Source organism: Lytechinus pictus, chromosome 11 (genome assembly GCF_037042905.1).
Source record: "Lytechinus pictus isolate F3 Inbred chromosome 11, Lp3.0, whole genome shotgun sequence".
Classification (NCBI taxonomy): Eukaryota; Metazoa; Echinodermata; class Echinoidea; order Temnopleuroida; family Toxopneustidae; genus Lytechinus; species Lytechinus pictus.
This window is the reverse complement of record NC_087255.1, coordinates 1,787,929-1,912,500: the sequence shown is the minus strand read 5'-3', so window position 1 is coordinate 1,912,500 and position 124,572 is coordinate 1,787,929. Positions and strand designations below refer to the sequence as shown.

Genomic DNA, 124,572 nt, shown 5'->3' with positions numbered 1-124,572 from the left:
CTAATATCTTTTCATAAGTTATAGGACCTACAGTACAGGTAGCGAAAGTAATAGATCTTACCTCGATGTTGTAAGTCAAGATTCGAATCTTATCTTGGGTGATCTGGGTGGTGAGTTGACCAGGCTCAAAGCGCCACACCATGGGAATCTCCAGTGGATCCATTGGCTCTATTGTGACGTCATCCACGTCAGCACTAGTGACGTCATTGCTCCCTGTTTCGTCTGCGGGGTCAATGAATCCCATTGCTGCTCTAACCTCGGGAATCTGATGTGAACCGAGAAATAATCATTATACACCTAGATAAAATGGCAGCCTTTCTGTATCGTTTAATGAATTATGATATGTCTACCGTATTTTCTTTATTTGAAAAGGAACTATAATTTAATGTACCTCTTATTTATACTTACTGGTAACATATCAAGATGAAATGATTTACTTCTTAAACATCGTTACAGCAAATTAAACAGAGACATCCAACTATTGTGAAAAATGTATTCCCATCCTGCGCGTGAGCTTTGTTTCATTTTTTACACCAAATTACAAATAAGATTCTGCTTACCGTAACATTCCTAGAGCATTGCCACAGCTTTTTACCATTCAAGGTAAGGATGATTCTGGTATCCTTTGGTGGGGTCTGAATGGTTCTCTGTGCACGTACAATCAAATCAGAAAGATCCTGAAAGGCCAAGGGAAAGTAGGGGAGAAAATGGTAAATATAACGACTTCTTGTCAAATTTTGAATTAGTCTGTCGATAGTATGGAAAATCTGACATCTGTGGGATGAAAATTACAATTATTAATCAATTAATTTATCTAGTTATTTATTTATTCAATTATTTATTTATTTATTTATTTATCTGGCTATTTATTTATTTATTTATTTATCATATTTATTTATTCATTCATTTGTATTTACTTATCTATGTGTTTGTTTGTTTTTAAATAGGCTTGTCCCGTTCAAGCTAATTGACCTGCTTTGCAAGGGAGCCCAGTCGAATGTAATAATTTTTGTTTCACATGACAATGACGGAAAAATATAATTTTTCATATTTTTTCATACAATAAGATACAAAAGAAATAGTGAGTCATCCGTTCCCTCGTTTGCATACCGACCAAGAGGTGCATATAACTGTTTTAAATTTTAAAATGTCATAACTTTCTTATATTACATCCGATTTTGATAAAATTTTCAGTATTAATAGTTGTATTTTCCCCTTTTAATCAAATAAAAATTTTGTAGGGGTGGACTAGTCCTTTAAGCATGAAATTGGACGAGAAAATTTCATTATACATTCATTTCCGGATAGGCAATTACCATAATGACTAAATTCGGAAGATGTTTAAATGGCTTTTGATAAAAAGAATAAAACATTATCTGGAGTGAGCGCTTAATCTGATCTGAAATTTCAAATCTTCACAAACAAGCAGTCAATGACTTGTGTGAGATTGGAATGTAATTCACAATAATGAAAATTTTCCTTTCGACGGACCTCAAAATAGTCTAAAAGAGTGGAATTCAGTCTATTCACAGCATGTCTAAAAATGACTGGTCGTTCTTACCATGACTCTATTCCGACCAATGTTATTGGTGAATAAGTGTCCGATTAACATATCGAGTAGAAATGTAATGGTCGCCTTCTTTGAAAAACATAATATTTGTTTTTAAAAAATCAACCTCCAGTTAAGTGGTCCAACTAATACAATGGTTGTGTTCAGTTTTTAACCGATGAATCTCGGTCAGTATCAATTTTGATCCTCAACTTTCCTAATCCTATCTTAATTCGTATAATCCGACTCTGGCCAGCTTAGCTCATCTGAAGGGACTGTACTGTGGAAAAGTACGATTGTAACATCATATCTTTAGAATGAGTGCTCAATGTATTTCACCGCTTCCTGAGATTTTAGCATTGCATGAATAAAAATATCACCGAATATTAACGCAATTCGACGAATTTTGTCTTTTTTTTTGTTTGCTTATGGAACACCATGACGAATTTCAATAAATATCAATTAGTTTGCATGATCAATAAATTGGTTGTTTATTGGCCATTTCAAGTGACGAATAAAATTAGTACTGTTTGACCAACAATGGGGAGAACATAATCACTGTGTCGTTGACCAGGCGCGTAACCAGAGGGCGGTGGGGCGGTCGCCCCCCCCCAAAAAAAAAAAAAGTCCCCAAAAAAGAAAAAAAAAGAAAGGAAAAAAAGAGAGGAGAAAAGGAAAAGCGAAGGGAGGAAAGTAAAGAAAGGTAGCTTTACGGTTTTTCTTTTTATTCTTTATTTTTTCCCAAAAGAGAAACTCCTTTCACTCTTGCTCTAAATTTATATATATGAATTTTGCTTGGTTAAATGACAATATTGCAGTTCTCCTTTGTTTCCCTCACCCTTTCTCTAACCCTGTTTTTCCACCTCAGCTATATGTGGTTTTTGCCGGTTAAAGTTCAAAGGTATAAATTAGGGTATGGAATTAGAGTAAGGTTAGGCCGAAGTATATGAAGTTATCTTTTTTTTCAAATTGATCGCGCTTCGCGCGCTCTTTAAGTGTTGGCTCGCTTCGTGTGCATTTACCGCCCCCTCCAAAATGAAATCCTGGCTACGCAGTTGTCTTTGACCAACATGATTAGTCATTTTTAAGAGTTTATATTCTCGCCAGGCATGAGTATGTTCTACTCGAATATAATTAGAATATAGTTAAATATGACTGCAATTATAGTTGCACCATGTACAGGTATACAGATTCAAATTGGTTTGTAGATCAGCTTGACTGCCTTCCAATCATTGTTGGTTGTATATATTCCATGCAAATCATTTATTGCCGAAAAATATGCTTAATTGGTTTACACTTATTTGGAAATTTTTCTTTTATAAGCTTAGGCAAGTCTCAAACCAATTTTTGACTGATAAAGTATCAATGTCAGGCTTGTGTCGCATCGGGTCGAGCAATCGCGTATACCCGACCATTTGAGAAACGGACCCCTCAATTCCCAAATCGTCGGGTTCAGTTTACCCGACTATTCGAGAAAAGCGCACCCTAAATTCCCGGGTCCAGTCTACTCCATGTTTAGTAAAAAAAAAAAATTATAGCAAAATTCTGACCTTCTGACCTATAAATGCCCAATTCCATATAGTTATTAATGATTTAGTTTAGCTAATTTTTTGTATGAGTGGAGGTAATTGTCTGCGAAAATGTTATACTTCTATTTCGTCTATGATTTATCAAAAACTATCTAACAGTAAGTGACAATTCACCTTTCATCATGGGCGAAGAGCAAAATCTAATTATCATACAAATCAATATTTGCAAAAGACAAGTCATATAACATTTAATTATTTGACATTTGGAGTATAATTTAAATATTTTAGAATAAATTATAGTTAACTTCCCAATGTTAATGCGTTTTGCACTTGTTTAATTTGTTTTCTTACACACATATTCAATATACTTAACGGCCGAGATCATATCGATTTCTTTGGCAGATCATGACAGATGCATATTATCACTTTCAACATCATCAATATTATTATCAGCAGAAGCACCCTTCCTTATCACCACCACCACCATTATCATCATCATGGTCACCACCACCATCATCACCATCATCATCATCATCACCATCACTATCACCATCATTATCACCATTATCGTCATCATCTTATTCATCCTCATCATCATCGTTATCATTATTACAATCATCGTCATCACCATCATCATTATCATCATCACCATCATTATCATCATCATGATCACCATCATCATTATCATTATCATCATCATCATCTTATTCATCATCATCATCATCACTATCACCATCATTATCATCATCATCTTCATCGTCGTTGTCTTCGTCGTCGTCATCATCATCATCATCAATTATTACCATCACCACCACTATCTTCACCGTCATCATCGTCATCACAATCGTCATCTTATTCATCCTCATCATCATCGTTATCATTATTACAATCATCGTCATCACCATCATCATCCTCCTCCTCATCATCATCATCGTCATCATCATTATCATCTTTGACATTGTTCACGATATCGTCACCCCATGTTCCTTCTTCTCTTCATCATCATTATTGTTATCTGGGAGTTGGGGAGAGACTCCTGTTATCATCATCATCATCATCATAACAACCATTATCACCATCATCAGCAGGATCATAATCATCATCATAATTAACATCATCATAATCATCATCATTATCATCATCATCATCATCATAATTATCATCATCATCATCACCATCATCATAATTAACATCATTGTAATCCGCATCATCATTATTATAATCGTCATCGTCATCATCATCGCCACCACCATCATAATAATAATAATAATAATAAACATTTATAAAGCGCTTAATACGCATTGGTTCTAAGTGCTGGATACACAAGACAAAAAAAGTACAAGTAAATGTCAGCGATATACAAAATAAAATATAACATCAACTTAAGACTACCGAATATTAATGGAAAATGCATAAAGGATAAATTAACAAATTACAAGGAATATATCACAAATAACAACGAAAATTTATATGATTTGCTACTGATTAAAAAGTAGGTTTTAAGTTTAGTCTAAAAATGTGAGTGTTTGAAAGTCACGAACGAAAATCATCATCATCATCATTGTTATTATCATCATCATGATCATTATCATCATCATAATCATCGTAATTAATAATGCTATTTATATATCCTTACAGCAAAACTATTTTTATCACGCAATCGTTACTGCTCCTGCTCCCCATCCTAGACACCATATCACTAGCAACGTTGTTTCCATTACTCAAAATATATATTTTTTTTTAATTCGATAATATCAATGTTTCTGCAGAATCTCTGGTTCCACAAGAATTTATGAAATATCTCCATTATCATCACCATCACCACCAACATCATCAATATCAATAATAGTCGTCATTAGTATTCTTGACATTGTTATTATTATTATTACCCTTTTTTCTCCTTCTGCTCCTCCTCTTTCTCTTACTTTACTTTACTTCTCTTTCATTCTTTCTTTCTTTTCCTTTCTAGCTTTCCTGATTTGTTTCATTTTTTCTGCTTTCTTTCTTTCTTCTATTCTATCTTTCTTTCTTTTGTTTATTCATCTATTTTTTTTCTTTCTTTTTTTCTGTCTGTCTTTCAATCTCTCTTTCTTTCTTTTTGTCTTTTTTTTGTCTGTCTGTCTTTCACTCTTTCTTTCTTTATTTATTTTTTTCTTTCTGTCTATATTTCTGTCTCTATTTTTCTTCATCATCTTCTTCTTCTTCTTTTCATCATCAACATCATCACCATCAACACCATCATCATCACCATCATTATTATCATCATCATCACCACCATCATTACCATCATCACCATCATCATTATCATCATCATCATCACCATCTTCATCATGATCATCATCCCCATCATCTTCATTATCATCATCATCGCCATTATCATCAAAATTATCTTCACGATTTCAAAGTAGATATTTAAGAAAAAAGAAGAAACTCACCCGATTTCCGATGTTGGCATCCTTGATAATATCTTGACTGAAGATAGGGGTGTTGTCTTTCTTCAGCCAAGAATCAAATAAACGACGACTCGGTGCAATGTCAGACATTCTATTGCACACAAATACAAAAAGTTATGATATTGTTAGAGCAATATGGAAATAGTAACAACACTTAGATGGTTAAAATTCTATGTGAAATTTATAAACACCCACACATACAAAAAAAAAATAACAAACCATGTGTCACAAAACAATATTAAAACTACTTCTATAAAATCCATCAATAAACGTTTGGCCTAAACTTGAATTTAATTTTCATTCATAAATGTACAAATATGTTTTTTTTAGGGGAAAGGGATATAAATATTGCATGAACTTACCTGAATCGATCGTCGAAAGAAATATTGATAGAAACGATAAACTATGCGGCCGTATAGTTTGAAAGCAATATCAATGTAAAGAATAACAAAACTTTCTAGCTGGAAAGTTCTCCAAGATAAACGCGCCCAATAGTACGTCATAATGATTATGATACACAATACGCATCGACCCTTGAGACTGCAAACTTTTGACCAATCACGATAGAGTATTTGCGGAGAAGTTTGTTGACCCGAAAAAAATCGCTAGATTCCCTGTGGATGTATGCGCACACTCTTCATATAAGACGTTTGCGCATTCCCAGGCAAACTCATGAATATGCAACAGCAACGCAGGTCTTTTGGGCGCGGTGAGAAAATCACTACGTTGAAAAAGATATCTTTAAAAAAAAAGTATTGTCAGAGTCGCACAGAGTCAGGTCAAAATATGTACAAGCTCTGTAAAATGGATTATTAAACGCAAATAGTTTTGTTTTGTTTGTTTTTTTAGATTATTTTAAATAACTAACAATCTCTTTAAGGCACCATTTAACGAGCTTCATGCTGAAGCAACGCCTTCTGCTCCAATGCCATTTAAAACTGGTGAAATATCTCAAGATATTCCCTTATAAGCCAATATTTGTGTTCATTTATTTGTATTTGCCATAATTCTTAAGTGCCGTTGTTGTTATTGAATTACTTGTCAAATTGAATTTGAAATAATTATTAAGACTGAAAAGGTCACACATTCCATCAGCTTAAAAAAACACGACTTGATGTAATTTAATTTAACCACAGACTTCGTTTGGAATCTAACTCGTCAAATTTTGATAAATATTCGGTGAATATTTTCTTCATTGTTGAGTAAAAAAAATACAAAAAGGCCCTCCAAAATATTCAACCATAATGAATAAGACACGCAATAATCCCCTCTTTCCTTCTCCTCTCTCCCCACCTAACCCCTCCCCTCTCTCTCTCATTCTTTCTCCTTCTCCTTCCCTCTCTCTTTATCTGTTCCCTCTCCTGACAATTTCCTATTAATAGCTTCCATCCCCCCCCCTTCACATACACACAAACTTTCATATGTTTATTCCTTTGGTAAGTTGCTCACCAAGATATGGCATACACCATTATCGCTTCCTCTTTCACCTTTACACTGTCATTCTCTTCAATTTTAATATTTGTAGTTCCCATCATTTTTCTTCCTATAATACTTTTTAACTTTCTACTCTCATTCGATTTCATTTCCATTTCATTCTATTTTCTTTTGGGGCCTATTTCGCAAAGACTTGCAATTTTATTACGGTAACTGTCATTATTGTAACTACCACGATGACCTTGATTGTGATTGGCTGCGGAGCCATGTTACCATGGTAGTTACCATAATGACAAAGTTACCATAGTTGTATATAAAATGGGATATGTGAATTCATTCAGCTTCTGCCCCGTCCTTCTATCTCTCTTTCTCCCGATATCTTCCCTCACATTCAAACTACACCTGCACATCCACTGAGCAACCATTAATAACCGTGACTCCAACATTACCATGAATAATTGAGATCATAGAAAACAATATGGAAATAGAAAGCACTTAATATATTTTATTTCAAGGCGGACTGGTGTTGTCAGTGCCAATGATCACTACATTAACCCTCTCTAACTCAACATCATTAGAAAGAACATTAACAAAGAAAAGGCTCATTATTAATAAAAATGCTCTCCACATTTCACAGCTGTAGCTAAATTAATGTTCAACTCTTATTTAGATTCACTTATCTCACTATGCATCTATGATTACTCTGTAACCTTTGTTTGTTATCAGCCTCCCGACTATTTAAACGAGGAATCTTTTTTTAAATAAACCAAAATGAATCTGAATCTCTTGTAAATGGTAACAAATGATTGAAAAAAAGGATACATATGACTATTTTACTCTTGAGTGGTCATTTGAGATTGTTAAATCAAACTGAGGTAGTTATTATCTTAAGAAACATGGATTCAATTTTGTGGTTTTAAACCAAATACACAGAATACAGCTACAGCATCATACAACAAATAATGAATGCATCCGAGTTTGATAATCTTAAATAATCTTGAAGGTGTTTTTTTTTTTTTTTTGGGGGGGGGGGTAAATTATAATTGCAGTGCATAAATAACCCCCATAGAAAAGACAGAACAGAGTCATCAACTGTAAATGCATCTATGTCATTTAAGGCAGAAGATATTACAGCAGAAAATAATCCATTCTAAATTAAAGTCCTTTTGAAGACCATAGAGATGTTAGATCACCAAGAGGCATGCACTATACAAGATGCTGTATTATATTATCATTGAATTTATCCTTGAATGGAAATGAAATGGGATCACAAGAAGAGAATTGATATGTGCTTGTGGTCTTTGTTAATAAATTCTCTGAGTGTTAGGAGCCTCTACATACACAAGCATTATGCACTTAACAATAACAATATTGATATGACCTTGAATTAACATATGAAATGAGAAGACAAAGGTATATTATGATTTTATCAAAGGTTTAATCTAGGCTGAAAATAATATGATTTGAACAGAAAAAGTAAAATCAGACAAACAAAACACTGAAAATTTCATCAAACTCGGACAAGGAATTACAAAGTTATGACATTTTTAAGCTTGCATTATTTCGGTGAAACAGTTACTCGTATATGCATGTCTCCCTGAATATGCAATGAGCAAGCTGATGATGTCACATATCTGCTTGTTCTTTTGATACTTTATTAAATAATTTATTGTTATAAACTTAAAATTTGTATTCAAATTTTGCCATCAAGAATGAAAAAAATATTGGATTGAAAACTGAATTAATGCATACTATATCCATTGCTACAACTTATTTTATTACAAGGGTAAAACATCATACACACATGTACAAAATTATAAAATTATGATTTCATGTAATAATGGAATAAAAATGTAGGGATATGACATCAAAACCACCTAAATGAATAATCATGACGCCATGCTTAAAATGTTTCACACAAAATATTGCTCAATCAGATTTGGATGAAATTTTTACGGTTTTGCTTGGGAAAGTTTACTCTATTCATGTAGCTATAATTATTTTCAGCTCAGAGTAACACTTTAAACAATATTCTAAAAAAAAATTGTAAAGCAACTTTGATTATTGAATTTGAAAACTTTGAAATTTTCAATAAACCAGCATTTAAATAATAGCTGTTTTTTTATAGCACTTTTTCCAATAGATGCAAAGCACAACTATACCCCAGCTTAAGCTGGAGCTGCTGCTTGTTTCTGGTGAACAATGCATTCAAATAATAAAACCTTCCAGGTATCCAATCACCGGAGTTGAGTGCAGCACAATGTCTATTAATTTTTTTGTTAAAGGGGAATCCAGCCTCGGCCATAAAATGTTGTGTTGGGAAGGAGAAAAATAGATTAAACAGAATGGTGAAAGTTTGAAAGAAATCGGACAAGCTATAAGCAAGTTATAGCTGCTTTAAAATTGAGATCACTAATACTATGTAGATTTCAAATTGGCAACTGGGTAAGTAAATTATGACAAGGGGCAAGGACAACTTTCCCATAGGCCATGTACTTTATTATCAGGGATTTGTGGTTTTCTCCTAAGTACCCATTCCCCTGGGGCAGTAATCTAAATATAACCCAGGTAGTATATTGTTTTATGTCCTCATGAAAGAAAAATATAATTTGAAATAAAACTTTTGGGAAAAATGACATTTTAGCCATAATATGTATTGGAGTACATGGAAGAGTAGTCCTTGCCTTACATCACTATGACATCCCATATGCGGCCAATTTGAAGTCTCCATGGGTATAGTGATTACCAATATTTACAACTTTTAAAAATTCATAACTTTCTTGTTGTTTGTCCAATATTGTTCAAACTTTCACCTATCAACTTGTCTGATTTTTCTTTTCCTTATAAGAACAAGTTTTTATTTGGGTTGGATTCCCCTTTAAAGGAAAACATACCATGGCTAGGATCGGATCCCACAACCTTCTAATTGAAAGATGTGGATCAGAACTACTAGACCAGAACGTGCTCACATTCATAAATACATTGAATTATAATGGTAAAAATCTTTATTTAGCACTCCATAATTTGGAACAACCTCCGGAAGTATTTTATGATTATTTCATTTGGCATTTCAAATACATAGAGAATACAGGGTTACAAACGAGACAGTGGGAAAGAAAATAAAACCTGGATGAGAGTTGAGAGGCTGTCTGGGTTTGGAAAAGGTTGATTTAATAACTACAACCTGCAGGTTTTCCTTTATAAATATAAAAAATTGAATTATCTAATTGCTAAGGAATAATTTTTCATTTCCAAAATAATCTAAAGTGGAAACCTGTTATCATGATTTTAGCAGAGCAGCATATGCAAAGCCATTGTTACATAAGCACTTATAGATTAAATATACACTAGTATTTGTATAGTTCATTCTTTACAAGGAATTTATGGTGACTTTGTAGATTGACCTCTTTCCACACTACAGGTAAAATTACATAGCCTAACAGTTACCGAAGGTGAGGCAAATTTGTAGACCATGGGGGTGTTTCACATAGATTTAACTATCATGGCTTAGAGTTGCACTTATATGCCTATTAACACGCTCTTTAAAAGGCATGACCGCATTTGACAGATCATGCTATGAGGACGCGCACTACTGCAGATTGATCAATAAAGATTGGGCGTTGCAAATCTTTTACGCATCAGCATTTAAGTGCGACTTAAGTCATACTTAAATCTTTGTGAAACACTCCCCTGATTATGCAAACCATGTGATATATTACTCTTCTAGGTCACATTTTTCTTTATAGTCAAACATATTCTTGTGGTCCAAATAGATTGACTTCAGACAAAGTTACAAGTAGATGCAAATTTGACCATCCAATCTTTGTGCACAGCAATTCATCTATGCTTATTGACCCAGTCAAGCCAAGTTGGTGCACAATAGTCAAATATAACAATGCTGATTGGATCATTAAAACTGACCTAATTTTCATTGCATTTTGCCATTTTACATGAATAAACATGCTCGCTCTGATCTAGCTAGCTTTCTGATCTAGATGATGCGATATACATTGGTGGGACAGCTTAGTCACGATTTTTATAAATTAACTATTGAATTCTTTGATTCCCACCTATTTTGTAGAGGTCCAACCAGTTCCAATAGGTGAAGGATATATCCCAAGTCACTACCAATTTGCTAATGTTGATCTACACAGCTGGCCATGGGCCGTTTTATGAATTATTAAGTTACACATAACTTAATACACGAATGGTGACCCATTCTTGTATTAAATTATGTATCCATATAAAGCTGACATGGCACATAAGAACATGTTTCAGTCTTGTCTTTATGAAACACCACCCAGTTCTGAACAATCAATGTCCACACAGATCTCTCCTGTCTTTCTGTTGAAAGAGCTTGACTTGATGTGACTTTAAATAAGGCATGCATCATGCTAAGGCTGATAACTTGCCCTGTGGTGATCTCCGTTTTCAGGCAGGCAACACAGATTACTCTAATCAACAGACTATGACACTGCAAGTTTGAATATATCAAGGGAAAAGTCACTGCCCGGAGTTCCCAGCCACCATGCCGCTGGAGAAAACTTTCTCCTCTAGACTTTGTAGACAGCCCAAGGCCAAGCCAAAATCAAGGCTAGAAAATTAGGCCCCCGAGGCTTGTCTGGACTCCATCCCTGGAATATACACTAATGTTCATTGCCAGAACTGGCTGATTCTGTCCTGTCTAGAAGTGAGTTTGCACAAAGATGATAGAGCTGGGCATTGACTCTTCTTAACCTTGTTACCTCATCTTCATCAGATCTTGGTTGCTTCTGGAATTTGAATATCTGTCAGGTGGGAAATATTGAACGAGGGTATGAATGAGCAGAGTTGTGAAAAGGAAAAGCATCTCATGTTTATAACTCCAAGATTCATTCCATTCTGACTTCTTTACACATCATCATTAGCTCATTTTATCAATGATTTTCTGTTACTTGTAATTTTGTTCCCCCTTCACTTGTGTGCCTTGAGATGGATATGGCGCCTAATAAATTGCATATATATATATATATATATATTATTATTATAAAACGCTCCCCTGGCCAGCTTTCTTCACCCATAATGCAACATTCTGAGAACTGTAGTCTTGTAATATAGGCCCACTTGGAAGATAACACACTAGTTGACTACTCAATACCTTCATACTGCAGTAATTATATCACCAAGTAGCAAAACAAGTATCTTTCCTCTCAAAATATTTAAGTTTATTTATACATATAAAAATATTGCCTATTTTTTATTCTCTATAATCAATAGTTATCTGGAAGGGTATATTTTAAGACTAGCTATTTAAAACACACAGTCAATGAGAAACCATACACTGTGTTGGTCAGTATGCACTCCCTTTGAAATGTTAGTCCGTACCAAAAGAGTTACTGGTGAAATAAAAACAAGCAGAAAAATAATTTACCTGAGCATTTGCATCCTGGATGTTCCTTGGTAAACCAACCTGTTCCTCATACCTCTCATCAGTATCCTAATGATGAAGATACAATAGAATTAAATAAAATCCAAGGTTATATGTACCAACAAACTATTAATTTCAACACAAACAGAGTTTTTCTAATTTGCCACTCTCCAAACCTGGTGTAGTAAATGGGCACTCTGTACAAAGAAATTCCTTGAATGCTCGAGCACTCTGTCAGAGTAGCCATGTTAAAGCATGGATAATAGTATACAGTGCTTAGAAACAATGTATTAATTGTCATATAAATGTTGAATATTATTATTATGAACAATAAAATAAGAATTATACAGATACGTGATGACATAAGACAACCATTTTCCCCTGTAAAACCGGCACCATCTTTCTCCATTCTATCATACATACTATATGGAATTATTCATGTTTTATTTGAAATGTACATAATGAAAGCAAAGATTTTTTCCTTTCATGTATTGCCACTCACAATAGTTTGGCTTATTAAACTGAATAATCTACATAATGGATCAATCCAAGAATTCATAAATCAGCATTATCGAGTTACCAAGTAAAAAGGGGCTGATAAGACTGAAAATATTATAAAACATGTCTGTTAATGATTCTAATTGAGATACAAAAAACAGCGTAAGGAATCTAAAAAAAAAACATGTCATTGTCAAGTCCTGAGGGAGCATAGCTTTAAACAAGAGCACAACAATTATCTTCTTTTATGGTCTTCAGATACACCATGCATTGAAAAGAAAAAAAGAAAAATTCAATTATTATACCTCAACAGGCCTAGAAATCTTGACTGCACAACCACCTTCAAAACTACCTTGAACCGTTGCGTCACTAGCCCCAGACCAAGAGAAGTTCCTCTGAAATGAAGGGAGAGGGGGCAACGCCTTGGGAGGGGGTGCATTGGTTGGAGCGACGACGGGCCGCAAGACAAATCGTACAGCCCCTACCGATGCTATGTTGTGAAGAGAGAAAGAAGACAGAGAGTGCTTAGAAAATGATGAGTTAAGTGCTAAATAAAATTATTCAGAATTACAGAGAGTATAATTGTTAAATATTACAAATTACATTGAAAAACTTTTATTGGCTTTGTGGTATCCATCCCTAATCCATATGGAGAGTACAAACTGATTCACAAGTCCGAGGTTCAAGCTCTGAACCAAATCTTTGAGACAGTGACCTTAAGGGTCAACGCCAAACATACATAACATACCCAGACCTGCCAACCTCTGGGAATGAAAAACTGTATTCTGTGATAAAAAAAACTGTATTTTTCAAAAAAAAAGTGTATTTCATAATAAAATGCTTGGCGCACTCGCTCATCGCGGCGCTCAAGCTGCATGCAAGCTAAAATGCGCACTGCTCTTGCAGATGAAAAAAAAAACATTAAAACATGTGTATATCTTCACCCTGGTTTGAACAAAATGATTGAAAAAAAAAACAAGTTACCTGAAATTACATTGATCTAATAACCATATATGTGCACGTTTTTATGAAACAGAGACATATAGAGATTATTTTTCTCAATAAATTACGATTTAGTTTAAAAAAAATATATTTTGGTTGCAAAAACGTACTAAATACGGCTAAAACGTACTGGTTGGTAGGTCTGCATACCCGATTGACACATATCTGTTATATCCATTGCATTTTACAGATACACACAGTCACACACCAAGCTGTTCTCTAATGAGAATAGACATGGAAGATTCCTTTAGCTCATAGTAACTTTAATGCCATCAACAAATACAACAAATTGAAATGATACAGAAAAGGAACAGGAATGGCCACAGAAGTGAACCTTGAGGTACTCCATAAAATCTTAATAGATATACCAATGCTATCATACCTTTGTGTTGTATAACTCTTATGCACTGTCCGCTTCCTATATCCCATATCCTTGCAGTGTTATCAGTACTTCCTGAAGCTAACATGCTTCCATCCAGACTGACAGACAGACATGTGACGGATGAACTACAAACAGAAAATAAAAAATCATTATCATTCATGTTTTAAATAAAATTTTCATATATCTACAATAAACTTACTAATAGTTCTTGCTTTTGAGCTCCCAAAACTAGCCTTATCTGAATTAAGACATTGCTGATTTTCAGATGGCTCTCTTGCTTATTTGAATTTTGTTCTTTTAGATAATTAATATCCTTGTTCACTCAAATTTCATCAGATGAAAACATGTTTGCTCAAAATATTGCCTAGTGGAACTGAATGGTTTCTGTCTGTAAAATGCTTGTAATCAGAGTTGAAATAATATCTTGCAATTTAATATGGTTTCAATTTTCATTTCACTATCAATTTATCAAAGTACATATAGAAAAAGTATAATAAATATCAATTTAAAGTTAGAAAACCATCAAAATCTTCCAAACATGGTATATGAACTTGGAAAAAGATTTCAAATAAAACAAATACTTTTATCCATTATGATGAAAAAACGCCCATTGGTGGGTAATCAACCACTGAAATAGCATTGGCCAATCAAAATCATGGATGCATGTGCACACCACATGATATAACCAATACCAACCAATCACAGTGGTTGTCTGAAACAAGGAAGTTACACACTAACCTATGACCTTGAAAAACATTGACAGCTGATTGATCAGATTTACTGATGTGCCTTTCCTGGGAGGATCCCTGAAATATAAATTGGACACAAACAACAAAACAATAAGCAAATTTGCATGGAATAACTGCAATGGGATACATGGAAATAGGAACAGATATGGGAATACATTTCAATGAATTGGATAAATAACAAATACTATCTGCATGTATTCAACTGGGGTAATATTCAGCAACAACATGTACAGGTACTTCGGTAAATTACCAACTCGTCTACTGCCAACTCGTCCACTCATCACGTTCTACCTTCATTTTGTCCAATGACCATATGGTCCAATCATCATTTCGTCGAATCACCAGTTCGTCCAATGACCATATGGTCCAATCATCATTTCGTCTAACAACCATTTTGTCCAATGACCATATGATCCAGTCATCATTTTGTCTAATCACCAGTTCGTCTATGACCATTTTGTCCCATAACCAGTTGGTCTAACAATTGTATTTTCATTCCTTTTGCCCAATTAACACTTAGTCCAATTAGACTAAATGGTATATGGACTAAATGGCTATTGGAGTAACTGGTTATTAGATGAAATGGTGAGTGGACGGAATGGCAATTAGACCATGTGGACAGTGAACGAACTGATGGTAGACCAAATGATGGTACACGAGTTGGTAATTGGACGAATCGGCAATAGACCAATTAAAAATGAACCGCTAATTTCACCAGCAAAAATAAGAGGAAGAAAAATCCAGCAAATTTCATCAATATATTGTAACTTAAGCTGGCAGCATTGGCCGCCTATATTGTATAACGACTACTTTATGCAATCGAGTGGGAAGCTGAAAGTGTATCATTCGTACTGTTGCACATGTACCACCAAAAATGTACTGTTGCATGGCTAAGGAGGTGACATCACAATACAATTCAATTCATTGCACTTAGTAGGTAAATGCAGGTCCAATACGACGCATAGGGCCTACTGGCTAAATGTGCAGACAGACATAAAGCGCACCCGAGGGATTTTGCTTTTGCTTTCAATAATTTGTTCCTTATTTCCATACATTAACAGAGGAAAAAAATTTATTACTAATTGTATTTTCGCTAACCTGGCTCTGTACAAAACAAATGGCAAATAGTTCTATATATGCAATGGTACATTTCGAATACAATTAAAGAAAAACAACTCTGTATTCAAAGCATCTTTCTATCACCTCAGGCGACATCGTGTACCGGCAACACAACATTTGCTCCGGCAACAATTGCTCCTGGCTTTATTTCGTCTAAGATACAAGGTTAGGGTTGCAATAGGGTTTTATATTAGGTCTAGGATAGAGTATAGTGATAAATACAGGATTGAAGTCGGTCATTCCATTAATGTGTGGAATCTGCCGTAAACCAATCATCAGAGCAAATGTCATGGAACCCTTGTACCTTCACACTCATGCTTATTCGCTTTTTGTATACTGGTTGACTGACTCAATTCAGGCCTCTTTATCATCATAACCCTCATCAGGGGTGTGAGTGGTCACAAATAAAAAGATCTGAAAAAAAGCTGAAGAGTGTTGAAAAAGTCTGAAATAGAAAGAGCTCCCATACTTTTTGTACAGAGGAAGGCCAAAAATAAGCTGAAATTAAGCTGAAAAAAAAAAGAAAATCTGAAATCAGATAAAAATCTGAACTCTCACACCCCTGCCTCATCATCATTATCATCTTCATGATCATTATTAAATCATATAGATTTTACCTCATCAAAGAGATAGACTAGGTATATGGCACCATCAGAGCAACCAGCAAACATACAGGACTCCGCAGCATCAGCCGTCACACATTCTACCGGTACATCAAATAGAAGATTGCACAGCTGCTGACCAGAGCATAACTCCCATACCTAGAATGAAATATAGAATGACTAATGTATATACAGTATTGGATTCAAATTATCAGGGGAGGGGGGATACTATCAACTATAACCTTTTGCCAACTGTAACCATACTGTTACCCTTTAAAAAGTTGACGGGAATCACAGAATACAGTATTTGACGGGATGATTTCTCTACTTTTTGTTGGTTGTCTAGTTTGGTTTGTCGCTTCCAAACTCAGAAAATGTGTTACACAAGTCTAAGTCTATCTGATTTTCTCCATGTCATCCAAGTAGGATGATGATCCAGTGTTATTATCACATTAAAAAAAATCATAAAGAAGTTTTCTCCTCAGCCAAAACCGAAAGCAAAGCCAAGGTCCAAAACAGGGGGTCTAGACTTTGGAGATGAAAGTGGGGTGTAAAATGCCAAAACAAAACTAAGTATTTAATGATGTGACTGACAATGATTAATGTGCACCCCAGAATTTGAACTCCATGCAGAGTGTCTCAAGTACATTTTCAAAATTTAATATTTTTACACTTGGTAAAAAACACTTATTTTATTATTCTTTTATGATGCTTTTATTACATAAAAACAGAAAATTACAAAAGAGGACCACAAAAGACTTGTTTCTTTTCATGTTGTGCAAAAGATGAATAATTGTTTCACACCAAAAATTTATTATATTCATTAAACTTTGAGTGATCATGGCCACACATTTGAATGTAGATTGAAACCATCTGAGTAATCAGTATACAAATACTGAATGTTTATGAGAGCAATGGACAGAAAACTTCACCGAATGAAGTATTCTGTCCATTGCACAAATCTGACAAATGGAAAGAACATTCAATATTTGATTTATATGGCACCAATAGATCCTTTTTCATTTGAAATTTATGTTTTTTGATGCAAAATATGCTCATGCAGTGCGAGCTCAGTCTGTTGATTTGTCCCATAAATACAAAACGTGCTTCAAAAAACTGTTTCAACTTGTGGTGCTTGCGGTCTTGGTGCGCATGTGCAATGGACAAAATCGTATGGATCCAAACTTGCACGGTTGATGACGTCATTGTAAAATAGGCTGAATGGTCGATATCAAACAACCCATCAAATGACAAGGATCTATGTAGGTTTCATATAATGATTTCCGCTGATAGCACTGCATTTTATTTTCTACTCACTTTACAAGAATGATCCTGTGATGCTGATATGATATGAGCCATCGGACCTCCAGCTCCGACAAATAGGTCTGTTACTGGAAGGGTGTGGCCAGATACCACATGAAGAGGGCTACAGGATTTACCCAGGGTGCACTGGTGCACCACTCTGTGTATCAAAAGATAAATATTTCAGTCAAAAGCCTGCAATGGCTATTACATTTACTCAAATTGGATCTTTGGTATTTATGGGGTCAGTATCCTATTTACGTCACCTAAGCCAAGGATGTTAGTGTACCAGCATGGTGCAAACTGCAACTTAACTAATCTATAAGATAATCCATAAATTTCCATCGTTTGTCCCCTATACTGCTTTGAGGCACCTAAATGAAACTTGTTTATAAATGATGAGCTACCTAACTATTGATTTTAAAGCTACTGAAATTATGTTGTTTGGTTGGCTGATAATAATCATGTCATTGAAAATATAGATTTGTAACTGAGAACAAGTTTCAGGGGAACATTTCCTAAAAGGACTTTTTAGACGCTTTATCCGATAAGTCCTGTTTTATCCGATAGATACCATAGTAACAGTGCCTCTAAGCCAATCAAAATCAAGAAAAGTTGTCAGATCTGAAAACTTGTCAGACAAATATGTTGATGAAATGCTTTCCTGGAATCATGGCCAAGAAAATCTCCACAGAAAATCTTCAAGTATAACCTTTGTTCCCTGATGTTATGCAATATAGTTTTCTGTGAATCAAAGCACATGGAACTGAAGTCAAATATTGACGAATAGGAGCTAATTGATAAAATACGCTGTTGTTAATGGCCCCTGACATATATGCACAAGGTATACACAGTGACCGGTGTGTGGGCTCAGTTGGCAGAGACTCCGTCTCACAACCGAGAGGTCGGGGGTTCAAATCCCGGCCGCGTCAGACTAAAATACGTTAAAAGATGGGAGTTGCTGCTACCCTGTTTGGCTTTCAATGATTCAAGGGATAGAGCTACGTCGATCTGGTGCTGCACAGCGGCTGCCGGGCCCACGATTAATTGGGCAAGCTGAATTTTGGAAGTATTTCAATTTCAGATTTCACTTAGAATAGAATAGAATATGGATTTTCATTTTTTTTCATGATACATATTTGTTACTTTCATCAAATAATATTTTACTATGAAATATATCATTTCAAGAAATATTTCTTCATAAAAAGTTACACATGAGGACTGGAAATACTTCCAGGCATTTGAGAAATTGAAAATACCCATATTACTTCCAAAATCATCATTCTTACAGTGTACAAATTTCTACATTCAGCCTGAGCCTCATCACATAACATAAAGCATAGCGATTGATCATGAGCAATAATCAATGTAGAAATTATCCCTATGATCAATTGTTATCAAGCTTTATGTTTAAAGGCCCTGTACTTACTCTGACATTTCCCATATTAAGATCATATTGTCCTTGCTAGCAGTAACAAGATGGCTGCCATCATCCGTGAAGCACACCTTTGTAACCGTCTGGTAGTGGGTCGTCAGAACCGCAACAAGCATTCCATCTGTAAGCTTTAATAAAAATTTGATTTTATGATTCACTTCCATTTTCATTTCATTCCGTGTTATAGATATATACAAAATAAACATTTTTCCAAGTCAATATGCAATGTGATAATAACAATTAATGCCTTGGGATCAATACCATGTATTGTAATGTGAACTTATAAAAACTCCTTGGAGCGTCAGCTTTCATTGGTAATTTGTCACTATGTGAATATTAATCACGCTTGATCAAATCATGATTAATCAGGATTTATGACTAAGTGAGCTCACTTCATGTAATGCCACTAAAAATACCTTGAACCAGAGGTAAAATCATTAACTCACTTTCCCTGGCCTAACACTGTTGCACTAAGGCTAATGAGGCTTGGTCAAAGATTTCTCGTTGGTACACCAAGTTTGGTACACCAAGTTTGCTTTCCCCAAAGATATCTCTGTTAGTGTTATTTCCAATGCTTTTTACAAAGTCTGGGATCAGCAAGTAAATATCCATTCCTAATGAAAGCCGATGCCCCACTAACTTTAAAGGAACATTTTAAATGACTTCAAGTAGTCTTCTGGACTACAGCCTCTCACGTCCTAAAGCTCATATCTCTGTCCATAAAGCAATTGAAATTTGTGAGAGAGGTATTCCAAAAAATCTACCACATGCTAGGCATCTGGCTTTTTACAACCTCGTCAACAAAATGTGATATTACATTATTCAAACTATTACTATTAAACAAGTTCAATACAATACACTGCCAAACTTTGGCAAAAGGAAGCAAGTGACACATCAGTCAAATTTGAGTTATTGTTTCTGAAACACCCTTTGTATATTGCACGTTCAGGCAAAATCTGGGAAAGAAATGATCGTTCCATGGAAAGATATTGAAGAAAATATGCTGTTAAATTGCATTGAGGCCTATGTAAATGATGAACACACACTACTCATTTGTACAACAAACGATACTTTTGTAACTTGCTTCCTTTTGCCGGCAGTACGGCAGCACACCCAATCAAAGCTAAGGTTTATTTTCACTGACCTGCCATATGTGGACTTTCTCTGCGATACCTGCTGCTATGTAATGGTGATCAGCCGATGTCGCTAGAGCTGAAACAATTCCTGGGCACATCTGACGTTGTGGCTGCCCATCCTGTGAATAAAGAAAATTATACGCAAACAAGATTTTGAAATAATTCAATTTTTCAAAGCAAAATCAACTTTCTTAAATAAAAAGCATCACTTGGAGATAAGATATACATGTAAATGCCCACTTTGTCTGTTTTACTGATCCCAAACCTTCATTTAACAAAAATAAACTGTAATAAAGAAGATTATAGGAGAGTCACAACCTATGCACGTTAAAACCAATGCACTATTCGTCAACGACAGGAGGGCCCTGCATCGTATACATCCAGATCCAGAACAGCGCTTCATACCCACCCATGGGTGCATTACTGCCGCCGTGTACAGGAAACTTGAAGGCACGGCGCATACAAACTCCCGCAAATTTCAGAAGAGGATTTATAGAATCAAGTCCTCCTACCAAACGATGTGAAGTCATTTCCCCGTAATATGATGAATATCCCTCAAATAGCGTCATTTAAGCGTTGATTTTTCTTCTCGTTGACAAAATACGAAGCGAGCTTGCGATTTCCCAAATTTTTTGTCTAATGAGCTTAAGAGGGCGCGCGATTCTTCTTCTTCAAGCTACACTGCCTCCTTCAATCCTGAAGATTCTTGCAGTATTGTAGTACCGGGGACCGGCAGGTGAAATACACCGGGTGAACACCCTACTCTTTGACGAATAGTGTATTGGTTTTAACGTGCATAGGTTGTGACTCTCCTATACACGGGACCAACATTTGCGTCCTTTCCGATGGACGGAGTGTTTTCCAACTGCATGCACACCCGCACTGAACACAGCGGTGAGGCACCTTAACACACAACGCTAGCATCAGTTTTTTTTGTTAGACGTCTTCCGGCATGCTGCGGGACTCGAACCCACGCATGTTGAGATCTACGATCTTATCCGGAACAGGCGCTCTAACCAACTGAGCTACACTGCCTCCCAGTTTTATCTTCATATGAAAGACACTACAAGGGAAAGACTAGTCACAAAAACTACTTTACACGTAAATCGATGCAAAGTGTTACGCGAAGTTGGCAAAGTGTCCAATCTTTTTACTGTAGACTTTGGTGGAATGTTAACTGACAAACGAACGGTAGCACTTGCGGGGCTTCGTTCAAGGTACGTAGAATTTTCTATATTTTTTTTAAATTTGTCATCGCTTTGAATATTTTCCAAAAAGTATTATGGTCAGCAAAATTAATATAAACAGTACTTTTTTAAATTATTGCATTTAATGGTGTCTCTATTTTATCAAACAATCATTGGAATTGCGCATACATGTACAATGAATCAAGAATCTAGTTTTAAAAATACAGACAAGCTGAATTAAGGTTGTGAATTGTATTAGCGCCAGCAACGACCTTCCTTTTATTTCCGTCAAAGAGACATGTGAAGCCACTTTCCAGGCCGAGGTAAGCAATTTTGCTCTATTTTATTATGTGCGTTTTATATTAAAAAATATTTTAAAAATTGAAAATGGAACGCTTCTCACCAGAAAAAGCCCTGGTGAGTAGCAGAATGAGTTTCGGCTCACATTATTTGCGTTACGAAGCGATGTTAGCCGACAACAAAAAAATCCACTGCGTAGACACGTTCGTAGTGCGAGGTTAGTATAGTATACTAACCTCGCAATACGTGTGAGTGCTTCATACCGTAGCTCACCATAGCTTTTGCAAAAAGCTCCAGCAGTCTTCAATATTCTGTTTGGCCAAAGGAAAAGGAATTACCTAATCGTACCTTGATGGCGGTATGATCAGATAATTTGTGTTTCTGATTTCGAAACGGAAAGAGGAAACGAGAAGGCACGCTCAATTTTCTGTTTCATGAAGGTCAAGGTGAAACAGAAAACGAGAGTTTCGATTCAGTTTCTGTTTCGTGAACACAAAACAGAAACGAGAGTTTTGATTCAATTTTCTTTTTCCTGAACTCGAAACAGAAAAAGGAAACAAAAATTTCAATTCAATTTTGTATTGTTTTAAAGGAAAAAATAAAAAATGTAAAAACAGTAAAAACAAAAATGTTTTTCTGCTTATTCCCATTTATTTACATTTTTACAAGTCTAACAGAATGAAAATATTGAAAAATGAAAATTTTTCTGTTTTAATTTAAATCTCGAAAATAGAATAAATTTTCACTCAATATTTCATTTTTGCTTTTTTCTGTTTCGAAATCAGAAAAACGAATTATCTAACAGTACCTTGAGTTTAACTTGGTTTTGGTCTAGCATTACATACATGCAGATGCATGCACATGAACTATGCTGCATGAATGACGTACCACTACCACCGCGACCTACAAACCCTTTCCCGGACTTCGTGGGGGTACTGAGACCCGGAAGTACCGCTGGACATGCTGGAGCTTACCTTTCGTGATCCTCGAAAGTCCCATACACTAAGAATAGGTCTGTCTTTTGATGCAATGATGAGTCTTTCTTTAGTTGAACAAAGGCTTCTATGGCAACTGTATCCAGACTTGAAAGTGGCAAGAGAAGAACCAGTTAAAGGATCTACTAGAGACGCTGTCCAGAGCTGGCCAGAAGTATCTGTACTCAAGAGCGCTTCCATTTTGCCCACGTGTAAATGTGTAGATCTAGAGCACGTGTTTGACCTTTCGGTTTGTTTTTATGACCTTCTAATTAGGCTATATCGCAGACTCACATTTATAACATTTAATAATTTGCCGGGTTAATTTGACCCCCGGGGGGGCCACTTACATTGACGAGTGGATACCATGCGCGACCAAAAAAACACGTAAAAAGGATGTCTTTTTCAAGATAGGGCACGTTACGTACGTAACGTGATAAGGGTGTCAAAAACACAAAAATATTGAAAAAAGGGTATCTATTTCGCTCGGAAAAATATACGTGTTTAGGGTCGAATATGCGGGGATGATCAAACAAAATCAAAGTGTTTTATAAAGGATGTCCTTTTTGCCCCAACACTACGTGTTTAGAGTCCGATTTGCGCGAGGTGTGGAAGATGGGGCCGTACTAAACCAAAATAATGGTGTCTAAACTAAAGGTAAAACCGACGACGACCGACGGACGCGTGACATAACAATAAAATATCTCTGTACTTGTTTAGGGGTTCATTTCAGGGAATACTTGATAAGAGTATCGTTTTGTTTCCAATACTTGGGGGTGCATTTTCAGAATATGGAAAATACATCGCTGTACTTGTTTAGGGGCTCAGTTCTGGGAATACTTGCCAATAGTATTTGTTTCCAATACTTGTTAAGGGTAGGGTTTCACACGCCAATACTTGTTAAGGGGTGCATTTTCAGAATATGAAAAATACGTGTTTAGGGTGCTTTTCAAGACCCCGTGGTCGCGCATGGTATCCACTCGTCAATGGAAGTGGCCCCCCCGGGATTTGACCTTTAATTTTGATTGATCGAGATGCAAATGACCGGGGCAACTGATTCATAAATGTTGAATCAAGTATCCTAAATCAAAGATATACACAATCAACTGGAATAAAAATATACCCACGTAAAAAGAGTGTGTGAAGATATCCAGACAACATTTGGGGGTGGGGCGTTCGTTAGGTTTAAGAATGCTCAGCATCTAGGGACTATCAAAAAGCACCCTCAACAATAAGTACATCATTCTATCTCGAAAGATTACCCTTGCATTTCCTTTTTTTTTATATTTATCTCATCCTCTGATTTTTGAAATTCTGATACAGGCCTTATTCACTATACGTACACCAAAACAAATTATAGCCCGGATAGATAGGCCTATTATACATTCATAGTTAATGTTTATTTTGATATTTTGTATAGATGACAGCGCCCCCATCCTTTGGGACTGAAATCATGACATAATTGCTTTCAAATGATCAATTTTGTAAAATTACAAGGGAAATGGTTTCCTAAAGTGCAAGGGGCACTATCCCAAAATGAGAGTGCAGCGCATGGATTCTGTTTTTCTTTAAACTCCCCTTCCCTTGTTATTTTACTAATTAAAAAAAAAAATCAATTTTCTATCTTTTATTATCTTTGAAATTTGGTCATTGATTTTATTTATGCAAATACTTTGCAATATGATGTTGTCGGGGCATTGGGGTTCGGACATCAACTTCGCGGAATTCTATATATTGTATTTTGGATTTTAAAAAAAAAATCTAACGAACCTACCAGGCACTTCAAAAAACTATGCGATAAAAAAGTGGATTTATAGTAACAAAGTTTATGTTTCAAGATCTTGGTAGCCCAAACTCATTATGCTAGCTGCAGCCTCTGTTGTATGATCTTGAATGGTAATTTTATACAGGGCAAATTTTCAGCAAAACTTTATTTTTATTCATTTCAATTTCTATCAAGATCTTTATTTTAGGTCATTTTTCATGTACATACAGCCTTTAAAAATGAAGTCCATCCCATAAGTTGATTTGAATCAATATAGAGAAAAATTCCACAAGCATAGTGAAAAATTCATCACTAAAAACGGAAGTAAAATTAGAAAGCTGTGACATAAATGAGAGTCGATGATGTCCCTCGCTCTTTTTTTTTCTTATTGTTTGAATTACATTGTTTCATTACAGATTTGACAATATAATGACACTAACTGACTTGACTAAAATGTTAAAACAATGGTAATTCCAGATATTCAGGGAGGAATAAACATTTTTATTTTACAAGACAATGAGGAGAAAATAAGAATATTTCACACATGGCCGTACGCCCCCCAGAAATTTTGAAAACTAACTTTTTTTTACTGAAAATTTTCACAAAATACACCAAAAGTATGAAATCTTTCGATTCCACTTTAAAAAGGCAAAAGCGCTCCAATGACAAGCTCGGTTGCTTCTCTCCCTCGCTTTCGATTTTTTTATCCAAAAAAAAATTACGCGTGCTGCCCCCCCCCCCCCCCACCCCCTAGCGAAAAATTTCTGCGGACGGCTCTGATTTCACATTTCATATTATGATAAAATACGAAAAACATATAGTAGGGCTGACGTTATCAGTTCCCTCAGTACATTATCGTCCACCAGGATGTGCAGATATATTATATAACCTATATAGTTGAATCTTAAAACTATCATAATAATAATATGAACATTTGTAATGCTCCGGTATCCATCAGGAGAAGATTCTCATGGCGCCAAAAAAAATATTATTTTACACCCTATTTTGATGAAATTTTCACTAGTGGTATGCCTGTTTTATTTTTTTTTTGTTCAAATCAGCCCAATTATGTTGGGGTGCTGAACTAGTCCTCAATTTTGTCGAACTTTTGCTAGTAGTGCCCAATTTACTGTTCACCTCAATAGTCAGGGTATCATTGGGTGACAATGGTTTTTTTTTTTCGTTAATTGCTTAATATAGTAGAAGGTATAAAAGTCGGGGTTGAAAATTGATAATGGATTTACACATGATATTGATAGGGGAAAGTGGGATGTATGGAAAGCGCCACCACTCGAATGAGTCAGAAAATATTGTAAGTTGTTCTAAAAATATATTTTTTTATAATAACTGGCTGGCCTATCTTCGTGGTAGTATTTCCAAACGAACATTATTTATTCAATTCAATTCAAAATGGTTTATCAAAAATATTTTCTTTGTGGCAAAAGCCAAATTGCAAAAGTTTACATTTCAATCAAATCATCAATAACAAGGTAAATTAGATATCTTAGTACTATGAATACATTTTAATATAAACAAATAAGTAACAACGTATGTCATGAATAAATTTAAATCGATACTCATTGATCAAAATAGGAAAATATGCAAAATACATGTAAATATGTAGTTTGTAACCTCATAAAGCTTACACAAATATGGTTATTGAATGAATGTAATTTCAGGTATATAAGCCCTACATGTAAATATACCCAATGCGCTACCAGGATCATTTATGATTTATATTGTTTTTAAAGAATTATTCTGGCCTGCTTGCCTTAAATATTTGAAAGGCCACATTGCTGCATCTCAGCCTTCTTTTATCCCTTATCAAACACGGGAATCCCGGGCATTTTTATTTTTTAAATGTGACGTTCACCCGGCGAAAATTAAGACGATTCGAATCGAAGCGGTTTGGCGAAAAAGATTAACTTAGTTTTCAATCACAATTTCATTTTTTATGGGGGGAGGTGGTGGGGGGGGGGGGGGGCTAAAGGGAAATGGCCCATCGATCTGCACTAACAGCCATATCATTTCACAGCTCAATTATTTTTTTTATTTTTCAATTTTTTTATTCTTTATTTTTAAACCTGGCATTGAATCCTGAATTTAATGGAATAGATCGAGTTGCATTTCCATTAAAATCAAAACAGTAAAAAAAAATTCAGATAATTAGTATAAAACCAATCCTGAAGTAGACCAACAGTGATTTAAGTCAAGGAATTTAAGAATTCCTTTTTTTTTAATGCGATTCCTGAAATAAAGTTAAAATCAATAATGTTTGTGCTATACATATTAATGAGGCAAATAATATGAATATTGGAACTTGTTGAATTCAAATAAAATATTGGGTATGTACTTCAATTATCGGATTTCCCCATATTTCGGGTTCTTAACTGCAGAGGCAGTAGAGTGATGAGCTGAAAAAAATAAAATAAAAAAGAAATAGGAGGGGGTCAGAGTCAGACATGGTGCCTTGAGCAAAAGTTTTAAACTGAAAGAAAAGTGCGAGTAAGAAAAAAAAACTGTTCAACACATTTTTGGGATAGATTTTCGACGTATAGTATTCAGGAAATTATATATTTCACTCTTTCCTTGTCTATTCTTGCATATTTTTTTTTTTTGGGGGGGGCATTTGGCTCCCAAGCTCCCCCTATCTGTGCGACAGTGTCCCGATCGATAAACGTTGACAATCAAATGTCAGAAATTGTTAAATTGTTCCCAAGAAAAGATGGTTATTCCTGTCTAATGAACATTATATATTTCATCGCTTTTCCCCTTCCATTTCTGTCTTTCTCTTTCTCTCTTTTTGTATTTTATTATATCTTGGCCGCGAAACTGTTGCAGGGTCCATGCAGCAGTGTCCCCAAGCACCCCATATGCTATATCAGTGGCAGTGTTTCCATTTATCCCGAAATTCGGACAATTTTGACTTTTTCCAAGAAAGATTCTGGAAATGAAAAAATTTCGGGGGATTCCGGGATATCTAAAAATTAAACAATTAACGCACCAATTTTTTTTTCAAATTTTCAAATTCCATTCAATAAAAATACAAGATACAATATCAGAGAAATACGTAGTAACAAAACAATTAAACATACATAAATATAAAATGAAATTTGGGAATCTGCAAAAGACCGAAAGGTCTTGACGAGGCAGACCCCGAGTGCCATTATGGCAATACATATATTGGCATAGGTTAAAATGATGACATGAACAGGATGAAAAAATATAAATAAGAATGTCCTAACCCCCCCCCCCCCCGGCCCTCTCCCATCGGGAACCGGAAGCCAGTGTAACAATACATAAATTATCAAAATACACTTTAAGAAGATTTATGAGCCATAAGATGATAGTTTACGTTTAAAAGAATAAAGCGAAGAACATTTTTTAATTTCACAAGGCAGCGAGTGCCAAACATCAGTTCCTCTATGTCTAATGGATGTATAAGCAAGTATGTTTTGGGATTACTAAGATGAAAATTGTTAGAACCTCTGGTATTGTGTTCATGAACCTGGGTATTGCGTATAAACATTGAAATAAAATTGCTTGGAACCAAGTGATTAGTATAATTGAACATAAAATTTGCAGTTTGTAAGATATTGATATCAGATATTTTTAATATGTTCAGTTTTTTTTTTAATTGGATCAGTATGGGCTAAGTAAGGAGAACCTGTGCAAATTCTTATGGCTCTTTTCTGCAGTAGCAATAAGGAATTAACATTTCTTTTGGTTCCGCAACCCCACGCAATATTAGCATAAGATAAATAAGATAATATAAAAGAATTGTACAATAGTATAATAGACTTTGGCATTAACGTATCTTTAAGTTTAAACATTATACCAATAATTCTACAAATATGAGTTCTTAGATGCTGAAAATGCAAATTCCAGTTTAAATGTTGATCGAGAACAACGCCAAGAAATTTAACATTAGTTTTCCTTTCAATTAGGGTATTGTCTATTAAGATTTGGCACTGGTCTTCCATAATCTTTTTGATTGGGTTGTGAAATATAATATAATTGGTTTTACTGAGGTTGAGAGATAACTTATTACATTGTAGCCAGTTGTTTAGTTTACGTAATTCTACATTGATAGTGACGATCATTTTATTAAAATCATGATGAGAATATAACAGTGTCGTATCATCTGCAAATAACACATAGCTAAGCATTTTGGAAGAATTTACAATGTCGTTCATATATATTATAAAAAGAAGTGGCCCAAGAATGGATCCTTGTGGAACGCCACACTGGAGTTCTAAAATTTGTGATTTATTTAAGTCGACCTCAGTGTATTGAATTCTGTTCTTTAAATAATCTTTAAACCATGCAAGAGGCGTACCCCTTATACCATGCATAACGTTCAAGTTTATGTATTAATATTGAATGATCGAGCGTGTCGAACGCGTTTGAAAGGTCCAAAAATAATCCAGTTATATATTGTTTTTTTTTTTGCAAGGGATTTGGTTATTCTATCATATAAGTCCAAAACTGCTAATTGAGTTGAATGTTGGCTCCTAAAACCATTTGGGCGGTGCAAAGTAATTTGTTTTTTGTCTAAAAAATTATATACCTGGATATGGATTAGTCTTTCTAAGATTTTAGATAAAGAGGGTAAGATAGATATAGGTCGGTAATTTTCACATTGGATACGATTTCCCTTTTTGAATATTGGTACGACCCGTGCTAATTTGAAAGAATTCGGATAGCATCCAAGAGATAATGATAAGTTGAAAATATGACATAGTGGTTCAGCTATAAAAAAGATTATTTGTTTTAAGATAAGTGAGTTAATATCGTCATGACCACAAGTTTTGGTATTTTTAAGGGATCTTACTATGGATATAACTTCGTGTGGTCTTACGGGTTTGAAAAATATCGAGTTTTCAGCTCGTTTAGGTAAAAAATCTTTAAAAGAGTGCTCATTGGTTATAAAAGTTTTTGATAACGTTGGCCCTATGTTTACTAAATATGTTTATAATTTTCTGTGGGTCACGTGTCTTTTCTTTTTCAGAGTACATTTCTTTTGTGAATTCTGTTCTTTTGCCCCTACCTAAGATATTGTTTAAGATGGACCAGGTAGCAGACATATTTCCCGACACACTTTTAAGTTTATTTGTATAATACATTTTGCGTGATGCTCTAATAACGGCTGTTATAGTTTGTTACGATAAGCCTTAAATATGTTATGTTGGACGGTATTGGTAGGATTGCGTATATATACAACTTATATAATCGGTTCTTTTTTCGGATAGAATTCATTATCGCATTAGTAATCCAGGGATTATGAATATTATTTTCCTTTTCTTTTTGAGCAAACAATGTATATTTTTATATAATATTCCTTAAATTTTTTAAGAAAAAGGTCATATGCTATGTTCACGTCATGTGTTTCTTGAAATACATCTGACCAGGTTTCTTTTATAAGGTCGATTTTAAGGGAGTTTATATTTTCGATTAATTTTCTATTAAAATATTTATTAGATTCACATCGTTTCACTTGTGTTTTTCTTGATATTGTAAAAATAGGAAGGTGATCTGAAATATCAGAATATAAAATACCACTTTGGAAATCTTCTCTTACAACATTTGTGAAAATGTTATCTAAAAGCGTTGCGGATGTCGGGGATACTCTGGTATAGGCTTATCTATTAATGGATAGAGGGCGTAACTATTCAGAAACGACATGAATGTATTATAAGTCTGGTCGTTTTTTGTAAGTAAGTTTACATTAAAGTCGCCCATTAGATAAATATGTTTACCACCTTTCGAAAAATTACTGATACATGATTCTAATTGAAGAGTGAATGATTCAATATTCGTACCGGGTGGACGATATGCTACACCTACAATTACATTTTTACATTTGACATTGGTAATTTCTACAAAAAGCATCTCAAAGTCTGGTGATTCGGACAGAGGGGTCGTTAATTGAAAGGAAATATCTTCTTTTACATATAGTACTACGCCTCCTCCGCGTCCATGTAATCTGTCCGACCGTAATATCTGATAACCTTCTCAATTGAATAAAGTAGGAGAATTAGGGTTTAACCATGATTCACTTACTCCAATGATGGATAGCGAATTGTGCAGGGATTTAAGTAGATTAGATACATTGTCAAAGTTGCGACTTAAACTCCGGGCATTTAAATGTAGTAAGCTGAAATAAGACTTGTTGTTATTATGACAGGAATTAAACTCATCGGGTAAATAATAGTGGCATTCATTAGATTTGAGTTCTTCTTCAGATAAAGACATGTTTAAAGACTCAACCATCTAAGGATTTACATTGTTCGTTTATGCAGTAAGACACTGGCATTGATATCTAAAGACATGTTCTTAAAGTGGAAATGGCAATTGTTACAATATGACTTTGAGAGACTAAATACACGGGGAAAACATATACAGAAGCCCATTAAAGATCTAATATAGAATATGTAAACACTAAGCAAAGATCTAAACAATATAATGGTTTATAATAATGAAATAGAATATAAAAGTATAAAACAATTACAATATATTATTTAGCGTATAAACAATTCGGATAATCTGGAGAAAAATTCGTCGATTTTAGGTTTGCCTTCAGCAAATATATAGACACATGATAATATAATAATGTAAGTATGCATAAAGCAATGATATGTTGATAGACATTGGATATAGACAGTAATTTAACCCATATTCATAAAGTAGCTCAATTGTGTGCTTCCGCGCTCCGCGCTCGTATATTTCGTAATTTTGTTCCCAACAAAAAAAGGCTATATTATAAATTCCGTGATTTTGGCTACTTGGACCAATTGTTTTGGATCTGTGGAAACTCTGATCAGTGGGGATCAGTGGAATGTGTCAACACTCTTTTATATAATTGTATCATTTTCCGGGCAGTTTTCGGGAGCATTTCGTGATGATGGACACACCTTTTAGTTTTACATAGTAACAGTATATAGTTTATTATGTAGGCATGCGCCTCGTACCCGTTTTTTTTTTTTTTTAGGATACCATACAATCAAAGTCGTACGACAACGACCGAGGGTTGTAAATTTTCCGAGAAGAAAATTGGATATCACCATCAAAATGACTTCTTTCGACGTTGCTGAACTGATATCGGCATTTTCATCGATTTCTTTACTTTGTCGAGATATGTGCAGGCGTTTTCCGAAAGATCAGATGGTCATCCTAAAGTCCCAAGCAGTGGCTGAAAAATATGTGGCCGACTTGCAGTAAGTAGCGTAGAGCAGAAAACGGGATCATCATTCCCGACCGCCGCAGATCACCGCAGCGCGCCTCGCCTAAGCTGTACACCCGCGGCTCCTCGCCTGCGGTGCTGCTTCGAAGCTAATTAAAGTTTACACTTGAATGACTGGATACGAAGAGAGAGAGAGAAAAAAAATGAAGGAAATCGGGGCCGGGGAGAAATTGAGAATGAAGGAGGCGATTGAGTGGTGGTCAATGATCATGATAGATAATGATAGTGACAGTAAGTTAAGTAAGCCTATTAAAATTTAAACTTTAAGTTTAATTAAATTTAAAGAGAATTCTGGAATGAGATATGAAAAGTAAGGAAGAGAAAATTAGTTCAGACAGTCAGAAGGACAGAGTCGAGTCAGAGACAGTGATACTGATTCTGGCACTGGTCTGGAGCTGAAGTCAATATGGAGGGAGAGACAAAAAAAAAAGAAAATGGAGAGAAGAAAAAGGAGGAAGATTAAAAGGATAACAAGAGCGACTGATTTTCCAGCAATCGCAGCATAGCATATCCCACTTTTTCCAGGTTTACCATTAATATTACTCTAGCTGTACAAGCTAAAATAAACGTTGCCACAGTCAGAGAGGGGAAAAACTCTTAAATAAGTAGATATCTATACATGTATGTTTGTTTGTAGGCTGTTTAATAATTAAATTTTCTTATTGTTGATGCCTAAAACCAAAATATTATTTATCATGGATGTTGGACATCACAAAAAGTTGAAGATTTCATTGGGGACTTGAAAATCAATGTTGAAGAACTTTGAGTGCTTATTTTATGATACAAATTTTCTTAATAAAATAATGTAATTTTGACTTGATACTTGATGAACTATATTATATATGTTGTCGTTTTTTCCCTCACTCATTCTTGATCCTCAGGAATCCAGACACTCAAGGAATTGTGAAAAAAGCTCTCAAAGAATTTACTCAGGTGAGTGAAATCCATAATTTATTATATTTTTTTAAAGTCCAACCCCCTGTAGATGTAACTTCAATGTGTAAAGATGGCAATGTGTGAGGACTTTGAGGAGATTGAAACAAGGTGGAACAAGCCGGGGGGGGGGGGGGGGGTCACTCACCACATGGACTGCTACCCATCCGTGTCCAACCACCTCAGAAATGCACCCTAAACGACGTAACTACATTAACTAAGTTTGCGACCCTAAATGGCGTTACCCATGAGAAAAGCCACCCTAAGTGGCGATAACAGGGATAAGCCCCTAATTTGATGCCCTAGTCCTACATGTAAGTGGCGTAAACATATATCGAAATTGATTAATCTGATACCATACTGAATACTGATGTTAAATTGATGTTACAACAGGTATGAATTTTCAGCATTTAAAAAAAAGTTTTTGCAAGTAAGACCAGCATAATTTACTCTCAATGACACTTCTCTTAGCCACTTTGAATAGCCATCTTTTGTCTAAATTAATGAATGCAAGTGAAAAATGTTGCTTGCCTTGACTGACTGATGCATCACTTACCATTCGTTTTACCAATTTCATCAAAACTTGAAAAAGTGGAATCCATAGAGCAGTTTATGTGTTGAAAAATGCATACATTAATTAAACCTGTATCTTCTTTTTTTTTTTAATTGATAATAAAAAAACAAATCAATATAGGAATCCCCGGTATGAATCAAACAAAATGGTATAGAAAAATAGGCCTAAACCCTAGGCCTAGTGTAGAGCCGGGTGAGAGACTAGAGACTATACTGTACGGGGTATTCTCTCATAAGTGATGCGCTGGCCGGCGTGTGTGAGGATTATTTTGTATCCCTTAAAATCACGCCCTTCATGGTGTTTATGGTTTAGGTCTGCTCCCAAATTTGCAATCCTAAGTGGCGTAGATCTATTCATATTTGCACCCCTCAATGGCATCATCTTCATAGCCAAATTAGCAACCCTAAATGGCGTGAAGAGAGAAAAGGCTACCCTAAAAGGTGATTTACCAGCGAATGGTGCTAAAATGCAACCTGTTTTGCCAAAGACGTCGACGATGCCCAAGTGCCTGAAACAGGACCCTTTTCAACGCTTTTTCTGGACACAGGTGTGTAGAAGTCCATGTGGAGAGTGACCCCCCCCCCCCCCCCCCCCCGGGGGAACAAGTTGTCTCTGTGCAACGTATCCAAGAATAAAGATGAACGAAAGTAACTTGGACAAACAATAAGAATTATATGAGAAGGGTCATGGTCATGAGAAGTTTGAATGACTGGATGACTATGAACATAATGAATGACTCTTGTTCTTGTATGTATATATATTAAACCAAGATGTACTGTAAACAACTCATGTTTGATGGACAAAAATGCCATATAAGAATCTTTTTCTGCTCATTCTTTTTGCTCAAACTCTTCATCTGTGGTGTTGTGAAATCTGTATTACCTGTCTTCCAAAAGGAACACTATACCAGAGGCAAATGGTTGCCCATCAAAAAGGATGGTGCTGTTTCATATTTTTGTAAATTTGTTGAGTTATTCCTTAATATTTTCAAAACCAACGGTGCTATAAGTTTGGAATTATTTTAAAGCTGAATTAATTGGCTAACAATCTAGAAAGTTTCATTGCTCTGGGATAAATAGAACTCGAGTTACACATCTTTAAAGACAGAGCACCAGGGGTGGTGTCAGAAGCGGTGCCACCTGTACAAAGTCAATGGGGATTCTCAATATTCTGTGGTATTTTTGGTAAAATGGTAATATTTTGGTGAAAACTTGACTTCTAACTACAAATTTGGTATCGGATTAAAGCTATTACTGTTAATTGGTTGAAAAAAATCAGTTTGGCAATGTCATTGTCACAAGGTCAAAAACATTGAAAAAGAAATGAAAAAATTATAGAAATTTTTCACTTATAACAATTCTTCCATATTAATACATATTTTCTTCACAGTTATTCTTAATTTCAATGTAGCTTTTGCGTAAAAACATGAGATCTCTACTATTCTGTAGGATGAAAGTTATACTTTGTTTTGTTACAGATCTTAAAGGTCAAATGATACGTGTACACGTAGTTAAGAGATCCAGACCAACAATATGTGGAGAAGCTTTGAAGTATTATTTGGTCTAAAGCTATTATAGTTCTTTTTGAATTGTTTAATATCTTATAAAATCAGATGAATGCAGCAGATATATACATGTATACCCGCCATGTAATTGTAATACAGGCAAAAATAGCACACAATGTACATCTCTTGACTATAAACCCAATGAAATTGTACATTGTTAGAAAGGACTCTGACACTGTACTGTACAGAAATATGATTACTAACAGAAATATGATTACTAAGAGCTTATTTTCGCATACATAATTTTTTGCGAAGTGGGGGGAGGTGTTGAATTTGCGATTGGAAGATCAAACTCTTCCACAGCATTTCAGAGAAGCAAAAATAGTGCAACCGTGTGCAAAAACTATGCTCCTCAAAGCTCCAAGTAATGTCCATGTATTTAAAAGAATAGTTAATTGATAAAGAGTGTGAAAAAAATGGGGTTAAATTTCACTTTTTTTGCACCTTTAGATCTGAAAATTCATCATTTCACAGTTTGATAGATCTGTAAAAGCAATCTTTTGATTCTATAAGTATTGTTAACAAGTGTTAGATTCTGGTCATGTGACTCATGAATATTAAATTGTATACAAATAGCTGCCAATGTACCCATGTACATAGAGTCAATCAGATAACAAAATCAAATTATTTCATGGAAAGTACATTGTGAAATCACAGTGTGTGAATAAATCAATATTGATATGCTAGACAATAATTTAAGCTCTGATTTTGTTTGAAATATAAAAAAGTGAAATTCTAGCTATATGTAACTTTTTGATTTACATTATGTACTTGCTGTATTTTTTCAACCTCATTTTCTGTACATATATAGGTGCATATCTCCTGGTGGGTGTTTCATAAAGCTGTTCATATTAAAGTTAAGAGCGACTTTAAGAACGACTGGTGATCCTTTCTTGTGGTAAATGGTATATTGAATTGGGGATGGTTTAGCGCGTAAGAAGGGTTCACCAGTCATTCTTAAAGTCGCTCTTACTTTAATACAAACATCTTTATGAAACGGCCCCCGGTTTTCACCACACAGCATGTTTCAATAGCAAAGCTTTGCTGTTGGGGACATTGGCACTAATTACTAAAATGTGTCAATATTTTCAAAAACAGAAGTACAAAAGTAGGCGACCTCAGGACACATGACCACATACATATGACACATGTCCTAAAGCAGGGTGCTACATAAGCACTTGCCCGATTGCCCGGGGCAAGTAAAAGTTAGAGTCGGGCAAGTGTTTTGAAGTAAAGACCAAAACTACTTGCCCGAATTGGGCAAGCAAAATTCTCACAGTAGAATGACCGAAATTAGGGTCGATATGATCTAATTTTGGTCATGGCAGGCAAGATAAAATCACTTTGGAAAAAGAAATGCAATAACAAAGAAGATCATTTCATGTCAATAGAGAGAAAAAAGGTCAATGGTTTACAAATTGCAAAACTTTTTTTGAATAATAATAATAATATTGATATCTTATTGAGCGCACACACTGCCCAGAGACGCTCATGGCGCTAGTGCAGCAACAGTTCCTTTGGATACAAATATTTTATACATGTTTTGAAGAGGTTAAACTTTTTTTTCAATGATTTTTTCTGGCAAGTATATTCCAACTATTTAAAAATTTACTTGCCTGACCGTGCAAGTGCTTTTAAAAAGTTATGTAGCACCCTGCCTAAAGTGATGGTAAAGTTATTCATGAATGTGTGGCACTTTACATTTTGGTCACATTGCCAGTAGGCCAAAACCATAGTCTCATATTATTTTAATGCTCAGAACTTTATTACAATTCATTTTTTCCCTCCAACTTCCATTGATCTGTTTCTGATATAAGGGAACATATTTAAAGTCAAACTACCTTCGACATATTTGAAATTATTTCAGCCCACCAAAGGGAATGATAAACACTTGAACACTTATTATCCCATGATGGCAGTAATTGGAAAAGACTAAAATATGTCTTGAATTATGAATGATTATATGGTTTGAATGAGAAACTAAACTTTAAAATTTCAATATTTTCCCCTCAGTCAGTGCCTTTAACTTTATGTATCAACGCATACAGTAAAGGTTATAAAATGGTACTTTAAATCTCACTAAGAAATATAAATTTCATATCAGTTATGATTAAGCCAATATGATCGAGCAGAAGGTAGTTAGGTACAACAGAACCAGAGAAAGAAAGAAGTGGTGATATTTTTATGTTCTTATCAATTTATTCCCATAAAAACTTGTCATTGTTTATTTTGTCAACATGTAGAATGTTTATTATTTTCAGAACAGTGTTGTTCAGTGATGAGTGTTCCACAAAACATCAATGTAAGATGTACATGTACGTGTACTTTTAGGAGTGCTCTTTATCACTGGTTTTAATATTTCTCAGAAAAATATCAAAGTCAGATTTCCCTTCTGATACATGTACATCCAGCACTTTACTTACAGTACACCATGGTCCTAAGATGATTTTAAAATGTCTATATGGAATTTGAAGTACATAGGTGGTTTCAGACCGCCTCGAAGTTCGTCAGTTCCAGGTATTCCCTGATCGGGAAATTTACCCGATCAGAAAATACCAGGTATTTTGGTAATGTGAAAGCAAACTACGCGTAATTTCCCCGAAAGAAAATACCCGCTAAATAGTAGGTACTTGGCAAAATTACGAGAACTTTCGCGGGGATTTTTCCAAGGTGGCAGGTATTTTGGCAATGTGAAAGCAATTTACGGGAACTTTTAGCCCAGCGTGTCGTTGGGCGCGGGCGCCATGGGAAGCTGCTGGGCTAGTGGTTTTGAATCTCGCGCCTTGCCTGCTTATTAGACCATACTGTGCATGCTCCTAACTTCAGGAATTTATCCCGAAGGGTATGTTTCGGGGCGGTGTGAATGCAGGAATAATTAATGGGTATTTTTTAGCCTAAAAATGTTCTCGTAATTTAACGGGGATTCTTGTGATCGAGGCGGTTTGAAACCACCTCATGATACAAATGTATTGTGCATGTGTGTAGATTAGTTCCAGAATTCATTTAATAGTAATAACTAATACTGATTTCTTTTATACCTGTGAAATGAAACATGGATATCAGTCCATTATTGCTGAATGATTGTTGATACGATTCCATTTAAAGGGGAAGTTCACCCTGAAGAAAACTTTGTTGCAAAAATAGCAGAAAAAATAGTATAAAATATTGGTGAAGGTTTGAGGAAAATCCTTTAAAGAGTAAGAAAGTAATTAGAGTTCAAAGTTTTGGATTTGTGACGTCATAAACGAGCAGCTGCCCCATGTGTTATGTAATATGAAATGCATGAATTTCAAATTTTGTATGGTTCCTATTGACTTAATTTTGTTTTTTATTCATGATCGAGTGTGAAATTATTTGTCTATTGATATACAAAAGGTACAGTGAAAACCATCTTCATTTTTCTGAGAAAATGACATTTCATTGATTTTTTACCATTCGCTATGTAGGAATGCTGCTCGCATATGACGTCACAATTCAAATAATTGAAATTCTAATAACTTTTTAATTATTTGATGAATTTTTCTCAAACCTTCGGCAATATTTTTAATTATTTTTTCTGCTATTTTTACAATAAACTTTTTGTCAGGGTGAACTTCCCCTTTAAAGTCTGAATAATATTGATTAGTTGTTCTAACCTATTAAACCAGTAATGAAAAATATTGATTCAAATGGCTTGTGAATATAATACTGTAATACATGTACATGTATGTATGTGACAAAAAGATGATAAGCCTATTACAATAGGAGGAGGAGGGGGGGGGGTGGGGTAGTGAAAACAAAATGATTCTTTGTTTTAAAGCTCTATTAAATTGGTTTCCCCTTGTTTCATCAAGTACAAATCAAAATTTAATATTACATGCAATCATATTCTTTCAATGACAGCAAATCATGAATATCTTTTGTGTAGCTGAAACTTAATTGCTTAACCCTAAGGGTCACATCTACCCCAGAAATGTTGATTTGAATTTAATACTGGTAATAGAAGAAACAAGCATAATGTAATGCTGAATATTTCATCTATAAAATTGGATGGAAAATAGAGAGCTGTGACATTTTAATGTTAAAATAGAGAGCTGTGATATTTTAATGTTTTGCTTATTTTTCAAACTAACAGTGTCAATGGTATCCCTCACTCACTATTTCAAACATTCATTGAGATTCAGAATTTTCAGGGGCTACTTTTCACAACTCTCTGCCTAAATCTGCAACATTGGATATATTATACTTTAAATAACATTGTGCTTTATTCATTATGATGAATGAGGATTTTCAGTGCTCCCTGTTAGTTCCCTTGGCTCTTCTGAGTATTTCGGGGCTAAATCACACGCAGCCACATGTAATTTTAATGAATCCTGAATTCCTGATGATGATTATCACATTGTATCTAGGGTAATTATCGTGACCAGGGCCCCGTCTTACAAAGAGTTACGATTGATCCGATCAATCTCAAGTATATATGGAAATCCATCAATGTCATAATTTTTCTTCAGGAAATTTGCTCAATGTCTTTTGAAAACAAAGAGAAGCATACTAAACTGTCAAGAAAACAGTGAATGTATTGAATATACATCATTTCTAGAAAATATTTTGAACAAACATGTAATTTTAGATGTTGACGTTGCTGGCTTTCCATAGTTGCGACTGATCAGATCAATCGCAACTCTTTGTTAGACGGGTCCCAGTACAGTATTTCAATTCATCATTATACTGCATGCATATCTGAATGCTCAGAAACAAAGATAAAAAAATAAAAGAAAGTGATGAATTTGACCTACTAATATGTACATGTGCATTGAATTCACCACTTCATCACCAGGATGATTCAGTTTTCATGTTGGAGGAAATATGCAAGAAGACAGAAGGCATGTTTTTGTTTTATTACTCTTGCACTGCGTTGAGATCGGGATGATGATAGTGTATTCAAGTATGGAGTGGGTATTTGGTGTGAGATGCATGCATGGCATGTATAATGAACTTGGGAGGATTGGGAAGGCATCCCATAGAGCTAGCTCTGGTCTGCTCCTTGACTTCTTGACATATTGGGAGAGAGATTGTGGTATTTGTCATGCTGAGTCACTCATACTCAGGCAACAAGATGAAGTGCATGTGTTTTAAGGATTTCTGAAAGATTATAATGCACTATGTGGAGGCAGTTCATATTTGTGTTTTGTACATGTATCCCTTCATAGTTTATACAATATTATAGTTACATTATACAAGTTTGGGACTTTTCAATATTTCATAAATAGGTCTAGAGCCTATTTATGAAAAACATGAATATTTTCAGGAACAAGTTAGTGCAAATCCTGATCCTTCTCCCCATCCTCATCTAGTCTGCAGGCACAGACCCTGATTGAAACTTTGATCAACAAGCGAATCTCCACGCAAAGACTACATGTAGCACACTATACAAAACTTGCCTGAGCAAGACAGCCTTCAGTACACAAGGCATGAGTAGGCTGCACATTCAGACCCTTCACTTGAGTGAAGGGTTTGCACAGCTCATCTGCCTTTATATACCTGGTTTACTCCTATTCCAGCCCATCTGAGGAGCATTTCATGAAAGGACTTACATTGTATCGGATGTTTTAATCCGACAAGTCCTGTTTTATCCAACAGATACTACCACAGTCACAGTGCTTCTCAGTCAATAAAAATTTAGGAAAGTTGTCTTATCTACAGTACATGTACAAGGGTTGATGATTGTGTTCGCCAGCTCTTCCGCTTATTCTGGATTTCGGATCTCCTTTCCTCTCCCTTCTCATCTGGTCAGGTCATCTTTTTCTTTTGCATTCATCAATGATATTTCCTTTTTCCTTCCTGCATCTCTTCTGCTACTATACTGACTCCTTCTATCCCCTCCTCTACACCATCTCTTCCTTTGCTTTGATCATATTCCACTACATGTATTCTCTTCCATCTCTTCCTGAACTCGCATTTCTCATTTCTCCATCTATTTATTTGGTCCTCTTTCTCCTCAGTCTGTTCATCCACTAGTATTATTCTCTGCTCCTCTTTTTTCCTCCTGTATTCTCTCTTTCCCTCCTCCATCTCGTCCTCTGCTAATCTTATTCCTCTTCCCCCTTCATCTCTTCTGCTCCTTCTATTCCTTTCCCATTTCTTCCCCTCCCATTCTTCTCCCCTCCATCTTTTCTTCTGCTCCTCCTCTTCCTACTCCATCTCTTCATCTGCTCCTTATTTTCCTCCCTCTCCTCTTACCCTGCTCCCCTATTCCTGTCCTCCCCTCAATCTCTTCAACTCCTATTCCACTATTCCTCCTCTATTTCCTCCCTTCTCTTAATCTTTTCCCCTGCTCCTATTTCTCTTCGCCACCTTCATCTTTCCCTACTCCTTTAACTCACCCCTCTATCTTTTCATAATTTCCTCTGCTCTGTTTAACATCATTCAACTCTTCCTCTGTCCCTAATATTCATCTTCATTGATATTTCTCTTTTCTCCTCACATCCCTCCTCTCTCTTCTCCATCTCTTATACTCTTCCCCTCCACCGTTATCTGCCACTTCCCTCAGCTGGCCCTCTTTCAACCCTTGTCTTCCTCTTCTCTCCACCCCTCCATTCATCACATCTTTCTTGCCATCTCCTCATGAATACATAGTCCTGTATCTTTGATAAATATTGTTGTTTTATATTCATCACCACATTTCATACACTTTAGATCCTCCTTGACGTGAGTTTCTTGGAAGAAAATCAGCTAGTAGAAGATGAATTTCCAATTTCAGATGGAAGGGCTAGAATGACTAAATTAATGGGTAAGTAGATTTTGTCTCCCATTCCCTCAATGAAAATCTGTAAGAAGATATTTCAACTATCCATACATGTGTGAAATGATATATTTCTATAATCAAACTTGTACATCACAGCAAAAAAAAGATATTCTTTTATAAATCAATGTTTCTATCATAAACTTTTCACAGTTTATGTCATCATTCAATTTGTAAAATGAGTAATTATTAATAGTAACATTTTTAAGATCGGTTTGAAAATTAATTTGGCATGCAATATCTGGAATTCAAAGAAAAAAGGGTAATATTTTTTTTTTTTTTTATAGAAAAGGCAATTTTCTGTCCTTTGATTTAAGAATCCATATGTATAAAGAGTTATTTCTATTCAAAATAATGTCAATAAAGACCAAATTTATTCACTTGTTGCCTGGCATAGCATACATGCAATTCACCAAAGCCTCGATGCATGGATTATTGTTTAACAGATGAGTGATACAAAAGTGCTTTGTTAAAATTCCGAAGTAATTTTCCTTGATTACGGTCATAATGCCAGACAGAATTTGAACTTTACTTGATGGTAATGTGACTTTAAAATAATATTCCAAAATATTTATGGTGCTCTTGCTCTTTATTCATTCAGGCTTGATATATTATAGGCCTATTTATTTATATATTTAGCCTATGCAGGAGAATTATAATAAAACATAAGTAATGGAAGGTTTTGTGTTTGTGGGAAACACTTTACTTGTCTTGTACATATATTAGTGCTGTCAAATAGCCTGTCAAGCAGTTAGTCTTTTTCATGAATATAAATGTATTTGTTCGACTTTACGATGTGAGACTGAGTGATTGTGTAATTTCCAGGGAAACACAAGGGTGGATTAAAATGGTTTTGTGGTTGACATTTCTGGCTGGCTCAATGCATATTAAACTGGATGAAATACATATAGGATCCATGCACATGCAATATGTATGCAGTTTGTATGCAGGTGAGTGCACATTATGCCTTTCCCTTTCCATTTATTTTAATTGATTTTTTTCAATGAAAATTGCCTTGATGCTCAATGAAGAAAATCAAGGTTGACTACATGACTGTATTTTCTGTTTGTTTGAAAGTCACTGTTCTCATTATGTGTACGGATATGTATTATTGTTGTGCAAGAACTTTGTTTTGTTAATGTTACACCCTATGACCATAAATTATTACTAGAAATGTAGGGCCAGCTAATAATTTCTTGTTTGATATTTCTTCTTCAACTCAAAGATTTTCAATCATTTTCAGTACATGATTTATAACTGACTACCTAATATCTTTAAGTTTACCAGATGAATCATAACATTGATGGATTAATCTTGGCTTTAGCTCGAGCTGCCTTCCAGCACTCATTGCATTCCCCGGGGGGGGGGGCACTTACATTGACGAGTGGATACCATGCGCGACCAAAAAAACACGTAAAAAGGATGTCTTTTTCAAGATAGGGCACGTTACGTACGTAACGTGATAAGGGTGTCAAAAACACAAAAATAATGAAAAAAGGGTATCTATTTCGCTAGGAAAGTTACGTGTTTAGGGTCAAATTTGCGGGGATGATAAAACAAAATTAAAATGTTTTATATGGGATATCCTTTTTGCCCCAACACTACGTGTTTAGAGTCCGATTTGCATGAGGTGTTGAAGCTTGGGGTCGTACTAAACCAAAATTGATGTGTAAAGGTAAACCAACGACCGACCGAAGGACCTGTGACAACAAAATATTCCTGTACTTGTCTAGGGGTTCATTTCAGGTTGAGACACCACCCCAGGCCAATAGTGAATGAGTCAGACATTGTGGTGGTGTCATGCATTGATGACCCATTGCATAATCCCTAACCCACCACATTGTTTTCAACTTTGAAACAAAAAGTACTTTTTTAGAGGGAAAAATACCCCCCAAAAATGTGAAAATATCGCATTAAGTTGAACCATGGTAATTCTTTATGCTAATGTATAAAAAAAACCTTACAAAGCCATTGATATGCAGGCAGAAAGGAGCAAATGTACATGACAGTTCTTTTACTTTTAGTATTTTATAGAGAATTAGCAAGTGAAAGACTTGAAAAAAAATTACAAGTTCTTCCCCCATACATTTTGTACATAGATTTGTGGCCCAACTTACCCTACAGATGGGGCAAGTTGAGCCATTTGACATTGTTTTTTTCAAAGGTGACAATGAATTTCAGTGTGGGGGTAGAAATTTATATGTAGGTGAAAAATATTTCCCAAGAATTAAATTTTAAGGCAAGGTACAAGATTTTTCGTCATGTCAATTCTAACATGCAAAAAGCAAAAAGTGTCACAACTTTTTTATACCCCTCTTTCCCCTACTGTAAAAGTTTGAAGCCCTGGGGGGGGGGGGGATGGTGCCATTCATTTCACTGCGCTGTGAAATTCAAATGTTTCTCATAGACATATAGATCTCCAAAACTCACTCTCATTCATTACAATTTATGTACGGTACCTACATGTAAAGATGATAACAGTATGGAGATGTATCCAATAAAAACATATTTAAAAGCCTGATTAGTTTCACTTTAACTTAAGAAAACTTATTCATAAGTTGTCATCCATGTAAATGTATCCGAAACTCAGCATTGAACACTTTCCACAAAAGGAAATTTACTTTTCATTGGAAAAATAAAATGCTTACAAAATAGGTTCCATTTAAATAGAAATTAATATCTTGCTACATGTATTTTAAAATAAGAAAAATTTAATGAATAGAATTGAAGAGAATATTGTTGTTAGATGTGTGCACTTTCAATTTAAAAGATTGAGAAAATACAGTGTTATGAAGATTTTTTAAGAAGAAAAATTTGCATTGTCGTCTGTGTATGGGTTTGTGGGGGTGTTTTACTATTTAAACGAGTCCATCAGATATTAAAACTTTTTGAAAGATCTATTTAAAAGATGGTATTTTAAAGCCTGAGAATATCTGGAAATTGTAAACTTTATAAATTTATTTTAATTTTTTTAGTCAGGGAGGTACTGTACAGTATGCATGATAGTATTGATTTACATGTACTTTGATCCAAATTAAAAAAGGCAAAAATGATTGAAGTAACATAAATTTTGAACTTTTATGGCAAGTAATATGATTTAAAAAAACTTAGGAGTTCTTGAAAATTTGAAAGAATTTCTAATACAATACCCAATAGATTTTAAAAGTTATTTTTTAAACACTAATTCAACAATATGTGGAGACTTGCCCCCCCCCCTGAAAAATAAATAATCCACTGCTCAGAGTACAGACTTTCAAAGCAAAGTGGAATTTTACATAATGTATTAAATGTATCACATCGTTGTGCTTTTTCCTCAAATCATAATGGATTTTTGCATAAATTACACTAAAAATTAAACCCTTTTCCTTGGTTCACTGGTTATTTTCATGCAAATACATGTACAGTGTACATGTTTTTTATTCTCTAAAATGTTTCCCTCCCCCTCCCTCCCAGAAAAAATAATAATAATGAAAAGATTGAAAATAAAAGATAAAAATAAGCAACATAAAAAAGTCTAATAAAAATAGATATAATTGAAAGAATGAATGAAATAAATAGGGGGATTTCTTTTTAATGACAAGGGGAGGGTTTTGATTATGTTTTCTTTATTTGCTGTATTATTGAAAGTGTAATTCCCAGACAAGCATACATGTATGTATTAAAGTTCACTATTTATGGGGCCTGGGTCAGTGTTGATTGTGGTGCCCCTTTAATACCGACTGCCCCCCCCCCCACCTCAATCCACCAGCACCATAGCATACTACATTTTTTCACCACCTTCCAGTCTAGGCGCCACACGATTATCATTAATATTCATGATATTTTGTCCACCATGAGTGTTTCAATTTTGTATGACTTTCACCATGCATCTCGGGGAGCTTGTTAAAAATGACACTTTGTATACTATTACAGTATGTAGGCCTGGGGAATTGCAGTGTCCCAGTGTTATGAGTTTATATAGGACAATGTGTTGAATGATACACTGTGCATTTTAAAGGTCAAGTCCACCCCAGAAAAATGTTGATTTGAATCGATAGAGAAAAATCCAACAAGCATAATGGTTAAAATGTCAAAATGTCATAACTTTCTTATTTTACATCCAATTTTGATGACATTTTCAGCGTTTTGCTTGTTGGATTTTTCTCTTCTTATTCAAATCAACTTTATGTCGGGGTGGACTTGCCCTTTAATTGGCAAGTACAGGGGCGGTATTCTGAGGTCATTTTATCTTTAAAATATTTTATTTTATCTCTTAAAATGAAATTGGTATTCTGAGATGACATTTTATCTTTCAGATAAAATTTAAAATTTCATGTTGCGTATAAATTTTATCTTGCGTATTTATGATGATACGCAACAGAGCAGTGGCTGCGTAGACATACCCATCGCGTATCTGGCCATTGCAACGCAGGTGATGTGCTTGCGCCCAAGTTACTTTGAAGAAAAAATGAAATAAATTTAAAAGAGGGTAGGGGCTATTTTATCTCCGCGACGTTCATTTCGTCAATATTTCTAAGTGAATCAACCCCAAATGTTGGCATGAAAATTAAGAAAAATAATATCTTCATTGAGAACAACACCTTAAAGTTATTCCTGTACAATCAGGAAGCATTTCATAAGACTTTTCTTGACTAATATTGTCTTTGAAATGATGCTTGAAAAGATGCGATATAGACTTCGAAAAAAAGATGAGAGTATTGCCATTTTTGTTAAAAAGAAATCTCTGTAAAGACGCACAAGCGTATAGTGCAAGCGTATTGAAGTCAATAAATTGAAGCAATCTCACTCCTTTGCCACACCTCCTAGCGGAATGGATTTCCATTGGTTGAGTGATATGAGAGAGCTATAAAAGCGCGTTTCTAATTGGATATTGATTAAAAATAGGTGTGTCTTACAGAGATAAAATGAAGATAAAATTGTTCTCAGAATACCAATTCGGAGAGATTTTAAGGGTATTTTATCTCACTGATTTTAACGGAGATAAAATATTTTATTTTATCTGAGATAAAATGGATCTCAGAATACCACCCCTGGGCATTTTGCTGCTACAGATGAAATTATCTGAGAAAGTATTTGTGTACGTATGTCATGTACATGTGCAGGCTTGGTTTGGGTACCGGTACTGTATTTTCAGAGTATTCTGTTTCAGATTTCTATTTCGAACAATAAATTATGAATCTTCATTTATTTTCATTTTTAATTTGTTTTTAGGTTAACTGTAAACTGGAGAGCTTCAAGTTCATGTACAGAACTTTATGAAACAAATCATAATTTCATACACTATACTGATGTGCCTGGCTTATCGCACAATCTGTTGAGAGTGATTTTCTTCTCTTTTTTTTTTTTGGGGGGGGGGCGTCATGGTTGCCTATTAAGGTACAGTGAGCATGAAGTGAAATTCATTTTTTGTGTACGGGACCCTTAAAGTTTAACTCCAGCCTGAAAATGATATGTTCTGAACAGATAAAGTGAAATCACTCAGACAAACAAACCTGAAAATTTAATCAAAATCAGACAACTAGACAAGGAATAAAAAAGTTAGCATTACTCAGTATTCTATGCATGTTTTCATGAATATGTGATGAGCAAGCTGATGATGACATATCCCCCACTTATTCTTTTGTGTTCTCTTCATATGAAATTATAATACCAGTACCGGTATTCGAATTCTGTCCTTCAAAAAATGGGGGAAAAATGGATTGATAATAAGTACATGTAGTATATCAAAATCATTGCTGTGATTTATTTTGTTACAAGGGAGACAGACATGTACATGTATAAAAATATGAAATGATAAATATGATCATGTACATATAGTTGCCTAAGTAAAAGGAAAGTTGGGTCATGACATCATCAGCCCACCTATTGCATATTCATGACAGCGTGCCTATATTGTTTTCACAAAATAAAAAAAAATGACATGTTTCTGCTGCATTTTCCTCCCTTTCCAATGTGCAGAACTGTATGCCAGACCTGTAGATCTTGTGAAGAAGGTGTTTGGTGATTTTTCACTTCCAATGGACATACTAGGTAAGGATTATGTGGAGTGTCTACACTGGAGGAAAGGCGCCCTGATGTACATGTACTGTAACACACTCTATGAACAGACGGAAAGGGTCAGAGATGAACTCACACAATTCATGCAGGTTAGTCATGTTTGAAGAAGGATACTGTACTCCAGGGCCCCGTCTTACAAAGAGTTATGATTGATCCAATCAATTGTAACTCTATGGAAATCCATCAGTGTCATCATTTTTTTCTACAGGAAATTTCCAAAATATCCTTTGTAAACAAAGGAAAACACACCAAATTGTCAAGATATCAATGACTTTATGAATATACATTCATATCTAGAACAATTTTTGAACAAACATGCATGTCATATGTTGACTTTGCTGGCTTTCCATAGTTGCGATTGATCAGATCAATCGTAACTCTTTGTAAGACGGGACCCAGGGCCCCGCCTTACAAAGAGTTGAGATTGATCTAATCAATCGTAACTCTATGGAAATCCATCAGTGTCATAATTTTTTCTACAGGAAATGTGCACAATGTCCTTTGTAAACAAGGAGAAGCACAGTGAATTTTCAAGACAACGATGAATGCATGAATAGACATCATAGCTCGAAAATATTTTGAACAAACATGCATAATATATGTTGACATTGCTGGCCGTCCATAGTTGCGATCGATCAGATCAATCGCAACTCTGTGTAAGACGGGGACCCTGGTTCAAAATAATATGGTTTGAACAGATACAGAAAAATCAGACAAACAAAACTCTGAAAATCTGATCAAAATCGTAAAAGGAATATGTTGGTGAAACAGTTCTATGCATGTCTTCACAAATATACAATGAGTAAATTGATGTCGTCATATCCCCACTTATTCTTTTGTATTTTAAGTTTTTATCATATGAAATTATGCTTAATCAAATTGTGTCCTCCAAGAATTTAAAATATTGAATTGACATCTTATTTAATGCATTAGATATTCATTGCACCAACTCATTTTATTCCAAGGGAAACATATAAAGACATAAAGTAAGAAATAATTATCTTCCTGTAATAACATAAGAAAAATGGGGGAAAGCATAGCATAGCCGGGAAAACATAGCAATTTTTTCCCGGCTTTTTGCTGCGAACCCTCCTTTACATAAGCCCCGATAATCAGCCCACCTAATGAATATTCATAACAATGGGCATATAAAATCACAAAATATTGCTAAACTTTAAAATTCAATTACTTTGTTGTTTGTTATCAGATTTTGATGAAATTTTCAGCATAAATGATTTTCAGCCCAGAGTATTCCCTTACATTCATCCAAATTTTGATTAGAATCAGTGGGGTTTTTTTTGCAAAGCTTTTATACTAGAAAATGATGAGACTTTGCAAAGGCACTGTGATGTTTTATCAGTCTTTTATTGGTAGGTCTCAAACTTCTGTTGACTCCTCCTTTTAATAATGGAAGATACAAAAATAAAAATCCTCAAAAGTTTAGTAATTCTATTAAAAGCCTTCATGACACATAAGATTCTGTAACATAATCTATAGTCGTTTTTTTTTTTTTGCGAGTACAAAAATACGAGTTTGATTGGAAGTGAATTCAGTTCAGTCATCATCACTGTCATCATACATTCATACCATTATCATCATCATAATCATCACCATTTCCAAGTAGTAAGTACACGTAGTAGTAGTTATATATGTAATTGTAATATTTAGTATTATTCAAATCATTAAATATATGTATCTATATACATCATCTTTCATATATGTATGTGTTAATATTATGTAGGCCCTATAGCACACCCTTTACCAAGTCTTGATCTAATAAATTAACCCACTCAACGTTCCTTGACAAGGGAATGGATTAGGAGGGCACTATCAGGTGACTTGAGAATGACTTAGTGGGACTACACCAAAAAGCCCTGTCTGTCATGATAATCAAATGCATCCTGAACACGTGTCATTGTCATTCTTCTATCATCTGATTGCGGTTCCAGGTATAACCTCTCTACATCTTGTCAATAGATCAGTGGTGATGGAGATATGCACATGTACCATGGTGTATGACTATTTTATTTTATTATTTTAGATTGATGATGTGAGGAGATGGAGATGAAATTCAGAGAGAGAGAGGGGGGGGGGGCTATGATGGAATTATTGAAAATAGATTGGAAGGAGAAACAGTGAAAGGTAGAGAGGAGAGAGGGGGAGGGGGTGGAAGATGATGGAAGTATTCTTATATGCTTTTCACACTGTACTTTTTTTCCATAACTCCGGGAAATTGGTGGGGCTAAGGGAGGCCTTAGCCCCACCAATTTCCCGGGGTTAAGCTTAGCCCACTTCGTTTTCACACTACGTTTTTAATAGCAAAGTGGGCTAGCACGGTAAATAGTACGGTACTATCTGGCCCTGCAAAAAAGCAGGGTTAGCCGGCTTATTGTGGTGCTAAGAGATGCAGTGTGAAACGAAACTGGGCTAAGGAAAAGTGGGGCTAAGCAATAGCCAATCACAGAAGTCGAAATTGCATGTTAATCATGCTCTGTATGGTAAAATCATCAATATTCATGAGCTGTGGGATAGTCCGGGGTTAAGGCGTTAACCCCGGCTAAGCAGATAGTATGGGGTTAAGAAAGACTGTGAATCCAAAAAAAGATAGTATGGGGTTAAGGATAGTCCGGGGTTAAGGATAGTATGGGGTTAAGGAAATGCAATGTGAAAAGCATATTAATGGATTGGAAGGGGAAAGAGTGACAGATAGAAAGGAAAGAAAGAGAAGGAGAGAGAGGAGGAGAGAGTGGGGTAGAGCGGAAGATGATGGAAGTATTGTTGATTGGAAGGGGAAAAAGAGTGACGAAAGGAAAGAAAGAAAGAAAGAGAAGGAGGGAGAGGAGGAGAGAGTGGGGAAGAGCGGAAGATGATGGAAGTATTGTTAATGGATTGGAAGGGAGAAAAGAGTGACAGAAAGGAAAGAAAGAGAGGGGAGGTGATGGAAATAGTTTTATATTGAAATAGAAGGGGAAAGACGGACAGGTAAGAGAGGGGTAGATGATGACATATTGTTAATTGATTGGAAAGGGGAAAGTGTGACAGGTAAAGAGGAAAGAGAAGGAGAGAAAGAGAGAGAGAAAATGGGAAAAGCAGGCCCTGGTGGAAATATTGTAAATGATTAGGGAAGGGGAAAAAGAGTGAGAGGTAGAGAGGAAAGAGAGAGAGAGAGAGAGAGAGAAGGATGTGATGAAGAGTGGTAGGGACAGAGAATAGAGAGGGTTCCATGGGGTAGAGAATGGTGGGAGACAGAGAGAGCAAGAATAAGGTGAGTCCATACAGTGATGATGGAGATGTACTAGTCATATTAAAGGAAGAGATGGAATTTTTAAACGAGAGATTTGGTTGAGAAGACTGACATGCATCTGCAGGAAATGATGGGGATGCTACAGTATTCAGGGCTCCACACTAACCTTTTGTTTTTACTGGTCCAATCTGTTCATGTTGGACCAGTAGACGCCCAGTTTTCCATTTTTTACTGGTCCCAAGACTTGAGTTTATTTTGCTTTATTTTATTGCTTTTATTGCCCCCCCCCCAAAAAAAAAGCAACCTACAAAGAGTACACACACAACATAATTCATGAGAGCCATTTCTCAATTTTGGAGAGCCATTTTTATAATTCATGAAAGAGGAGAAAATAACATTTGTATGAGTTTCATATATTTTTTACTGGTCATGTCGGACCAGTACATGTAAATTTGCCTATTTCTGAAAAGTGTTGGCCCACCAGCAATTTTTGTTGGTCTGGGACCGTCGGACCAGTGCCTGTATGTCGCTCTGTATATGTACATGTACACGTAGAAAGGGGAGAGTGAAGATTGAGATTTCAAAAGAAGAATGGAATAATGATAATATATACAAATAATGAATGTTTATGAGTGCAATGGACAGAATACTTCATTCGGTGAAAGATGAAATGATCAATTCAACGAGCCGTAGCCGAGTTGAATGGATCATTATTTCATCTTTCACCGAATGAAGTATTCTGTCCATTGCACGAATGAAAAAACGTTCATTATTTGTTTTATATGACACCTAAAAAATTATTTTTTTTTTTCATATGAAATTCATGAATTTCGATGCAAAACATGCTCATGCAGTGCGAGTTCGATCTGTTGATTGTTACGTCATTGCAATATGCGCACTGCTGGTGCATGAGCTGCAGTCTCGGTGTGCGAGTGCAATGAACAAAATCGTATGGATCCAAAATTGCACGATGAATGGATCCAAAATTGCATGGTTGATGGCGTCAAACTTGGCTGAATGAACGATATCAAACAACCAATCAAATCACAAGGATCTATATAGGTTACATATAATAAATAATAATCCACCTTTGGTATGCTTCTATGCAGAGATAGAACATTCACCGTTGCATCCAACAAACGCTCACAATGAGACAATCCCAAACAATTGAGTCATTAAAGTCTCTTAAAACTTTTTTGTTCTAGGCAACTGCCTTCATTTAATATGTCATTCTGATTTTTTGTTTGTATAAATAAGTTAACTGAAATTGTGAGCGCTTTGGGCCATGTGGGAAAAGTGCGTTTTAAATATTGAGTATTATTATTATAATTATTGCTTCACAGATATCCCCAGTCATCAGATTTTTTCCTGGGGGGCATTCCAGGGCCCCGTCTTACAAAGAGTTACGATTGATCCGATCAATCGCAACTATGGAAATCCTTGATTAACGTCAACATCTATTATGCATGTTCGTTCAAATTATTTTCTAGCTATGATGTATCTTCATGCATTCATTGTTTTCTTGAAAAGATCACTGCGCTTCTCTTTTTGCATACGAAGGTCATTGTGCAAATTTTTCGGAGAAAAAATTATGACACTGATGGATTTCCATAGAGTTACAATTGATCGGATCATTCGTAACTCTTCGTAAGACGGGGCCCAGCTATATTTTAAAACTCAATTGCCAGGCATACCTCATTGGCTTTCGCATCTGACCTGGTACCCCTTTACCACTTTTAATCAGCATTGCATTCACTTTAATATGATGAATCCCATTATAGCTGATACATCTTAATTTCTTTATATTTTCGCAGTGTTTAGAGGAAGGAGTTAGGCATCTTGAATCGATGTTGGCTGTTCGACTTCCAACCAACAAGGTACAGATTGAATGTCAGGTCTTGACTGAAGATACTCTATCGCTTATCAAACAAGGTATCAAGCATTTATATTCTATTAAACCTACCGTATTCAGATTAAATGACCATATCTTGTGGTTTTGCCCAATGGTTCTTGATTGGGGACCCTAAAATTCCTCCCAAAAATAAATAGTCAAAAATGGAAAATAATCTACACGAACTGAACCTATTTATGATGCATTTACACAATCATGTATCTTTTATTTCATGGTGAAAGCATTCTGAATGAAAATATATGTAATCGTTAGAATTCCTAAAAGTGCAATTTGGTTGAGACCTATAGATGGCTCACTTTACTAGACATGCCGTTTACAAATTCCAATTTGTAAACACATACTGAATAATGCATAGAATCGAAAAGGGAAAATTGTGGCAAGGAAGGAAAATGATTAATGTTGCTAATTTGAAGAATAAATGCTGATCAAATAAATCTACAAACAATTCATTATCCTGAATCAGTTAAGTCTTTACTTTACTCTCATTGGAAACCATTGGTACATGTAGATGAGTATTCATGTATACATAAGCAAAAGAATGGGAAGTCAATAAATCTGAGTAGTAATTATTCTCTTTACTTGAAGAGTTGACAGATTGAAGAATAAAACGTGGTAATATCTGAATGAAATTTGCCCAATATATGTACAGTATGTGTGAGACTTTGTAAGTTATGTAAATACTAAAGATTTTTTTTAATGTATGATACGGAAAGTGTACATGTATATTGAGATGTTGGTGTTGTTGATACTTGCAGGGCTATTCTCCGATACCCATGTCCTGGCTTTGATGTATGCTGGTGAGATGTGTTATTGGCACCACACGCTACTCCAGCAGAAGAAACAGAAGGAAGCAGCCACCCTGTCAGTCATGACCGGCGGACTCAACCACACGTCACAAGAGGACATCAGCTCCATTACAAAGTCAGCCTCCAGTTTGGATATAGCCGGGGACGACGTGTGGCAGGCCAGACATCCTGGCAATCGACACTCCATCCACGTCTGCGAGGGCATGCTACTCTTCGACAGCAAGGCGGTCGGGAAACGCATGCTGCAGAGGTACGTGGAGGTGGTGAAAGGGCCGTTGCGGTTCGTCGGATGGGACTGCGCGAGGGCGGAAGAGCTGTTGCGGCTTTTAGACGCTCAAGGCTGAACAGGGTTAAGAAGAGATTATATCATAGCTAGCAAAGTAGTTTACCTGGACACCAATGGTTGTCTTGATTAATCATTGGTCATTCCTTTGAGAACGTCCTCCAAATAGTTACCTTCAATATGCACCTATTAATATTGGGGAGAACTATTTCATAGCTTGATGTATTGACCCTTGCCCGTATACTGTAGTGTGTTGTTAACACTATCTTGGTCAATCGTGTTATCAGATACCGGTGGAGATAGATCACATAATGTCTGAATGTTTCATTATCTTTAGTGGGGCACATTGATCATTACCGGTTAGATCTCATGTCTACGCTTTGGAAAAAAACAGTCTCCAGGGACGACACCTATCATACTTTTCCAACATACTTTTGGCAGTAGAGAACACCCCTTTTGACTTTCAGGTTTTTTATGAAAACAATTCAAAGTTTCATCCCCGAGTCTGCATAATATCTGAAGAACATGTTACTGATCACCACCAGTTATAATTGCATACAAGCTCAGATCATGTAGTATGTAGTGCATATATTTGCATTGTGATGCATGTCAATGTGTTTCATATCGCAAGTGGTAATAACGATTGAATGGCACGTTGTTGCAATGCTGTTATCGGTTAATGTATGAATGACATTACTGATCATCGGTCACTGGTGATTGTTTAGTGCTATCAATCACAAGCATTGATAACATATCAAATGGTTTATTTCCAATTGTTCTAATGCCAATTCGTCCAATTACTGTCTCGTCTACTTCCATTTTGTCTACTATCCACTTGGTCTAATTGCCATTTTGTCCACTCATCATTTCGTCTAATAACCAGTCGGTCTAATAGCCATTTAGTTCATATACCATTTGGTCTAATTGGATAAGTGTTAATTGGGCGAAATTAATTAAAAGAAAATGGGTATTGGACCAACGGGTTACGAGATGAAATGGTCGTAGACGAACTGGTGATTAGACGTAGTGATAATTGGACCAAATGGTTATTGGCACAAATGGCTTAATGAAGGTACATGTAGACCATGTGATGAGTGGACGAGTTGGCAATAGACGAATCGGCAGTTTACAGTATCAAACTTCATATCTCAGTGTACATTTACTATGGATTAGATGAATCAGTGAAAGTTGCTACACAGCCAGAAATTCAGATTATTTTTTGACTCTCCGATCCTCAATGATTCTTTAATATAAATTATTTTATATGCCCATTCTATTTCATCTTTAGCTTATCTAGCCCAATGAGTACTGTGCAATTGTTGTCTATATATCTGACCATGTGTTCCAGTCAATAGAATCTTCTTATTATTGTATGCGAAGCACTAGATGGTTAATTCCCCATTCTATCTGGTATAGCTCTATCCACCCTTCCACTCTGAAATCAGTTTGTATATTGCAACTTGAATACGTTGTTTCACAATTATTTATATTTATACATGATTCCAAATCCAGTTATACATCCATTGTTGTCTTTGGCGAAAAAAAAACCCTCTTTAAATATTTCTATAATTATTAATATATAAATCATTTATTTGTGAAATTTGTTTGATATATTGTACTTGCGCAGGTTGGCTATTGCCTGTTGTACCGCAACCTCCTAAAGCTCTATATTGTATGAATGCATGTGTGTCACTCCATTTACATGTTCATCAGGAAAAAAAGATTGTTCAGGGGCTGATGTATTTTCCTTCTTCAAGGCAGTGTAACAAACAAATAACTCGCTGAGTGTGCTGTGTCAAATTGGCACCTAAATAGATTCAAGATTCATTTTATTTTGCCATAATCATTCAGAGTATTTAAAAAAAAATATATAAGATGTATAATATTCATAAACATAATGCCATTATATAATCAAAAAATCAATATGAAACATGGTAAAGACCAAAAGAAAAGGTAGATTACTTGCATACTAATTTATTGATCACTCTGACAGTAGGCAGTTTATGCTCATAGCATTCAGGAATTCATTCCTACTTTTGCAACATGTGTATTTTTAGTGGCGAATTGAAATATAGAGATAATTATATTATCAAATCTAAAATGCATCATCTATTTTTCTTATTGTGACCAATGTATAGATGTACCAGTGAAGTGTACGGTACAACTTCAATTTTCATAATGGATAAAAAAATGTGAAAGCAGTTATTCCCCTCCATTATGTGTAACGTTACATGTACTGTATGTGTGTGTTTGTGAATCTAATCACTTTTCATTCAATCAGATATGCAAAAAAAAATAATGTCAGTGGTCCTTTGGAGCATAGTAGAGTGGAGGCCAAATTTAATTTGGAATTCATTCTAAAACGATTGATAGAAATATTTGTAAAGGTAAATACATGCATTTTACTCCCTTATATCATAAAATACAAAATACATGTATGTTTGTATCATATTATAATCAACTCAACAATGAAAAAAAAAAAGTTTTGTACCAGTGATAGTGCCAAAGGAGAATCGCCTTTTGTGTACAATACATATATACAGTGTTTGCCCAAATTGATGTTGTCTGTACATGTAACATAATGAGTATCAATAAGCACCGTTTCATATGTGACTTCAATGTTTATTGTGAAGGGGTCATATTCCATTTGCCAAAGCAACCCCATTTTTAAAAAGCACAGTTTCCAGTAAAGAATCCTTTGGAGCGTTTCATGAAACAAGTAGGTGGTTTTTACAGACTGTTATAAAATTCTGTGAATCCTTGCATATAATAGGCAGACATGTTACTATAGTCACTGACAACACTTCATGAAACTCTCCTTTGGTTCTGAAAATTGTTGTCATCATCAAGTGCATGTAGCTTTTCATTTGCTGAAAAGTTTTATGAAATTGTACTCTGCTTTTGTTTTGGAGGAGGGCTCATATAGGCCTGCAATCTGAAGACCAGGGGCCCGTTTTATAAAGGACTTACAACAGTTGTAACTTTGTCATTATGGCAACTATCATGGTAACAGGGCTCAGCAGCCAATCAAAATCAAGGTTACCATGGTAGTTGCCATAATGGAAAGGTTACAACAGTTGTAACTCATTATGAAACGGGTCCCAGTTCAACTTTATAGACCGTGGTCTATAAGTGTGTTGAAATCTTGGGAAGCTCAAAATCTCACCAAAAAAAATCACAATATTTGCCTATTGCTCATGTTTACCATTTTCTTTCTCATGCTTTTATGGCAAAGAGAACTTTTAGTCATTATTACTATGAAGGTAGTTGTGAAATGATTGAGCACCAAAGTGAACCTCTTAACAGGTACTCTTACAATTGGCCACCTCATTAATTATTGAAACTTAGAGGTAAACAATTATGGGCCAATGGGTAGTGATTCTGGTGGGTGTTTCATAAAGCTGATCGTAATTTAAGAGACTTTAAGAAAGACTGGTAAGCCTTTCTAAGCCTTTCTTACACGCTAATTCACCATTCACCAATTTAATGGTGAATATCATTCACCACAAGAAAGGATAACCCAGTTGTTGTTAAAGTCGCTCTTAACTTACGAACAGCTTTATGAAACGGCCCCAAGATATCCTTGATTACATGTAAACTCATCCACAATTTTACATGTAAGTCTATTGCCATTGTAATACCTGTATGTATATTATCTCAGTCCTTCAATGGATATTGTGAAAAATTACAATGAAATGGCCAACGATTAACTTGAAACAGAAATCTTGTGTCAATGTTGAAAAAAATTATTTACATACTGTGTAAACTGAGATAAAAACTATTTTGAATTTATAGCCAAAATTTGTATTATAAACATTGATATATGTGACCTTTTGTGATTATCCCCTGTGGCATGTTGAATGTATTGTAAAATGAACTGTAAATGTGAAGAATGAAAACACTATTAATGTAATTGTAAGTAAACAATGTTGTGGTCTGGATAAAATGTACATGGATTGTATGCTCAGTTTATAATGTTTACACACTGCCCTGGCTGGTGGATTTATGCTGCGTCACGTACACACTGCACAAGCTCGTGGGGCAAAAACAAGGATCAGTGGATAAAATTTACATCATGAAATGCGTGCTAATTGCTGGGGCGGACTTGACTTTGTGTTCACACGGAGAAAAATTACCGTGTCTGCTCCGGCTCGTGGGTCTGATCTCACTATTTTGGCGGAGCAAAATTGCTGTGTCTGCCCTGCAAGCCACCCGGCAAGGTAATCGCATTTTACACGCACAAAATGAGGCGAGTCTGCCCTTGCTCGCCAGCCAGACCCGCCAGCCGGGCAGCGTTTAAACAGAGCTAAATGAATACATGCATGACCTTTGCTTGATGCATTTATTATAAAGGAAACATTTGTAGTTCTGCCAAATTCAATCATGAAAATGAAACTACATTTGTGTACACTGTATTCATTCTTAATTATTAACATATTTTCATAGCCTGATTACCCATGACAATGGGTAACTTTTTTACTTTTTTTATTTCAACTTTTTAAAATAAGTTTTCTTATTGATTCATGTTTCTTGAATGCATGTAATGAAAGCCTGAACATTCATTATCCCTATGCAATTTGTTTTACTCTTAATCTAATTTGATTAACAGTACTTGTTTTGTGTATAAATTGTTATTTTTGTGCAATAATTTACTTGTTGAGGTTCCGTCTGAACCTCTTGACAATTATATGGTTTTATGATTCTATACTTTAAAAGTACTTCTGTCTTAAGAGTTGTGTGTACAGCCAGTGTATGCAAAATGGCTAATCATCCTGCCAGCTTTTCCATTCCCTTCTCATTTTGTATATATACGTGTAGATAATGCAGAAAACATTAGGAGTATGATTCAAACGCTATTCTTATTCGTTCTTGAAGGGGGGGAATTTTACAATCTTACGATAAAGTTTACAAAATTGAATTTTGTCATTCAGGCAAGACTGCCAGGGGCATTCCACTTGTCTAGGTTTCTTCTCTTCATCTCTCCTTCTCCTTTCCAATTTCCCTTTCTTTATTATTGAAAGCAAGCATGCAAGTGTTCCTCTACTTTGTTCTAAGCTATCAATGCCATTCAGTAAAATCCACACACTTCGTACACATTTTATTACAAGATAGCTTTTATTCTTCAAAAAAGAATTATTTACAGGCTTCAAAAGTTATGCAAACTGCACATATTCTTACACTCTCTTCATGATAAAAGTACAACTCAGCTTCTATCTTTGTTAATAATTCAATACCAATTCGAATTGATACAAAATAATAATGTCATTTACATAAGGTAGCCACTTCAATTTTAAAACTCGAGTGGCTAAATACTTTTATCCCAGCTTTAGCGGGGCAAGAGACTGGGAAGAGGCTACATGAATCGATGATAGTTTTTACATTTAAATGTGTAATCTGACCTGAAGAAAATCACAAAAACACACGCCTTCAAAGGGTATGAGTGATTTAATTGTTGGTAATAAGAATTAGTGCTGACAGTACATTCCTGTTATTGAATAGTATCAGACGTGTTATATCTTTACATAAATGTAAGAATATACAACCCCAATACTAAAATTCATGATGAATAATTATGTAGTAGATCAACTCTGCTCTCCTGATAAGCTCAAAAGAGTGCACAGTGTGAACAAAAAGATGCTTGTTGGCTACAAATGTTCGAGTCTAAACACCATTGTTGATTGTGTTCAATGATGGTATTGAGACAAAATAAACACCATGAATGACATTTTCCAAAGTTACTACCCGCCCTTTCACACGGTAAAAAAATATCGTCATTTGAATGATTCCAGTGAAAAAAAAGGCTAATGACAATTCTTTAGCACGTGTGAAACCAAACTAGAATCACAAATGTTAATCACGAATTCAAATTCTACTCTGGAGGTGAATTCCATTTAAGTTTCACTCAAATTACGGTACAAATTTTACGTGTGAAAGGCTTGACCTCCAAAACGTGTTTTAAGGGGCGGAGCTTAGTGTCCTCTCAAGCACTTCCGTAGATAATACAATTGTCATGCACTTATCGTATTGACGCAGTGCTTCGATAACAAGTCACCAAGGACACATACTGCCTTCGCTCGGGAATTCAAATTCAAATCAGTTTTCGAGTGAGCGTGTGAATGGTCCGATGATTCTAATGACAAATTGAAATCATCAATACAATGATTTTGGAGCATTCCAATCTTGATGGTACATAGAAGGCAGGGAAAATTTTAAGAGGGGTCTAAGGGTGATTTGCCCCTAGAAGAGCATTGGAAAATCTCCATTCATTGCAATGTTGCTTATTCAATGTTGCAGATTTAGGAAGTAGGTTGCAAAAAGTAGCCCCCAAAATAAATAATTTTCAAAGATTTTTTATGATACCAGCTCTCTCTTCAGATAATACATTCACATCTTGCAGACCTGTGTACATACATGTATGTTTATGTATAGTAAGAAAGTGCCACTTGCCATTGATATTTGTTCACATTTATCTAAATTCATATTACATTGTAAGACATACTATGTATGGTATCTATGTATTGTATTATTTAAAGAAGCAATAAATATGTCACTTATCCATAATCTCATCCATATTTCTCCAGTGTAGTTCTTCTGATTTTAAGTTTGTAGTTGGATAATTCATCATCAACCAAGCAACCTGTTAACTTGCATTGTTGAAGTACATTGTCAGTGTTGTTATATATTTAATACATTCGGGATGTTGACACGACATTTGCTCCTGCGACAATTGCTCTGGGCTTAATTTCGTCAAAAGATAGAGGGTTAGGGTTGCAATAGGGTTTTATGTTGGGGTTAGGTTTAGGATAGGGTATAGTGTTAAACCCAGGGTTGAAGTTGGTCATTCGATTCGTGTGTGGAATTTAGAGCGGAGCAATTGTCGCCAGAGCAAATGTCATGGAACAATTTCGGATAGTTCAACCTGGGAGAGGTTTGCATTTCTTTAATAGGGAAAACATGCACACACTTGCCATGGCCTATTTACTTCAATTGTCACACAAGTCTGAAGTGAGCATACATTATACATTATTTCAATTTTAATAACACAAATTTCGAAGGAATGTCTATAGAGTCAGATTCGTGATGAATTTTGAGCATGTCCTACTGGTTGCAGGTACTGGCAACGTACATTTCTTGTTATCAAATTGAGATATACAATATGAAGTAACATGTGTTGATCAATCTATTTTCTATATTGGAATCTGTAAAACTGATTAATATAAAATTTTGTTGTGCTGAAAATTTGAGTGTCATCCAGGAACTAAAAGACCACCCTTGAACATGTATTATTGAAGTTGAAATTCTGGAGAGGAATGGCAAGCGATATTCGTGAAAATGACCCATCCCAAATAAATTCTCATGAAGACAAACGGTTCACAGTTTGACATGGAGATAGGTGGAGTTGGCAGGTATGGGTGTTCTTTAAGAGGTGATGCATCCTGTTGCTATGGAAACTGGCCCTCTGTTGTCCCACCTTGGATGCAAGTGTGTGTGTCTGCAGAAGAAACAAGAAAAGAATATCATTTTCCAACTGGAATTAAATATTGATAAACATCACAGATCGCACAGAAGTTTGAATTCTTGGTGCGGCAAAGATAAGCAACCTGCATGAGTGCGATTTAGTAGATTCTGTAGACCCTTTCTATACAAAGTAGAGTATGACAATATTACAGTAGTTATCCAAATCACTGTACATTTTATTATTTTGTAATCTTTTCTCACCATAAAACTTCAACCCATTTTATTGGATTTATCCCCTGTATAAATACATAGCAGAATAATAGAATTCTCGAATTTAATCAAAATAAAAAATATGCCTGGGACCTGGGGCAGTATTCTGAGGTCATTTTATCTTTAAAATATTTTATTTTATCTCTTAAAATAAAATTGGTATTCTGAGATGACTTTTTATTTCTCAGATAAAATTTACAATTTTATCTTGCGTATAAATTTTAACTTGCGCATGTATAGATGATACGCAACAGAACAGTGCCTGCGTAGACATGCCCATTGCGTATCTGGGTATTGCAACACGGATGATGTGCTTGCGCCAAAGTTACTTTGCAGAAAAAAATAAAATAAACTTAAAAGAGGGTAGGGGCTATTTTATCTCCGCGACATTGATTTCACCAATATTTCTAGGTGAATTAACCCCAAATCTTGACATGAAAATGAAGAAAAATTATATATTTATTTAGAATAACACCTTAACGTTGTTCCTGTACAATCAGAAAGTATTTCATGAGACTTGTCTTGACTAATATTGCCTTTGAAATGATGCTTGAAAAGATGCGATATAGACTTCGAAAAAAGATGAGAGTATTGTCCTTTTTGTTAAAAAGAAATCTCTGAAAAGACGCGCAAGCGTATAGTGCAAGCGTATTTGAAGTCAATAAATTGACGCAATCTCACCCCTTTGCCACACCTCCTGGCGGAATGGATTTCAATTGGTTGAGTGACACGAGAGAGCTATAAAAGCGCGTTTCTAATTGGGTATTGATTAAAAAGTAGGTGTGTCTTACAGAGATAAAATGAAGATAAAATTGTTCTCAGAATACCAATTCGGAGAGATTTTAAGGGTATTTTATCTCACTGATTTTAACGGAGATAAAATATTTTATTTTATCTGAGATAAAATGGATCTCAGAATACCACCCCTGAGCATTATATAAATATATCCATGTTTATGAATACGAAGAAAAGATTTGCTAGTCTGGTTTTACTTAAAGGTCAAGTCCACCCCAGAAAATTGTTGATTTGAATCGATAGAGAAAAATCAAACAAACATAACGCTGCAAATTTCATCGAAATCGGATGTAAAATAAGAAAGTTATGACATTTTAAAAGTTTCGCTTATTTTCACAAAACAGTTCAATGCACAAATGAGAGAGTCGATGATGTCCATCACTCACTATTTCTTTTGTTTTTTATTGTTTGAATAATACAATATCTCAAATTTTACAGATGTGACAATAAGGACCGACTTAACTTAACCATAAACTGTTGAAATAATGGTAATTGCACATGTTCAGGGAGAAAATAAACTTTGTTTCACTTGACAAGGAGGAGAAAATTATAATATTTCATATTTCATATAATAAAATACAAAAGAAATAGTGAGTGGGTGACGTCATCAGTCTGCCAATTTGCACACCGACCAGGATGTGCATATAACTGTTTTGTGAAATTAAGCAAAACTTTAAAATGTCATAACTTTCTTATTTTACACCCGATTTTGATGAAACTTTCAGCGTTTTGCTTGTTGAATTTTTCTCCTTTTTTTCAAATCAACTTTTTGTTGGGGTGGACTTGTCCTTTAAGTGTCATTTATCCTGATAAAACTCACCTTATGCTCAGCAGCCTCCATTTATTTCCTCCTGTTGTAGGTATAGCTCTTACTCTTCCTAAAACTCTCAAATGGATCGTTGATATCCATGCCGATTCCTTTGAATTTGTCCAAATCTTGACGAACGTCTCCGCTGGCAATTGGGGTGACGATACCCTGCTCCTTGGCTCCTAGACCTTGACCACTCCATCCTAAAGAAAAAAAAATTGGTATCAGAGTAAATTTAGTGTCCAGTACAGGTAACTTTGCCTAAGCCAAATCATTTGAGATCATAGATATCTGTTTAACTTTAGAGAAATTTGACTTGGGAGAGGTACATAACTCATGTTTTGGAATCGCACCTTGGTCAGACTCTTGCCTTGCAATCAGAGGGTCGTGTGTTCGAATCCCACCACGGTCTCGCATCCTTTGGCAAGGCGTCAATCCCCAATTTGCCACTCTCCACCCTGGTGTTAAATTGGTACCCGGTAGGATGCAAAAGCCTATGACATATGCCTAACAATCGAGTCTTAGAACTCTTGTTGGAATGCTCCCCCAGGGAGTGGAGAAAGTGCATACATTGTGTATGGGCATGCCGGGATCCGTTGACCGGGGTAATAATAATTGCAATAAAAAGCACTTAGAAAACAGAATGTAAATGTAACTATATAAATGTAACTACTATTATTATTATTATCATGTTTTGCATTATAATCTGGTCCAAAAAGTTTGGTTCAACTTGGGGGAATATTTGACTAATGAGGATTAGACTTGGACTAATTAAATTCCAGACTGGCAAATTGTCACCTTGTGCTAAGAAGAGAAGAAGGCGACACTTATTTATTTTTACTAACATCACCATCAAGGTCACACTTATAACCACCCTCACATCATTATCAACACCGAAACCGCATCCATCACTATCAGCATCAACTTGACCATCCTCACCATGTCTTTGTCATCAGTCTTCATCATTGCCATTATCATTACTTCCACTGCCACTACCATCAGCACCATCAACACAACCTCCACCACGACCCCCTCCACCTCCACCACTATCATCGTCACTATCACAACCACCACTCTTTTAATCCTCATTACTCACCCATTTTCTTCATGAGTTGATGTCCTTTGTTATCCTCTCCAAGCTTCACATCAACATTCATTTGATAGAAAGGTTGGCTAAAAATCAAACAAAGAAAAAAGATTTAGCAAGTTTAGAACCTGCTCTGACACAAACTGTGATGTTTACTTTAATTAACCTATGCTACCACAAAACTGAGGTTCAATGACAATAATAATAGAATGCCATTCTTTTTTTAAAGAGCATGCCTCATGGTGAGCAAATATCTCTATGCACTTCCAATGTACTTTGGATGATATTCAGTAGAGAACCAATGAGATAAAGACCAACTTACATTCCATAGTCTGGCGTTGGGCTTCGCTTGGGAGACCGGCCTCTGCCTGGGGAACGACCTCTGACAGGTGATCGACTTCTGCCTGGGGATCGGCCTCTGATGGGGGATCGGTCTCTACCGGGGGATCGGTCTCTCTTGATATCTCTCCTATAAGGAGGTGATCTTGATCTTGAACGAGACCTTGACCTTGATCCTCTCCTGTAGAATCTTGAGGGAGGAGAGCGTGACCTTGAGTGTGTCCTTGAGCGCCTTATTCTCCTTGGTGGGGAATGTGACGGTGACCTTGACTTTGAGCGAGATCTTGATCTGTAGGAACAGTATCACACAGAACAAAAAATAACAGGCGAATCTGCCAAAGATAAAATATCTCTTGAGGCCACACAACTCAGGTGATATAGGCAAAAAAATCAACCGAAAATATGAAAATAATCCATGTTCGAGTCACATTTAAAGTTAAGTGTGCTAGTGCCCAAATCATATGTAACTCCTAGGTCATACATAAAATTATGAATGATCCATGTCAAGCATAAGCCAAATAAGTCATGATTGGAGTATTTCAGGAATACTAGAAATTCTATATAGAAATTTATCTTTCGTACTATCCCTTATTTTGAAGATGGTGAACATGAGACCAACTAAATCATGCTTGGAGTATTTCAGGAATACTAGATTTTTTTTACAGAAACTGATCTTGTGTACTATCCCATATTTTGAAGGTGGTGAACATGAATGTATAAAGTAAAGAGGTTTGTGGTTGCATACAGTATGTAGGTGTAGTACATGTAGTCCTGACAAGGACTGATGCTTAATATTTTGGTGAAAGCGCTAAATGAAGATAGTATTTCGAGCAGTATTCTCTGCTCCTCGTCAGAAGTGGAGATATGAACTGAAGTGAGCTGTTATACATACCACCTCAGTTCTTTTCAGAGCTTTCACCAGAAGATTACACAATGGTTTTTTAAGGATGCTTCACTTACACAGTGCATTGGTAAACCCCTTCACCTATCGTAGTCTTAACACCATGCAGACCTTCAAAGAACACATGAATCTACTTGTCAAATTTATTAAAGTGAAATTCCAAGCTGTACCTCCCTTTTTTCTTGTTTTGGGGGAGGGCAAGTTGCCTTGCTAGATAATCATCTTCAAAAATCATCATCGTCGTCGTCATTGTTAATATAATCATCCTCATACAATGTAATTATAAACATCATCATCACTATCATCAACATAATTAATACCATCATCACCATCATCATAATTGTCACTATCATAATTAACACCATCATCATCATCATCATCATCATCATCATCATCATCATCATCATCATCATCATCGCCATCACCACCACTAATACATGTACCTCTCTCAATCTCAGGAAAGTATCAATGATGATGTTTATAATTATTAACATAATTATAAACATCATAATCATCATCACTATCATCAACATAATTAACACCATCATCACCATCATCATCTTCATCTTCGTCATCATCATCATCATCATCGCCATCACCACCACTAATACATGTACCTCTCTCAATCTCAGGAAAGTATCAATGATGATGTTTATAATTATTAACATAATTATAAACATCATCATCATCATCACTATCATCAACATAATTAACACCATCATCACCATCATCATCTTCATCTTCGTCATCATCATCATCATCATCGCTATCACCACAACTAATACATGTACCTCTCTCAATCTCAGTAAAGTAACAATGATGATGTTTATACTTATAAACATCATCATCACCATCATCATCATCATCAATATCATCAACATAATTAACTTCATCATCACCACATCATAATTATCACTATCATAATTAACACCATCAACATCATCATCATCATCGCCATCACCACCACTAATACATGTACCTCTCTCAATCTCAGTAAAGTACCAATGATGATGTTTATACTTATAAATATCATCATCATCATCACCATTATCATCATCATCATCATCATCATCATCATCAACATAATTAACTTCATCATCACCACATCATAATTATCACTATCATAATTAACACCATCATCATCATCATCATCATCATCACCATCATCATCATCATCATCATCGCCATCACCACCACTAATACATGTACCTCTCTCAATCTCAGTAAAGTACCAATGATGATGTTTATACTTATAAACATCATCATCATCATCACCATCATCACCATCATCATCATCATCATCATCATCATCATCAACATAATTAACTTCATCATCACCACATCATAATTATTTCTATCATAATTAACACCATCAACATCATCATCATCACCATCATCATCATCATCATCGCCATCACCACCACTAATACATGTACGACTCTTAATCTCAGTTAAGTACCAACCTGTATCTTCTTCTACTGTCTTGTTTTGGGGGAGGTGTTAGCTGCTTTGCTGCTGGAGTAGGAGGTGACGGTGACCGGTCCATCTTGGCAGGCATCCTGAGAGGGGAAAGGGGTTTGCGCTGCTTGGGTTTATCCTTCTCTCTCTCCTTCTTCAGTTTGGAATACTTTTGCTTGGCTTTGAAGAACTCAAACAGACCATTCTGCTCCCATCCTTCGCTGCAAGAGGGAAAAAGGCATACCATTTGCCAAGGAAATATTGAAAATCGTCTTTAACTCTAGTTTTATTCATCTTTATTGCAATGCATTATTATGCTACAAAGTAAGGCGGAACCTGACATGAAACAACTATGAAAGAGAAGAAAAATAGTGGATACTGGCATATGTATGTGGAGCATTTTTTGGGCATCTCTAGAGGGGGAGGATTCAATGTCATTCACAATCCACCCCCCCCCCCCTTCACAAGGGATGCTAAGGAGGGGGTAACATAAGCATACACTCATTGAGCTTACCTATTTCTTGGAGCATCTCTTGAGGGCGGGGCATAGAATGCCTCTACAGCAGCCAGTAATCTCTCACTAGGAGCCTGGGGAGGGGGTAAGCTAATCTGTTACCACTCCCCCCCCCCCACACACACACACTCACTGAGCTTACCTGTTTCTTGGAGCATCTCTTGAGGGTGGGGCATAGAATGCCTCTACAGCAGCCAGTAATCTCTCACTAGGAGCCTGGGGAGGGGGTAGTCTAATGTCCTCAGAATCTAGAGGATTGTAGTCTGTATCTTCAAGCTGTGGAACCAATGAGGACACATCTTGAAATAATAAACATTATCATTTTCTTTCTCTGCTAGAGTGCTCTTCATTACCAAAGACAAGTTTTATTCATCAATAACTTGATTAAAATCCACGATTTGATTGGTATGCAGTTACGAAATTATGCAACAGTAAGTGCATGTCAGATCAAAAATGTGATTTCATTGAAATTCATAAATGAGAGATTATTTTTACTTTTACTGACAAGAGTCAAATACCGGTAATACGTATGCCAGAAATGATGCCAAAGACAAATTTTATCGAAAAACAATAACAATAAAAAGAACCCCCAAAAAATCAACATTAGAAATCAATCTTGGTACCACAGCTATTTTTCATTGACTATTGTACAACGCCTACTTAGCTTGTTGTACGCGAGCAAATGGGAGGCTGAATGTCAAACATTCGTACCGTTGCACAAAAGACGTACCATCCAAAATGTACCGTCCAAAATGTACCGTTGCACGGCTTGAGGAGGTGACGTCACAATACTATTTAATTCATTGCGCTCAGTAAAAATGAACAATACGCGTATAAGCCTGCTGGCTAAATGCGCAAGGCTGCCCAAGGTCATGTGCGCTTGTGGGATTTTGCTTTCTGCTTTCGCTATTTTTGCTCCCTTTTCATAGATTACTATAGGGATAAACTCTTTGTTTTTTCATATTTTCGGTAAATTCCGAGGCGTTGTACAACACAAATAGCGAATATTCTTATTCGTGCAATGGTGCAAGATTTCGCGTTCGGTGAAAGAAAGAAACACTCTATTCAACTCGGCTAACGCCTCGTTGAATAGAGCATCTTTCTTTCACCTCATGCGAAATCCCGCACCATCGCACTCATGCCTATTCGCTATTTGTATATTGTTAAGGGTTCTATAAAGAATATTTTCATAAAAATCCAAGCTTTCTAGGAGCTTTATTTAGTGAATTAGAGCAAAAAGTATGACTTCATTAACAAATTACCATAATTAACTAAATATAAAATATATGAATTAAGTACAATTTACCTATGCAACCGCGTAGAATGTCATTCTTTACCTTCATGCTAAGTATTGTAATCCCTAAATACGCAGGCAAGATCTTATGGGGGGGGGGGCATAAAGGCCCCATCCCCCAGATTTTAGCCCAGGTAAGTTAAGGTTAACTCAATATTCACAAAACTATCACTCGTTGGTATATCTAATCCTGAAAAAATCTTGTACACCTGCCTATACACACATGCTATCTACACAATGGCATATTGCCTTAATTTACTAATCATGCATTCTTCTTAAAATAGATTAAAAAATTATATTTCATTGCTACTCAAACAATAAAAGTAAATGGCATTTCTATGGATAAATAATTGAATTACACAAATAGCATGGACAAAAAGCATTTCACTTACCGATACCAACGGTGCCATGAGTCCAGCTGGGAGGTCATAGTAGGGTACCCTTGGCATTAGGGAGGGGTCATTAGGGTCCTGGGCTGGTGGGGGTTGAGCTATAGGGGGCATGGGCATCGGAGGGAACTCCATACCAGGCATAAAGCCAGGAGGGGGCTTGGAGAAGTCGATGTTTGGAGGGAGGGCGAAGTTTGGGGGCAAAGCTAGGTGAGAAAGAGAAAGAGAGAGTATGCATTATTACTTTCAAGTGAAAATAGTGCACCTGTACTGCAACAGCTTTAGGTTTTCATGTTTTTGGATTTGAATTTAGAAGCCAGAGCTAAAACACATGAAAACAAAACATACCAAATATACTGACAAAGCAATGTGTGTGGAATGCTCATGGGAAAGGCAAAAACATATAATTTTTTTACAAACATTTCTTTGTTGTATAAAATCACCAAAGCATTGAAATCCGAAAGCTGCCAATTCCTTAACACATTGAAAACCCTTGAACTAAATTGTAATAAAGGGAAAGTACACATTGATTGTCCAAGTTAGTAAAAGACACTGTATCTGATTATTCTTGAATGCGCTTTGTACCTTTGTAGTGTTACGGCCCAGAGTTATGTGTTTCATGACTTAGTTATTAAGCAGCTGTTGTTCGCCCCATCTTATTGAAGTGTAAAGTCTGTTTGTTATTCCCAAGGGGTTTTAGTTCATGTAATATTATTAATGTTAGTAATATGGGAATGACCACTGAGTCAATGCTCCCTTCCTGCTTAACAGGTTACTCCAGCATTTGTTTGCATTTCCCATGGACTGTTCAGTTGTCTCCTCTCTTTCATGTATTCTGCTCTTTTGTACACTCCATGTGATTATCCTTTGTTTACTACTTAATTCTTGTTAAGCTTTCTGTTCTCAAGGGATTGAAATTGGGTGTATTGTTCCTTATATAAACTGTTACAATTGTAGTCCATGTGAGATCAGATCTGCTGGTAGGTTCAATACTAGATTATGGTGATTTGGACATATTGAGTCAGTCTTGATTTTGAAGTGAACAGGAGAACATCTTAACTTGTACCACGCTACCCTCGTAAAATAAAGCAGATGAAATCGTGAACTATATTGTGCAGAGTCTTTTGTGCGTCAAAACAAGTTAACCCAAAGAAAAACGTAACATTTGGTGGCAGCGGTGGGATTCGAACCCACGCCATCGAAATGACTGGTGCCTAAAACCAGCGCCTTAGACCGCTCGGCCACGCTACCCTTTTCTGTATCATTTTGACTGCATAATTGAAGCCAGAAGGGGACTGATGATTGCTGGTTTGTGGGTGGACTGTGACTTAGGAGGAGTTCCAAATATTGCGAGAAGAGTTACACTCAACTCGTCTATTGTGGTTCCCCCACATAGCGAAATACTGACTGTTGGACTTGTCGAGGAAATCGCTGGGAGCAGTTGCAGTGACGTTATTATTGAACCATTGCCCGCTGGACTTAGCAATAAGGATACTGTGTTGGTTGCCGCCACACTTTGTACCGTGGAGCAAGTCAAATCGGGTGCTCCAATACGATTGATGAATACTACTTCTGAGGAAATATCAATGGAGAGGGGGAAGACTATTGCTTACGCAAGTGATATCATCGATCTCCATGAAATTGATAATCAGGAGAACTCTCAGAGTGTGATCATCAATCGTGTAAGCGGCACAAGTGTCACGGGGACTAGCAGACCACAGTCAACCCCAACAATGGAAATAGAAATTGAAAAACAACAACTACATGAGAATTTGTATGAACTTTATGAGAGAAGTTCAGAAGGACTAAATGACACAGAAAAGGGAAAATTGAGTGCATTGCTTCAGAGGCATGCAGATATATTCGCAAAGTCCAAAAGTGACCTAGGGAGGTGTGGTGTTCTTCAGCATGAAATCAATACCGGAGAAGCCAGGCCTATTCGCCAACCTGCTCGTAGACCACCTCGTGCTTTCGAAGGAGAAGAAGAAAAGATAATTCAGGAGCAGCTGGAATCAGGTATCATTCAACCCTCAACCTCCCCATGGGCATCTCCCCTCGTCTACGTGAAGAAGAAAGATGGCACCACACGTCCCTGTGTGGATTATCGTAAACTCAATTCTGTGACTGAATTTGACTGCTTCCCACTCCCCAAAATTGATGAATGTTTGGACAGCCTAAGCGGCAGTAAAGTTTTCTCCACTCTCGATCTCCAATCAGGATATTGGCAGATTGAAGTTAAGGAAGACGACAGGCCCAAAACTGCTTTCCGAACAAAATCTGGTCTGTATGAATATATTGTAATGCCGTTTGGACTATCTAATGCACCAAGCACCTTTGAGAGATGCATGGAACTAGTGATGAAAGGTCTGCAATGGAAAACTCTGCTAGTCTACCTGAATGATCTTATAATCTTCAGTAAGACTTTTGATGAGCACCTGTCCCATCTCGATGAAGTATTGCACCGCTTGAGCAGAGCCGGGCTCAAGTTGAAACCCAGCAAGTGTGCATTATTTCAAGAGGAGGTTCTCTACCTGGGCCATATTGTGACAACAGATGGAGTAAAACCAAACCCTGAGAAAGTTAGTGCTGTGACCGAGTGGAAAACTCCAACCACTGTAGGAGATGTGCGTTCCTTCTTAGGACTTTGCTCTTACTATCGAAAGTTCATTAAGGGTTTTTCAACAATCGCGCGTCCATTAACCCGACTGCTTGAGAAGGGCGTACAATTTGAGTGGAGCGATGACTGTGGGAAAGCTTTTGATGAACTGAAAAAGGCCCTGACTGGTGACAATCTGATGGCGTATCCCAGCAACTCTGGCAGATTCATCTTGGATACCGACGCGTCTGCATTTGGAATTGGTGCAACGCTGTCACAAATCCAATTTAATCATGTGAGTGGGAGGATGGAAGAACGTCCCATTGCTTACGCCAGCAAAACTCTGACAAAAACCCAGCGGCGATATTGTGTGACGCGGAGAGAACTCCTAGCCGTCGTCACATTTGTCCATCATTTTCGTCATTATCTGCTGGGACACAAGTTTACCATCCGCACCGACCATTCGTCACTTAGGTGGATCATGTCTTTCCGAGAGCCGACGGATCAGATGGCCCGTTGGCTCGAGATCCTTGCCCAATTCAATTTTGTCATGGAGCATCGATCAGGAAAGAGTCACGCCAATGCCGATGCACTGTCACGAATCCAATGCAGCCCGGAATCATGCAGCTGTTATGACTTCGAACCTATTTTGGACGCTTTGCCGTGTGGCGGCTGTACAGCTTGCAAGAGGAAGCACCTGGCATGGTCCAGCTTCATTGACTATGAAGATGTTGTGCCACTTATAAATATGCGACGAGTACAAGCAACAAAATCGACCTCAACTGACACTGAAGTCCAATTTCAAGAACCCGATAAAGAGAGTAAGATGTATTGTTCAGAACTAAGACTGATGATCTGGTATGTTTTAATGATTATACATCTTGCTCTCTCTTTCTTTTCTAAGAATATGCGATCCTTCTATCATTCAGTCAAATGTGTTTGTGTAAAAATGTGTAGCAGTACTAGTTGTCAATATGTTAGGCAAGTAACCACAAGAGGAAGGGCAAGAAATACTGCAAGCTCGAATGAATCGAACAAACCAAGTAATGGAAGACCAATTCTAGATAATTTAGGGGTGACTGCATCAAGCCTGTCAACAATTCAAAGGCAAGATAAAGATATTGGTGTTGTTTGGGTTTGGATGAAAGAATCAAATGTGAGACCTAATCGTGAAAAGATACAGGACAAGAGTCCAATAATCAGAAATCTGTGGTTATTGTGGGACCAGCTTGTATTAATTGATGATGTATTATACAAGCGGTATGATGAAGGTCCATCCAAATCACACTTGACACTCGTCACACCTAAATCATCGATAAAGTTGATTTTGGAAAACAACCACGATAATGTGATGTCAGGCCATTTGGGCATGAAGAAATCTTTGAGTCGAATCAGACATCACTATTACTGGTATAAGATGAAAGAAACAGTTAGGAATTACATTCTAGCTTGCAGTGTTTGTGGTGCGAGGAAAAGACCTCACAGGACCCCTCGTGCCCCACTCAAAAACTACCAACAAGGTGCTCCTTTAGACAGAGTTTGTATTGACATCTTAGGACCTTTTCCTGAATCTGAGAGTGGTAACAAATATGTACTGGTAGTGGGTGATACTTTCACTAAATGGATAGAAGCATATCCCATCCCTGATCAGTGTTCAAATACAGTTGCCGATAAGGTAGTTCATGAGTTTATTTCGAGATTTGGAACACCATTTGAAATACACACTGACCAGGGAAGGACATTCGAATCCGCTCTATTTCGTGACATGTGTCATGCACTTAAAATACATAAAACTAGAACGTCAGGTTACCACCCTCAATCGAATGGATTCATAGAGAGATTTAATCAAACTTTAGTCAATATGATTTCGTCATATGTAAGCAAAAATCAAAAAGACTGGGATGGCAACATTAAATTGTTAACAGCTGCTTACCGCAGTACGACTCATGAAACAACAGGGTTCTCTCCCAATTATTTAATGTTGGGAAGAGAAGTGAAAACCCCCCTCGAAGTAGTCCTAGGGTTGCGGCCTGACTCTGTGCCTAATAAGGTTGAAGAGTATGTACTCAAGATGCAAAATGAGTTAGATAGGGCATATGATTTGGCCAGAGATCAAATAGGGAAAACGGCCGAACGACAGAAACAGGATCATGATGTCCGATTGAGCGAAAATGCATTTAATGTTGGTAACCTGGTCTATTGTCTTGATAAGACAAGAAAGAAAGGTTTGAGCCCTAAATTGAATCCAGAAAAGTGGCAAGGGCCATTTGTAGTAGTGAGAAAAATAAATGATTTGTTGTTTGAAATCAAACAAAATAAGTCACAGTCAAAAGTAGTCCACCATGATAGGCTCAAACCGTATGTAAGTAATGACTTGCCTGACTGGGTTTACAAATTGCAAGAACAAGTTTTATCAGGCAAGAACAGGACAACAAAGTCACGTACTGTCCAAACAATGTTTTAGTTGGTATTTATGAGTATATGTTTTGTGTTGAGAAGGGCTTGATCTTTTCTTCATTTTCTTTTTCTCTTCATTTTATTCTTATCCCTTGTTTTCTTCACTGGCTAACTTTCATCGAATATATGAATTATGTTTCCTTCCTGAATCCCCCCCCCCCCCACTGCACAACCACCTCTTCCACTGATAATCGTTAAAGATTGTTTCTTATTTTGACTGAAGTGAGAATATACACCAAAATCCTAATTTGGGTTCATATTGCTTATAGTTTAGTAACTGTTACTTATATTATATAGAGAACAAAGAAGTGTCTCGGGGAATCAAGTGATCTCAATCTAACGTTGTGTTAATTACGACACCAAGTAATTTGATGTGTATTGACGAGGTGATGGTTGTTTGTAATTTGGGATACAATAATGATGGAAGTCGCCAATTTGATGATGCCCTGCACCTACACAAAGGTGCCTGAGCTGGTGTTTCCAGGCCGTTTGATTCAAATTGTGCTGATTTATGTATATAACTAGCAACAAAAAGTGTTGACTATTAGGATTGGGTATATCCCTGCATGTTGGTTTCTACTGTTATCTATAATATATTTCCAGTTTATGAGTTGGTTAATCTTATGACTGACCCTAACCCCCCCCCCCCCCTTTCTCTCTCCCGTGAAAAAAAAACACTTTCCTTCCCACATCTTATTTTCATTATTTTTTTTTTTTCACCTTTTCTATCTCTATCCTTCTTACCTCCAGCCTTAATGAATTTATGCATATGTACATGTATATAGTTTTTTTTCTTGCTTTCTTGTTCAAAATATATTTGTTCAGGAATAATGATTTATGTTGTTACTCTGAAGATGATGTAAAAGAAATTGTTCTGAGAATATTGTACACTCATTGACTAATTTGGGTAAATGTTGGTTCATATCTGATTCTGTCAGTTTCCTTCTCAAATTTATGTATCCGCAGTCTATCTCTGCCTTTTTTCTATATTGTAGTCTTTCCTATTAGATCTAGAACTTACTCATGAAATACATATCAATTATATTCACCTTTCTTTGATTTCAGCTTCAAGATAAAATGTTCTATTAGTTAAACAGTTGTTTTTATCAATGATTATAAAAAGTTTTATTTATTCATTTTTTGTTTTTCATTATCTTCTGTTCTGGGTAGAAGTATATTGGTATGCATATTACGTAAACCGTACAAGCACTGATTTCATAATTTACATTATTAATTGCCTTAAGTGTTGTTGTAATCATATTGGGTGTTTGGTTTTGATAGTTATGTAAATGCTTTTGTTGATGTTGTAGTTTTAATTCGGTATAGGTGATTTAATCCTCAGCTATAGACCTACGATACATTCAATGCCTTTTGTTAGGTATTGAAATAGATTCAGCCACCTCTTTTCCACAGTCTTGAGTATTGATATACTCCTTATAACATAAATACTTGTGATATTTGATTTGGTATTTCATTAGTTTATCACTTAAATACTCAATATCCAATGCGATGTATCGACCATCAATCATCAAAAATAAGTTCCTAATTATTTTGTATTGGGTTTTGTCATTACTCGCATGTTCCTAAGTACATTGTATCTTTGTACATTCACATTTCCCCTTATCTTTTCTTTTTTTTTCTTTCTCACGCTTTCAAACTGCTGTAAAAACTATATTATAAGATGTGTGTATTGTTGTTACTGTTATTGTTTCAAACCTATACTACATAACATGTATATATAGCAATTGTTTTTGGTTTTATTTATTTTTATTTTTATTTTTTATTTTTTTTTTTGGAATGCCACTATGTTTGTATTGAGGGCAATACATTTTTATTGAAGGGGGAGCAGTGTTACGGCCCAGAGTTATGTGTTTCATGACTTAGTTATTAAGCAGCTGTTGTTCGCCCCATCTTATTGAAGTGTAAAGTCTGTTTGTTATTCCCAAGGGGTTTTAGTTCATGTAATATTATTAATGTTAGTAATATGGGAATGACCACTGAGTCAATGCTCCCTTCCTGCTTAACAGGTTACTCCAGCATTTGTTTGCATTTCCCATGGACTGTTCAGTTGTCTCCTCTCTTTCATGTATTCTGCTCTTTTGTACACTCCATGTGATTATCCTTTGTTTACTACTTAATTCTTGTTAAGCTTTCTGTTCTCAAGGGATTGAAATTGGGTGTATTGTTCCTTATATAAACTGTTACAATTGTAGTCCATGTGAGATCAGATCTGCTGGTAGGTTCAATACTAGATTATGGTGATTTGGACATATTGAGTCAGTCTTGATTTTGAAGTGAACAGGAGAACATCTTAACTTGTACCACGCTACCCTCGTAAAATAAAGCAGATGAAATCGTGAACTATATTGTGCAGAGTCTTTTGTGCGTCAAAACAAGTTAACCCAAAGAAAAACGTAACAGTACCATTCTATAAAAAAGGGCACTATGGTAATGTTATTACTATTATCATTAATGGGGCAACAAGAGATATACACAGGGCAGAGAGTGATTTAGTCTCTAAGATGTCAAAGAAAAGTTCTATCAAGTTCAATTCAAAGATCAGTTGGGATGAAGCGATGTAGAAAAATACCCTTAGTAGAGCAAATACTAATATTTTGATCAGGTTTGGACATTTCTTTTGTTGTTGTAACAAGTGTGCATGAAACGTCTGTTACAAGGACCAATCAGCCAACCAACCAGCTGAGTGTCAATTTATCCCAAAAAGGTGAGAAAATAGAAACAGACTTAGCATTAGCAGAGAATTCCTTTTTCCTCAATTTGCCCATGTGAATTGGGCATTGTGGCTGTAATCCAAATTATATGAGGGAGGCTACTATTTGATGACAAGATTTGAGGTTCTAACCCTGGTCATCTTTTTCAGATGGTAACATTAAAGGATGGTCCCAGACGTACATTATCCCATCTGATTAAATACAAGTCTGCAAAAATCAATCAAATCAGTGGCTTGCAACACAAAGCTTAGCAATCATCGTACAACATATTTTTTACGATTGATTACAATGTACAATTGATCATGAAAATCAAGTGTACAATTAATTGTTAGTCTTTGTGTTATGGGACCAAGATCAACTTACCACCTGGAGGGAATGGAGGAGGGAAGGGTGGTCTGATGATTGGTGGAGGAACCGACGGGTTGAACACGGGAGGGAATCCACCTGGAAACATCGACGGGTCCATAGGGGGTAAACCAGCTAGGAAGAATATAAGAGATAGGTGAAATATGCTTCCATATCAAATATATATACAATGTAAAACTGGTATTAATGCTTAGAGGTACTTCTTCCCAGTCAGGACCCTCGCAAAATCAAAACTGGTGAATACGGGATAGCACTGTGGGTCCACAATTTCTGCATGATGACAATCCTCTCATATTTTATTTGATTTCACATGTGACTAAATACGAACAGCTGTTCACACTTAAAATACTCTTTGCTGAAAAAACATCACAAATACTCTACTATACAATTCATTTTCCTGATAAATTTCATTTCGATCTCATGGACCAAAAACAAGAAAATGACATTAATGGTTAATAAATGTATATAGTACATGTATCATCACTGGCTGAAGGGCTTACCAGGTATTTGTGGTGGCATTTGTGGTGGTGGAGGTTGATTTCCAATTTGTGGTGGCATTCCTGAAATAGATTTCAACATCAAGTAGATGTTTACAAAGCTTGTTTTGATACTTGAAAATGGTATTTACATGTACACATACAAGTTGTTATCTACATGTAGGTAACATTCACAAAGGTTTACAAGTGGGTAATTCCATAAAGTATGCAGGACCAATGCCCAATATTGGGGACCTTCCTGAAATTCAATTTCAATTTCAATTTTCATTTCCAATTTAAAACATAAGTTTACATTAAAAATATCTATATAACACAATAACAGTAGCATGAGTATAGAACATGAACATCAAAATACATCTAGAGCATAAGAAAGAAAGAGAATAATTTTGACTAAACTGTATTAACATTGGAAAAAAATGAGCAAGAATAAAGCCAGGGTCGGAGGCTTGTATGTTTTATGCCAACCTCAATGGTGATTAAATATAATTATTTTGCTCTGATCATAAATTCATATATTAAACATAAATCTACACATAAACACACATAGATATGTAGATATGTAAAACAAAATTATTAGTCTCTGTTTTCCAGTTCATATCAAGTTATCTTGGCTCGAGAAGTTCATAAAATGAAGGTAAAAATTGAAAACTTGGGGTCGGTCGAAGAAAAGGATTGCTAATATTATGGAATTGAGAAGTCTGAGAAAATTTACTATCATACATGGTAGTTATTGTAAGTTCATACTAGGGGACCGTTTCATGAAACGAGCTGTCGGATATTTTCTCTGACAAAGTAGGTTTTATCCGACAGTTACCATAGGAACTGTGCTTCTCAGCCAATCAATGTCAAGGAAAGTTGTCAGACAAAAATGTTGATGAAACGCCGTCAGATCTTACAATTTTTTGTCAGTTCATGGCTCTGCTCCACAGTACAACACTACACTCATTCAAACCTACACACCATCTAGGCTTTTACGCTCCAGTGAAAATGTAAAACAAAGTGGGGGGAAAGGGCATTCATCCATGCGGGGCCCTCACTATGGAATTCCCTTCCACGAGAGATCCGGGATAGCAAGTGTGTCAAAACATTTAAGATTAAGCTAAAAAACTAACCTCTATAAATAAAGTGGAATTATCAATGATTTTCTGTTCCTTGTAATTTTGTTTGCCCCCCCCCCCAACTTCACTTGTGCGCATTGAGCATCTCTTACGAGATGGATATGGCATATATTATTGATTTGCTACACAGTTCCTATGGTAACTGTGGGATTCAACATTGACTGATAAAATTAATCCAATAAGTCCATTCATGAAATGCTCACATTAAGAATCACAGTAGAGTTTGAGTATGGATAACGACACACACAAGCACACACACACACAACCCTTTAAACTTTCTTCTCACCTGGAGGTAACGACGGTAAGCCTTGTTGTCCCACGGGATCTGAAACAGGCACCATTCCTTGGGGCAAGTTGACATTCTGGGCTAGTTGCCCCTGTGGTTGTGGTACCGTCGGTGGTGCTGCTCCTACAGGCTGCTGGGCTTCTGATGTTGATGGTGGGAAACCTGAGACTGTTGGGATGGCACCCTGAGGCACAACCTGTAACATTAACATTTACATAGCGCTTAATACAATGCTTATAAGAGCTGCATACCATTACCTCGACCCTGATCGGACGCTCAACATTCAAAGAATTTCTTCTTACCGGGTACCCATTTATTCCACCCGAAAGTGGCAAATGCAGATGAACACCTTGCCAAGTGTTGCAACCCCCAACCTTGCACCTCATTAAGATGTAACATTGAAACATTTTTATGACTTTCAGTGTCAAACAACCCATTCACAAGGTGCTATATTCATGATTTCAGGCATACTTATGTGTGAAGAAATGGAGATATAAAGAAGTTTAAATTTTGCTGTTAGACTCATGAAAATAAGGGAGGCGTCATGGTGAAGTAGTTCCGACTCCATTTTAATGAAAGGGGTCTTGGGTTCAAACTCTACTCTAGGCATAAATTTCCTTCAGCAAGGAATTTATCAAAGGTAAAGTAAATTGGAAGGAATTTATACCTTGAAAAGCTAAGCACGAAACAGCTGCTCTGTTAAAGCCAGAGTACAAGTAATTATGCTGCATCGGCTGTAGAGTGCTTTAATAGAGACTTCAGATAAAGAGGTGGCACTATAAAAGCTCATTATTAGAGAAAATACAGCCTCTGACAAGATTCGGGATATTACAATCAACAATTATGACTTAGGCTAAACATCAACTTACGAAGCAAGCTTTGCCTACGAACAAACAACAACAAAATATACACAAGAGCTTGAAAGATCTTATCATCATATACTATGGCTTTTTTTCTTTACCTGTGGTTGCATTGATTGCGTCACCTGTTGCGTCACTTGTGGCGGAACTTGTTGCGTCACTTGTTGTGGCACTTGTGGTGGGACCTGCTGGGACATTGAGAATGATGTTGGCACCTGGGGAAGGGAAGTTGCCACTGATGCTGCTACAAGTTGCTGCTGGGCTTGTTGCTGTTGCTGTTGTTGTCGCTGCTGTTGATATTGTGCCTGCTGTTGCCGCATATGTACCACGTAATCATTATGTTGCTTCTGAAGACTTGTTAACTGGGTCTGGGTGGATATTTGGAGTTGTTGGATGGCCTCCCCATTTTCAGTGATCTTTTTCGCCTGTCATGGAGAAAGAGAAATCATCCACCGTTAGGAACCTTTTTTTCAATTAATCGTCAACCCTATTGAAATCATGAAATTTGATTGGATGAAAGAAAATGTGTCACAGAATTTCGGCATCTATTTCATTCCAGAGCATCATGCACAGGACCTAGTTCGTTATAACAGCTGCCAAGTTGTATTTTGCATTTTCAGTATTCTTATCCCCCAAAATCAGTATTTTTACCGTGTGAGATAAATATGCAGACCTGCCAACCTCTGGGAATGAAAAACTGTATTCTGTGATTTAAAAAAATGTATTTTTCCCCCAAAAAAGTGTATTTCATAATAAAATGCTTGGCGCACTCGCTCATCGCTGTGCTCAAGCTGCATGCACGCTAAAATGCGCACTGCTCTTGCAGATGAAAAAAAACAACATTAAAACATGTGTATATCTTCACCCTGGTTTTAACAAAATGATTGAAAAAAAAAACAAGTTACCTGAAATTACATTGATCTAATAACCATATTTGTGTACGTTTTATGAAATAGAGACATATAGAGATTATTTTTCTCAATAAATTACGAATTAGTAAAAAAAAAAAAAAAACTGCCGTATTTTGGTTGCAAAAACGTACTAAATACGGCTAAAACGTACTGGTTGGCAGGTCTGTTATAACAATTTTTTGTGTATTTCATACTTCTCTTAGCCGTACATTATGTTATGTGTAATTCCAAAAAATTGTTAAATCCCTTTGATAAACAAGCCCTGTTGGTAAAGCCTAAATTTTATTATGGAATGTGCTGTGCATCTCAATTCAGAGAAAGTCCAAATTTGAGAGAATGCAACGTTTTAAAAAGTCACTTGCAAATGAGCCAGGCAACTCACATTACGGACAAACCTTACCATCAATTATAACTTTGCATTAGTGTTCTCACTGATGCCATTTCTCCATAAAATTACTAATACGTATTTGCAAGTGATGGGCCTATAAGATCAATGCTCATGTTTTGACCTTATAGGTACAAGAGTAATCAGTACTGATTTTTGTTTAACTGCATGAGATGAAATACATATTTTAAAAATAATCCTGACTTACCTGATATTGAGACAGTGATTCTGATGGATTCTTCAGTTTCTCCATGACACTTCTGTCAAAATAATTGTTTGTTTCCCAAAGCTTCAATACCTGAAATTTAAACAAATGTCAATAACAATGGAAATGATATTCTCTTGATAATTCCGGGGGGGGGGGGGGGTATTTCACAAAGATTTAAAGTCACACTTAAATGTGAGGTTGTGCATGGTATAAAAGTTATGACCACATTGATCAAATAACACTCATGGAATGTGCAATATTGCATATCAATCAATGAGTTTGTGGGGGAGGGGGCCATTATGCCCCCCCCCCCTGTTGCATTTTTGTAGGTACTTCCTAACGCCTCGATATTTCAGAACGAAATTTCAAGACTTTTTTCGCTTATCCTTCCCGCACACTTTGATACCAAATTTATGTTGATCAGACCTACTGTGTGGGTGTCAGATTACGTTTACCAAACACATGTCACTGAAATTTTGCTATTTCTCTATATGACTGTGTGTATAACCCTAAGGACACAAAGTCAGGGGCTTTTCCAATTTATGTAAATACTTTTCTGGTATCATCATTGTTTCAAATAGTGTAAGTAATTACCACACACACACCCACACATACGCATCTGAAAACACTTGACGAAAACCAAGAAATACACAAGAAAATTTATTATTTCTTGCATAAATTAATCAATTGAAAAAATAATAAAAGGACTTTCGTAAATTTAGCTATACAACTATGTAGATTACATAATTCTTGACCCCTGTACAACATTTTGAGGCAAACGGGCGACCCAGGGCCGAGATCTCGGGGGGGGGGGGGGGGGGGGGGGGAGCATAACGGCCCCTACCCGGTAATAACAAGCTAATACCCTGGGAGTATGGGGATTAAATATCAATGTGTGTGTTGATACTTAGGCATGACTTTAATTCACTCTTTGTGAAAATCCTCGACCTACACGCAATCATATGGAATAGGATATAAGTTGAGTATTACCTTTAGGTCAACAACGGCATTCAAATAAGGGCATCTTTGTAGAATAAACTGTACAAATACTGTGTCAAACTTAATTATCTTTTATCTTTGTTGTCAAATATGATTTCTTAGCATATGGAAAGTAAAATCATGAATAAAAAAATCTTCACATTAATCTGACGATTTTTCGACTAGAATATTTGGCCACACTTGACAAGTATATATTGAAAGAAAACATCAGCATACCTTTTCAAGCTTTCCTTTTTGATCCTCATCTGCTACTGCATGTGTTGAGCAAAAGATTGGAACGACCGTGTCTTCTAACGCATGCTGAAGATCCTGAGCATTGCGTCTTGTACTGTTAAAATCAAGATGATCAAAAAGTGAGATAGACAAGTTTTATTTCTGGTTTGACTGGAAACCAATGAGCTTCGATGGGTTGGAGTCACATCGAAACAATAGACCTCCTTACGAAGTGATTCAAACGTATGGAATGCCTGGGAACCTAGTGACGAAGCATTAATTCAACCTGTCAGTACAGACAATACTACTTGGAATCCATTCATTACCTCATGCTATATCAGGAAAGCTTTTGAGTTGTCAAGAACAATTTTTATTCATAATGGATGCACAAGATTTAATTTTGCAAACAGGTCTAGTCCTTTTGAGCTGTGTTACATGCCACCAGGATAAAATATGTCAAAAATGTGTACCATGGGGGGAGGGGGGGTTAGATGGTAGACAAAAGATTTTGTGTGCTTCCATAATAGGGGAAAGCTGTAAGGTTACCAAGAAATCAGCTGTTCAAATAGCATTCATAAAATCTTAAATTCCACACAACTAAAATTGATGGAGTGAAGCTATGTCCATTTCAAGTGACAACAGTATCAGTGGAGTGAGTGGACACATTCCTAGTGAATATTTCATCTTAGCTTATCAGATACTGAGCTAGATATTTGTCAGGCACATACTTACATAAATCTAAAAGCTTTGTATTTTCTCAGCATGTCAATGTCATGTGTTGCATAAGTCATCACATGAAATTTTAGTTGTTCACAAGTATTTTCATACATGTCAAAGGGCTATTACTACTATACTTCCTAATGATCACATTTCTACACTAGTACATTACCAGTGATATAGGACATCGTTTATGAGGTATATGAGATGGAGCTTGGCTGTGAATGGTGCTGCCTTGGCTAGAATCTGATGGAGGAGATACTTAGCAATCAGCTTACAATGCTTGGGGGAACGGGCAGTTGAAAAGATCCATTGCTTGCCATTCTAAAAGGAGCAAGAAATAAAAAGTCACATATCAGCATGACAGGTAGGATAGTATCTTAGATATTATCTTTAATCAAATCTTAGTGACCATACGTATTGCAATAATATCATAACGTTTCAGACCAATAAATTCAAGCCAGAGGCGGCGGAACGTCAGGCCCATACAATGAAAGTGGAGGGGCACCTATTGTTTGGCAGACAAAAGGTGCCCCTCCACCTTTTTTGTCCGAGCCTGATGTTCCGCGGCCTCTGATTCAAGCAAAGAAACTTAAGAAATCCTCCTTACTGATCTTATTGCCATGGTTCTTAGTTGATTAAAGATTCTACATTTAATGATATATACAATTTTGAATATATTAAAGGGCCTATGTAAGGAAATTTAGTTCTTTAACAGAAGATATACCACTGTGGTGACACTGGATTTTTTTTACACATTTCTCAATTTCACTGATCTACTGGGGTCCCCCAAAAAAATCATTAGGGGAAATCAGCTTTAAAAAATGTTATTGTTCAGACCAATTAGAAGAGCACTGCAGATGAAAAGTCCAACCTGTTTCAACTATTTTCAAACTTGGTTACTGAAATATGACACAGACATAAGAAAAGTAAAATACATATTAGATTAAAGTATCAATCTAGGACTTGAGATCTATGAGAACTTACTGATATAGCATCTTTGGTACAAGCATCTATTATAGTTTGAAGCCTGTTGTCTAGCTCAGAGAGATTAACATCAAGGTCAGAAGCCAATTCAATCACTGCTTTCTCTCTGCTACTGGCAAGAACAGAATCTATCTGGTCCTATAGAGGTGAGGAAAAAACATTAAAAAATATAAAGCAGATAGGTGTGATTACATTTTAAACTTTTGCCCCAATTTACCAAACATAATTGTTTGCAAATAGAATGAGGCACTTTTCTTCAATCAAGTCAAACACATCTCAGGGATAGACAAGATTACTAACATATTCTATGCATACTTTTTTCCAGCAAACACTGTTCTCGACAACATTCACAGAAGGTTGCCAGAAACTTGTCAGAAAAACTAAAGCAAGAAATCGTTGTTATTGAAGTTCATTCACTACTGGTTAAAGGAATACACTGTTATTAGGTTCACAAGAACAAATGTGAATTGGAGTCACTGGGCAAATGGGCCTACTTCCTGAATTTTAGCTCAAACAAAATCTGTTACACAGAGCTGCCCACATTCAAGAAAATTTTGAATTACTTTAACTTTTGAGATATAATTAGTACTTGTTGCGCAGTAATATGAATAAAAGAGATGTGTTCAATACTTCCTCCTTTCGCATGGATTGGCCAATACACAATGCATGCCTACTCGTGCTAAAATTCTGAATTTTTAGGAGAATTTAATCAAGCGGTCTTGAATTGTAATGATTATAGATTCTTAACAGTCAGCAGATCTACTTCGAATATAAATTTAAAAACATTCTTACAGTTTGTTGCTGCAGGAGAACCTGTTTCTGCTTTCCAAGGTTGTCCTCACTCTGGCTGATCTGCTCTTCAATCTGAGAGATCTGTTCATCAAGCTGCTGCTGCTGCTGGATCTGAGGTTGCCATGGCGCCGACTGAATTGAATGCTGGGTAATCACATCCTGGATGATGGCCTGCTGATGGGCTAACTTCTCCTTCTGTTGCTGGATTGCTGGTGTGGATAAGGGAGGAGTAAGGTGTATGGTTGAAATGGGAGGAGTGCAGGAGAAAGGCAGAGGGGGAGGGGGGAGAAAGGCAGAGGGGGAGGGGGGAGAAAGACAGAGGGGGGGGGGAAAGAGAGAGTAAGAGAGTGTAACAATGAGAAACAGCAAGGGGGTGAGAATAGAGGGGCAGAGAGAAAGATTACACATGAGAAGGGAAACATTTGAGGAAGGGGATAAGCGAAAAAAGGTTAAGGGAAGAAAGGGAGGGAAGATGGTGGATGAGAAGGGAACGATGGCAAGATGGAGAGAGAGAGAGGGGTGGGGCAAAAATGATAGAAAATGGAGACAGCAACAAGAGATGATCAACAGGAAATGATAAGAAAGGAACATGTGTAACAAGAAATACATACATAGAATGCACAAGTACTATAGGCAAACAACATGCTACAAAATGTGAAAAACATGTTGTATGCAAGAAAAAAAAACACTACATTGTTTCTTGGCAGTCCCCTTCGCAACCTTCTTAAGAACACAAGTACATTTTCTACCTTTATATAGTCTAACGTTTACAAATATATTTTCAAACTTTTAAGGTATGTTACATGGATGAATTATAATCAAACAATCAGGCAAACATGACTGGTCTATGCAATTCATATTCCATTGACCATTTGGGTAAACAAAAATCTATTTCAAACTTAGTAGAATGCATGTTCTTTTTATTTACAGTGTACTTACATCGTTGTTCAGATGTAACTTTGTATTGATAATAATTGTAATATTCTCCTCCAAACAGGAAACGGAACTTTGGATTATCTTTCTGTTTCTCCTTCGTCATCATCTCAAAGTCGCTGCCATTTCGAGCAACAAAGTTGGCCAACTTATCGATAATATTCTGCAGATCAGTGTCTGAAATATATGAAAATAAACATATCATAACCTTGTGCATTGGACGAATGTGTGAAACATGAACATGCCCCTTAGCATCCAAGGGTCTGTATCACTTGAGACAATATGAGAAAATACCAAGAGTGTCGAGGAAGCTTCTTCTGAGACAGGCAGGTAACATGCAGAGGACAAATTGCTATAAGTTTCATGAAGGCATTTTCTTCACTCTTTTTTTATTTTTCCCCAAAGTTCCAAAAACAATGCTACTGCAAGGGGCACATTAAAGGGGGTAGGGGCAATGGCAGATAAGGGGGGGCAATGTCCCAAAACCACTTTTTTGGGGCAGCATCGTTCGGGGAAAGATTAAAAAAGCAATACAGGAAAATGAGGAAAAATAAAACAGGCCACCTGATTTCTCACAGACCCTATCGTCTATCAACAATAGTTGTTATTTAGTAGAATGCTTTGGTTTGAATCGAAGGACAACAACCATGCAGTCCACTAATAGAATAGATAAGATCATCTGTCATGTTCACAATTGTAACAATACAATTAGTAACAACATTAGTTAGCATCTTCTAATATCAGTTTTTACCAATAAAAAAATTAGATTACTGTTATCTGTTGTTTTTTTTTATTAGTAGTATTATACTAATTATTTATAATCATGTATTATATGTTTTTGGTATTTGTGAAATAATTTTTATCTATAAATTGTTTGTCAAAACGGCATCGCATATCGGATGTACGTCATAACGAAGCGGCACGGTTCAAGGGTCAGGCTGTATTGTATTTGCTTTGTTTGTTGACAAACAGATCGAGGGATCTACAGGAGATAGGTCTAGTATTAGTAAGAAACGTCTCATTTTTACCATTTATAGTGAAATAATTTGTATCCCTTTATACGCATTAGGCGCATGAAGGTTCATAGATAAATAAAATTCACCCCTACAAACCGATTTCACCCTCTATGGATTTCCTACGGAAATCCATCAGGGTGTGCATGTGTGTAGGTCTTTCTGCAGCGTCTAGGGAAAGAGTGTCAAGGCTCCATGTCTGTAGAAGTATATGTCAAAATCACCCACGGCTACATCTCAGCCTCCGACTACAGAATAATTGAAGGCACGGCGCATTCAACAAATAACGTTAATTTACGAAAAATTAATACGAGAACCTACAGAATGAAGTCCTCCTACGAAACTTAAGAAACGATGTGAAGTCAATTCCTCATAATTTGATGAATATCCATCAAAATGCGTCATTTAAGCGTTGATTTTTCTTCTCGTTGACAAAATACGAGAGCTACCTTTCTAGCTCTCAAATTTTTCGTGTAATGAGCGAAAGAGGGCGCGCGATTTATCTTCATATCAAAGACACTACAATTAAAAGACTAGACACAGAAATTATCTTACACGTAAATCGATGCAAAGCGTTACGCGAAGTCGGCAAAGTGTTCAATCTTTTACTGTAAAGACTTTGGTGGAACGTTAATTGACAAACGAACGGTAGCACTTGCGGGGCTTTGTTCAAGGTTAATAGAATTTTCTATATTTTTTGTTTAATTTGTCATCGTTTTGAATATTTTCCAATAAGTATTATTGTCAGCAAAAATAATAAAAAAGTATGTTTTTTAAGTTATTGCATTCATTGGGGTCTCTATTTTATCAAAAAATTATTGGAATTGCGCATACAATGAATCATGAATCTAGTTTTTAAAATACCACCAAGCTGAATTAAGGTTGCGAACTGTATTAGCGCCACCAACAACCTTCCTTTTATTTCCGTGGAAGAGACGTGCGAAGCCACTTTCCAGGCGGAGGTAAGCGATTTTGCTATTTTTTGTGTCCTTTTTAAATTAAAAAAATATGTTAAAAATTGATAATGGAACGCTTTCTACCAGAAAAAGCCCTGAGGCGGTATTCTAAAAACGTTCTTATCTTAATTTTGTTCTTATCTACGTCACGTTCTCAAATTGGTATTCTGAAAACGTTCTTATTTCTTTCTTATCTTTTGTTCTTATCTTGCTTTCCATCCTATGCTGAGTGCGTAAATTTGTTACACGCGCATAATACAAAAGCGCGCTAAAAATATAAGAACAAAATAAAGATAAGTGGTATTCTGAAAACGTTCTTATCTTTTATCTTTCTTATCTTTTACGATATTTATGATAATATTTAAGATAGCTAGAGGGTTATCACATCTCACGATGTTCGCGTTCTTTCTTGCTAAAAAAAGATGGCCACTGGTAATAACATGTATTCTTTCCATCCTTATCCACCCTTTATTTTGTTTTTCACCTTTTTTCTATCCTTTTGTCTTTCTTTATCTATTTTCAATTTTTCTTCCTTTCCATCTGTCTATCTTCCTTTCTTTCATTCTTCATTTATATCTTTTGCTTTATTCTTTTGAATTTTTTAATCTCTTCCTTATTCTTATTTTACTTTGTTTCATTTATTCTTCATCTTTCTTCCTTTTTTATTTTCCTTCTTCGTTCTTTTTCTTTCTTTCTTTTAATTAACCTTTCTTTCGATTTCTTTCTTTAGTCTTTATTTTTGCTTTAATTTCTCTTTCATTGTTTCATTTTCCTTTTTTTCCTCTCTTCCTTCTCCTTTTACATTTTTTATTCCTTCTTTTTCTCTTTCTTTTTTTTCTTTCACTCGTTTTTTCTGTTTTTTCAGTTTTTTCTTCTTTCATTTTATCCTTTTATTTTTTTTTTGGTCCTTTTTCGTTTTTTCCTTGAAGTTTCTTTCTTTCCTTTTCTTCATTTAAGTTCTTTTTGCTTGCTTTCTTTTGTTTACTCTTTCATTATTTTCTGCTTTGTTCCTTTCGTTTTTTTTTCTGCTTCATTCTGACCCTTTTCTGTCTCCTTTCTTACCTACTTACTTTCTTTCTTCCTGTTTTATTCTTTATTCGTACCTGCTTTATTTACTTTTTTTTTTACTTCCTTTCTTTCTTCCTTCCTTCCTTCCTTCCTTCCTCCCTCCCTCCCTTTCTTTCTTTCTTTCCTTATTGTGCACGTGTCTCGAAATAATAATCAGTCATTGCGTATAAAATGCCTATTTCGCGCAATGCGCCAGAAACAGTGTTCGCGCGGTGCCCATGATATTCTCTTGACATAAGGAACGCTTCTATTGGTTAAACTGACAATATAAAGCGCATTTTGATTGGTAATATCCTAAAAAATGGGCGTGTTGAAGATAAGAAGGAGGCAGTCCTTACAGAGATAAGAACGCGTTAAGAAGATTTTCAGAATACCGATTTGCAATGATTTTAGCGTCTTCTTATCTCAATGAGATAAGATAAAAGATAAGAACAAAGATAAGAACATTTTCAGAATACCACCCCTGGTGAGTAGCGGAATGGGTTTCGGCTAACATCATTCACGTTATGAAGCGATGTTAACGACAACTCTAAACAGTAGAGGCACACAGCCAATATTGGAGACTGTCTCCAATGTGGGAGATTATCTCCAATATCAGAGACTTTTGTAAAGAATTTGGGTATCCAATTTCAGAGACACTCAGTCTCCAGTTTTGGAGACCAATTTCCTTTGTTTACATTTGCTGCAAAAGGATTACCTTGGCGGCAAATAAAAATGTGATAAGGAGATTCCTCATGAAAAATTATCCCTTTTCACCGTCTACTTTAAAAATTCACCGTCTACTTTTGTTTTGATAAGGATTTTTGTTGTCAATCACACACAAAACAAATGGGCTTCTGACCTCAGTGAGACAAAATTTTGGGTTGAAAAAATCATGCTTTTGTTGGTGTTGTTTCTTTTGTCCTTTTGCAAAGCAAGTCTCCAATGTGGGAGATTGTCTCCCCTATTGGAGAGAGTCTCCCATATTGGTCGTGCGCCTCTACTGCTAAAATCCACTACAATTACAAAAACACGTTGGTTGTGTGAGGTTCGTATAGCATATACTAACCTCGCAATAGTGTGAGTGTGTCAAAATATGAAAAAATGTCAGACAAGGATGATGGAGTCCTCAAGAGTCAAGGCTAGAATACATCATGTACCGTATGGGTACTAGTATTCAACCCGGCATAATTCAAAGATTTTGACATATTCCCCAAAATATTTAGAAATAGGGAATTTATCTTAATTTCATACCTTTGTTATTTCCAGGGTAATCTGTTGTCGATATTTTCTTTGTCAATCTGTCGACTGTATGCGCGGAGGATCGAATTATGCGGCGATGGCCTTTTGCACTGAATGGTACTAGTATTCAACCTAGTGAGGATTGATAGCAAATCTCAAAAGGGTTTAGATTGCTAAATTAGATCTAGATCTATGTAAGTCTCTGGCTTTGATTAATTCCCTGTTTGGTCTCATCTCAAATGGTCTAGTCCTTAGTCGGATGGGACAAGGGCAGATTGAGAGACAGGGCCATCTTTCATCGCTAGGTTGAATACTAGTGCCGACGGGTTGAATACTAGTACCAAAATCCGTCGCCGTATAATTCGATCGCCCGCGCACACAGTCAACTGGTTGAAGAAAAAAATAACGGAAAAAGAATAACCAGCATTTGCTCTTGGAAATAAGACGGGTCTGAAATTCAGGTAAATTCTGTATTTCTATATATTTGAGGAAACTCTCCAAACGGGTTGAATACTAGTGCCCTTACGGTACCTGGCTTTGTTGAGACTGAGACTGAGAGAACGTCAGTAAATGATTTTTACCCTCTACTCTAGAACTGAGAAGCCTCCTGGCTACGCCGATCTGCCGACAAACTCCGCAAGCATTAATCGCACCCACGCCCAGGCCACGGGCCTGACGCTGGCCCGAGTTTCCCCGTCTTACTCTTCTGACTTAGCTCCGAGTCCGAGCTATCTCGTGCAGCGACTTAAGACTAAGTGCTATGCCATGGCGCCAGCGCCAGTGCCGATGCGATGGACGTGGACGGTCGACGGACGCGTCTTTTTTAGTTTGTTTGGCCAAACTTCAACTCACATGACTCAAAATGTAATCGGACAGCCAGAGATAAACAGTGAATTCTTCTACAAAAACATTACTTTTAAGGTTCAATATTACCTGCCGGAGGTTGTGGAGCCACTTCCATTTCCTGTCCTTTTAAATGGGATTTTGTCGTGTTTTTTATTCTCTCTGGAACTTGGGCTGTGGAGTATATACCGCCGCGCTCCTAGCTCGATCCGCAATTCAAAGATCTAGCCGACGGTTTTATGCTAGCTAGTCGTGTTGCCGTTTTGATACGGCAACACGACCTTAGCTGGAGGAAGAACACAAGAGAGATACGGTACTACCGGTATAGAGATTTGAATAACCCGGGGAGCGTTTCATCAACATTTCTTTCCGACAAGTTGTCAGATCTGACATCTCTCCTTCATTTTGATTGGCTGAGAAGCACTGTAACTATGGTAACTGTCAGATGAAATGGTCGGATAAAACGTCTGACATGTCCTTTCATATGCTCCCCAGTTTTATCTGATAGTTACCATAGTAACAGTGCCTCTCTGCCAATCAGAATCAAGGAAAGTTGTCAGATCTGACAACTTGGAGGACAAAAATGTTGATGAAACACTCCCCTGGGATTAAGGCGAAAGGGTTAAGGATTGATCAAATTAAATCACAAAAGGAAGTTTCAAAGATCAGACTTCAGTAATGATCCCATGATATTTTGGTCGCCATTGATCAATAGGGGACCATGGTTAATTCACTATACCTTGAATCCACAGATTTCCCCTCCTCTCTGCATTGCAAGGGGGAAATGGCAACTGAAATAAATATCTTTTTTCTCTATTTCACACTCCTTTTCGGTCATTTCTTTTCTCTCCCCCCCCCCCCCGGCCCCTCTCTCTTACATGGGCGGGAATCACAGGGGGACAGGGGGACGTGTCCCCCTACCAAAAATATAGTAGGGGGACACAATATCCAATGTCCCCCTACTATTTTTGGTCTTTTATGATGGAAAGAAATACATCATTCAAAATCGAAATAAAACATGTATTTTGGACGAGATGACCTTATAACTTTTTTAGTGATAACCTTTTTTTTTTGCTAGTCAAATTTATTTTCTTTTAAATGATCTTACATTTGAGGTGATAACCTTTTTCTTTATTTTTTTTAGTGTCAAATTTTCCAGCCCCTGGTCCCCCTACCTTTGGGGAGAGATTTCTGCCCCTTATATTTCTTTATCTCTCTTTTTTTATTTCCTTTCCCTTCTTTTCCTTCTCTCTTTATTTTTCTTTCCTCTTTTTTTTTCTATATGCTTTCACGACGGGGGATCCAGCTTTTGACAATGTCCATTATGAGATCCGAAGGAAAAGAAGAAAAAAAGGATTTAAAAGAGAATAATGAGGAAAAAGAAAAGATGGGCTTACTATATCATGACTGTATGAATTTTGAATCGTTTATCACGTAGGTCGAAAGATTATTAACTGTGAATCAACAAATGAAATGGATTTTTCACATGTATAGGGCCTACTTAACTCAAGTCTTAACATGTTGGAGACTTGGAGTGAAATTAATTTTTCTTGTAAATATACATCATCGCGGGACAGTTAAACCTGGGCGTTGTGGCGTGCGCCTGTAATCCAAGCTGTGGGGGAAGTTACAAATTTATGCAGAGGTTCGAGGTTCGAGCCCTGCATGGTCACGTATTTCGGATGGTGACGTTAAAGGTAGGTCCCAGACGTAAACAATCTAATATTTTTTATACACGTCTGACAAAACTCATACACACACACACACAGTTAAAACTGTTTATCGCCATTTTATGGGAAACATGGTTAGAATCAGAAGACGTGATACTATATATGCCCTAATTTGTAGCAATTATATATGCAATAAAGTCGAGGCATCCATGAAAACAACCGGTTAAAATGGAGATAAAAATGGGGCCCGGATGCATATTTCATAAGGAACGGTCTATTTGATGGATTTTTTTTTTTTTTTTATCTTTGATGGATTCCCTAAAACCCTCACCCGGTATCATTTCAATTATTTTCTGTTATGTTTACAATAAACTTTATGTCAGGGTGAATTTCCCCTGTAATGAATTACGTACAATAATTGGGATCCAAAGTGTGCTTCAAATTTGAATATTGTGGAAGAGCGATTTGACATGAGAAGGCAGTGTATGTATGTCCAGGAAAAAATAACAAATTCCCACTCAAGTGTTATCAATTCGGTGCAGGAGATCTAAAGTGTTATTTAAAAATGTTACCCTCTTTCCATTAGTCCAACATTATAATTCTAATTTTCTTCTCATAACCTTTCTTATTTAATTTACTGTACGTGGAGGGGTTTTTTGATTTTTTTGCGCGGGGTTTAAGACTGGCTTTTTTTACCTCAGCCATTTTTACCTCTGCCATTTTACCTCTGCCATTTTTACTTCTGCTATTTTTGCCTTTTTCGTTTTTCCCTCTGCCATTTTTACACCGAGCCTAATATTGCATTCATTACTTCTGGCATGATGATTGTCCATGTATATAGAACTCTTTCAAAAAGATTAGGTAGAACTTCTCAATTGCAAAATCAGGGGAGCGTTTCATCAACAATTTCGTTCGACAAGTTGTCAGATCTGAAACTTTTTCTTGATTTTGATTGGCTGAGAAGCAGTGTTACTATATGGTAACTGTCGGATAAGAGCGTTTCATGCAAGGATTTAATTCGGACATTCATCCGACAAGTCCCATTTTATCCGACAGTTACCATAGTAACAGTGTCTCTCAGCCAATCAGAATTGAAGAAAGATGTCAGATCGGACACTTGTCGGACAGAAAATTATGTTGATGTATAACGCCCCCCCTGCATGGACTTGACAGATAAAACGCCTGACAAGTCCTTTCCATAGAAAGGACTCTATGGTCCTTTCATGCATGGATTCAGCGCTCCCCTGAAATCCATCCTCGGCTAGCTCCGGGTCGGCATAAGTCAGTCGGTTAATTTGATTTATCTCTGATTATCAGCAAACATTTTTTCTCAGACCCTGAGAAAATGTACTTTAATAAATAATAAGATTGTTCATATGAATGAAGTATGCTAATTAATCTATGCATAAAATAGAGAATTTTCTCCAACTAACTATAAGACAGCCCCAAACAGTAAATTTTCTATTCACAGATTCTTTGTAGGATCCTGATCAAAATGTAATTTAAAACAAAATTCGGTATCGCATTTTTTTGTATTTTCTTAATTGTTTTTTAAATTGTTTATGTAGGCCTTTAAAAAAAATGTTTTGATTTTTTTTATTGCTTTCGATGGAAGTTTTTGTCGACTTGATTCTGATCATAAACAAAATAAAATTAATTGATTTCATTCAGTAAAAAGTATAAATAATGATACATTTATAAATATTGACTAAAACACAATTTGCATTGAATATGAATTCGCGTTTTTATAGTAATTACTGGTCTGGCATCCATGCACTTAGATTTTGTTGCGTATAATTTTGTACCCTTTTTGGGTTGAAACTAAAAAGAAAAGTATATTCCTGTAATAGCCAAAAAGTGAAAAAAACATCTTAAGAATTCAAGTTGAGGAAACATGCAGGGATAACACCTCATACATCTCGAAAATATGAAGCTTTTGATTTCGAATAAATAGCAGTTACATTTTCTCAATTTTTCCTTTTCTTTTTATCCCCTCCAATTAGGCCCTATTGCAAAAGGGGAGAGGATGTTATTTTTTCTCTAGGGGGAGTGGCACTGCGGCTTTGGGAGCGGAGAGGAGGCGGCTTTTGTAGCTGTTTATGTTATGGTAACTCCAATAGAACTCTAGAATAGGACAGCTTCAGTTGTTTGCTGATATACTTGTAATGCAAGGCTGGTACGAAATACCCTATTGTGGGGATCGAGGGTACGTGGGGTGGATGGGCAGCGTTATCGTCACTGCATCCAACGCAAGAGGGTGCGATATAATTAGCCAGATACGCCATGGCCCTGTGAAGCGGGGGTGCTGGTGCTGACGGCTAGCACCCCAAAAAATTTTCTTGTTGGTGCTGCGTGTGTTATTTTCCATATAGGCAGCAAAAGTCAAAGATTTGTAAACCTGATTGAAATCCTCCAAAACAGCCTGTTATCATATAGTTATATCGTCAAGATTCTCACAAGATAGGCCTATACCCTCTTGTGTCGGGTGCACAAGGTCACCACTTCCGTGTTTTAAAATTAGTAAGGTAATTAAATAGGGGCATCATACCCACTGAACTAGAATACGTATTTCTAGTTCAGTTATCATACCCCCCCCCCCCCCCGCATACCACACTCCCCACTCCGAGGCAGGGGGAGTGCATGACAAGCACATTTTTTTTACACACTTTTTTTTTAAACAAAATTTCATATTGGTTTCCTCCCCGGTCTGCTAACAGCATTATAATTACTCTTCCACTTAATATATTACACCCTCTTTTCTCTTCTTTTCACAAATAAGAACATGATCATTCCTATAGTCCATCTCTCAAATTGGTAGGCTCTTCTTTCCGTTTTGTTGTCTATCTTCACTTCACCTCGTTCCACTTTGATTTTTGTAAGTCAAATTTTTTTTTTTAATAATGAAAATTATTTAATTTTATAAAATACATTTAAATATTAATAATTGTAAAATTAGCTTAAAATCCTTTAAATAATTATTTCGTGCGTGTATATATATTTTTATTATATCTCTTTATTAATGTCTTGACAAAGACTTGGAATTTATTCAAGATGGCTGCGTCCATGAGACAAATGCTGTCGCGACTCTCTACCGCAAAAGAGGGATTGAAGGTTCCAGGACGTCTTAAAACGGGTCTCCCCAAAAAGATAGGTAAGATAAAAGATCATGGCATTATCCTGGTTAGACAGCTGGCAGCCGTCTGTTTCGAGGAGTTTTTTAACATTTTTTTCCCCTGATATTACTCACAGCTCAGTCCAGTGAGTCCACAGACGGCTCGCTATCGTCGACGTCGGGAGGTGGCTCCGGCCCGCGAAGGCGTGCCGGAGCCTAGTCTTGACTTGAGGACGCAATGATGATGACTTTTAAAATAATGAAATATACTTCTTCATCAATATACTTCTTCATCATTGACGTCAAGACGTCAATGATGAAGAAGTATATTTCATTATTTTAAAGTCATCATCATTGCGTCCTCAAGACTAGCCGGAGCCCAGGGCCAGGGGCCTGTTGCACGACGAGATGAGCGATACGTAGGAACGTCCTTGAGTCTTGACTCCTAGGACCATTCTTCCGAGAGAGGAAGATTGGCGACAAATCAGCGCTTTCCGTTTCACGAAGGCAATTTTGTCTTCCAAGCCCGCGACATCGTTTGATATCGATAGTATCGGAAAATTATAATTTAGTCTTCATCGCCACCTGGCTGAAGCTGAACCTTTTATTTCGGAATGACGACTTTTCATCAAATCATATATTTCAATAAATGGAGATCAAGTAATGTTTTATTTATTACTGATTGTAGAATTGATGTATGGAGCTTACTTTATGAGGTAAAAAGAGAAAAAAACTTTAAAGATTCACAAACTTAACTGGATAAAATTAAAAAAAATCACATATTTCCCTTATTTAGAACTCGGTGTCCTTTTAGTTTTAGAGACACCTTTCATTGATATTTCAACGAAAGAGATCCTTGTCCGACATAAAAATTGAATTAATTAAGTAATTTCGACATTGTATTAGGTTGATATTCTGATTTTTTTTATGGAATACTTATTCATAATGATAATTTTGCAAATTATGTGTTAAATGTTATTTGTTGAGGTGAAAATTGGGTTTGAATGGAGTAAACAAAATCGACGTGTCTGATTGTATGAGACTAAAAAGGAAAATATGAGAGGCTGTGTGTGAAAAATCTAATTTATTTATTTTATTTGTCAGATACCGGTATAACGCAAGAAATACAAATGTGAGTGTTAAGAGTATAAACATACCTTTGCATAATACCGAAGACAAGCAAAATATGAAAATTGCCGCTGCAAACATGTCCAAGTGGGTAAAGTAGTGCTTTTCAATAGAAAAATGTGTAAAATCAATCTGCAATGGAAAAAATACAGTTCAATGCTAACAATGACTAAGATCATTAATGTTGGTCATATTTAAATGATAACTTTATGGAAGTTTATATAAGAATATAAGCTTTAAGAATATAATATATGTATATTTTTAACATTTTAAAGTTGAGGAGTCAAGACTATATTTTGCTTTAACATGATATAGGGGCTGATAACGGACTTTCCATAATCTGATCTTTTATAGGTACAATGAACTTATCTTAATATGTAATGACTGATGGGTTCGTAAGCTATAGGCCTTATTTATATCTTAATTTCAATTAGCTACATGTATTTTGTTATTGCAGATTTTTTTTCCGTTCATCAACTCAAGTTAGCAACCCAACAATTAATATTCATTGATTGAAATTAATCTCAGCAAAAAAATATAATGAAAACGAAATGAAATATAAATAAATGATTTGCACGTTTATTTATATCATGTTTTTTTTTTGCTGAATGTTATAAACATGTTTTTTTACCATACCGTATTTTTAAAATTTGTTTTCATTTTTATTATCTAATGAGAAAGCATGAGGCGTCAGAGAGATTGCCGCCCATTTCAATATTTCAAGTTTAATTGAAAAAAACAAACTGGAAAATGGGTGGGGAAAAGACGGAGGGAGAATAAAAGGAAACATGCTAAAAAAATTATTTGGGCCTATAGTACCCGGAGAAGTTAAAATGACTTCCGCTTTTGGTCGTCTTGCTGTGCAAGAGTCGACAACCTGAAATTGATGACAACTAGCCCCGATATATAACAAATAACTTGGCGCCATCCCAGATAAAATGCATCAGACTGCAATCGAATGGAATGACCCCCAAAAATGTTTAAAGGGGATATGTCAGTGTGGCTTGCCGTAAACGCATTTTCTCTCAATGCCGACGGCGGGGGTGGTGTGCAAAGAAGAACATGCCTACGTAGGACATGTCTGGAGGTGTCTTTCCAAGGACCATTCTTCGTATCGCCCAAATCGGCTTTGTGAACCAGTTGAGCGATATCTCGTTCTTACGTAGAACAGTTCTACGAAAGACCCTTTCATGCAACAGGCCCCAGGACTCGTTCGTGTAATACGAGACGGACATATATTCTCCAAAATGGGGTAGAATGGGGTCGCAATAGCACTCAAAATAAAAGGGGAAAATATAAATTATGCACTTACCTCGATTATATGGAAGGTCTATCGTGAGACACATAATCCTGACATCGAGTGATCGAGGCACAATTAAACTGGACCCTCAAAAAAAAGGAAGAGTTCTGTCTTGTTCGTTCTCCTTCTGTCAAAATTGAAACCAAAATGGCCGATCGATACCAAAAACGAACGCGACAGAGGTCTAACTTTTCCTTTTTTTTTGAGGGTCCAGTTTGTGCCTCGTCGCGCGCCCTCGATGTCAGGATTCTGTGTCTCACGATAGACCTTCATCCATATAATCGAGGTTAGTGCATAATTTATATTTTCCCCTTTTATTTTGAGTGCTATTGCGACCCCATTCTGCCCCATTTTGGAGAGCATATGTCCGCCTCGTATTACACGGACGAGTCCTGGGCTCCGGCCCGCAAAGCGGGTCTGAGCTCCCTGGGTTAGCTATCGTGCAGCCACCATTAGGGGGTTAACAATTGATGCAAAATCCCCCGACAGGACTCATCGAATTTTTTCTTTATTTCATACATATATATTCCCGGTAAAAAGAACTGGTTAATAAAAAGGTGAAAATTTTAAGGTTTCTTACCAGACCGATCTCGTGTAGATCCCTCAATCCATTTGACTTGTCAACAAAGCAAATACATGTACAATAGGTCTGACCCTTGAACCACTTCGTTATGATGAACATTCGATTAGCGATGTTACAAAATGCTGTTTTGAAGAACAATTTATAGATACAAATTATTATCTAACAAATACTAAAATCTAATAAAAAAAAGAAAGAAAGGAAAGACCACCAAATTAAGAAGTTGTGGCCAAAAATGTGATTTTGGGGGGTTTTGGCGGCCATTTTGGATTGCCCAGCACACTTTTTTCTCGGACCCAATACAAAAAATATTGTCATTTCATGTTGAGATAAGGTAAAAGGAACATAAAAAACTGTTGCCACATTAAAACCAAATATCACCCATTTATAGCCCACTCCTAATATCAGGTTTCCTTAATATTGGAACTTGGGAGTGGGAAGATGGTCATGAAAAATGAATAGATCTACTAGATGGTGACTTGGGGAGAATCGAGGTCACTGGTCACTGAAACTATTCTAACTGAATCGTTAAATGTTTACGTTTTCGAGAATTAACTATTTCTTTCCTGTACTACAAAAAGTCGAACTATAGTCGGTCAAGAATGTGCAACAATTACTGTATATAGTTAAAAATGATAAAATTGTCAAGATTTCGGAAATATCGGCTAAGTTTGCCCAATGTCATCAGATGTAAGTTAAACAGAAAATATAGGACATGTTTATATTTTGTAATTATTCCCCTCCACGAACATGAAGCCGACCCTGCATGCCCGCCCCTGATTTTTTTAAATCAAAGTAATGGCAATATTTTATAGAACTGCAATAGGCCTTTACCAGGCTCTCGAGATTATGAATTATAATCATGATTGGTGGCGGCGTCAACATTGAAATCTTAACCAAGGTTAACTTAAGTTTTTGAAATGTCATCATAACATAGTAAGTATATGGACCTAGGTATGAAACTTGGACATAAAGGTAATCAAGTATTACTGAACATTCTGCCTGAGTTTCAGGTCACATGACCAATGTCAAAGTTCTTAGGGTCAATGAACTTAGACCATGTTGGGGTAATCAATATCAAAATCTTAGCCAAGGTTAAGTTTTTGAAATGTTGTCATAACTTCGAAAGTATATGGAGCTAGTTCATAAAACTTAGACCTAAGGGTAATAGTGTATCGCTGAAGATCTTGCCTGAGTTTCAGGTCACATGATTAAGGTCAAAGGTCACTTAGGGTCAACAAACTTTGGCCATATTGGGGTTATTTTGGGAATCGTCACCATAACTTTAAAAGTTTATGGATCTAATTGAAACTTGGACATAAGAGCAACCATGTATCCCTGAATATCTTGTGTGAGTTTCAGATCACATGATGAAGGTCAAAGGTCACTTAGGGTCAACGAACTTAGCCATGTTGGAGTATTTGAGGAATTGTCATAACTTTGAAATTTTATGGATCTCGTTCATGAAACTTGGACATAAGCGCAATTTAAGTATCCTTGACCATCCTGTGCTAGTTTCAGGTCACATGACCAAGGTCAAAGGTCATTTAAAGGTCAATAAACTCTGGCCATGTTGGGAGTACATGTGTTGAATTGGCATCATAACTTGTAAAGTTTATGGATCTAACTCATGAAACATCGAAGACATAAGGGTGATCAAGTATGAATGATTGTTTGCACATGTCTTAGGTCACATGATCATGGTCAAAGGTAATTTTGGGTCAATGTACATAATATTTTATTATCATATCAGTGTTTTCTTCTGTGAATAATTATTCATGAGCTGTTTCAAAGGAAGCACTGCTGCTATATCGAATTGCGTAATGCAGGTGAGACTGCCAGAGGCGTTCCACTTGTTAAAAAAAATCATAGTGATTTAAATCGCGATTTAAATCACAATTTAATCAGCCAGCCCTGATTAATTAGGCTCAATTTCTCAAATTCAGAGTGAGAAGCTGTAACAATCTAGGAGCAGTTGAGAGTTTTGTGAGGGAAACCCACTTACTATCCTTATTAGTGGAAATTGAAATACAGAAATAGATTACACAACATAATGAAAAAAAATCTTTAATAAATTTGTGGGAAATCATTTGTAATGAAACCCTAATTAATACTGCTGATTGCTGAATTTATATAAAGGGATATCACCAAACTTGAAACTTCATCTATTCTATATTTTCTGTTCTCTTCAAATTTAATGAGCGATTGCTTATTTCATTTGCTCTCTTATTTGACATAAAGACTCTGCAGACAAATAAAATAAAATTGATGGAATTTTTGAATGATTTGTTTGTTTACAATTTGTTTGTTCTATCAGGTGATTATCTGAGCAACATGTACCGTGATTACCGAGCTGCTACTGTGGATGTCTTCACCGACATGAAGGAACGTCCTTTCAAGGCAACGTTTTACATTGCCAGTTTGAGTGCCATCGGGTACATGTGGAGTCAGGCACCGGACGAGGAGAACTTTGAGATAGAACTAGTCAATGCCAGCAACGACCTTCTCCTGCTGAGCAATCTGACCAGGAACCAAGGCTCGGATGGTCATGTCCAAAAACTTACAGCTCTGCAGAACGCGGGCGTACTGAGATTCATGAACCTTGGTGTGTGCTCTTTAATCTGGGAAGATAACTTTGACAAGCGGGTGGCGATGTATGACGCAAAATGTGACTATCTTGCCGTGTCATGGAGGGAACTACCTGACAGGATAAGAGACGTGGGTTTCCTTGGACGTTGGCATTACTTATCAAAGGCCATGACGGACTATGATATAAATGAATTTGAATTTCAAAACGCATCATCTGGATAGCCAAGGAACCAATAATCAAACAAACTGCACAGCAAAAATATCATGAAATACTGTATATATAATTCATGAAGAAATAATAATTGTAATAAAGATTGATTTATTATGCGCATGATAGACCTACATGTAGGAGAAGTCTCTCTATGCGATTTACAGTGTAAGATATAAATATTATTAACCAAAGTAATTTTAAGAATAGGCCTGTACAGGTTTTTGAATATCCATGAATACATATACCTTTACTTGTTTGTTAAAATTATCTAATATTACCAGGGAACAATTTTGCTTTACAAATTTGAACAGCATTTTTGGTCATAAGAGAAAAGCTCTCAACTAAGTAATGTAGCCTACAGTCCTTTGTAAAAATATGCTATACAAAAGACTTAATGCATAGCAGTCTTTCAAAAATGTGGAGCAAATTGCGAAATCGGGAAAATTATTCCCTGATTACTATGAACTTCAATCAAGTAGAGTGATGGATCCAGCAGGTAATACCATTTCACAGGCCATATTGTTTGTGCACAATGGTGGGACCATCTAAAGTAGTTTGTCTAATCTCTTGAGATTCACCCCTGGGGCCCGTTTCATAAAACTTATTATAATAACAAAATTGTTAAAAGCTTCTGAAATCATTCAATCTGATTGGCTGATTGTAAATTTGTTATAGAAACTGTCAATTTGTTATTTTAACAAGTATTTATGAAACGGAACCCTGAAGTAATCAATGTTGAGAAATAATTAGTTTCCTACATGTATATCTGATAAGCCATTCTGTATTAGCAAACTTTTAATCCCAGCTGTTTATTATTTCTTCAACTAATAAATTATAAGATTCATCTTCTATATAAAGGTGATTTTGAAATAGGGAGAGTTACATTTCCAAATTTACCAGATTCTATTTTAAATTGAATATTATAGATTATTTTTTCTTTTCTTTGAATAATACATTAATCCAAGAGCCTTTATTAGCTTTTGTTCATTATTATTGGTTTACATGAACAAATCTGCTTTTAATCAACCAGATGACAAATTTTTTGTAACGATTTACTTTGAAAATCATTGGGAAATGGTGAGAAAACTTTTTCTTAATCATGAAATTCCACCTGTTTTGGTGAGTTTACACTTACGAGCGAGGCTTCAGGCTTCAACAGACCTTTGTTATTATTGTGAAAAAAGAATGTTTTCTTATGCCATCACACCAATCAGACCCTTTTCCCAAATGATCTATCTGTCCCACTGTTTTGTAACTTTAGTGGAACATATTTAACAAAATAAAATAAACTCCTCAAAAAAAGTTTGGAAATCTGATTTTGATCGATAAAATTCCTCCTCGGTTTTAGTGAATATCAATGTGTAATTAATATCAATGAATAGATCATTTAATTTTCTTTAAAATGATACCCTCCATGATATGATTATGGTTCACATGGAAGTGCAGTGCCTTGAAATGTGGGGCAAGGTCAAAATTGAAAAGTTGCAAAATGACAAAATTTTGAAAGTCACTGTTCTTTTTTTTCCGTGGTAATAAGTGAGTTTCTCAGCGTTTTCTTTTGACCTTGATCGATAAGTTCTCCTTTGTTTTAGTAAATATCAATGTGTAATTAATATCAATGAATAGATCATTTAATTCTCTTAAAAATGATACCCTATGGGATATGATTATGGTTCACATGGAGGTGAAGTCGTTTGAAATGTGGGGCAAGGTAAAAATTCAAAATTTGCAAAATGACACAATATTGAAAGTCACTGTTCTTTTTTCCGTGGTGATGAGTGAGTTTCTCAGCGGTTTCTTTTGTTTTCATGCACCTTAACATCAACATTAACATGGAATCAAACACACCTCTACACAAGCAAACAAACATGCATGGGTATTTCAAATGGTATTTCAAACCCTGACTCACACCATGTTATCTTTAACCATCACTACATAAACCACAACAAATGAACAAAACATAAAAATGAAGAAGCAGGGGCTTGATTTGAATGGAGTTTCATCTCTATTGATACCTGTAGACAAAAGAATCATGTTCTGTATTGACCCTTCATGACTATTTCTGCTCGTTTTGCAGCTTTTCAATTCAGACCTCATCCAACACTTTAGAATCCTGCTCTTTTCGTGATGGCATGATCATAACAAGCATGGTATCATTTTAAAGAGAATTAAATGATATCAAATATGCATTGTGTAAAATTGGGAGATGGGAGAAATTAATGGCCAAACTCAGATGTCCAAACTTTTTTTGCTCGTTTTGCAGCTTTTAAATTCAGACCTCATCCAACACTTTTGAATCCTGCTCTTTTCGTGATGGCATGATCATAACAAGCATGGTAACATTTTAAAGAGAATTAAATGATATCAAATATGCATTGTGTAAAATTGGGAGATGGGAGAAATTAATGGCCAAACTCAGATGTCCAAACTTTTTTTGCTCGTTTTGCAGCTTTTAAATTCAGACCTCATCCAACACTTTTGAATCCTGCTCTTTTCGTGATGGCATGATCATAACAAGCATGGTATCATTTTAAAGAGAATTAAATGATCTTTTGAATGATGTAAAATATGCATTGTGTAAAATTGGGAGTTGGGAGAAATTAATGGCCAAACTCAGATTTCCAAACTTTTTTTGAGGGGTTTAGAAAAATTGATATTTTAGTACACATGGAAAACACATTCATCTTGAAAGAGAGAGGAAAGCTAGTGACAAAATAACAACATTCTTTGAATAATTTGTTAAGACGTGAAATTGAAAAGTCAAGTTGTATTCAAATCTGATATTTTCATTGTGATATAAATTGAAAAGACATGTTTTGATAATAACAAAAAGGTTTTTTTTTGGAGGGGGGTGTTGCTGTCATGTTCCTGCAGTTCTTTACATCTACATAAGATGAAAATGTAATACACTATAAATGTGTGATTATATGTTTATATATGTTAAGAAATAAATGGAATCTTCCCTTTTCCAATAGATATTTCATTTTATATGATTTCCTAGTTGTATGAAAGAGTTCACACAACCCCCTCCCCCCAAATAAAATCTGAATTCTTTTGTATTTTATTATATGAAATGTAGAATATTTAATGTTTTAAACATTTGACATTAAGGAATCATCTTCATGAATCACAAAATACAAATGAAATACCGGTAATGAGTGTGTGATGTCATCAGATCCGTCCTCTGCATATATACTGACAAGGATGTGCAGTTAACTGCTTTGTGAAATTGAGCAAAAGTTTAAAATGCTACAACTCTGTTCTGTGACTTCGGATTGATTTTGGATGAATTTTCTGTGTTATGCTAGATTTGTCTCTTTCAATTTAAATGAGCTTTTTGCTGGGGTGGACGGGCCCTTTACATACATAACCGAGATGTATCGAATAGGAATATTTTTTTCAGGGTATGCAGGTGCAGATCGAATGTCAGACTTTTACGGGGTGAATTTCCATCGCTCATTTTACGGGGTGCGCAATGAAGGCATTCTATGGGAAGCACCATTATATTTCTTATCTTTTACCTTTGATCCACACCAGGTATTTTGTAGGTACCTTTTTCTGAAAAATCAAATTTCATCAAAAAAATTTCCAGAAAAATGAAGGGTGAAAACCAAATGGGAGTTGTAGGTGGTTTCATTAATTCGATTAAGTCCAAAGTCATAAGCAGTTTCACACAATGCACAATATTTTTTTCTTCATTTTTTGTGAAGTAAAAGCCTGTATAGGGGCTGCAAAATGGTCTTAATTACTTTTAAATTGTGTAAAAAAAATCATTCTAGGTCACCCCCCCTCTATTTTCAAAAACAGTTAATGACCGTAAGCCCTGTTTTGAAGTTATTGATTCATTTCAGAGAGAGAGGGGGGAGAACATGGTTACTGAAATGTAGGGTTTCTTATCCTAGTTATCCATAGACTAGATCGAGGTTTTCTTTCCATGGCTTATTTGTGGTAATTAAAGGAGAATGAAACTCTTGGAGCAAGTTAGCTTTTGTGAAAGCAGAAAAATCAAAGAATAAGATCAACAAAAGTTTGAGTAAAATAGGACTAGCAATAGAAGAGTTATGAGCATTTGAATGTCGAGATCACTAATGCTATGGAGATCCTCCAATTGGTAATGCGACCAAGATCTATGATGTCACAGATGAACAACTCTCCCCTTTGGGACACTGAAAATATACCCCAAAACATTTCTTTTTGCTCATTCTAATCATATGACAAACGATTCATCAATGATATAATGTTGTGAAACCTCTGTACTTGTCCTCTCATAAAGAGAACACCTCACCTTGTGATAGACTCTATAAAAGTGAGAATATAAGTGATATAAGTACTAAAGTAATGAGGGAGTTGTACGTGTGTGACATCACAGATCTTAAATTGGTCGCATTGCCAATGGTAGGAACTACATGGCATTAGTGATCTCAATATTAAAATACTCATAACTTTCTTATTATTCATTCAATCTTCCTCAAACTTTCAACAATATGTTTCTTTGATTTTTCTCTTTGATATGGATTCAGCTGGTCTCAAGGGTTTCATTCTCCTTTAATAGGGCTAGCAAGGGGATGAGGGGGCCGGGCGCGGCGCGGCCAGACCGTACCGTAATATACCGTACCGGACGTCACGGATCGAGGCCCACAGGTACCGTACCGCAAGCTATCGGCGACTCGGATCGACACGAACCACCATCTGGATGAGGCTGAGGTAAGACTAAGAGTTAGTAGAAGGGGGCTCGTTCCACTTCCAAGTTCCAGACCACTCCAGGCGAACACCTAATCTTCAGCATTCGACTAAGCCGCTTGGTATTATAATTTGACCGATTTTTCTCCATTTATTTTATTTGCGAAGTGTGGTGACATGTTGATAGCCCTGGCTAGTGATTTTGCTCACGTGCTATTTAAAGGCATGAAACATGGAATTGTGAATGTTACATATTCTTTTGCGTGCGCTAAATATTGCACAGTGCAGACAGTGGAAGGCGGCATTGTAATGACTATACTTTTCTCCTGAACCTAAGACTGTCTTTATTTCAGTTACTAGTACTTGTAACTTCAAGTCCCAGGGGGGGGGGGGGGGCTCTTACTTCATGTACATTGACAAGTGGATACTATTACTATGCATGACCAAAAAACACATAGTCATAAAAACTAGGATATCATTTTCAAGTCCCAAGATTAATATTATTATTAATAATAATTAGGCCTATTATTAATAATAATAGGCCTATTATTAATAATAATAGGCCTATTATTAATAATAATAGGCCTATTATTAATAATAATAGGCCTAGTAGTCCGGTCTGTTAGCGTCAAAAACACCCTACTTGTGGACACGGTGGACAAAAGCATGATTTTTTCTCCAGACCTTTGTTTATGTATGAGAATTAAAAATGGGGTATGCTCCAAAAAATCTGGCTGCAGGAACAGTGAAAAAAATGGGTGAAAATGTCAGAATTTATGAGTTTAGATTGGTCTGATATATAGACTAGCGCTAGTGCAAAACTCAATAGCAGTGCATTATTTTGCATTGGTTTAGTTCTTGAATTCAGACCCTTTTTGAACAAATATTCTGTTTGTCCTCACATCTCAATGCACTAAATATCTGAATGCAGATGCTAAACAAGCCGAAGGGTGGTGGTGGAGGGGGTTGAATGTTGGTGTGTATGTACATATTTTGGTCTTGGGGTAAAGATGTGCAATACACATTTTTTGCATGTGTTGGAAATTGTGTGTTGCCATGGTAACAGTGTATTATGGCAAAAATAAGGTACAAATCTTGCAGTTAGAACTACTTCCTCTGTTTTCATCAGATTCTCATGAAATTTGGCACACACATTGGTCTTGAGGTGAAGATGTCTAAGACACATTTTTGTGTGTCTTTCGGAAATTTTGTTGCCATGGTAACAACAAAACATTTGGTGAAAATTGGGAAAAACCTTACATTTCAAACTGCTTCATCAGTTTTCAATCAATTCACATGAAATTTGGCACACACATTGGTATTAAAGTAAAGATGTCCAAGGCATTTTTTGTGTGTGTTTCAGAAATTGTGTTGCCATGGTAACAACATATTATATGACAAAATTTAGGTAAAAACCTTGCAATTTGAACTACTTCATCAGTTTCAAACCAATTCTCATGCATGAAATATGGCTCACACATTGGCCTTGAGATAAAGATGTGCAAGAACCTTTTTTTTTTTTTGCATTTGTCAGAGAGTGCATTGCCTTGATAACCACATGTAGCCAGAAATGCAGGGAAAACTCACCAATTGTGGATCAATCTACTTCTCTGTTTTCAGCCTGTGCTCAGAAAAGTTTACACAAATATTAATTTTGGGTAAAGATTCATATTCAGTGTTAAAGGGGAATCCAGCCTTGGTCATAAAATGTTGTGTGGAAAAGGAGAAAAATAAGAATGTTGAAAGTTTGAAAGCAATCGGATAAGCAAAATAAAGTTATGGCTGCTTTCAAATTAAGATCCCTAAGGCTACTAGTATGTAGATTTCAAATTGACAATGGGTAAGTAAATTATGACAAGGGGGCGAGGCTGCAAGGACAACTTTCCCATTGGCCTTGTACTTTGATTTTTGGTTTTCTCCTAAATTCCATTGGGGCTGTAATATAAACCTGTTAGTATAATGTTTTATGTCCTCATGAAAGAAAGATACAATTTGAAGTAAAACTTTTGAAAAAGACATTTTAGTCCATTAATTATTTCTGTACATGGAAGAGTGGTCCTTCCCTTACATCATTATGACATCACATATGCGGCCAATTTGAAGTCTTCATGGGTATATAGTGATTACCAATGTTTACAACTTTTATATATTCACAACTTTCTTATGGTTTGTCCGATATTGTTCAAACTTTGACCTATTGTCTGATTTTTCCTTTTCCTCTAAAAACAAATGTTTATTTGGGTTGGATTCCCCTTTAACATCATAAGATAGCGCAGGGTATTCATGGTATTAATCACCTTCAATAATATTTATAGGTTTTTTTTTGGGGGGGGGGGCGGAGGAGGTCCTTAAAAACTGACAACATAAAAATATAGAAGGTTAAAGGCCATGGCCATTAGGATTTTAAACACTCTTAAAGAAAGCACCCCTTCCATTTTTTTTTTTTTTTTTGGGGGGGGGGGGGGCTTTAGAAAATTGCCACATAAAGAATAAAAGGAAATAATTACAACTAGGAACTGACCCCCCCCCCCCCCCAAAAAAAAAAGGGGGGGGGAGAAAAATCCTTTACACTTCAGCGTATTAATTTAAAGCCTAAAACATTCTGGTTTTGATAAAAGATCATTTCCGGTGCCCAATTAATCAACGTTTTATTTATCTCCTACTCAGTATTTGTTCATTTCAGTTCTTACTCTTACTTTCTTACATCACTTTTTGCACTTCTTGCACTTTAGAGCTTTACCATACCTTATTATTTTGTTTCCTCTCCCCCCCCCCTCTTTTCTCCCTCTCTAAGTACATTTTTCTTTGCTATTTTAATTCATTATTATCTAGCAACAATTATTCCATTTTGAATGCTTACACCTACACTGAAATATAATACCATGACATTTATTCTTTTCTTCATAATCTTTTAAACTCTATTTTGGCTACACTCTGTCCTAAATAATACTATTAGCTATATTTAATGTCTAGTTTAAAGAATTGAAGAAATGGCTGTCATGATATTATATTTTGGTAAAGGTGCATCAAATTCATAGTTGCAGCATTCAGAATGGAATAACTGTTGCTTAAAAAAAAAATGGATTTAGTTGTTTTCCGAAAATCCTCTGTGAAAATTTTAGTTATATCACTGAGTTTTCCCATTCCTGCAGTTACCACCATCTGTAAGGGATATGACTAGAATATATGTAGAGAAATAAAAGTAATCATTTGCTCAATGAACAGTGAATACGTTCGTCCTTACTCCAATGGAAAATTATTTGCATTTTTTGTGACAGTCAGATCTTGCATCCAACAATTTTGCTACTGAAACATAATATTCATTTTTTGACAATTGGAGATGTAGGATGTATAAAGCAGGGGCTGTCACAGAAATATACTGAAAAAATTAAATGAAAGAAAATAGAAGGCAAAAATTTATTGTGCACATATGCATATTTTTGATATGGTATGTTATTGAGTCATGGATTTGCAAGTGAATTTCTAAAACAAGTGCAGAGATTTTTGTATATATATATTTCTATAATTAGTTGCATGATTAAATGTACACTTTATAAAATGTCAGAGAAAATATACTTGGAGAGATAGAGGGTAAAAAAAGGAGAGAGGAAACATTAGATGGTATGGTGAAGCTCAAAATCAAGAGTGATGTGATATAGTTAAAAAGAAAGAGTGGGAATGGAATATGAATAAAAGACTGAGTAGGAGAATATAAATAAACAATGATTAATTGGCTACTGTAAACAATTTTTTTACCAAAGCAGAATGCATTAAACATCAAATGAATGGTCTGAACTCGGAAGTGCAAATGACTCTTCTTACCTTTTAATGGGGGGGGGGGGGCATTTTTCAGCCCCCTATTTTTTCAGGGGGGGGGGGGGTTAAGTTCCTAGTCATAATCCTTTAACTTTAACTTTTATGAGGTCATTTTCTAAAGACCCCCCCCCCCCCTCTCCCCCCCAAAAAAAAAGGGAGTAATGTCTCGCTTTAAAATACAAAGACCCCTGAGGGGCAAAGGCGTAGACTGGTTGAGCATGGGGAGATAGAAGTGGTATGGGGAGGGGTGCACATCTTGGGGAGGTGGAACTAAGGTTTGGAAAATTAGCCGTTGAAAGTAGAAGGGGTACACATTTTGTTTTGCTTGCTAGTGTTGGAACTCCTTTGCCACAGCGGAAGGTTTCACATTAACCCAGTGTACCCCCAGCCTATGCCCTTGAGGGGATGCTTATTTCAAGAGTGTTAATGGACACCGCCTTTAACCTTTATTTTGATGTCAGATTTTAAGGACCAATCCCGCTCCTCCCTCAAAACCTAGAAATATTACTGAAGGTGACTCATATATTTTAATGCAGTTTAGAATTTAATATGAATCTTTACCCAAAGATGAATATTTCTTCCAACTTTTATGAGCACTGACTAAAAAAAGGGGAAGTCGTTTGATCCACAATGAGTTTTCCTGCATTTCTGGCTATCATATGTGGTTACCATGGCAATATACTCTCTGACAAATGCACACAAAAAATGGTTCCTGCACATCTTTACCTCAAGGCAAATGTATGAGCCAAATTTCATGAGAAATGGTTCAAAACTGATGAAGTTGTTCAAATTGCAAGGTTTTTACCTAAATTTTGCCATATAATATGTTGTTACCATGGCAACACAATTTCTGAAACACATACAAAAAGTGCCTTGTACATCTTTACTCTAATACCAATGTGTGTGTCAAATTTCATGAGAATTGATTTAAAACTGATGAAGCAGTTTGAATTGTAATTTTTCCCCCAATTTTCACCAAATAATATGTTGTTACCATGGCAACAAGATTTTTGAAAGATACACAAAATGTGTCTTAGACATCTTCACCTCAAGACCAATGTGTGTGCCAAATATCATGAGAATCGGATGACAACAGAGGAAGTTGTTCTAACTGCAAGATTTGTACCTTATTTTTGCCATAATACACTGTTACCATGGCAACACAATTTCCAACACATGCAAAAAATGTGTCTTGCACATCTTTACCCCAAGACCAAAATATGTACATACACACCAACATTCAACCCTTCGGCTTGTTTAGCATCTGCATTCAGATATTTAGTGCATCGAGATGTGAGGACAAACAGAATATTTGTTCAAAAAGGGTCTGAATTCAAGAACTAAACCAATGCAAAATAATGCACTGCTATTGAGTTTTGCACTAGCGCTAGTCTATATATCAGACCAATCTAAACTCATAAATTCTGACATTTTCACCCATTTTTTTCACTGTTCCTGCAGCCAGATTTTTTGGAGCATACCCCATTTTTAATTCTCATACATAAACAAAGGTCTGGAGAAAAAATCATGCTTTTGTCCACCGTGTCCACATAATTCCGCTAACAGACCAGACTATAGGCCCTACATTTTTTTTTCTCCACCCAGCTTCTAGATTTAGCCTACTACATATTTATTTTTTTTAGTTACAATCTTACATGTATATGCCTATGGACATGGTAGGGGGTCCTAAAGCTGCGCGGGTCCTAAAGTAAAGCTACGCACCACTCATCGCGCATGCAGTTTTTAATGGCAAATGCGCACTTTGTGTGTGGAATTGTGACTGCAGAGTGACAAATGATTCCTATTCAATTTAGTTTACAGTGTGCAGAGGCTGCAGTAAATCCCTAAATGCAGAAAACACCCACAACTGTTTGGAATTTTTGAATTATATTCACTTTGATTTCACATTATCCTATAATAATATGAACATATTTTAGAAATTGAGGCACAGGAAATACTTGCCCCGGGAACCTCGACACGACGTCTTTAGACAGTGTCGAGGTCCTGAACGCTCCCACTCGTTCTCACCGGAGTGCACTGATGCACTAGATTAATCGCTAAATTACAAAAACATGGATGATAAAACGAAACCAAAAATACGACAGTTAGGACTGACCTTACCTAAACAAACTGAGTTCAAGATACGTTCTCCTTAAAATTACGAAAATTCGATGGAATCGTACAATAGAGGATCAATTTTCGGATTTCGGACGAATCGCCATGTTGAATTAAATGAAAAACATGTATGCGCATGCGCAACATGAATATTTATAAGATGTCGTCACTGTTAAGGTTAATGAATATGCATTACAAGAAGAGATAAGAAAACTTCGGTCGAATCACGAACTTGCTTTTCAAATAAATCGCGATTTAGGTATTTCAGTAATGGATATCAATCTTGCTTGCATTTAACATAGAAAAAAAAAACATTATTTAAAGAAGAATTCATTTCATTAAAATTATATTTATCTCAATCTGTAAACATGACTGCGTTTACAAAATACATTTTTTTTTAAATTAGAGATGTAATAAGTTAGAATCAAGGTCAATATTGAGTCGACATTGACGTCAGAAACGTAGTTCGCGTTGCAAGTATGGAGGAACTTGAAGAAGAATTTGCAATAGGTGCCTCAAAAACAGGCCCTGGAAGAGGCCCAGAGAGGAAATGACAGTCTCGTGATTCTCCCAACGGGTTACGGAAAAAGCACGTGCTTTGCCCTCCATCACAAACTAATGGAGAAAGTAATAAATCACAAAGAACCAGTTTAAACTGGACCAGTCTGACCAGTAGAATTTCAACTGGTAACTCGATCTGGAAATTGCAACATTGGTTACTTGTCTTACTGGTTCAGTGCTGCGCGTATATTTGTCCATATGAAATTAGACTGGATCAACTAAGCTAGACCAGTCAATTTAAAAAGTTACAAGTTGAAATTCCACTTGTCAAACTGATCTTGAATTACTAACTCGAAATTAAAGTGGTCTTAATATAATATTAGTCTACTGGAGTTTGTTACTGGTCACAATATTATTACTTGTGTCCTAATCTAGTAGTACTCAACTGGATTCCATACTGATCTTTCTTGGTCAAAATGCAACACGTCTTTTTTTATTATTTTTTAAAGAGATTGGGTGGTCCTTTTCAGGACCAACACTTGCCCAAGTAAAGAAAAATACGTCATGGCGTACGGTACCGTGAAGCTAATTCTAAATGAGATGGAATAGATGGTTCATAAATTAATCTTTCTGCTCTAATTTGAAATATAGGGCCTATTCTAAGTCTGTACACATACTTCTTCAGAATCTTTTGCATTGTCACTCTAAAGTATGATTTATTGCTTTTAAAAAATGCAAATAACTAAACCACGTAAACAGCACCATCCAATTTTGTTAGTACTGGTCCAGTTGAAAATCAAGTGGCCCAATTTATAAATCTACTGGAGTCTACTAGATAAAATAAAATTATAGAGTACCAAAGTGATGACGTCACGAAATTTTTCTTCTTCGAATTCGAGTGATTTATAGGCCTAGTTTGGTAGGGCATGATGAAATACCTCCACATCCAAACATGGTGGGAATCGGTCCGTAGGCATATAGGCTGATAGGGGCTTTAAGACATAATGAATCCCGTTACATTAGGCCATAAAATTAGGTATACATAATTAGCCCCATTGAAGTCAATAAATCATTGGACTGGTTCCTAGATTACAAAGGGGCAAATCATGTATTCATATTTCATGAGGTCATATCTAAGGTAAATTTCCAATTCGTCTACTGCCAACTCGTTCACTTCCCTCATGGTCTACCTTAATTTAGTCTAATTAACATTCCATCTAAATTTCGCTCCAACCGTTTATTCCAATCATCACTTCGTCTTATCACCTGTTCGTTTATGACAATTTCCTCTCATAACCTTTTGGTCTAATATCCATTTTAGTTCCAATAATTTTAACCGATTAACACTTAGTCCAATTAGACCAAGTGGTTAGGACGAAATGGCTAGTAGACCAGTCCAAGTGAAAATAAACGACAAGGCACCATGGACCAATTCCCACCAAATTAGTGTTTCAGAGGGATTTCATCGTGCTCTACCAAAATACACATGGTATGAAAAATGCTCGTAAACATACAAACAATGGGAATTGATGTCACACTCAGTGGCGTACCGTGGGTCACGGCATGGGGGGGGGGGGTCACCAGCAATTTTTGTTTAGTCAATTAGTGTGCGCGCAGGTATACTGACCTAATAAAGACATTTTAAGGACAACGCTACTGAGCGGAAAATTTGTTATATTCAGACCTAAAAGAGGGAGATTTTAAAGACTATATTTTAGGAATCTATGATGAGTATAAATCTCATAATAGTCATCTAATGCGAGTGCCAAGTGCTTGCTGATTTTGTTATAATTACATCTGAACACATGAAACACTTTTTGTAGTCATTGTAATCATGATTATCATATGCATCTCACTAATAAAATATTATGAGCACGAAGCGCGAGCTGAAAATTTAGATAATTCAGACCTGAAATGGGGCATTCTCAGGCTTGTTTGTAGGAATTCATTAAGACCATACGTATTTCACTGACCAAATGTGGCGAGCGAAAAGCGCGAGCTGAAAATTTTTTATATTCAGATCAGAAAAGGGGAAATTTTAAGGACTGATTTTAGGACTTCATGGAGAGTAGACAGATCTCAACAATCCAATAATGAAAATCACGGATAGGAACTGTTTTATATTAAGACCATAACATGGGGAAATCACTTAAAGTGGTCATGAAAAAGAAGCATGTGTCACTAAATAAAACAATAATAACCCGAAGTGCGAGGAAATATGTTTGGTGTATATTGACTTGATAACGGGGGGGGGGGGGGGATACAGGATTATATATCTCGTTAAATAATAATAGAGTTTTTTTTTTTTTTTTTTTGTGACGTCATATATGCGAGCATTTCCCTTTCTTTTTAAAGCAGGTATTTCTGCATTTATTCAAAATTGCAAATTTATAACAATTATTTAAAGAGAAATTCCAGTATTTGCAGTAAACACTGATTTCATGAGAAGGTCTGTAAAACAAAGCTTAATTGTCAGTATATCATCGAGGATCTAGATCTGGTACGGTTACATAAACTGAACTTTGTAAAATCTTGAAATCTACGCTGAAAAATGTTCACACTGAAGATCACCAACACAGATAGGCACACGTGGGACAGTGTATTATTATTGCTAAAATAAAGACCCGACGGAAGTGACCGAATCCGCGCTTATTTTGCTTATTTCTCAGCAATTACACAATTTCTTCCAGAATCCTTTGGCACATATTTTTTATTCATATAAACAGACACTTTGGTGGTCATTATATCAGATTCTGTAAAAAGTCATTTTTAGATCGTTACCAAAACTGGAATTTATCTTTAAAATCAAATATACATAATGATCAAATTACAACGGTGACAATGTAGTTGGCGGTGGAAGCCAACAATTTTAGGGGGCACCACATTTTTTTGAAAAGCAAAAAAAAATGACAAGCAAAAAAAATTGAAGCAAAAAAAAAAAGGTTATCAACAAAAAATTTAGGGGGTTCGTAACCCCACCTAAAATTTAGGGGGGATACTCCCCCCGCCCCCACTTCCGCCGCCTATGGTTATAAGAAGATATAGACATAATTCATGTAAACAATAACAAATGAATTCAAATGCAGAGACCAGCTACCGTAAGCTGAATGCTTGAAAAAATAGCAGCCATATGTATGGCTAAAATCAATTCAATAATGGTTTGTTAAAAACATGCCTCGCAGCCAAAGGCTGAATAATTATTTTGTACAACAATTTACAACAATTTACAACAATTTACAACAATTTACAACAATAGAATAATACTCAAATACAAACATGAAATGATATCAAATTACTAGTACTTCTTAATATAATACAAGGAAATAAATTATTTGCAAAGAATAGGCTTCATCATTTCAAGCGTCAATACAAACCACATAAAATAGGCTATCAAATTATCCTTTTACTCACAAGGTGTATCAATTGTTTTCAATTATGCATATTAAAAAAAATGTGCGACTCCACGTGCATAATCTCTCTCGAAAAAAAAAAAGATGATAAAGAAACTAATTTAAATATAGAGACAATAGGTAGAAAAGTAAAGAAAAAAAGAATAAAAAAGAAAACGAAAGGGAAAAGAAAAGAAAAGACAAGAAACGAAGAAAAAAGAGCAAAAGTCAAAAAGAAAAGAATGAAACAGTAAAGAAAGGAAAAGAAAATCAACTACGAAACGAAAAGTAGATGAACAAAATATGAAAATAATAAAAACAAAACGGAAAAGGGGATAAAAAATAAAGAAAGTGAAAAGAAATCACGAGGGAGAACTAAGAAATAATATTAGAACACGAGAAAAGAATGAAGAAAAAAATTACATGAAAAGAAGCTAATCGAATAAAAACAAAAGGCCGTTAAAATAGTGATTTATTCACTGGCTGCCACGCAGCCAAACCATCGAAAAAGAAATTACGCCACTAAGTTAGACTTATGAATATTCATATTACCCTTTCTCGCATGCCTCATACGATAGCCTTTTGTCAAAGACTTCTAGTATATTTCTATAGGATTCTCAGTGAATAAACAGGGTGAAATTAATAGGAAGAGCGTATTATAAACGTATTATAATCGATTATTATTTTATTTTTTGTTTTTATAAGGATTAGGCTATTATTTTTCTTTTGTTTTTGTTTTCTGCTAGCACGAAGATAAAAATCAATTTATCTCGTTGCCTCGTCAAAAGGCTATATCGATCCTCCATTGCTTCCTGTACAAACGACTTTTAATGCACACCGGCAAAATTTTCCGACGTTTTTGCTTCGTTTTGGGGAATTATTTCGAAGTTTTGAGGGCCGCCCATATTGCGCCTTAAGTTGTAAGTATGTATTGATTCCTTTGTAACAGTTTTGTGCAATTTTATGTATTTTTGATTGATTCCCGATGCTCATCTGGTTTGATCTGGTGAGCCGGGGTGAATCACAACGCAGCCCGAACACAGTACGTGTTCGGGCTGCCGCAGTAAAGGAAATACTATTTTTCTGCATGATAAATCGAGTGCGTAGCTTTAGGACCCCTTCTAGTTCTACATCGTGCAGCGAAATTAAGAGGTGTTCGGAAAACACGGCGGGATTTTCGTATTTGTGAGTATTGTGATATTTTCTTCTTGATTTATGATCTTTAGAATGTTTGCCACAAATCAGTGAAAGATCATTTGTTTGAATATTAAAATTGGCACAGTTTTTATCGTTTGTAAACAAAGTGCGTAGCTTTAGGTCCCCCCATCATACTAGTATAGTTTCTTCAGATACATCCCCCCTCTCTCATACATCCTCAGCTTCTATATTTACTCTACCCTTTTAGGCCATATTCTCCTTTTTCATTTTCATGTCTTAATTATTTCTATTAGTATTAATGGGGTTTTTTCCCCTCGCCCCTAGGCCTAGCGGATTTACAATACTAGTTACACCATATATATATATATTTTTTTTTTGCTTTATAATATATACTTAAATGTCTTTTGCACAATATCAGTTGTTCCCCATTCTTTCCCCTTTATTCCCCACTCTTATGCACCAGGGGCGGTATTCTGAAAACGTTCTTATCTTAATTTTGTTCTTATCTACGTCACGTTCTCAAATTGGTATTCTGAAAACGTTCTTATCTTTTTCTTATCTTTTGTTCTTATCTTTTTCTTATCTTGCTTTCCATCCTATGCTGAGCACGTAAATTTGTTACACGCGCATAATACAAAAGCGCGCTAAAAAGATAAGAACAAAATAAAGATAAGTGGTATTCTGAAAACGTTCTTATCTTTTACGATATTTATGATAATATTTAAGATAGCTAGAGGGTTATCACATCTCACGATGTTCGCGTTCTTTCTTGCTAAAAAAAGGTGGCCACTGGTAATAACATGTGTTCTTTCCATCCTTTCTTTTATCCACCCTTTATTTTGTTTTTCACCTTTTTTTCTATCCTTTTGTCTTTCTTTATCTATTTTCAATTTTTCTTCCTTTATATCTGTCTATCTTTCATTCTTCATTTATATCTTTTGCTTTATTCTTTTGAATTTTTTAATCTCTTCCTTATTCTTATTTTACTTTGTTTAATTTATTCTTCATCTTTCTTCCTTTTTTATTTTCCTTTTTCGTTCTATTTCTTTCTTTCTTTGAATTAGCCTTTCTTTCGATTTCTTTCTTTAGTCTTTATTTTTGCTTTAATTTCTCTTTCAATTCATTTTCCTTTTTTCTCTTTTCCTTCACCTTTTACATTTTTTTGTTCCTTCTTTTTCTCTTTCTTTTTTTTCTTTCACTCGTTTTTTCTGTTTTTTCAGTTTTTTATTCCTTCATTTTATCCTTTTAATCTTTTTTTGGTCCTTTTTCGTTTTTTCCTTTAAGTTTCTTTCTTTCCTTTTCTTCATTTAAGTTCTTTTTGCTTGCTTTCTTTCGTTTACTCTTTCATTATTTTCTGCTTTCAATTGTTCCTTTCATTTTTTTTAAAATTTCTGCTTCGTTCTGACCCTTTTCTGTCTCCTTTCTTTCCTACTTTCTTTCTTCCTGTTTTATTCTTTATTCGTACCTGCTTTATTTACTTTTTTTCTTTACTTCCTTTCTTTCTTCCTTCCTTCCTTCCTTCCTTCCTCCCTCCCTCGCTCCCTTTCTTTCTTTCTTTCTTTCGTTATTGTGCACGTGTCTCGAAATAATAATCAGTCATTGCGTATAAAATGCCTATTTCGCGCAATGCGCCAGAAACAGTGTTCGCGCAGTGCCCATGATATTCTCTTGACATAAGGAACGCTTCTATTGGTTAAACTGACAATATAAAGCGCATTTTGATTGGTAATATCCTAAAAATGGGCGTGTTGAAGATAAGAAGGAGGCAGTCCTTACAGAGATAAGAACGCGTTAAGAAGATTTTCAGAATACCGATTTGCAATGATTTTAGCGTCTTCTTATATCTCAATGAGATAAGATAAAAGATAAGAACAAAGATAAGAACATTTTCAGAATACCACCCCAGTTTATTTTGCCTTTCTTTGTAACCTGTTTGACCCACCTCTCACTAATTCTCTTGTTATTCATCTATTCCTCATACCCCCTATCACTGTTTTGTTCCAGATCCTGTTTGATGTTGCCTGCCCAATTATCTTAATCCATCATAGCTTATTAAGGTCTTTTACTGGCCTTACACTAACTTCCCTTCGTGTCTGCCTACTCCTTTGCTTTCATCCCCTTCTCTAACCTGATTGGTCATCACAACTCTCTAATTAATGCCCTTTTTGTCTCCTTGTTTCTAGTGTTGCTGTTGCATTTCTATGGTCTATATTATGGTTGTTCCACTTTATATGTTTGTCATTTTGCCTCCGACGAAGATTCTGCTAGGATCAAAAGCTTAGGCCCCTTTTGACTCTAATTTACTCCAAATGTTGGCTCTCTTATTAGAAAAGCAGTTTTCAGCATCTTTTTTTCTGCCATTTAAAAAAAGTTGTTAGAATTAGTTTAAATAATAATATAATAATAAATAATATAGGAGTTGTATAGCGCACGTATCCACCTTGCTAGGTGCTCAAGGCGCTCCTATATTATCCCGCCTAAGCTAGTCTACCGATTCTGGTACGCACAGCTTTTTTGAGGAATTACTTCCTGCCGACGCGCCCACATATTTATATTTTGATTTGTGATGTCATTTCCAAGCAGCTTTCCCATATGTCATGTGGTTATTTAAAAAAAATCAATGAAATGTCATTTTCTAAAAAAACTTGGAAGTGGCTTTTATTGTACCTTCAGTATCAAAAGATTGATACTGGATATTCCTCAAACCTTCACTGTATATTTTTTCTAGTATTTTTTAAACTAACTTTTTGTCAGTGTATACAGTTTCCCCTTTTACAAATAAACATTCTGTGGATTTCATTGCAGATTTCAAAATGCCTCGGTCCAAAGATAAAGAGGATGCGTTAATGAATAAGGCTCTAAGAACCACCAAGACACCTTGCAATTCAGCAGCAAATTCTCTTGATGTGAATGCCGTCTTGGATCTGGGTGATGTGTGTGTGAGTATGGATGAATCATTATCAAATATAAATTAATTTAAGTTAAAAATACTAAGGCCTACATGCATTTGGGACAAGGATACTGGACAGCTGCTCAAACACGACATTACAATTCATCAAAACTCTAATACTTTGTAACTCTGAAAATTCATAACTTTTGTTATATTTTGATGGATTTGTGTCAAAATTGAACTCTAATATTGAAATGAACTTTATATCAGAGCAAAATGGTTTCATCTTCAAAGTACCCCTATTCCGTTTAATTTTGAAACAAAATATATTTTGCATTTTGTAGCTACCATTTATGGAGTTCGACTCCATAAGCTGGTATATCAGTGGCTGTAATCTGATCAGATTTGGGGATCAGAGATGGGTCTTGAAGACCATGTTTCATTCTCACAATAATATAATATAAAGATCCAATAGATAAATAAAAATTATACTTGATCCATGTATTATGAGAGTGTTGATCTGATTGTACAAGTACTGCATGTTAGTTTAGAAGTTAAGTGTGCAGTACTAACTTTCTGGCAATAACAGAAACATAGATTTTGATCAAGTGCATACTAGTGCAGCTCAAGAGCCTATCTAGTTTTGTATGAAAAACTTAAAAGCGCATAAAGAGCAGAGCTGAATAAACATGAATGAAATTATAAACTTATTTTCTCCACTATAATAGTAAAATTATTTGATAGTTATTATTGATGACTACTTTTTGTTGTCAGGTTGATTCTGATGTGTTAACACCCCAGAAGGTTGCTGATCACCTATCAAGTGCAATTGATAGTGAGATGGGGGAATGTCCAGTAAGATCCATGCCTGATAGTGTTATGCTACAGATACTCGGATATCTATCTGTAAAGGATCTCTGCAGAGCTGCCTGGTAAGACATCTTATCGGCTATTCCACGGTTACTCACGTTACATTTGGAGACACCTTGACTCATACTTGAGAGCTGTAACTCCATTATTATTGATAGGAACTAAACATCTCTTTATCACAACAGAGTACGCAGTCTGACTATCCTTTGTATAAAAACAAAACTTGGGAAATTTCATTATGCTCCTGGCAAATCTTTGAAATGTGTCGGTTACTCATGTTACATGAATTGGACATGCATAAAATGAAAAGTGGACATAAGTGAAAAGTGTCCTCATGCAAGGCTTTATGAAAGTTGATTATATCCATTTCAAAGAAGTATATTAGGGAGACAAATTTGTATATAATTAAAAAATAAAGAACACGTGGTTTTTACTAGGGGTGCAGATAAAGTGGTTACTCATGTTACGGTTCAGATAGGCTATATGTACAAAGACACATTGAGCTCGTGTCCACCAACCTATGGAATTGCCCTTATCATGATTGTTAAACTGACATCGTTTTCAAAAAGTATTCTAAGGGGGGTGTTGCAAGAAAATATTTGCAATCAATCACAAATATTCTGTTGCAATTTTACAATCGATTAATCACTTTTAACTATATCAAATCAGATTACACTCCTTGTTTTGAGCAGATTAGCAATCAATTGCAAATTTACAATTAATTGCACGGCATATGCTTGATTTTGGGAACAAAAATAGACTTGCAACTGATTGCAAGTTTCTTGCAACGCCCCATAAGACACACAGATTGACTAAACCTATGAACCAAATATCTGTTTAAAAAAGTGTTAGAACAAGAATATATTTATGTTCATAAATATTCACACTTGAACATGGTAAGCACCTTAGAATCCAAAACAGCAACAACAGAAATCTTATAAAATGTTTGTATTAAACAGTCATACTTCTCTGGTATCACAAATTAGTTTTTTTTTAAAAGTCACATAAAAAAGTTAAACTTTGATCATGTTTACCTCAACATTTGTTTGTGTTTACTGAAACCCTCTTGGATGGTTTGTGAAAACTAAAGATATATCAGTGAAATGCCTGTACAGAAAACAAGAAAGAATAAAATGAAAAGGGGTAGTCTGACAATGTCATCTACTCACCATTTCTTTCGTAATTTTAAAAATAATTTGAATTCACTTGTTAATGTAATTTGAAATAAAGTTCGATTCTTCCCTGAGCCTGTGGAAGTGCCATTACTGTACATGTGCATTCGATGAAGAGCTTCCTCATTTACAAATTCATATAACAAATTTACAGAGAAATAATGTGTGTGTGCGACATCATCGACCATATGTATCAAATTCGTATACCATAAGTGTGAGTTACATGCTTATTGATATTTTCTGAAAGTAAGTTACTCAAATTCACTTTTCCATTTAATTGTTTTCTTTGTATTCAAATTTTGTTGAGGTAGACTTGACCTTTTCATGAGAACTTTTGTTTGTTGTATTCATGCAGTGTTTGTAGAGGGTGGAACCATCTGGTAAGACAAAAACCACTGTGGAGAGTAGTGGATCTTTCACCTTACAAGATCAGTCTGGTCAACATTCGTAAGCTAGTCTTTGCTTACTTCAGTGATTCCCTACGTAGCCTCAGTCTCGGTGGCTTCCTCTCATCAGTCAAGAATACAGAGTGTATCTCAGACTCTTTGCTTCAAGAACTTGGAAACCGCTGCCCAAAGTTGCAAGAACTCTGCATCAGAGGGGCTGATTTATTGAAGGCAAGCTCAACCAACCTGCCACCAAAGTTGCAGACTCTGAAGTTGATATCATGCAACTATCCCACGTTTTGGCTTACTGCGGCATTTAAACAGTCTAAACTTGATTCGCTACAGCATCTGGACATGACTTGCTCTAATGGTTTTGGTAATCGAGACTTAGAATCCATTACACCTGCTCCTATGACATCTGTTCTTGTTCTGAAGTTAAGGAACTGCTATCGCATCACACCACGAGGGACAAGTCGCATCACAGACAACTTTCCCAACCTGAAGGAGTTAGACCTAAGCAAGTTGCCTCAGAACAATGAGACCCTCCAGAAGATTGGTCGTAACCTGACACAGTTAAGAATCCTTAGACTTCATCAGTGCACCAATAGTGAGAATGTCCTCTTTGATTTACACCATCTATCACCACTGAAGCAGCTGGAAGAACTTGATGTAAGCACCATGCCTGATAACAGCCCTTTCTCAGAATCACCTACCTATGATGGTAATGTCCTTGCTGGCTTAGCCAATTCTCTACCTAAATTGAAGGTTCTGTTGGTGTCCAAGAATAAACATTTTACAGAAGGCCATGTACAGAGAGTTAACAATGGTTGTGTAATGCATCAAGAAGAAGGTGATGCTAGGGCTATGTGGATGATTGGTTTCTATCCACATGACAGGTTGATCACAGCAGCACAACAACAAACCCATTGACGCCCATTCTATCATTTGCAATGAAATCTGTTATTTATAAGACAATTTTTTTCCCAAATGTCTTCATGGCAAATTGCACTTTTCCGACAATGGTAAAAATCAGATGCGTAATGAGCCAATCAGTTTGAGAGGGCCAGACATATCATATTGGGTAAAGTTTCTTTAAAAAACGAAGTGAGCGAATGAAGTGAGAGAGCAAACATTTTTTCATCTTTTGATTAAAAAAATCTCATTTCGTGAAAAATTTGTACCTAATATTCAGAAAATAATATAATATTTTACTCCTTTTGCTTTCCTTTTTTTTCTCACCCCCTCCTTTTTCTTGGTTGTTATTTTATTTTATTTTTTTATTCATTTATTTATTTCTATTTTTTTTTTGGGGGG

General features: G+C 36.0%; 5 protein-coding genes and 1 non-coding gene across 7 annotated transcripts in view; 3 read left to right on the top strand and 3 right to left on the bottom strand.

Moving 5' to 3' along the window:
- Window positions 1-7,450: 7,450 nt before the first annotated feature.
- Window positions 7,451-23,315, bottom strand: LOC129271380 (WD repeat-containing protein 18-like). 2 transcript variants are annotated; one of them, XR_010295065.1, is made up of 11 exons: window positions 23,059-23,304; window positions 20,606-20,716; window positions 19,456-19,589; window positions 18,042-18,186; window positions 16,740-16,883; window positions 14,993-15,060; window positions 14,255-14,379; window positions 13,176-13,360; window positions 12,376-12,441; window positions 9,856-11,752; window positions 7,451-9,261 (listed from the first exon to the last, which is right to left on the bottom strand). XR_010295065.1 is itself a non-coding variant. In XM_054908754.2 (10 exons), the coding sequence occupies exons 1-10, from the start codon at window positions 23,257-23,259 to the stop codon at window positions 11,612-11,614; spliced, it is 1,320 nt and encodes a 439-aa protein (XP_054764729.2). In that variant the 5' UTR covers window positions 23,260-23,315; the 3' UTR covers window positions 7,451-11,611. The 2 variants fall into 2 exon arrangements, 1 of the variants encoding a protein (XP_054764729.2); XM_054908754.2 differs by having other exon boundaries at window positions 7,451-11,752; window positions 23,059-23,315.
- An 8,487-nt stretch (window positions 23,316-31,802) lies between these two features.
- On the top strand, window positions 31,803-58,813 carry LOC129270695 (RAB7A-interacting MON1-CCZ1 complex subunit 1-like). Its single transcript, XM_054908011.2, has 6 exons — window positions 31,803-32,040; window positions 32,948-32,999; window positions 41,813-41,906; window positions 47,877-48,064; window positions 53,034-53,151; window positions 53,887-58,813. The coding sequence occupies exons 1-6, from the start codon at window positions 31,895-31,897 to the stop codon at window positions 54,279-54,281; spliced, it is 993 nt and encodes a 330-aa protein (XP_054763986.2). The 5' UTR covers window positions 31,803-31,894; the 3' UTR covers window positions 54,282-58,813.
- A 499-nt stretch (window positions 58,814-59,312) lies between these two features.
- Window positions 59,313-92,118, bottom strand: LOC129270696 (calcium homeostasis endoplasmic reticulum protein-like). The gene is made up of 18 exons (XM_064106383.1): window positions 91,782-92,118; window positions 86,597-86,767; window positions 85,658-85,866; window positions 84,866-85,003; window positions 84,051-84,202; window positions 83,165-83,276; window positions 81,950-82,039; window positions 80,547-80,870; window positions 79,586-79,781; window positions 78,185-78,244; window positions 77,682-77,798; window positions 69,537-69,739; window positions 67,993-68,126; window positions 67,342-67,557; window positions 64,961-65,266; window positions 64,648-64,724; window positions 63,564-63,754; window positions 59,313-61,712 (listed from the first exon to the last, which is right to left on the bottom strand). The coding sequence occupies exons 1-17, from the start codon at window positions 91,807-91,809 to the stop codon at window positions 63,585-63,587; spliced, it is 2,703 nt and encodes a 900-aa protein (XP_063962453.1). The 5' UTR covers window positions 91,810-92,118; the 3' UTR covers window positions 59,313-61,712; window positions 63,564-63,584.
- TRNAL-UAG (transfer RNA leucine (anticodon UAG)) lies at window positions 70,703-70,784 on the bottom strand. Its single transcript has one exon. It is a non-coding gene; the product is annotated as a tRNA-Leu (tRNA).
- Window positions 92,119-96,393: 4,275 nt separating the features above from the next.
- LOC129271381 (mitochondrial import inner membrane translocase subunit Tim29-like) lies at window positions 96,394-105,257 on the top strand. The gene is made up of 2 exons (XM_054908755.2): window positions 96,394-96,512; window positions 101,799-105,257. Exons 1-2 carry the CDS (start codon window positions 96,413-96,415, stop codon window positions 102,290-102,292), a joined length of 594 nt encoding a protein of 197 aa, XP_054764730.2. The 5' UTR covers window positions 96,394-96,412; the 3' UTR covers window positions 102,293-105,257.
- A 15,440-nt stretch (window positions 105,258-120,697) lies between these two features.
- The window catches only part of LOC129270697 (F-box/LRR-repeat protein 12-like), a 6,720-nt gene continuing 2,845 nt past the window's right edge, over window positions 120,698-124,572 (top strand). The window contains exons 1-3 of the mRNA XM_064106550.1: window positions 120,698-120,879; window positions 121,605-121,762; window positions 123,228-124,572. The exon at window positions 123,228-124,572 is cut by the window's right edge and continues 2,845 nt beyond it. Of these exons, the coding sequence (XP_063962620.1) occupies window positions 120,754-120,879; window positions 121,605-121,762; window positions 123,228-124,188 (1,245 nt within the window). The 5' untranslated portion in view covers window positions 120,698-120,753 and the 3' untranslated portion in view covers window positions 124,189-124,572. The remainder of the gene's footprint in view (window positions 120,880-121,604; window positions 121,763-123,227) is intronic.

What these genes read in the sequence shown, in the direction of transcription:
- LOC129271380 (XM_054908754.2), bottom strand. Translation starts at nt 23,259, where the DNA reads ATGGAAGCGCTCTTGAGTACAGATACTTCTGGCCAGCTCTGGACAGCG. An exon ending in TAGTCTATCTCTTTGATGAG is followed by an intron (nt 15,061 to 16,739) that starts GTAAAATCTATA and finishes TTTATATTTCAG; the next exon opens with GGATCCTCCCAGGAAAGGCA. An exon ending in TCCAGGATGCAAATGCTCAG is followed by an intron (nt 11,753 to 12,375) that starts GTAAATTATTTT and finishes CCCACCTGACAG; the next exon opens with ATATTCAAATTCCAGAAGCA.
- LOC129270695 (XM_054908011.2), top strand. Translation starts at nt 31,895, where the DNA reads ATGACTTCTTTCGACGTTGCTGAACTGATATCGGCATTTTCATCGATT. An exon ending in CTCTCAAAGAATTTACTCAG is followed by an intron (nt 33,000 to 41,812) that starts GTGAGTGAAATC and finishes CATACACTTTAG; the next exon opens with ATCCTCCTTGACGTGAGTTT. An exon ending in TCTATCGCTTATCAAACAAG is followed by an intron (nt 53,152 to 53,886) that starts GTATCAAGCATT and finishes TGATACTTGCAG; the next exon opens with GGCTATTCTCCGATACCCAT.
- LOC129270696 (XM_064106383.1), bottom strand. Translation starts at nt 91,809, where the DNA reads ATGGAAGTGGCTCCACAACCTCCGGCAG. An exon ending in CTTACCGTCGTTACCTCCAG is followed by an intron (nt 78,245 to 79,585) that starts GTGAGAAGAAAG and finishes AATCTATTTCAG; the next exon opens with GAATGCCACCACAAATTGGA. An exon ending in TCAACTCATGAAGAAAATGG is followed by an intron (nt 63,755 to 64,647) that starts GTGAGTAATGAG and finishes TTTTTTCTTTAG; the next exon opens with GATGGAGTGGTCAAGGTCTA.
- LOC129271381 (XM_054908755.2), top strand. Translation starts at nt 96,413, where the DNA reads ATGGCTGCGTCCATGAGACAAATGCTGTCGCGACTCTCTACCGCAAAA. An exon ending in GGGTCTCCCCAAAAAGATAG is followed by an intron (nt 96,513 to 101,798) that starts GTAAGATAAAAG and finishes TTGTTCTATCAG; the next exon opens with GTGATTATCTGAGCAACATG.